General features: G+C 37.7%; 2 protein-coding genes and 2 long non-coding RNA genes across 5 annotated transcripts in view; 1 reads left to right on the top strand and 3 right to left on the bottom strand.

Annotated features, from left to right (window-relative positions):
- LOC130240026 (uncharacterized) overlaps positions 1-15265 on the top strand; it is a 17068-nt gene extending 1803 nt beyond the window's left edge. The window contains exons 2-5 of one of the 2 annotated variants that reach the window (XR_008838730.1): positions 1743-1808; positions 3464-3573; positions 8657-8692; positions 11916-15265. This is a non-coding gene — a long non-coding RNA (uncharacterized LOC130240026). The remainder of the gene's footprint in view (positions 1-1742; positions 1809-3463; positions 3574-8656; positions 8693-11915) is intronic. The other variant, XR_008838729.1, reaches the window with a different exon arrangement.
- Positions 15266-30025: 14760 nt separating this feature from the next.
- Positions 30026-104007, bottom strand: LOC130239978 (homeobox protein Meis1-like). The gene is made up of 12 exons (XM_056471373.1): positions 103404-104007; positions 101819-102039; positions 100559-100700; positions 100304-100354; positions 99824-99874; positions 98727-98873; positions 85518-85629; positions 67935-68080; positions 49514-49590; positions 35837-35895; positions 34846-34935; positions 30026-30829 (listed from the first exon to the last, which is right to left on the bottom strand). Exons 1-12 carry the CDS (start codon positions 103413-103415, stop codon positions 30546-30548), a joined length of 1392 nt encoding a protein of 463 aa, XP_056327348.1. The 5' UTR covers positions 103416-104007; the 3' UTR covers positions 30026-30545.
- A 13159-nt stretch (positions 104008-117166) lies between these two features.
- On the bottom strand, positions 117167-118807 carry LOC130239593 (uncharacterized). The gene is made up of 3 exons (XR_008838699.1): positions 118715-118807; positions 118235-118285; positions 117167-117283 (listed from the first exon to the last, which is right to left on the bottom strand). It is a non-coding gene; the product is annotated as an uncharacterized LOC130239593 (long non-coding RNA).
- A 45-nt stretch (positions 118808-118852) lies between these two features.
- On the bottom strand, positions 118853-122455 carry LOC130239331 (homeobox protein Meis1-like). The gene is made up of 4 exons (XM_056470436.1): positions 121812-122455; positions 120226-120446; positions 118969-119109; positions 118853-118874 (listed from the first exon to the last, which is right to left on the bottom strand). Exons 1-4 carry the CDS (start codon positions 121821-121823, stop codon positions 118853-118855), a joined length of 396 nt encoding a protein of 131 aa, XP_056326411.1. The 5' UTR covers positions 121824-122455.
- Between the last annotated feature and the right edge of the window lie 21724 nt (positions 122456-144179).

Here is a 144179-nt window from a genome sequence, read left to right as displayed (position 1 = left end):
TCAGATCACGCACTCCATGCTATTTTACATTCACAGTAGGTATTGTTTCTGAATAAACACACTAAAAAAACTGTTTGAAATAGCTCACTATTATTGCGTAAATACGGTAGGTTGTTTTAATATCGTAAATATATCTTATATACACAATGTTAAATTCTGATTTCAGCGCAATTTAATTGCAAAATATGAATAAAACCAGCTGCTGATGTGTAACTATTTGATTAAAAAAATAATGACCCAATTGATTTGGGTTTGACCACGTTTTACCAAATATTTAATTGACCTAATGTATTGTTTTTAAGACTAATGTAGTGTTTTAAGACTATATGTAGTGATTTTATCTATCTATCTATCTATCTATCTATCTATCTATCTATCTATCTATCTATCTATCTATCTATCTATCTATCTATCTATCTATCTATCTATCTATCTATCTATCATCTATCTATCTATCTATCTATCTATCTATCTATCTATCTATCTATCCTTTTACACTAATGTTAAATTAGTTAGTGTATTTACTAATATCAAACAATGCACAACATGTATTTATAAATGGTGCCTCAACCACTGTACCATGGTACTGATTTAACTGGGCTCTATATGGGTACAGTTGAGACAAAAATCCACCTTATGTTTATTGTGAAAAATTGTGAAAAATGTAAACTACGTATGGCCTTTTATCTATTTGTGATAATTTAGTACACAATGAAAAGAAATATCACGTCAAAATTCACTTAAATTCAGCAAATAGGTGTCTACCTATTACACAGTATTTATCAATCTCTGTTAATGTTAGTTAATGGGAATAAAGTACAAGTAAACAAGTAATAAAGGATTAATTTGAATTTGAATAATGCATTAGTAAATGATGAACTATGATTAATAAACGCTTTAAAGTATCCTTCATTATTAATTTATGTTAGTAAATGCATTAACTAATGAATACCAATTGTAATGTGACACTATCTACAATACGGTTTTATTAGGTAATGTTAGTTGATGTATACATAAACAAACAATGAACAGTACATTTATTATAATATATATTCATCTGTTAACATTAGTTAATGGTAATAAAGTTGTTCATTGTTAGTTTAGATGTTAAAAAGCATGAATTTTAATTTTAATAATGCAGTAAATGATGGGCTATGATCTATCTACAATAAGGTAGTTATAGTTAATGCTAGTTAATGTATGCATGAACAAACAACGAACAATGCATTTATTATATTGTTTTATCTTTGTTAACCTTAGTTAATGAGAATAAAGTTGTTTATTGTTAGTTTAGATGATAAAAAACATAAATTGGAATTTTATTAATCCATTAGTAAATTATAAACTATGATTAATAAATGCTGTAAAAGTATTGTTTATTATTAGTTCATGTTAGTAAATACATTAGATAAAAACTTATTGTAAAGTTTGGCATCTATCTATCTATCTATCTATCTATCTATCTATCTATCTATCTATCTATCTATCTATCTATCTATCTATCTATCTATCTATCTATCTATCTATCTATCTATCTATCTATCCATCCATCCATCCATCCATCCATCCATCCATCCATCCATCCATCCATCCATCCATCCATCCATCCATCCATCCATCCATCCATCCATCCATCCATCCATGATATTGTAAAGCTGCACAGTACACCTTGTGCATTGGTTTTAAGGTGTAATTTCTCTAATGGCCAAATTCCTGTTTCTTGTTATCATGTATGTTTCCAGCGCCTGGCTTTCATTTGCCCTCCCCGCAACAATGAAACGCGCCATGTATTGGGATCCATTCCTCTGGTAAATTACTTGTTACCTGCTGGCATTTATTTATGTGGCTGTGAATTATAAAGCTTTGTTATTGCTCTGCCTTGGGTGAATTGTTTATGACACCAGTAATCGGAGTAATTGTTATTGTTGAAATGACCTGTCAGCTGGCCCTTGGAGCAGAGCTTGTCCTACTGACAGATAGTGACAGCGGAGAGGACTCCTGGACCCGCACCTCTGATGAGTTCTCCGCTGATAATAAGGAGCGCCGGGCCCCTGATAATTCGCCTGTCAATGCTGCCTGCACATCCCAGATCCTCAGCCAAATTGTTGTCATTCATTTTGACAAAGACAGCAAAAAAAGAGAGAGAGGCAGAGAGAGATTACCAAAATAAATTAATTTGTTCACACTTCCCCCATCTCTGTGCGAGGCTGCTCTCCAAACCGACTCGTAAATTGCACTTGTCTGCTTTTCGTGAGCTTAAAGGGATAGTTCACCTAAACTGAAAACACACTCAAAAATGATGTTTGCTGTTTGTTCAAACTATTTAAAATGAACTAAAACAACACAATTTTTGAGGGTTTTTTTGGCACAACCTAATTGTTTTAAGTTCAATCCACTTAAATGTGTAAAAACTAAGTTAAATTCATTTCTTCATGTTGTCCCAACACAAATTGATACTGTGGAACCCAGCATTTTTACAGTGCACCATTTACTTTCCTTCAAGCACCTTTATGAGTTTTATTTCGTTCCGGTGAGCACAAAAGAATATATTTTGAAGTATGCTGAAAATGATTGATCACAGGTTTTTTTTTTTAAGTAAGTTATTCTGTGTTCAGAATAAAGAAACAAAGTTTTGAAACAAGCGAAGGGTGAGTAATTGATGACATCATTTTCATTTTTGCGTGAACTACCCCCTTTATACGGTGGTTGAGAGAGCTTACCCTGCTGCATTTTAAGAATTACAAAATACACAAGCAAACTTTGAAAAGATCGTCATCGGTTTGACAGTGTACATGTTATTAATTCTCACAACGCAAACAAATAAAGAAATGCGCTGCATTTTCTCACAACACATGTAAATAGCACGGAACACAACGGAAATGTTTCAAGAGGACCCAAAAATGTGACGGACTCGGCTAATTACGGTGTGATTATTGAGGCTAATAATATTCAAACAACTCATGCTCGTTCTGAAAATGTACCCCTATATACATTTCTGGAGAGCGCCAAATACGTCCCAGGAGCTATATATATATATATATATATTTTTTTTTTTTTGCAGTTTTTTTCGCAAATCCACCAGAATCTGCTGTGTACGTTTTTTGAGATCTTAAATTTCTCTCGCAAGTGCCATTCGCGCCTGTTGTTCTTGCGTAAATCCCCCAGAGGTTGCTGTCAACTGACTTAAGGGCTGACTGGCTGACTGACCGATTGACAGACCCACCATCCTCTTAACCTAAACCCAACCAATAGTGTTTTCAAAAGCCCAGATTGACCCGCCCACCCACTTTCCTAAACCCAACCGACAGTTTTAAAAAGCAATCCAGAAAAATAAAAGCCTGATTTTTACCACTTTTTCAGATTTTATCACATTCTCACCCTGTTATTTACTTGTTTGTTTGATTTTTAAAATTTTTTTTATTCTGTTTTGTTTCACCCGCTTTCTGGAACCGTTCTTCACCAGACTCAAACCCCATCATCGTAGTCAACTCCTCTCTGCGTCTCAAGTCCACCGACATACATGACAAGCTAACTAGACAAACTGGTAACAGCAGGAAAGCCGTCCATATGGAGGTAAGCGATCAGCTGGTAAGCACATAAAAGAAACGGTGTCATACCGCCTCGTGGCATTCGTTTTAAAGACGAAATACAGCCATACGTACTTTTGGCTACATATTTTGTGATCTTCAGAAATGTATATAGGACTACATTTTCAGAATGAGCCAATGTTGCATATAAAATAAAAGGAAATTATGTAATTAGGATGTTAAAATTAACAAAAATCTCACATTTCAAAGATCTACAACATTACTGAGCAATAGTCACAGCGCAATACGCAAATCCTATCCAGGTCCGTCACATATTTATGTCCTCTTGAAACGTTTCAGGATTACTATATATATATATATATATATATATATATATATATATATATATATATATATATATATATATATATATATATATATATATATATATATATATATATATATCCATGCCTTATATCCGATGGCCAGAAGGTAATAAATGTTTTATAAATTGTTTAAATTTTGGCGTCTGTGATGCAGCAGGTCCAGACACTGCTGTATACAGCATAATTTTATATAAAATTCATTAATAATGTGTGATATGACTAGAAAGTGGTCATAAACAAATATTTTCTCATTTCAAATAGGCAGCAGCTTGGACAGTATTCCATTCGTATTCCTTACGTCACAACTTAACAAGCGGATTTGCATGTGTTGTGAGAAAATACAGTGCGTTTTCTTAACTTGTTTGTGTTGTGAGAGTTTGTACGAATATGCTGTTTTCCAAATTTGCTGGTGTTTTATGTAATTGCATGAGTTTTCTTTAACTGCAGCATATTAAGCTCTTTCGGCCGCCATACTTTAACTGGCCTGCTTCACCTGTGAATGCTTTTGGAGCAAATCTTAGCTTTCACAAAAGCATGTCAGCCTGATTTAAAATCTCTGTCAGCGCAAACGATCCAAAATATTGGCCGGCGTGTCAAAAATAACACCAGACAGAGTGATTTTTTACCACAGTTCAGGCGGTAAGAGTTTGACCAGAGTCAGATTTCCTTTCTCAGAAGCTCTTGCTGGAGACATATGGCATTAGCAGGTCAGCCTGACTGCGCTGGCGGGCAGATCAACCTCTGAGAGGCTGAAAATCATAATCAATGTCATCGCAGTCCAAGTGGTGCTTACAGGAGACATATCAGTCTGCGTCATATCGGCCTCTCTGTGTGTTAAAACAAATCTGGAGTGTTTATGTGTTAAATTCGCTTTTCCGTTCAGTCTCGGGGCTTAAGTGGGAATTGATAGTTTTGACGTAACATGTCTGCTTCTTGCATTGCTGTTTTTTTCTTGCGGCCAAAGCTCACACTCATCAATAGCGGATAAAATCACAAGCGATGTGATCCGTCACGTTTAATTGGGCCTTTGAGTTCCCTGTAATAATCTTTACTGCTTCCTGGACCATTGAGAATCAAGAAAATGTGATTTAGTTTTTTTCATTTATGTTGTGTCTATCCTGTCACTTAATTTGCGGTGAGTTTCTTAGATTTCATACAACCTCATCATCTTTAAAAGTCCCTTTTAGATCCCAATTTTAACTACTATCACCTTTCATGAATGGAATTCACCACGAAATCTGAAATGGTCCCACTTCAGTGGAGGTGTTTTTGAATACTATGTGCTTGTGTATGATTTAATTGTTAGGTTCAATGTACTTAAAGGGATAGTTCACCACAGAATTAAAAATTACTCATTATTTACTCACTCTCAAGTAGTTCCAAATCTTTTCTTTCTTCCATTAAACTCCAAAGAATGTTTTTGAAGATAGCTGAAAACTTGTAACTACTGACTTACATAATAGGAAAAAACTAATACGGCAGTCAATAGTTACATGTTTCCAGCTTCTACAAAATGTCTTTAACAGAATAAAGAAAGGAAAGCAGGTTTGGAACAAGTGAAGGCAGTGTAAATTATGACCAAATTAAAATTTTGCGGGTAAACTATCCCAAACTGGGGTATAAACTGCCTCTGGGGTATACTATATTAATGTGTTTATGCTGAATTGGAAAACACTTTGGTTAGATTTGTATTAGTGTTGGGTCAAAAGAGTAACTATAAATGATTTACAGAAATAACTGATGGTGGTAATTATATTATTTATAATAATAATAATAATAATAATAATAATAATAATAATAATAATAATAATAATAATAATAATAATGTAATAACAATGTAATTACCAACACATTTAGTACTTATTACCACAGTACACTGTAAAAAAAATGCTGGGTTTCACACAATCGATTTGTGTTTGGACAACATGAAGGAATTTTTTAGCTTTTACAAATTTAAGTGGATTGAACATAAAACATCCATTCATTTTTCTTCAGCTTAGTCTCTTATTTATCAGGGTTCACCACAATGGAGTGAACCACCAACTATTCTGGCATATGTTTTACGTGGCGGAGGCCCTTCCAGGCACAACCCAGTATTGACAAACTAACCACAAAACAATTCAGTTGTTATTAATACAGTTTATCCAAAAAAAAAAAAAAAAACCTCAAGAATTGTGTTGTTTCAGCTCATTTCAAATAAGTAGTTTGAACAAACAGAAAACTATTTTTGGAGTGTAATAATAAAAGGAGAGGAGGGTAGAATATATAAAAGACAGTGGTCACACATTATCTTAATGTACAATTCAAACTATTAACAGATCATTTAGAAATTTATTAACTACGTTTTTTTGCTACAATAAAGTACAAATTAGATGCTTATTAATAGTTATTAAGGTAGTAGACAAGGTATATTGGGTAGGATTAGGGATGTAAAATAAGATCATACATTGTAGTTCTAATAAACAGCTAATATTTTAATAATAGACATGGATTAAGTCAGTAGTAAATGGTGTGAATTGTTACTAAAACTCAAGTGTTACCAAGAGAGTTAGTATTAGATTTATATCTTAACCCACTCACCGGCCACTTTATTAGGTATGCTTGTCCAACTGCTCGTTAACGCAAATTTATAATCAGCCAATCACATGGCAGCAACTCAATGCATTTAGGCATGTAGACATGGTCAAGACGATTTGCTGCAGTTCAAACTGAGCATCAGAATGAGGAAGAAAGATGATTTAAGTGACTTTGAACGTGGAATGTTTGCTGGTGCCAGACTGGTCTCAGTATTTCAGAAAATGCCTTGTTGATGTCAGAGGAGAATGGCCAGACTAGTTCCAGCTGATAGAAAGGCAACAGTAACCACTCGTTACAACCGAAGTCTGCAGAAGAGTATCTCTGAACACACAACACATCCAACCTTTAGGGGGATAGGCTACAGCAGCAGAAGACCACACCGGGTGCCACTCCTGTCAGCTAAGTACAGGAAACTGAGGCTACAATTCGCACAGGCTCACCAAAATTGCAAAATAGAAGATTGGAAAAACGTTGCCTGGTCTGATGAGTCTAGATTTCTGCTGTGAAATTCGGATGGAAGGGTCAGAATTGGGCATAAGCAGCATGAAAGCATGGATCCACCCTGCCTTGTATCAACGGTTCAGGCTGGTAGTGGAGGTGTAATGGTGTGGGGGATATTTTCTTGGAACACTTTGGGCTCATTAGTACCAATTAAGCACTGTGTCAATGCCACAGCCTACCTGAGTATTGTTGCTGACCATGTCCATCACTTTATGACCACAGTGTACCCATCTTCTGATCGCTTTTTCCAGCAGGATAACTTACCATGTCATAAAGCGTGAATCATCTCAGACTGGTTTCTTGAACATGACAATGAGTTCACTGTGCTCAAATGGCCTCCACAGTCACCAAGTCTCAATCCAATAGAGCCCCTTTGGGATGTGGTGGAACGGGAGATTCACATCATGGATATGCAGCTGACAAATCTGCAGCAATCATGCTGTCATGTCAATATGGAGCAAAATCTCTGAGGAATATTTTTAGTACCTTGTTGAATCTATGCCACGATGGATTAAGGCGGTTCTGAATGCAAAAAAGGGTCCAACACCGTACTAGCCAGCTGTACCTAATAAAGTGGCCGGTGAGTGTATATATATTATTATTTCACTATATTTAAATGTCAGTATAAATAGGATTTTAAAACAATATAAGTGGGTCCTCTGAAATGGGGATTATGATAAATATTCTTTGCAACCAAAAAAACTGAGCATAAAATCAGCAGGCTGTGTGAAATTAGTTCTGCAGAGGCGAAATGATGATATAAGACGAATAAAGCTGTGATGGCAGGTGATGACAGAGGCTTGATTGCGGCCATTTCATTTATTTGGGGATTTCAAGACAGAGTGATGCTGGTGCATGAAATAGCTTTCGTATCCCATTTTTACTTTTACGATTATTGGACTTAGATTTCTTTTAAAGAACGCCATCACGGCGCTCCCGAGCTAAAATAACCGTAAACATGGCGCAGACTGGAACGGTTTTTCATTGCAGATCAACACGCACCCAAGCTTTCATTTTTTATCCAAACGACACCATTAGCCGTCTATTCATTTATCAAGGATGCAAAAATTAGGTTTTTAAACCTAGTCATTAATTATTGTTTTCCAGATGCAGCGTACACAGCAAAGTTGATTATGGGGATTTGAATATAACACAAGCCCACACAGATGGGTAGAGTTTGGGAAAGAGAAACCTATTTGAATAGGTTAGCAGACATTAATGGCGATAATGATTTATCCGCCCGGTCTGGCTTTTAATGGTATTGTTATTTCACAGAGTTATGTGTAACCTTGTGAGTCCCAAACAGCAAATAAACTCCGATATTATATGATCTGTATAGTCTGTGTAATGATATCTAAAGCCATCAAAGCATCAGATAACTTACATTAAAAAACATATTTGTGAATAAAGAACTAAAGTGATCATTTCATTTGGATTTCTTGCAAAAAGAGTACAAATTATGAAGCTATTCATAATAATCAGTTAAGAGTAAAGGCGCTGAATGATGATTTTCCATAAAATCCATTGTGTGTGATTATAAACTATTTTATTAATTGATATTTACGCTGAATTATTTTCTTTGTGCGAGTCTGAGGCACACAGTGAGTGCTGGACTGCGGTTGTCCACATCTGTTTTTTATTAATAACACTATTCTTTTTTTACAGGGAAGCGTCTTCAAGAGAAAAGGCTGAGCTGTGTAGGTGAGTTTCACCGTCTGATGAGGCGTGGGGTCTCCACAGGGTCAGACACACCATGACACCTCCACCATCTGCCCACCTCCCTTCCCATCACACACACACATGAACATCCCCTCCCTATCGCATTGCCACTAATACAAACTGCACAGTACAGTGCAGTTTCTGTGGCTGTTTTTCCTCAGAGTGTGTATAATCAGTGAGATTATGCTGGGAGTGAAGGTTGCTGCGCTGAGAGCTGCCCAGATGCTGTCAATAGAGTTTTGCTTTGGGCGGTATTTGAGTTATGATTTGGGGAGATTACCTGATTGGATATTTCCTTTTAAAAGATGTTCACCTAAAGGACAAAATGTTGATTGAGAGTTTGTAATTGTCAAAACAAAAATGACAGCAGACATGTTGGAAAATGATGCGTGGGTGGATGAATAATGACATTTGTGACTCTAGAACACAGTTTCTTGTGTTGAAAAAGGTATACTTTTGGCAATAGCTAAAAAACACAATGTACAGTTGAAATCAGAATTATTAAACCCCCTGATTAATAAGCCCCCCTGTTTGTTTTTCCCTAATTTCTGTTTAACGAAGAAGATTTATTCAACACATTTCTAAACATAATAGTTTTAATAACTCATTTCTAATAACTGATTTATTTTATCTTTGCCATGATGACTGTAAATAATATTTTACCAGATATTTTTCAAGACACTTCTATACAGCTTAAAGTGACATTTAAAGGCAAGTATGAGTAATTAGGCAAGTAGAGTAGAGTAATTAGGCAAGTTATTGTACAACCATGGTATGTTAGACTATCGAAAAAAATATCTATCTTAAAGCGGCTAATAATTTTGACCTTAAAATGGTTTTTAAAAAATTAATAACTGCTTTTATTCTAGCTGAAATAAAACAAATAAGACTTTCTCCAGAAGAAAAAAATATTATCAGACAGACTGTGAAAATTTCCTTGCTCTGTTAAACATCATTTGGGAAATATTTAAAAAAAAGCCAAAAAAGAAAAGCAAAGGGGGGCTAATAATTCTGATTTCAACTGTATGGGTCAGATTTATTGATTTTTATTCTTCTAAAAGTTATTTGAATATTAAAGGCATATAGTTTATTCAAACCTGAAAACCCTGCTGTAATTTACTTGCATTCATTTTATTTGCTTAAAACCTGTTTGAATGACTTTTTTCTGATGAACACTTAGAAAATGTTTTTGCTGCTTGTTCAAACTACTCATTTAAAACAAGCTGAATCGACTGTTGAATCTACTCAATTGTTGAATTTTTTGGGGGGACAACTTAATTGTTTTTTGTTCAATCCACTTCAGTTTGTAAAAAAAAAAACAATTGATTTAATTAACTTGATCAATTCGGGGGGGGGAGAGTGACTTCTAAACTCTCTTTTTTTTTTTAAGTAAAATTTTATTATTTAGAATAAAAGAAATGTACAATATAAATTAGAAAGTGGGCGACAAGGTGGCGCGGTGAGTAGCACGATCGCCTCACAGCAAGAAGGTCACTGTTTCGAGCCTTGGCTGGGTCAGTGTGTGGAGTTTGCATGTTCTTTGTTGGCGTGGGTTTCCTCCAGGTGCTCCGGTTTCCCCCACAGTCCATACACATGTGGTTTAGGTGAATTGGGTAGGCTAAATTGTCCGTAGCGTACGTGTGTGAATGAGTGTGTATGTATGTTTCCCAGTGATGGGTTGCAGCTGGAAGGGTGTAAAACATATGCTGGATAAGTTGGCAGTTCATTCCGCTGTGGCGACCCCAGAATAATAAAGGGATTAATCAGAAAAAAAAATGAATGAATGAATTGGTGTTGGGACAACATGAGGGAATTGTGTGGAACCCAGCATTTTTTTTTTTTTTTGCAGTGAAAACAAATGAAGATATTTTTCATAGTATTTTTCCTATACTATGGAAGTCAATTATTTCAGCTTTCTACACTACAAAGTTTCTTCTTTTGTAGTCAACAAAATAAAGAAACGTATAAAGATAAACATATAAAGGCTTCTACATTTGTGGGTGAACTATCTCTTATATATATTCATATTTATATAACATTTTGTAAATCTCTTACTGTAAATATATCCAAATGTTACCTTTGATTAGTAGTATGCATTGCTAAGAACTTAATTTTGAACTTTAACAATAATACTCTCAGTATTTAGATTTTTTTTTTAATCCTCAGATTACATATTTTCAAATAGTTCATCCTAAATATCGACTCTATCCTAACAAATACTTCCATAATACATTGGAAAGCATAATTAGGTAACACTTTAGTTTGATGGCCCATTTGAGTAATAGTAGACTGTCTGTTTAAAATCTGATACAGCTCCTTCAACAGACATTCATTCATTCATTCATTCATTTTCTTTTCAGCTTAGTCCCTTTATAAATCTGGGGTCGCCACAGCGGAATGAACCGCCAACTTATCCAGCATTTTGTTTTACGCAGCGGACAATTTAGCCTACCCAATTCACCTGTACTGCATGTCTTTGGACTGTGGGGGAAACCGGAGCACCTGGAGGAAACCCTCACGAACGCACTGAGAACATGCAAACTCCACACAGAAACGCCAACTGACCCAGCCGAGGCTCGAACCAGCGACCTTCTTGCTGCGAGGCAACAGCACTACCTACTGCTCCGCTGCGTCGCCCTTCAACAGCCATTTAAATGACTATAAGAAACTTTGTACATGTCAACTAACCCTAACCCCAACCTAACAGTCTACTTATAGTCTAATGAAAATTAGTTGACATGTAAATGCAGTGTAACTTAAATTCAACAAACGGGCCATCAAAATAAAGTGTGACCCATAATAATTCAGCTTTCAGTTCATATATTAATCTCAATTTCCCAAAATTGACAATGTGATTCATATTCAGTTTGGGGTATAACCGCCATCATTTGATAGTGAGAGGCAGAATGAGCCGAGGAAGACTGTTGGCATGCTCTGTGTGGGAGCAGGTGCCAGAAGAGAGGCTAATAAACACCAGCTACAAGCTGGATACTCACTCCAAATAATGTCTTTTGGCCATGGCAGGGCCATTGATGTAACGATACAGTGTTTCGGTAATGACGCCCATGTTGGGCATCCGTTACAGATCTCTCTTCTGTTGGCATCGGCTCTCAGTCAGTCTCTGTCGGTCTGGCTTTGTTATGCTTCGGCTGCCATTTCTTCCTCGTTCTCACCTTGCCCCCTTTCCATCTTTCTTCTCCATCAGAGTCTCGTCTCTTTGGATGCGATGCAGGCCAGTTGGGACTTAATCAGAACCAGATGGACACGGTGTTGAAATTGTCCAAAAGGGTCTGAGAACGTGGGGAGCTGTCAGGCCTGTGGAGAGAGTGGAATTCTTCAGTAATAAAACGTGGATTTATCACCTCTCTACCACAGTCATAGGCCTTTCTGTTAAAAGCTGATAGAGAGAGGGAGGCCACTGTCCATTATTCTCGCAAAACCTCCGACTCGGCTCCTCAGCAAAAGCCCGAGCAAGCAGCCTTTGGAGAAGGCGCATTAACTGAGAGCTTTCGCGTCCCCTACTGAGTCAAATGAACCTGCTAAAATAGCCGCTTTTCACAATAGGCTGTGTAATTGAAACCAGAATGTGGAGGATTTGATAAATTGCTTGACCCTGTAGGAATGTTAGAGCCGTAAATTTTTAGTGCATTTTGGCTATGTGTTTGGGTAAATGCATGTCTGTGCATGTGTCTTTCGGCATACGAGTGCGTCTGTGTTTTTATTATTTTTAATAATAATGGCTTTTCACTTTCGTTTCAGCGAGGGCATGCACACATACACACACACCGAAACCTTTGCAGGCCTTAAAGCACCTTTCCATTCTAAGATCAAATGGTCCATAAATCTTCCGAACTCTACGGAGTTCCTTCACGTTCTTGCTGGTTTACATTAGAGATCGAAAAATCCTTGGAAGGCAAACCATCCAATGCAGTTTGCAGCATCAAAAGATTTAAGGGCACGTTCCTGCGAACCTAAAATGGCACTGAGCATGCTAAAGATAATATGTGTAATATGAGCAAAAGTAGATTTAAAAGCAAGTTTCCTACATAATAAAAATCATCATTATGAAACAGAAAAATACTAAGAAATTCATAAAAAAAATTGTAACATACATCTTAACTTTGTAGAAAATTAAAGGATATGGTCAGTGCTTATTTTGTATATGAAAAATTTCCGGAACAAAACCAGGAAATAAAAGTTACCGTGAAAGACGTCGCGACAATTTCAGTTTTCCCGGTAAAATGACCTTACCAAGCAGTTGTAGCGGAAATAAAGCATCAAATTTCTGAACGTCTTTAATTATTTTGTACAATATAATGTTATGGGTAAACCAAAACAAAAAACAAATACACATGTAGCTACAAACATAAGTCTCTATTTAGTTTACTAACACCACTGACATTCAGTTCACTTCGTGAAGTTTAGTTATAAACAAGTTTCGAGAGGATCACGTGCTTATGATTGCTAGCGGCTGGATCCGCATTATCCAATTCTCAATGCACCAATCAGACGACTCCTAAGCTACTACAAATACCCTGGGTTACGTACCACTGCTATCTTCGTTTTGAAGAATCCCCCCATCCACCCCTACTCCTTCTTCTTCCTAGATGGGTGACACGGTGGCCCAGTGCTTAGCACTGTTGCCTCACAGCAAGAATGTCTCTGGTTCTAGGCTTTACCAAACCAGCAGACATTTCTGTGCGGAGTTTGCATTTTCTCCCCGTGCTCACGTGGGTTTCCCCCGGGTTTCCCGGTTTCCTCCCACCGTCCAAAAAACATGCAGCATAAGTTAATTGACTAATCCAAACCGGCACTATAGACATGCTCCTAGTAAATGGTTATCTCTCAAGAGCAATCACTGGCTGTTCATTGGTTATTACAGCGGGGGAGTTCTCGAGATCTACCTGAGCTCAAACTCCCTTCTCGCTTTGCAACGGGAGGGAGCCCCGGGCTCGAGGATCTTATGAGCTCAGGGCTCTCTCCCGGGACAGCATGCCAAACAAGCTTATAATTAATCATCAGCTAAGTGTGAACTCTTGAAACTATTATGTGAAAGCGAAAATGACTCACTCAGTCTAATCTTCAAGAAGAGTCCACAGTTATCTCTTCCGTCATATTTTCTGGGTGACTTGAAATCGCGTTGCTTCTGTCTCCTGATATCCTGATCCATTCGCGCAGTTTCATGTTCTTGAGATTAGGCTTCTTCTTCCTTTCGATCAGGCTCATTATCAGATTTACTCATGGTTTTTAAAAAATGACCCTGCAGGCACAGGATGTCAACATGACGTCCTATTGACGTTGTACGCCAACATCATGGGGATGTTGGATGTTGTTTGGAAATGAAAATCGGGTTGAGGTCAGAATCCAACATCAGGCTGACATCAATCTCCAACGTTCAAACTAAAATCAACCAAATCTGACTGTCTACTCGTGTTACACTTTGACGTTGTGTGGATGTTACCACTATGACATCTATCAGACATTTGATTTTGGTCACTTTCTAGCATAACCTAAACTCAACCAAATATCAACGTAATTTGATGTCATTATTGGACGTCAAAATAATGTTGTCATTAGAAGTTGACTACATGATTGAATTTTGCTCTCCTGACATCATGACCTAAATCTAACCTAATATTAATGTCTTATGATGTTGTGTGCCTGTTGGGAATATATGCTTGACTGCTTATTTGGCATTTCGAAAGTACAAATATTATTAAGGTAGGCTACTATGCCATTATTTATGTTTGCTGGTCACTGCGTGCGAAACAATAATCACGAACCAAAGAGAGTGACTGTAAATGTAAGAAAGCTGATTGGTCCAAAGTGACTACCTTTATGTTTGTGCAAGTGCAGATACACAGAGCTTTGCTTGCTTGTTTTTCACTCAGACTCATTCTCATTCCCTCTCTCTTACACACACATGCAGGTATTCACCACACAAACGTTATTAGCGGATCAATTAAAATAAATGCAGAACGCAAAACACGAATCACTGACATTTCCCGGAACAAGATACGGCTCAAATTAAACGCTGGATATGGTAACACTTTGTGTCACAATTCACGCTAAAGACTACTGGCTTATAACCTTCCTATTTTTAAGATATTAACTGTTTATTAGCACTTATAATGTATGATCTTATTTTACATCCATAATCCCACTGTAAAAAACGCTGGGCTCCACACAATCGACTTGTGTTGAGACAGCATGAAGGAATTAAGTTAACTTTGTCCCCAAAACACTCCAGAATTGTGTTGTTTCAGCTCAATTTAAATAAGCAGTTTGAACAAACAGCAAATGTACCTTTTTGAGTGCACCTAAACCCAACTACCTTATTAACTATCAGTGTTAGGCAGTAGCGTCGCTACAAGTAGTAACGCAACTAGCTAAACTACATTTCTCCGTGGCATGGCGGTAGCGTCGCTACTTTAGAAATCAAATAGCTTTTAAGTAGCGACGCTATTTTTTAGTCAAGTAGTGCAGTAGTGTCCACACAAGCCACATTTACAGAGCTGTGAGGCTGATGTTCAGCCAATGAAAGTAAATCCATTTGATGGCATTTGATGATTTCTTCCTGCTCGAAAACAAACTTTTTGGTGTGTTAATGTCACGTCTCGCTCTGGTTTATGACGTCGCCAATCAATTAGGCTAACAATATATATATATATATATATATATATATATATATATATATATATATATATATATATATATATATATATATATATATATATATATATATATATATAGTTTAATGCTTATTCATTAATATTTCCCTTTACTATAAATTACTATAGTATTTTAAATGTAACACCTGGTTTTATTAGATTTTTTTTGTTTTTGTTGTTATATACTATAAATTGTTTCTGTTTAGTACAGCATATTATTTACAGTACATAATTGAATTCAACAATTCTGCCTCATATGTTTTATTGACAGTTTTATTGATCACTAAGATATGATTTACCTGGATTTAAGTTGCTTCGATTTAAAAATGAAAATTGCTAAAATAGCTTAGACGTAGCTGAGCTACTTTTGCCAAGTAGGTTTTAGCTTAGCTTGTTACATTTCCCAGGGGGTAGCTTTTAGTGTAGTTAAGCTACATTTTAATAGAGTAGCTAATAGCTTAGCTCACTACATTGCCCAACACTGTTAACTTTTAACTAACTAACCAGTAACTGCTAACTTTTATGCATGTTCCACACTTAAACAGTAGTAATTACAATTAATTAAGCGGAATTACATTCTACTAAACATAATCAGCATTCAAACCCTAACATATAGTGCGTACATGTAATTAATTATTACTAATGCAACAAGGACACCTTAAAATAAAGTGTGACCTCAGTTTTGTATTTATCAGTTTTGTATTTATATAGGTCACACGTCCTCCATCTCACACGTTTAAAACAACCAATCCCATTCGGGCACTGTGAGGTCAACGCAGTGTAAACACAGCGCACTGCACGATTTATGGCGTAGCTGCGGCTACAACCAGAGCTCTGTATATTTTCACATCATAATTGCTTTTTGCAGCTTTTCAATCACTGAGAGCTCTTTTTTGTTTTGTCTCTCGCCCTATTCTAAGGACTCAGCCCTTCACAGCCGCCCAGGGGTATTTTCACCTCATTCTTAATTCTTAATTTCACCTCCAGTCTTAATTTATGCCATGTCTTTCTTTCTTTTCTTTCCTCTTTTTTTTTCAGAGTCAAATGAATTGTGCAGCCCTGTTAAAAGGGCCATGTCACACTTGAGGATTGGTACCGCGGGGGTTTCTCACTTGTTGACAGTAGTTACCTGTGCCCTGGCAGACCCCTAGCCCTGGGATAAAATGGCTTCTATCATGGGCCAGACACATAAATATTTCCCTTTCTATTTTCCAAAATAGCTTTTAATTTAACAAGTTTTATGGCTCTAATATTAAGTGCATGTGTTTTACAAGACACCGTGTCCTCTGAGTCACCCCTAGGTTTTCGGCTGCTTTTTTACCTTATGGAGCAGAGGAAAAGAGGGGGGGCGAGTTTGAGTGGGCCTCTACACACACTCCCCCCACTCCCCTTGGCCTGGGCCTCTGCTTTTGAGGGACGGCCATGTAGAGAGTCTGGGATTAGGGGACGGGTGACTCCCTCTGTCCACACTAGTGTGTTCTGGCCCGCTGACCTCTCCCTCAGGGATCCAATAGCCCCCAAAAAAACCTCTCAATCACTAAAGCTCCTGAACGATGGGGATTCCACGTGTAGAGAGCATCCTTTAGGAAAAGAATGAGGACTTAGAGTTAAAATAAATATAGATGTCGCTTGATTTTGATTGGATTTATCACTGAGGGGTACAGGGATATGCATGTGAGTGTGTGGTGTGGAAAGAAGACCTGAGTACTCACAGTCTGTCCCCTCCAGGGACAAATTGATGTCAAGTTGTTCTCTCTGTCAGGATTAAGTGTCTGTTTGCTTTTTGTTCACAATCAGTTCCATGATTAAAAAAAGAGTCTTTTGAGCAACTTGATTGTTGCTTTAAAAAAATGGATAAATGGAAACAACTACTTCAAATGATAATGAAAACCTGTCATCCTTTGCTCATCCTTGTTTCATTCCAAACATGCACAACTGGCTTTGCTTTCGGTGGATAAAAAGGGAGGATCTTTAAGCAATTGTACTGTCAGTGTTTTTAATATAATTACAAAGAACACCCACTGAAGCTTTCAAGCTTTGATGAATGTAAAAGTAGCCAGGATGCCTATACAAATGCATTTTATTTAATAAGAGTATTAAACTCACATTGTGAATAAAACATTGGTTGCTTGATCATTTAAAAAAAAAATCATTGGATGAACTTAATTTAATTAAGGGCATGTTTTTATCCAATAAATGTGTTTAGTTCCAACCTAAAATAAAGAACTCTCTACACAATTAAATGCAATTGAGTTGGTCCAACATGATTTTATCAAATACAATTTATATACATTGCATTTAGACTTAACTTAAACTCAGAGGTCTATCATGTGTCTATTATGTGTTGTACATTTCGAAGTCTCTTGGTTTTATTTGAAGTTATCCTAAATGATCTAAAAGAGCCATTTTAAGCATATTTCATGAATTGCATATACAGTTGATTGAGACTGATCTCAGAACTTATTTTAGGACAGTTATTGCTCACTGAGCAACTGCATTAGTGCTAATTAAGCTGCCAACACCCAAAGCATGGGTGCTTCTGCAAAAGCATTACATGAAACTCTTCTAAATCTTCAAACTAAAGTCAAGGTTAAACTCTAACAAGTCTTTCTATTAACTTTAAACACCTAAGGTTACATTATTGTCAAGATTTCCCTCTTTTAATTCGATCCCACGCAAAGCATGCTGGGAAGTACAAATCCCCCAACTAGGTTGTTGGACCAACACAATTCCTTCATGTTGTCCCAACACAAAACACTTAGGTTAACTTAATGTTTTACAAATTTAAGTAGACTGAGCATAAAACAAATAAATTGGCCAAAAAATTACAAGAACTGTGTTGTTTCAGCTCATTTTAAACAGGTAGTTTGAACAAGCAGCAGTAATCTTTTTTTGAGTGATGCAGTTTATCACAAAACAATCTGAATGATTTGTTAAAGAATAAGATTGGTCTGAAAGATTCTTGGGAATAATAAAACAATTTTAATAATAGCGATACTCTGACAGATTTGTCAGTTCTTTCAAAGCTTGAAACACATTCCACAGCTTGAAACTTCAATCCACAAGTGTCCTCAACCTGCTTGGATTTCTTTTTGGGGTGTTCGTGAAACATTGTGGAAGTTTTGTAAAGAAAGTGAAAATATGTTGAAGCGTTTCATCTTGATTGGTTGATTGATTGATTGATTGATTGATTGATTGATTGATTGATTGATTCTTTTTTTGTGCCTATTTTTAAATAAAGTGTTTTGACTCAAATTCTTATGCTCATTCCATTATTTTCAATTATTTAAAAAAAGATACACCATACACCAAAAGTTATCTTTTTTAAAATTATAATTGCATAGAAAGCAGCAAATGACAAAAAGCAAATGTTTTATTCAGACAATAAACATTTTAAGGTTGTCTAATTACACACATTCTTAACTTCCGTCCACAAGTGTCCTCAACCTGCTTGGATTTGTCATTGGGATGTTTGTAAAATATTGTTGAAGTTTTATCAAGAATGTGTAAATATGTTAAAGCTGTTCATCTTGATTGATTGATTGATTGATTGATTGATTGATTGATTGATTGATTGATTGATTGATTGATTGATTGATTGATTGATTGATTGATTGATTGACTTGTTTTATCAAATGATAGTTTTTTGTGCCTATTTTTAAATAAAGTGTTTCAGTTCAAATTCTTATTCTCACATTGCCTTATTTTCAATTATTAAAAAAAAATACACCATCCATCAGAAAAGTAATCTTTTTGAAAATTATAATTGCATGGAAAGCAGCAAATGACAAAAAGCAAATGTGTTATTGAGACAATAATCTTTTCAAGACAATCTAATTACACACATTCTTAACTTCCATCCACAAGTGTCCTCAACCTGCTTGGATTTGTCATTGGGGTGTTTGTGAAATAATGTGGAATTTTGTGAAGAATGAAAATATGTTGAAGCTTTCCATCTTAATTTGTTGATTGATTGATTGATTGATTGATCGATTGATTTAAACATTTTTATCAAATGATAGTTTCTTTTGTGCCCATTTTTTTAAATAAAGTGTTTTGGTTCAAATTATTTTGCTGACATTGCATATTTTTAATTATTAAACATACATCATACAAGTAATCTTTTTATTATTATTATTATAGCATAGAAGGCAGCTATTATAGTTCAGACGCTAAAAATTTCAAGACAATTTAATGGCAATAAAACTAAATTGCCATTTTAAATTATATTGTAAATTAAATTATAATTTTGATATGTGCAGTGACCCAAACACACCCTAACAAAGACTATAATTATCAGGGAACCTGCCAATAATTATAGAATTATAAATAGTTGGTAATATACGGTAAATACAGTGATGATTTTTAAATAATCTCCACAACATAATACATTGTAAAAATTGCAGGGTTCCACAGAATCGGTTTGTGTTTGGACAACATGAAGGAATTAAGTTAACTTGTTAGTTTTTACGAATTTAAATGAATTGAACACAAAACAATTAAGCTGTACCCCCAAAAAAATATAATTTCAGCTTATTTTAAATTAATTTGAACAAACAATGACAAAAAGTAATTTTTTGAGTGTAAATAAAGAGAAACTTCAACTCTCCACACTTGACCTATATTTATCAGTCAACATCTGAAAACAACTTGAATAAGAGTAAACAATGTTAAGCAATATCTTGCATTTATCAAGCAGATTGTCATAATGGTTATTTCCTTTTTTTTTCTTTCATTACCTTTCTATTGGTCTGTGCTCTGATTTATCGACTCTTTATTGACTATTTACCATTCACCAAAAGATCTTTCAACAGTTAAATTATTCATATTTTATAAAACAGAGCCTGCCGAATGTAAATGCGTCTTGAGCATAATTTAAGTGAGCCTGCAATGGGATTGCCTCAGTTTCAATAGAGCATTAATATTGATTTTGTTTTAAATAAAATATAAATAAGACTCTTGACTCGTGTGAGAGATGGATAGACGCAGTCATTTGAATTTAAAAACCTAGAATATGTATAAGATAAGAATCTACATCGTCTGTGGGCACATAGAGAATAAACAATACAGGATTTCTTTACAGAAAAACAAACACCCTCTCACACATCACCAGTATGTTTTTTTTCCAGCTCCTGAAATTCAGCATGTCGTAAATCTACCTCTCTGAATACGCCTGGCATGTTTTAAGGTTGCTGTGTCCATAATACCATATAACATAAGCACACTGCAGTTGATTGGTAGACATAAACATTGACTGCGGTCCGGACACAGTTTAGCACCCAGCTACAATTCATCGGTAAACTGAACTGCTGCTGTAAGTGAAAAATCAAGGTCTGTTGTCAAAAAGAGTGGGAATCCACCATCACAACAAGAGAAGGAGAGAGAAACAACGAGGGAGTATATATTCCTGTCAAAGCATCTTATGTAATTTTGCCTCAGGTTAAAAATGTGGCATTAGTCTAGTCGCATTTTTTAAAATAGGCTCCTAAATCTGTATTTTCCATAATCATGTGGATCGTGCAATGGAAAAGAAAACCTACACCACAAAGGCGAAAGCATTGGTCTGAAACCCTCATGACATCATATTGTGGTCTGCACTAAAACGGTAAAAGTATTAGTATCCTTTTACCATGTATAGGAAATTAGCATAACTCAATGGTACGCAGGTGAAGATTAATGAAAAAGCAGTCAGTGGAGAGAAAGTCATTTTTAATGCAGCACATAAATCTGGGAAAAAAAGATGTACCGGATTTATAAAACAAAATAAAACATGACTCGGGCTGATGGATGTTGTTTTTAATGTAAAATCCAGTCAGAAACACCTGGCGGCATTAGACTGGTTCGCCTGTCCTCTTAACCCCTTAGCCAACACCCTTCAGTTCAAATAATGCTTTTATCCCGGATCTGCAACTCAGGTTACTCATTTAAAGTGCTTATTATTTATCTTTGCGTTGTGTTTTACCCATTGACATCCCATTTAGTGCCGATGACCCTGCTTATACAAACTCTAATGAATTCAAAAATGTTATAGCGTGTAACACTAACATTCTTAGTTGGATCTCAGGCTAATCCATCACGCAGCCTAACAATAGTCTGCCTCGGACTGTGGCACGGCGCACTAAAAGCTTTTATGCTAAACGTGTAGCCTCGTCCAAAGTAAAGTGTGAAAGGTGGGGGCAAGGGGGCGCTTATCAGATGGATTTGTTTCCTTTACATCTAAGTGGAGAGGGATTTATCTTAGACATAAACAGACTGCAGGGATGGATGTGACACATCTTTCGAATCAGCTCAAATATTTGGTTGCTAACATCAACGTGTCTTTTACACTTCAGATAGTAGCCTACTTCTGTGGTCATCCAACATATTGTCATAAGGAGACGTTAAACTTTTGCAAAGTGGGACATGTTATTATCTAAGAAAACTTATCTTTGTGTCAACTTAAGAAAAAGCTACAATGAGAGTGCAAGGCTAACTATTCTCTGTCAAACACTGGACAAATACTACACCACAGGAGCAGAACAACACAATATATTGCAGTCGTGTCATTCATTCGTCATGTTCTCCTCTGCTATTCAGTTTAAAGAGGTAGAAGAGGCTTTTCCACTTCTTTTAATGTTTGGTTTAGGGTAAGTAGCCGATGGGCTCCCCACTGTTACCTGAAAACCTCCACTGAAGAGTCATACACTCTTTCTAACTGAATCTCTTGTGCAGAGGCAGTCAGCCAGTCTGATAGACTACATTGCTCTTTATAAACTGTCTATGGACCATAAACTACACAGCAGAAAGCATGGCTTTGGGTTGTGCGTGTTCGGGATTAAGACCTCTGGAAGCTTCTATTGCTTCTTTCTCCAATATATAAAGCAGGTTATTTTAAGTGCACATTTTCACAAAATTTCTGATTATTTTTTTCTTAGTTATTTTAATATCTTGGCGTTATGTCACCATGACAGCTAAATTGGTAATCCCAGTAATCCAGCAAAATGCCCATCCCCGTGTTGCCTAAATGGGTGTGCCTTAAATGCGTGTGTAAAATAAACAGCCCGACTGGTATAAACTTGTGGCCTGTCACATGGTCTAACGCCAGATTCACCGTCAGACAAAAGATAAATATTCATCCGTAACAATATGCCCACGGTGAGAGATGACTGAAAGAAAACAGCAGATGAATAATGGATAAATATAAAGATTACCAAAATGGATGAATGAGTTAGCGGGATAATCTATTTTTATGCTTTTGTGCGATGATATAATCTGTTAATCATGCTAAAAAGTAAAGAAAAATAACACAATTGCGCAGCCTTTATTGAATGTTAATGGTGCGAAGCTGCACAAAGAGATACAAACGTTCATGTGATTGTTTTATTCGTGTATTGTGTTGAAATTAAATATATCATTGCCTTGTTTACCCTTGAGAGAATTTGCATTCTCTCTAAATAATAGTTTCCATTCGCCTGTGCGGTGTTTACAAGTGAAGCGTTCGTGATAACGTGTGAAAATGACTCCCGATGATTAAAAGTAAAAAACAGCTGTATACCAAAACTCATAATTAGATTTACTTAATGAACATTGCGAATACATTTCTGATCTCATCCTGTGGATTTGCGCGGGTTTTTTTTTTTCACTGCAACAATAACACAGTATTTGTGTCTGATTCACGCACTACGACTTCAGGGTGGGAAAGTGAAAACACGCAACTCCGAAAAAATTGACAAGGTGAGAGAGCTTCTTGCTGACATTTTTAACCCGCCACGGATGTGTGGCTGATAATTATGCGCGCTGTAAGGCACAGATACACTCTGGGTGTTACTTTCAAATCGCTACCGGATTTAATTCATCATTAGGAAATGGTTGTCTTAAAACGGGGCTTGATGTGTGAATAAACAACTGTTTCATTTACAGCATTACTACTGAATCAGTCCAGCGCACAAAGGCGCCGTGTGCACAGAGGAAAAGCAGACCAATGCGTCAAATACGTCTGGTGGGACAAACAGACTATGGTTGCACAAAGAGGAAGAAGAAGATACAAACAAACAAAATTAGCCTATATCACCCCATATATTATTATAGCATATTCATATAATACATATGCATACGCACAGACAATTAGTGTTCTTAAAAATGTGTTTTTAATATATATATATATATATCCTTTTGTCACTGCCTCGATATTAGTAGTATCTTCTCAGTCGCATAAATCAAATATTTAAAAAAATATGTTTACCAAATTTATATAATAACGAAAATTAATCAATTAGCCGACACTGCACTTGAAAGTCATTAGTTTTAGTTATATGCGTTTTCGCTTTATTTTATATAAATGATTCATTTTAGAAAATGAATCATTTTATTATTGTTTCCAGTTATAGCTACTTAAACCTTCATTCACTGGTCTTTCATTACAATAGCAATTTTCTAGTTTTATCATAATTTTGCAGAATATTCAAGCTGTAAACCAGATTATTAGAATAGGCTGCTGTAATTTCGTTCTGTAATATTGAGCAGTTCCTTTTCTGCTATGTTTTGGTCATTCTTGGCTCGTTGGCCGTCAGATTCTTACTGCAAAACTGGCACATCAAAAAGAAACGCTCCCATAGACCGAATTACAGCCTCCGAAAATAAATAAATGAGGAGGCCACTGGCCTCGGGTCAGAGGTTTATCACTCTTCTGCTATGCGAGTGGAATTTGTGACTCTCTGCCTTGTCTCAACTTGCAGCTCACATATTTACCTAAAGTAGTCGTGACCTTTTCACCTTCGGTTCCAGTCATGTGACAAACAGGGATTTTATACTGTAGGCTATCAAAGTTTGTCAATATGTATCAAAGTTTGCACTAGCTTGAAATATAATTAAAATTACAAACACAATATATTTGTTCTATTTATTATTCTACGTATTTATCTTGCGTCTACATCCCGCATCATTAGCTCTTTAAATAATAATTTATAATGAAGCTAAAATATTGCCAATTTGATGAATTGCCTCGACGACGGTCGACTATCTGTATAAGTTGTGTGACGAACGCAACAAAATTATAATAATCGATGTTGTAAAAAATAAAATAAAACATCTTTGTATTTTGTATTAAAGATGTCTGTAATAAATTGGTTAATATTAGAGTTACCTATCACGATTCTATGTTGAATGAATAATTTATTAAACTAAAAATCTTTAATTTTCGCGTATATATAGCGCATGCATTTTTCCTATTGTAGTTAATTTATTATCAAAATTGGGTTTCTTTTAATTCAAATTCTACATTACTTCCGTGATTGTGCAAAAGTTCTCATAACTTGATATGCTCTTTTATTTTTGCTCTTTGAATGCGTGTTGCGTTTATCTTCCGCCCTGAACAGCAGATGCACCGTGCTTCACCGTCTCACCGGGATCAAAGCGACGGGAGAACATAAGTGGTTATTGTACGCGCAACATAATACCTCATAACATAAAAGAGAGCGGAGAGATGATGCTGCTGAGTGCGTTTTGGCATTCATCGGGACTGTTGGGCAGGTGGGGGTCGGTGAGCTCTCATTAAAGCCTAACACACAACGGCTATTATTGGATCGGATCTCACCAGGTGAAGATGGGAGCCGGGCTGGCGCACCTTTCACTGACATCCGAGGCTGCTTCACCAGCGCTTGTCCTCCGTAAGCCGCAGCCGCGCTGACCTTGATAGTGATCGAGGGAGAAAGTGAGAGAGCTTCACAGATATCCCGCGGTTCTGTTGCACGATGTCCCAATTGTAACAAAGCACAGAAGTAGCCTTGATAGTCAAATGAGTAGCGTACTGCGTTTTTAATAATAATAATAATAATAATAATAATAATAATAATAATAATAATAATAATAACAATAATAATAATAATCTTTAATAAAGACCAAATGTAACACCTTTTACACTTAGACATCCTTCCAATAAGCGTCATTGTTTTTGGATGAACTAACACGACGAATACTATATCTGTGTTTTTATCTGATGACAGCTCATCTGTGCATAAACAACAAAATACAAAGATTATAGTTATAATAAAGCAACCCATAATCTTAAAGTTAATACAGGGCTACATATAAACTGATTGTGTGTGTGTGTGTATATATATATATATATATATATATATATATATATATATATATATATATATATATATATATATATATATATATATATATATATATATATATATATATATATATGTTAAAGCATTGTATAAATTAATTGTGCAGGGTGCATAAGTATGTTTATTAATATGCAATCTTCAGAGATACGATCTTTCTCATTTGTGTTGATACTTCATTCGGAATTGCTCCTATCAGTCGTACAAAGGGACGCATTTGTCTGATTCGAGGGCTTTACCAACTAACCCTCCCCTAGAAAGCGGAAAACTATATTATTACTTGATCTGGCTTAGTTTTGGACAACTTAAAGCCATTAAAAGCAACTTATTTAAAACTCTATATTTTAAAATTATTTAACACAAACACACAATCAGAAAGTTGCAATTTAATTGTGTGATATATTGTGATAGGGTAAGATTGTGTCATACTATAATGAAAATAATTCTACAGTTATTTTTGCACAAAGCATATATATATATATATATATATATATATATATATATATATATATATATATATATATATATATATATATATATATATATATATATTCCGTATTTTTTGAGAACGAAGCTGTATAATAAGTGCTCATTGAATCTAACGGACAAGAAAGCAATCCTGCATCCTCTGACCCCCGAATGCAGCCCGCTTTCATTGATCACCCCCTTATGAGATAATGCAATTACAAACATCAATAAGGAGCTGCGAGGGGAATCATTACGTGGTGACAGTGATAGATGATAGTGCAGAAAATAGCGCGTTTCTCTCCAACAATCCTGGAGCCCAGGGGCTTTCAGGGGTGGGCGAAGTCACCAAGGAAACAGATGACATCCAAAATGGCCCTGCAGTTTTGGACACTCCATCTCTTCTCTCCAGACTTCTCTCTAGTAGTCCACCAGCTGCCACATAACATTATTGTATGTGGTAACACGCTTGAGACGTCAGTGAAACAAAATTACACTTTCATTCAGACGCAGGCACCGACTTCTCGCAATTCTGTTTATTGGTCTTGCAATTTTATATAAATCAGCAAGACTGTTCATTTATTTAGGTTATTGTGTGTTTGTTTTGTGGGTTGGCCTATGAGATGAGGCGAAATGTTTAATTTATCAATTTCATTTGATTCTTAAATATTCTAAAATTACATATAGATTTACATATTAACACATGCTGTAAACATAAAAAATAACTTGAATACTTTTGCTTTAATTGGTCAGAGTTAAAGTTAATTCTTGCATTGTAAATGCTTGAAATAAAGCAAAATGACAGTTAACTTACTAGTTTATAAGTCATAGCCTACATTTATTTTATTGTTGTTGTGATAAGTTAAGCATTGTTTACATTTGCAGGGAAAAAAACACTGTATTGTGGGATAATGTCTTGTCTCAGAGTTATTTTTCACTAACATACAAAAAAGTCACTGATGCAAACACACACTTCATGCAGAGTGGACATAACCCTCTCAAACATGGCCAGTTAATGGAGAGTGGACCACATTTGCATCTGCCACTGCTACTGCGAAGACACACGACCCTTTGTGAAAGTTTTCAAACCGAAGCAAAACTGCTTGAATACAGAGTACAGATGACAGAAACATGCAACAGCACAGCCTGTGCTGCTCTTTATGGGAGGCAGAAAGTCCTGTTTGGGCACCTCTGTGCTTATGGAACAAATTTCTTTCAGTCATTACTCACAGAGTTCAGTATGTGGTCAAAGTCAGATAAAAGCTTTCTTCTTTCTTCTTAAACAACAGATGGAAAAGGCGTCGTCATTACGTGTCTTTGACTGCGGATAAATGAAGAAAATCAATAATCGTGTTCATTTGCAAAGGTCACGAAACGCTCATTATGAAACGTACTACTTACCCATGGCGAACTAACAGAACAAAATATATAGACAACCGATTTTAACTAACATTCCAGTTCGGATAAATGACAAATTTACCAAAAGTCCGTTCATGTGATGAAAGATTTAGTTGTTTATTGGACAGTAAAGTAGTTCACGCAAAATGTTTTACTGTTAGCCTATACATTTAACTCCACACACTAAAATAATTACAACCGCAACAGCAATTAACGGTAGGTGTATCAATAATAATAATAAATTAGCAACTACATATAGTCCTATGTATTGTTTACTAATATGATTAAATAGTAAACTATATTGTAATAATAATAGTCATATAAAATGTGAAAAAAATCCTCACAACATTTAGCTTCTTTCATTTACCTTAATTCCAAAAAAAAGTTTTTTTTAATTAATTATTTTATTTTTAAATATATATAATTTTATTAACTGACTCGTTTTGATAATTTTGAAGTATCTCGATGAACATCAAACATTTATTAAATATACACTCTCCCTTAAGGACAGTTTTCCAGATCCCCTAAAGATGGCAGTCAAACATGGGATTTATCTCTGCCCGTGTCTCCAGAGCACCGAATGGCGAACGGTGGAGGAATTCAGCTCTGAGGAGCTGAAACGGTGTCATTAAAGCGTCGCCAGTGTTCAACGTTGCTTGAAAGCGAAACATTCGGCGAAGAGAAGGTAATAAAAACACAATGGCGATAGAAAACTGAAGAACGGGTTTGGAAAAAAGGGAACTTATTGATTTATTATGGGAGTGTAGTTTAACCTGGCGTCACCCTTTAGTTAGAAGCTGGGTACGTATCTCAGAATTCCCACGTGAATACAACATTTCCTTACCGAATCCATCGTAACCTAAACATACATTTCGATTAGCCTAGCTGTGTCTGGTTCAGAATTATTTAAGCGTTTGGTTTTAGCGGGTAGCTTGGAAACAGCCGTCGTCTGGATAATGCCGTTTCAAGCGCTCTTGACGGAGCCATTGAGTGAGTGAAATAAGGCGTGAGGGGGAACTAATCTTCCCATTTAAGTGTTTGTGGCAATTTTATCTAAATGAATTTTAATGCTAAACGGGGGATAATTCTTCCTTTATCCGGCCCTCCACCTCATCTAGCCCCCTGTTTGAGCCTCTTTCTAGCAGGCCGCACATTTGTTGCACATTAGCAAGCCTTCGAAAGTTGAACGTGCAGCATTTTAGAAAAACGTAATTTCAGTCTACTTATAGTATGTATCCTTTTGATAATTATTATCACTCACCTTGTCCATTAGGGCTTCATGTTCACACCTCATATTACCGCGTTCTTGTAACTTGTGTGATTATAATTAATTACAATACTGAAATAATGTAATTACGTGCAACTTACAAAATATCCTGTTCATTTGTGTTATTCAGAACATAATTGCTCTCTGGACACTGCAGTGAAAGGCGTGAACCAAGGATTTTTAAATGAGATAAACCTGAAGACCTAGCCTTAAAATGTCTGAAATGAATCCTTGGCTGAATCTATAGATGGTTTATAGAGCCATGAAGTTTGATTCAAGTGTCATCATGAGGTAGGCTATGGTTTTATATTCTCAATCATAACACACACACACACACACACACACACACACACACTCAAAAAACTAAGTGGAACAGTTTGGGAAAATAGATCAGAGGTTTCATTTAAAATGAAGATTGTAAGTGGGATATGAACAGAAACATTATGAACCAAAAATTAATAACAAATCTTTTAAATTATACAATAATTACAAAAAATAAACTAATGAGGACCTTTTCTCTCGCACACTCTCTCTCTCTCTCTCTCTCTGTATGTATATATATATATATATATATATATATATATATATATATATATATATATATATATATATATATACTGTATATATGGACATTTGTATTTGTAAATTCTTAAGGAAATTGTGGAATTCTGCACAAATAATAAACATTTTAGTTAATTTAAATGCTACACTCTTGTTCAGTAGCAGAAGGCAAAAATGAAAAATAAATAGCTTTAAATGTAGTGTTATATAAAATACAGCATTACACAATGTTATATACAGTACGTAAGATATGGAAGATATGGAAGAAGAAAAAAACAACAGTTTTATGTAAAATCTAACCAGGCCAAAATCCACAATTATATAAAATAGCTCATGTTCCCCTCTTTTTACACAAAATGTATTTGTACAGTGTATACATAAACTCTTCAGTCAAGTGATTGCAACTTGTTAAATCCATAGCCCCCAAACAGTTGCCTTAAGCATTTATTAATCCTAATTTCCAAATAATTTGAACTCTGAAAGTTTGATGGACTGGGTTTACACACACACACACACACACACACACACACACACGCACACACACACACACACACACACACACACACACACACAAATGCACAATTCCTCACACAGGCTTCTTCATATTCAGTGTCTCACATATCCAGTAAAGGTAAGTGAAAATAATTTTCATAGATTCCAATGATGATATGGGCGCAGTTCTGTTGTACAGACTGGGAATGCGAAATGGAGACCTCCCAAAGGCAGGACGATGTAGCTCAGACAGGTAGATATCACTTAGTTTCTCCCTAAGGCCAAGACGGGTCATGGAATATCCGCTCCCTTACAGGACAAGAAAAAAAAATGACCTGGCAAACACGTATTCAATGAATTATTGATTTATTCACATATATTTTTTCTTTTTCTGGTTTAAACGCAAAGTGATTTATGAAGGAGGCCAAAAGTTTATGGAGATGGCACACACATAGTGTGGAAAGAAAAAAGTTCACATCCTTTTTTAAAAAAATCTATTAGAAACAACATAATATGCAGAACAATACGATAGCATTTACAATACTTTTTTCCCAGTTCTTATGAAAGTCCAATGCAGTTTTACAACAGTATACAGTATGTCCTCATCCCTCCCCTTTAGAGGCTGATATAGTAATAAATTCAAATTTTCTTTCTCTTTTTGCGTCTATGCAAAGGGCACCTCCTTTTAAAGTGTCTCAGAGTTTACAGAAATTGGCTTCTTTCTTGGTCCAAAACTGTAGCCAAGATGCAAGCTCCTTAGTCTCTGTAAAAAAAGTCAGTATGTAATTGGTGCTTTGTAAGCCCCAAAAAACCAATCGCAGCATCCTCGTCTGTCCATTGCAGTCATTTAAAGAATCCGTTTTAGTAAATTACTGGGCATGTATGTCCATGTATTGTCCTCCCATTGTTGGGTCTCCTGGATTGAACATTGGGGGGCTAGAGGCTGACATGGGCATGGCAGGGTGAGGCGGTCCTCCGTGCATTAACATCGCCGGGTGATGGAGGTGTCCAGGGATGTATGAACGCATAGGAGGGCCGTGCCGCAACTGAGCAGGGTGGTGGGGCATCTGGGAAGCGCTGTAGCCTGGTTGCCCCATTGCCATCGCCACCGGGCCACTGTGTGACAGGTAATCCCCTGGCATGCTCTGTAGTCCTAGGAAAGAAAAAAACAGAGAAGATTATAGTGATTACTGTTGACGCTTTAGTCAGAGAGTCAGTCATGACAATATCTGTATTATGTTTAGGGAGGTCATCAAGCCAAAAGTTTCCTTTACAAGGAATGTTTCACTTGGCATTTACAGCAGCAGAAAGCATATGAGCCATGTGCATGTATAAGAGGACTGTCCTCTGTAATGCATGGAAAGAGACTAGAAGAGGAATCTGTGTTTTGGGACAGGGTGGCTCTCTAGGGACTAACTCACTGGCCTGAACACGGCACTTTGCTGCTGCTGCCTGCACTAGAGATCTGTACTCAATGCCATATCCATCAGGTCTGGAATCTGCCACATTCATACCCGACTAGTCAACCGGAAGGTTGTCCCTTACTAAGGTCAACCAGAAGGTCGATATGTAGCCGTTGTTATGCTTTATTTGCACATTTTATATCCATCTAGGAGAACAATGCTATGATAAAATCTATATATTATTAGCCCACTGCTCAATAAGTCACTATGATGTGCCTGTATTAAAAAAAATTACTTATTTATTAGCCGAGAGACATGGATGCATCTACTCTTTGATTAACCTTTTAGTTAGTTCTAGAGAAGGTTTTGATTTTCAAATAACACCAATACATACAAATGTGAAATCTTACACTAAATGGCTAGTCGGTGGAAATAGACTGTGCTGTGTCCTAAGCACGGGCCAAGTCTTTATGCCAGAGGAAGCCACAACAATGACAAATGAGGTAGAATAAGCCATGCCTTTATTCTATGTTCTCCCCTCACTTATCTCACTTTAAACACAATGAGCAAAGGTCTGTGGCTCGCTCTGAGAGCCCCTCAGAGAAACGCCACCATTGTGCTTAAATTAAAGACGAAAGGTGAAAATTTACAAAGGCCGTCACTTGAGAGGCCTCACCTGGGTGCGTGCACGTGCCATGAGCAGAAAGGCCACTAACCCTGTGACAGCAGCAATACAGAGCAACAAATCAAGCTCAGGTTCAAAGGGGTACAAATAAAAAGCCCTATTGTTGTTGCTCTGGTTATATGTTTTTAGGCTTCAGCCTCAGAATGGTCGTTGTTTTGTACTAGCATGTGAAGTGGTAATCTGTATGCCCCTGCAATTATTTACTACTAAAAGGCCTGACCCAAGCTTTTGAGGGGTCATCAGCTCTATTTGATTTCAATCCTTGAAAACGCTGCTTGGCGAGGAAGGAAAACATCCACTCTATCAGAAAAGCAATGCTCGGATGTGAAAAGGGCACACATTGCAAATGTGGTTTTTCACTTAATAAGTCAATCAATACATTGAGTTCCTTGCCTGTCTATTTTCAGAGGTGCCATGGGACCGAATCAACAGGGGATGTTTAACATACACAATACAGCAGGCAAATCCCTGAAGACCCTTTCCCCCTTTAAAAGTAAAAGTTCAGAGCAGAAAAATGGGTACCTTGACCCTGCAAAAGGTTAACAAACTTCTGCTTAATGAATGGGAGGAATGAAATTTCAGACAAAGGAGTCTCCAGCAGAGCTTCCAGCTCACCAAAGCATACCAGCTGCGTTCAAGTATGGACGGGGAGGGCAACATTTTTGTCCATATGCCCATAATTAATGCTCTCTGCATTCACTATTGTCTTGAAATTAAAATGAAAAAATTTTGGCCACCCTTGGCTAATTTTGTTGAAGAAACACAAAGAGCGGTATGGGGAAAATGGTCATAAAACAGTCTTTCCCTCGCTTATCAAAGGCTCACCCTCTTCTGCTTGAGTAGCTAGGCTTTATCCACGCTGACAGGTGTATTGTTTCGGAGAGCTATAAGCTCTATAATCGTCATGGGCAGAAAGCATAACGCTTTGCTAAGTAGGTTTAATTGGCTTTGGTTTTAAGTAATGTTGCAGTGTGACTGCGTGGAACACCTTAATTTCAAGTCTTGGGACTTCCCAGCAAATAACTGCTTAATCTCGCCTTGAGGAGAATTCCTCAACTAATGAAAATTGCTTATAAAATATAATGAAGCCTTGGTCTCTTAATCAAATAAGATAACGTTTTTTTTGTAATAACCTATTAATTTAATTGGTCGCAAAGTATAAAACACATCACTTATATTTAATTGACCTAGAAACTATAGTAACAATATTTAAATTAGACAAGCTAGGAGATTTCAGTGATGAAGCCATAAAGACCAGGCATTTCTTCACCATGGCGACATATTTCTGTCACACTCTGCCTCTTTTTCCTTCCTCATTTCCCCCTCTCTCTTGCTCTCTTTTTCCCTTCAACCCATCTCATCTAAGATTCCACACGCGGCCCAATTACAGAATTCGGCAAGCAAATTGAGGCTGTTTAAAGCAGGTTTCTCTTGTGTCTTCTGGGAACTACAGCAGCTGCTGTAAGCAGCCATTTGGACACCGGGAAACACTCTCAGTGTTTAGACATGCACACAAAGCGGGGACGTGACGTTTTAAAGCACAGAGCTTGTGTTATCATCCTGTGTCTCGTGTTTAAAGACAGTGAAGTCGAGAGTATCTTTGACAACAGAGGCATTTTGTGCTTGGCTGCATTAATGATCGCTATTTTTGTATACAGAATAAGTCAAATCCATTTGTCACACCGCTTGTGATGGCATATTTAATTTGGATATAGTCAATTAGGCTGGACTAAGCTGTGTACCCTGCTGTGCACACCTCCATTTTGCACTTCTTCATCTCCCCTGCCTTTGCCATTAGTAATCCTATTAGGAAAGACAGACAAGAAAATAGTGGACCAAGTCAGGGTCGATAAAACCAGCTCCAACTAAAAATTCCATGCAAGGCTGACATAATTTTCAAATGTGTGGCTACGCGTTTGGCTGTGTGGTGAGAGAGCGATTCTTTGTGCGTTGCCTTGCAGGTTGGTGTATAAATGTAACTCATGCATCAACTGTAGGGAGACAGATTTATGACACTTTGGGGACATGCACTTTTCTCTCCTTGCACTGCTGCAGACTGCTTACATTTTGCCAATCAGTCTGTTGCTATGGTAACACACCCCTCCCCTTCTCCGACCAAAACCCCAATCTCAATCCCCCCACCCTCCATTTGCCTCCTTCCCCACACAGCTATTCCTTCTCGTCTGTCTCTCTCACTCGCCCACACTTATTTTCCCCTTTCTATATGACTCTACGCACTGTTTAGTAACATGGCCAGAAATGTGCAGAAATAAAAAGGCATGGATTACACAGCACATAAACACCTTGCTCAAAGCTTTTCACCCACAGGACCAGGAAATATTAGTATTGATAAGCAGGAAAAAAGCAGTGTGTTGTTCAGTTCAAAAGACATTTCTCTCCCAATTTTTTTGCAAAAGCAAATCAAATTAATTGCTGGAAACATGACAAAATTCAAGGATGGTTAATGACCCTGCTTTTGTACTTACTTCCCCCATTGCTTTGCGATTGGTTAACTAGAAGGTTACATGTAGTGCCACTGTCCCTCCATGCCCATATTCATTCCCATCCCACTCATAGGCCCTAGAAGGAGAGAAAACAATCGAAGAAGAAGATGCCGAAAGATGAGAAAATAAACAGACCATGGCTCAGAGACAGGAGTTCAAGAAACAAAAGCACAAATCCCCGTTTATTAAAAGAGAAGAGAAGAAACACCATATGGTACAAATAAGACAATATAAGTAAACAAACAAGTAAATAATGCATTCAAAGGCTAAAGGTTGGAAGGAAGCCTGGCTTTGGACAAATCCTGCAGCTTAACTTGTGAGGTGGGAGGGGATGAGTGGTTAGCAACAGTGACCAGTTGCACAGGGTAGAATAGGCTTAGATTCAGAATGCACAGCAAATTCTGGAAAGATGGGTATTTGAATACAAATAAAAAACTGTAAAGGGACAAAAGGGGGTGTAATGTGTTGGACCACACCTGCGCTAGCCAAGATTCTCAGTGAAAAATTCAGAAGGATGTAGTTGGGGGGTTGTGGGAAGGTGGGAGATGTCAGAGGAGAAGACACGCCAAGGTCTTACCAGGTGGTCTGATTCCCATGTGCTGTTGGCCGTCCATCACGAAGCCTCCCATGGGTTGACCATCTGGGTTGTAGGGAGCTCCTTGACTTACTGCAGGAAAGCATGGTGAGGGAATGTGGGGGAAATGAAGAGTGGTCAATTAGTGTTTTAATTAAGTTTCAGTAGCAGGAGAAACATCATCTGTTAACATACATGCAGACTGGGGCATTTCGCACAGTTTCTTGGGGTTTCGTGAGAGATACAACACTTGACAGAACATGCCCAATGAAGCTTAAGCACTGGGATCAAAGAACTAATCCTATATCCTATAGGCTCGGGAAACATTTTTAGACACTTGGTGAAACTGTCTAATAAAAATGTGTTATATATATGTGTCCCCCCCCCCCCCCATACAAGCTAATAGAGATATACTTATCGTGTGTCCAAGATGTTGGAAGTTTGTGTGTGTATATGTGTGTGTGCTGGGGAGGTTATTTGGTCAAAAGCAACAGCTCAACCCTACTGAATGCTTTTGAACTTTACTGAGTCCCTAATGCAACCCTGCCCCCTGAACCCTATTACAGGTAATAAACTTTACAGCAGTCCACAACAAGCCATGCACCAGGGGCACTGCTCACTAGCAGAAAGAACTGTGCTGGGAGACAAACATGGTCACAAAAAAGGAGAATAAATATAGATTCATATCCTTACTTGATCAAATTGTTCTCCACTTAGCCTTTGTAGGATAATGAGTTTAAAAAGTAAAAGAATCCAGCTGTAGTTTCAGTGCTATAACCCATTGTACGTTTGCTTGCTTCTCTACATCATTGGGTTATGTAGCGCCCAAGTCAGCATGATTAGTGCTTTGGGTTAATTGGATGGATTTTAGTGGTCAATCATTGTTGACATCCAGGCTGGGCTAAGTATTTACCGGCAGGTGGGCCTCCGGGTGCATGGCTTGCAGGGGGCTTTCGCCTGCGGGACTTGAATACAGAAACTATGGGGGACTTGCCTGCTCGGTTGGATTGGTCGATCATGGGCTGCACTATTCTTCTTCTTGCGTTAATGAACCTGTAAAAAAACAAAACAAAGATGCAACATATTATTTTAAAAGTGACTTTTGGTGTTTGTGCTGTGTGTAAACGCAGTCACGTCCAAGCCTGCTGCTGTCCAGATCAGCCCAGATAACTAATCAGATGGGTAATTGGGGGATTTTTTGCTCTAATCCTCTAGTACTCCTGTGGGAGTGTCAGGAGAGTTGTTCCATAACACAGAAATGTTCACAAAGATTATGACTTGTACAAACTTGCGCTGGCTTAATATATATTGCTTGCTAAGCAAAGTGCACAAAAGCACTTTGAAGAAAGTGGTGTTTTTCTCAGTGCAGTTCTTTTCCTTTTTTTATGAACATTATTTTAAACCACTGAAAGATTCAAATTCTGATGCCAGATGTAACACAGTTGATATGCACCGCAGGAATTAATGTGTTTAGGAAATGTTTGCTAACAGAAAAAGTGTTGCATTGTCTAAGAGCACCAATAAAAGTCATGTTTTCTTTTTTCTTGCGTCTCCCTAGAGGGGGAATAATGAAACAGTGACTTAAATGAGGAGTTTTTTTTTCACCTCACTGAATAAACAACTGCATACACAGCATATTGTGCATAACATTTTGGATAAAAACATATCTGGCCTCTATAGCTTCTGACCCCAACCTACTTGCACCATACACTGCGGTGCTCTGGCCTCATTGTGCCCAAATCCCCTCTAGTGACCCTGTGACCCTGGTCACCTCCAGGAGACTAAGCTCAGAGGTTCCAACTTGATTTATGTCCTCCTGCTGTTACCACAGTTGGACACTTCCATTTCATCCTTTGAGGGGGGAATTAGTAGACTTTTAAGGAAACAATAGCTCTGCTCCTCTTTTCAGGCTGAGAAAAAGCAAGGGAGGAGTGCTTGGGGTGAAGGGAGAGAACAAGAAAAGGAGGAATAAAGAGAGAGCAAAACTTTGAGACGAAAAACGTTCACAGAGGCATCTGCTAAGCTTCATGATTCTTAATTAAAAAATGGATAATTCCGATTATTTTCACAATTTGGATTATGTGAGACACATTTAAAGCCACAAACTGTCTACAGAACTGTCAGAATATGATCATTATTATTATTATTACTTAATAATTATAATTATATTTATTTATTTTATTATTATTAATATATGATCATTTTTATCATTATGATTGCTATTAAAAGAAAAAATAACAATTTACCAGTGTTTAAGTCCCTCCAGGTGCTGCATTAACGTAACATTTAGGCACTACCTTTACATTAAGGTAACTTTTAGGCACTTATCATCTTTCCCTATGGTAATATTACTGTACTGAAAAGACTTTTGTGGTGCAAAGCTTTTTTGTTGTTACAAACAGTGTATTTTACTAGAGACCAATACTTTTCTTATATATTTGTCACCAATATCACTCAACGACATCACCTTAAAGGCTGAAAAAAACTAAAAAAGATTGGGGAGGAATGTACTGACATGGCAGTGCACCATCAAATGAGAGAATGTCTGGAGTTTTATCACCAGCAGTGGGCTGGAGAGCAGGGGGAGTCTTAGACTAGGCATTCCTTTTACTGCCTTCATCTCAGGCTAGGGTCAAAGGGGGGGCACTGTTGTCTATCTGCTGACCTCTGCTGTTTGGATTTTCCTCCCTCGCTCACTCGCTCTCTTTCTGCCTTTTTTTCTGCTCGCTTTTTTTGTGGAAATGCCCGCTCTTTCTTTTTTAAAGGTATCTTAAGCTTCCTCTCCCGTTCTTCCTTATATCTAAGGCCAGATGCGGCAAAAGCTGGAACAAAGGACAAGTGCTACACAATACCAGGCAGGGGGATGGAGAGGTGGTGGGGTTGAGGAAAGGGGGGGGTAGGAGTGTGAGCAAAAAGAGAAAGAATGGTCATGCTCTGTTCTGTGAGGCAGGCGGACGCCCTGGCGCTGACGGTTAAGAAGGCAATCAAAAGGAGCAGAGAGCCATACGGGCCAGGCTAAAGCTGGAGCCTCCATTAGGAGTAAAAGTTCACCTTTGCGCGACCTCTCCTTGCTATAGGACTGCGTTTATGGCCTGTTCAGTTTCTGCTTCCCATAGGCACACAATGAAACCAACTATTGAGCCCAGCTCGGGACAATGGGGGGTTATTTTAAAGCAAAATGCCACTAGTGGCACCACCAAAGCAGGGTAAAAAAGGAAGGTTAAAAATACAGAGCCTGACTAAAAGAATGAGGGAAAAAAAGATTTAAATGAGTGTTTATGAGCTAAAATTGATCTTGATAGAGGCTAGTTTGGTACTACTTATTCTGTTAGTGTGTTTCATAACACATTGGAGCACTATTGCTCATTCCCGATTTCACTGACAGCCGATCTGATCTCTGTCGGGTCTGCTAGGGCCTTCGCTAATATCCCACTCTCATTACAAACGCACAGGTGTAGCACGGACGGCACGTGAAATGGCCAATTAAAAGCAAGAAATTGTCTTTTTCATCAGCTGCCTTTGTTGCGTGACCAATTAGGGAATAATTTAATAAGTGTTGCTGGAAAGATCTAGATTGAAGATACAAAAGGTTATATTTCAGTATGTCTATCTAAATGCATATGAAGTGTGCCATTTTTCTCAGAAATGCCCCTTCGTTTGCTCGTTCCCTCTCTCTCTCAGATGTAAACCGTTTGAGGGGGTGCATGCTTGACTACGGAGGACCAAATTCACTCATGAAATCACATTTCAACACACTCAGCTACATTTACATGTATATTAAAAACCCACAAACAGGCATATCAGTAATACCAATGGAATAGAATGATCTGATGATTCAGATCTGCATCTGTGGCTCTACAGGAATCTCCAGCAATACAAACAATGCATTAAAAGAAAACATCTAAAAGATGCTATGGGTTTAGCATAATGATCGATTAAAATTAAGACACCTTTATTAGTTTAGTAGGGGAGTGACTAAAAATAGCTACAAACTACAAATTAGCTCAGTCGTTTTCAAAACATAGTAGCTTTCTCAGTTACAAGATACTGTATTACAATGCAGTGTTATTTTCAGAGGTATACTTATTGCGAACACATATCTCACAATGTAATATTCATACCTAAAGTCATATTTATTGATTTGATCAAATGAAAAATAAATAATAAAGCAAAGAATTTCATTAAACGACTGCTATTTCTTTTTAAACAGACTTTTTAAAACACAGTTTAATGGGTAATCAATTCATGTGTTTAATGCCATATAATTGAGATTATGTGTTTATTCTTTCAAAAGACGCATTATTTTAATTTATTAATAATGATTTCTAATAATTAATTTAGATTTTAATTAGATTATTAATCTAATTAGGTTAAATGAGAAATAAAAGCATAAATTCTTGTGGATGAAAGGGTAAAACATATGCCAGGGTAATTGGGGGTTCATTCCAGTGAGTGAGTGATAATAAAATGTTTTATCATATAGTTACAAAGTAAAATTAGAGTAGAGTAGACCCTATCTACATTGTAATTTGTAGTGTAATTTAAGAAAAAATATCCAACTTGTACACTGTCAAATTTCATTTTTAAAGTTTGGAAGGTTTAAAGCCGTCCCCACCCCTAGATTGCAACTGCTATAATTCAACTACCTCATCACGCAATAAGACCCTTCTGGTGAAACCAACATTATTATTGGTGTCTGCTCTAGAGATCCATTTACTTAAGCAATTAGTACTTCACAAGTTGAAATGCCTCAAGGTAAATGTCATTAATACGAACATCTCATCTCAAGTCATAAAAGTCCATCTCGGCTCCTCCTCTCAAAGAGTCAGTCTGGGGTCAGTCGCTATGGCCTGCTTGTGTTTAAATAAACTAGTCCAGCTGTTTGCTGCACAAATTCCATTTACACTCCTGCCCCCGCCAATTCACCCGCTCTCGCACACACACATACAAATGCATACATTTACACACTCCTTTTAATCAGTGCACAGCAACCTAGGCCTAGAGTGGTGTTAACATCTTCTGTTGCTAGAGACAGACAAGGGCCAACAGGGTGTAGATAAAGAACAAACTTCCAACACCCGTTTGCATCTCTCACCTCAGACAATTCCATTCAGCCACATCACACCCCTCATCTGTCCCTCGCACTGCATATTCCTGCATTTCTCACTTTTTGCACATTTTTAATAACACTCCCCCTCCTAGAACCTGGCCTGCAATGGTGGAATCCTATAAGAAGCCCCCACTCTGCTAGGACTGAATAAAGGCTGATTTATACTTCTCCAGTGCAGCATGCATGTGGTCGCATAGCCCTTGCTGTGAGCATCAGCAACGTTGCCGCGCACCTCTCAAGAAATGTAACTAGAAGTCGCAACGATTCGTAGTGCAAGCTCTGTGATTGGTTGTTTGGTATCGTTGACAAGTGTGGGCGGGATCGAGAGCCGCGCAAACTTGTTGGAGTGAGTGTTTACAATGAGTCCCATGAAGGAGCTCCAGATGGAAAGTTTTGTTTTGAGTTTACCCTATGATTTAAGTTGTTGTACGTCTGCTGGTTCCCACCTCAAAATGAGTGAGTTGCTCAAACTCATTCATTTTGAGTGTGTTATTGCAAAGCAACACAAACAGTGTGCAGAAATATGAATGCAAAGCAACGCGCAAGGCATGCGCCGTGGGTCGCATCAATCACTCGATGTAGAAGTATAAACCAGGCTTAAGCATCAGCCATGTACATGCCACAAATAAAGATAGGGACAGACCAAGCTGATGCCAAAGAACTAGTGGTGACAAAATCTACGTTGCACCAAAAAGTTGGTCATGAACACATCAAACGGACAGCAGCCACAGGTTCGGCACCTGCAGGTGACAGTAGTCTGTTTTCTCATTCCATAAAGAGCAACCGGAAGTTATGATGTGCACAAACAAGCCATAAACAAAGCAACATTTAGTACAATTTTATGTCCAATAAAATTTAATAATTCATATTTTTCAAATATTTGAAAAATGCAGTGAAATTACCTTCTTTGTTTTCCCTCTTCACTTGAATCATTTGTTTGATTACGTCACTTCATTACGATTTTTTTTGTTCTAGGTCTCTGATTTGTTGCTGAATAACTAATAAGAGTGCTCTCTTTCACTGACGTCTGATGCTGATTCTACCCAGCAAACAATTTTGTGTTTAATAGACATCTAATAGACATCTAAATGTAGACAGCTTGGCTAAAACAAGGCTAAACTTGGGCTGTCAGTGGAAATCTAATAGACATCTAAGAATAGTCTAAAAACAAATAGACAGATTAGACAGATTTTATATGTGTAGTCATTCATTTCTGTTTATTTGATGACTAGTCTAGTTTTTGCCTATTCTTAGGCGTCTATTAGATTTTCACTGACAGCCCAAATTTAGCCTTGTTTTAGCCAAGACGACTGTGTTTGAATCGGGCCAACTTGCTTCAACGTCAACCAGATGACAGGTAATCTATAAAACACACCGAACAAACTAACCGGACTGATGTTGCCCAACAGCTGACCGTCAGCTTGGTGTGTCCCGGCCTTAAAGGTGAATGACATACTTTTCCTCAGTTCTTTGGCAAAATAACTGGAAGTACAGTATAATGATTTTCTTTCAAACAACGGCAGCTCATCTGTCGTGTAACGCAAAAATAATCTGGTATGTTTCTTTACTGATTCACAAATTTTGCTGTATTTTTATGCTGGTGCTTTTTTGTTGTTGTTTGCAACGTGTACATGGCCAGAGAATCCTTACTTTCTTGATTACCGGGATTACCTAGCCACTCTAGCAGAGCAAAAGCGCCTGCCCAAAGAAAACAGAGGAGATATAAAGGGGAAATCTCAAGTAGGGACTGGTTTAATCCCTGGTGCATCAGCCCCCCTTCAACAGAGGCTGGCTATTACTTCAGCAAACTCAACCTCAGTGCACCCCCACAAGCCTCTCTCACCAAACAAAGTCGAAACCTTTCCATTAACAGAGCTGTGAAGTCCCCTCTAAAGCCTCTTTTAAAGAGTGGGGCCACAGCCTGGGGGCCGAGGAACACACTTTATAAACACATAGCCAGTCTGTGAGAAACAGAGAGTGGTGCAGCAGTGGTCACTGCCACTTGTGCAAAATAACAACACAGCCAAAAACATGCATGTAGACTTCAGCCCAAAATAATCTCCAGCTTGAGGCAACGGGAGACCATTGCAGTGATCAACCTCTGTTGCGGCATTAAAACAACCACAGAAAAACAAAGTGCTGTGCAACTGCTGCGAGGTGCTGGATATGCTTCAGAGACAGTTCCCCACTCCTCTGGAGTCGGGGACTATGAGGTCATTCTTGGCATGAACGTGGCCTGCCTGCTCTCTTCTGATTCCCCACCCAATCCAGAGAGAGCAAGAGAAAGAGAGCAATAATACATCAGAGAGGGAGGGCACCATCACATGCCCACTTCACAAACATAACATTGGAACGCTTTCCATTCCATGCTGTCGTCTATCTCGGAGGGCTCTTCATGTAGACTGATGCCGCAGGCAATCGCTAGGCCAGAGGGCACTGCCTCTCTGTCAGGGCAAACATGTAAACAAACAACCGTACAGTGTTGCAACGTTAACTGGCAGCCGTGTGTGGCAACACAAGGCCCATTAGAAAGGAAATGACATCACGGCAGCAGGTTTAATGGGTCCTCCGCCTAGCTGTCACTGCAGTGGTCTCTGCCCGGCACGGTGAGCTGGCACCGCCAGTTCTATTGACACACATACAAGACCTTACACAAGATCTGACACATTACCAACCGTGTACTAAGTAAAAAACAAACTTAACTTGTGGTATTCACCTTACTCTTCACGTACAAGCGGGCTCAGCCATTTGAATCTTTTTGACTTGAGACTTACGGTCTCATTCACCTCTATTCATTAAAAACTGCTTGACATTGCAAACTGATATTTTCTTGTTATATTATTCTACATTTGTCTGTATAGTCATGCAAACACTTGTTTGTAGAGCAAGTAGTTTGACTGTCTTCTGCCGTTTATTATTCCCAATCATTTCTCTCATTGGCAACTAAACTGGAAGTTCTAAAACAATCGCAAAAACGAGCGCACTTCTGCATTGAAGAATAAGGTTAATAATAACTTATGATATGCTAATTTTAATAACCATTGGAGACCATAAATGGAAGCTTAAGATTTGATTTGTTGTCTGACAGGTTTTGTCACTTCAATTACAAAAACCTACTGTTGTATCATCATTCTGGTTTCATATCAAGTATTCTGATATATACAGTACCATGGTACTGTTTGATTAATGTAGAATGATATTTATTAGGCAATGTATGGTGTTGCAAGAAATATCTCAAGATGTTTAAAAACCAAAATCAGAAAGTAAGACAAATGTTCTGTTTGTCTTAACATGACAGCAGTTTCATTTGGTGAAGCTAATTTCTAAAATGTCACTCTTAGCATTCTAATAGAAAGTAATATGGCCAATATATTGTTTCAGTTTGTTCATAATACGTTAAACATATAGATGTGTTGCTGGTTCTATCATGCTTATTTTTTGTGGTTGTTGTTGGAGGGGTGAAGTTCAGCATGACCTTGCAATCACTGTAATGCTAAAAGCTCATTAGCTAATCAGTGGTCGGCTCGCTAATCAGCGGTCCAATCTGTTCCTAGATTTATAAACATAACCAATATGCTCTAGTGCCGATCCACCCTCCGTCTGTCATGTTCATATTCTGCCACAAAAGAGATGATAAAAAGTACAGAAAAGAAGAAAAAATGCAGGCAGTGCCTGGGGCCTGTTATGATGTAAGACAGAGGGAGAAAAAGAGGGGGGTGCACCCTTGTATGGTTCACAGACTCTGTACGAATGCATGTATAGAGACAAACATATCCTACAACAACTTGCAGCCAAAGAGCCATCCATGCACACATATCAAGACACATTCTCTCTGAGACAAAGAAGCTATTTTAACGAAGCTCATCCCGCTTGCACTTGCACACATATGCACACGCAGTCGAACACACATTACCAATGACTACACATGACTAAACGCACACATGCACGCACACAGAACCACTCCAACTTGTCTGCTGTTGACACAACACAGAGATCAGGTCTGAGCAAGTGCTGAAATTCCAGTATGGCAGAATTGTTAGCAAACACTTGAGAACAGACTGAGCCCAACTGTGCAGAAAGGCAAACAATCCTTATATCCACCCAGCTTCATGGAGCTGAGCTCTTCACTATGTCTCCATCTCTGCCTGATGTAGCGGGGGGATTTTGAGGGTGTAGTTTGGGCCGCATGCCTGTGTCTCGCTGGTGTAAATATGTCTTTTGTTTGGCGGTTTGACCCCAGGGTGTGTTGGTATTTTGTTGAAAGGCCACGGATATTCATGCTAAAGCACCTTGACAGGAAGGCTGTGTGAAGGCCGCTCCGGGACATGGGCTATGGCTCATCTCACCCAGACCTGCTCGTGTCCTTTGGGCTGCTATTGTTTGCGCACACACTTACACAACTCACATTTATACATATGCATGCACAGTGACACTCAGATTCCCAAGAATGCTCAGCTTAAGCAATCACTGTTCATGTACAGCAGATAGATCATGAAACCTTTCTACTGCTCAAATGTTGCTCTTGGGGAACTAATTGAGTCCCTAGTTATAAGTATTGATTTGTCTTTGAAATTCTTTGGAATAAAATCATTTACAATTCCTAATTGTTTGATATGGGCAAACATTGCGAAAACTCAAAGAAAATCAGAGATCTTTTTTTGAATACACACTATATTCTACTGCAACAAAAAGAGGCTAAAGAATTTACATTGTAAATATAGCTTGATGGGAAATGTTTTGGCATAAATTATTGTGAACATCTACTATACTGCAATCTTTGTTCTCAAACAAGTCTGTTTGCATTTCATTTGATCTAATTGTGGTCCACGTGAAACAACTGAGATACAACAAAGATCTCATTTGTGATTTAGCTTTTGTATGTGTAAAAACGTTGCATATCACCTCTCCAAGATACCTACTGGGTCAGGGGTCACATTTTCCCCCAAGCTAAAAGAACCATGCCAGATACTACACACGAAGAGTGCAGAGAGCAATCATCCAGAGCTTTTCTTGAACAAGTTTCAACTACTCTTGACATGGGCGGGCTTGGCTGTCAGAGAAGTGAAGCATGCCAGTCATCCAGTTCTCTCTCTTTATTTTGCTCTCGCTCTTTTTTTTTTTTCCTCTCAGGCGCAGAAACCTGATCCAGGGTGTGTGGACGCTGTTTCTCTAAAGTAGCCCCGCCACACTTCACTCCATGCTTTTAAGACTTTCATAAAAGCCGCCTTATTGACAAAACAATCCATCCCTAAGGTTTAAACAGCATCTTTAAAGGGGATTATTAAATTCCGTCAGGAAGGGAAGAACGGGCAACACGTGAAACCTGATGACCCGCCCATTGATTTTACATCACTGATCTTTATGGAGTGTTCTGAGAATGCTTCCTCTTATCGTCAAAGGGTGAAACTTTTCTTTCTCTCTTCGTATCTTTCCTTTTTCCTAATCCCCCATTGAAGTTTTGCATTTGGTGAACAACAGACTGTACCTCCGCATTATTATACATCTGTACATAATTGCTTTCAAAGCTCTGACATCTCCCTCCAAAAATAGATCCCACAGTCAATCCACATCTCCTCCTCAATGCCACATTCGCTCACTGTGTCTTAGGCTGTCTCTGTGAGCTCATGCGTGTCCTTGGGCGCGCATGCGTCTGTGCTCATGTGTGCGTAAGGGTGTCCATAAGGGTGTGACTAAGTGTACATCTATTGCATATCGTCCAGATTTCTTCAAATACTCTCAATGCTTGTTGACTTGACGCACAAACACGTGGGTCGATTGTTGAAATGTGGACCCAGATTTGCAGCAGTCCCTCACGTTATGTTAGTGCCAATAATTCATGAGTGATCCGCACCCCGCATGGCCTTTAGCATTTTTTATTTAATCTTCAGCTCGTGGATTCTCCAAGTCCTCATCAATAATGGACATGTACATGTGTGTTAACAAGTCTATGGAAGCAAGGCTTAAGGAAGCCATCGTTTTCAGTTTATCTCTTGTTTAACTCCATCTGGTAGCTGTTTGTTTGGTGTCATGCTTCCACTTGTTTGCCCTCAAGTCCACTAATCAGGATTTTACTTTGTTTTGCTGTGATATGGACTAATTGGATGATATGCTAATTGGATGAAATCTATATGCATCTGTGCTAGAGTGGACATATATTTTAAGTGAAGCTATATTCACTCTGTGCATTGCGTAGTCTGAGAAACAGAATCACAGCTAGGAAGACTGCCTCTAAAAAATCAGCAGGTCAGGAGGTAACATCACCAGGGGTTGCCATGGAGACACCCAATGGTGAGCATCCTTCCAAGCACGACCATGGGTCTATGAAACAACAGATCCTACTCTCCAACCTCTAATGTGTTGAGTGTCTCTCTCACCCTCTGTTTTCATACACACTTTCCACGTCATCTGCGCCCTTACACACATCCGCACTGATGCACACAATCTGGCAGCAAGATCCCAGCGTGCAGGGTTTAGTGGCTAATGCTGCTTAAAGTGACCACCTTTGGCTCATCGCTTACACCCTTGCTTAGACAGGTGCTCCTTCTCCCTCAAACACAGGCTTTTGCCAACATATGTCAAACGCTGTCCCTACAGCCAGGGTAGTACAGGACGTACAGAATACAGTGTGTGAAGTAATTGTCGTGCGTTCTCTGCTAACTAATATAGCTGAAATGATTGATCTCCCATGGGTTGTTGTGAGGTCACAGAAATTGATAACCCCTACAAGATTCCCTCGTGTCCGTCAGCCTGTGTCCCCCTGATAGGCCACTTTTGTAAATTAATCCTCATTCTCAGTCACCAGTTGTCTCCAAGGTACCGAACTGAACAATGGTAAGGATTATGTTGTCAGAAATTACATTTTGTGTAATGGGCTTTAATACGTCTCCTATCTCTCTCGCTCTCCTAGCATCTGGTGTACATAGCATGAGATGGTTTGTTAATAAGCTTGAGAAGCCTGATGGAATAATAATGTTACATAATCAGGATACAGAGGTGTAACCCATTGAATGTTAAACATACTACGTTCAGCAGAGTGTGTTTTACGATAATAATTATTTATCGGAAAGCTAAATATTTAGTATACACTGTTAATGTTTAACTATTTAATTCATTCACCGATTTTTTTTTCCGGCTTAGTCCCTTTATTAATCTGGGGTCGCCACAGTGGAATGAACCACCAACTTATCCAGCATATGTTTTACGCTCCGGATGCCCTTCCAGCTGCTACCCATCACTGGGAAACATCCATACACAGTCATTGACACACATACACTACAGACAATTTCATTAATTCATTTTCTTTTCAGCTTATTCCGTTTATTAATCTGGGGTCGCCACAGCGGAATAAACCGCCAACTTATCCAGCATATGTTTTACACAGCAGATGCCCTTCCAGCTGCAACCCGTCACTGGGAAACAACCATACACATTCATTCACACACATACACTACGAACAATTTTAGCTTACCCGATTCACCTGTACCATATGTCTTTGGACTTGTGGAGGAAACCCACATGAACGCGGGACGAGCATGCAAACTCCACATAGAAATGCCAACTGACCCAGCAAGGGCTCGAACCAGTGACCTTCTTGCTGTGAGGTCATTGTGCTACCCACTGCGCCACCGTGACACCTGTATAACTATTTAATTAATAATTATTTTATGTTTTTAATTTTCAGACTAAATTAATAAACAATATTATAGCATTATATTTTGTACCACTTATCCACAGGAGCTTAATGTGACTGCGCCCATTCAAACTGTCGGTTTCTACAATAATTGTGGCTATCAAATAAAGTGAAATGACATGACATTGTTCAAACCGAGCCAACTTATTGTGATGACAACTGCTCAAATAGTACTTTCAATGTATTCATATTTGTTTTCTCATTAATTTACTCATTCATTTTCCTTTGGCTTAAGGCTAATTTATATTTCTGCGTCAAGCGCAGGTGTATGGTCCGGCACAGCCTTCAAATGGTAGCATAGCCCTCGCCGTGGTCGACACTGACACGCACCTCTCTAAAAATGCAACTACATGTCAAACGATGCGTAGTGCAAGCTCTGTGATTGGTCGGCTTGGTAGCGCTGATGAGCGTGGGCGGTGCTGAGAGCCGCGAGACTGATGGAGCGATTGTTTACAAGTGTCGAGTCACATGAAGGAGCTCCAGATGGAGACTTTTGTTTTGTGTTTACCTTCTGATTAAAGTTGTTGCACATTTGCCGGTTCCTGCCTCTGAATGAGCGAGTTTTAGCTACTTAACACATTCAGAAAAAAACAAAACACTCGACACAGAGGAACATAAAAACCTATTGCCAGTATAAATGCACGACTACACGCAAGGCAGGCTGTGGGTCACGCCAATCACTCGACGCAGAGGTATAAATCAGCCTTTAGTCCCTATATTTATCAGGGGTTGCCACATCAGAATGAACCGACAACTTATCCAGCATATGTTTCACACAGCGGATGGCCTTTCAGCTGCAACCTAGTACTGGGAAACACCCATACACACCCAGAGGAAACCCACGCAAACATGGGGAGAACATGCAAACTCCACACAGAAATGCCAGCTGACCCAGCCAGGACTTGAACCAGCAACCTTTATGCTGTAAAGCAACAGTGCTAACTACTGAGGCACCGTGTCGCTACTTGTTTTCTCATACTATCCAAAAGTGGTTATATATAGACTTTACTGGATCTAGACTCTACTGCTATCCTCTTGTAACTAAAGGTAGCTTCATGAATGATTTATGAATGATTAAGCTACTGATTGCCTCAGTGAAATAATTAATAATTTGTGATGTGTCATCTGAATGCCTTTTTTTTTTTCAAGCAAGTCAAGCAACCCGTGCCTTGTTGGAAGCGCCTACATCAAGACTGGTTTATTCGGCAAAATGGATTAGAGCATGTAATCAGATCTTCAGCAATATCAATCCCTGATACTTAGAGAACAAGCGAGAGAGTTTGCGACCAGAAATTCATGTGAGGGCCTGGCAAAGTTCTTGAGAAGAAATATGTGGCAAAGGTTGGGTCTTTGTATTCCTACATCAAACGTTCCCTCCTGTGTTCGGTTTCACCTCCCCACTCCCTATCTCAGGCCCTTCATTAGACATGGCTAATAACAGTAAGTATGTGCTGATAGCCATCTCTGATAACAAACACACCCGAGCAAAGGCTCTGTCAAACTTTGCAGACTTTTGACAGTGGAAACTGTGAAAATAATAGCTAGTTAGGTGTAGATAAAGAGTCCTGCATCACAGCAGTGCAGGGCACACAGGGTTTGAAGAGTGAGTTCAGAGAGGCACAAGGTTAGCTACTCTCACATGGAATCGTATTTGAATCAGCGAACAAAAAGAAAAATGTTGGAAAAATCCTGGCGGCAATATCCCTTTGGGTGAATTGATTTGAAGGGAGATGAGGCGATAAGTGGGAGACTGATGGGAGGGGCGAGTAAAAGCGGGGGGGAGGAGAGTGTATTAATTCAAATCATTAGGAGCCGCTTGCCAGGGGCGAAGCTATTGATTGCATGTAAACACGAAAGTACAATTGACTTACCAGTTGTTCACTTGTAGTATAGTGAGCCCGGTGTCTTGTGCCAGTTGCTTTTTCTGTTCTTCTGAAGGGTAGGGGTGCTGATTAGAGAGGGAGAGAGAGAAAACAATAGGAAGCAACATGAGAAATATTGTAAATAAATCAATTAATGAGCACATTTGTTATTAAGAGAAAGGTCTAAGGTACAGAAGGGAGACGTTGCTCACACGTTTGTGCGGAAAAGTGGCAAAGCAGCTGTTAATTAGTGTGAAAAAGTGAGGTGTGTCTCTTTCTTAGAGTCATTAATGGAATATGAAATCGTGTAATTAATGGCAGCGAAAAAGGCAAGCCAATTATAAAGTTAAGTGAAGTGTGGGAACAGAAACAGTAATTAGAGTGCTGTGCCATGCAACCTCACTGAAATTTATTCTAGTCATCTTGCTGCCATGAATGCATGATAGAAAATGGATATCTAAAGCCTAGCAAGGAATACAGACCACAAACTTGACACATACCTCTTCCTATTTTAAACACCATAGGATAATGCTACTAGATGATTAGCTAGTTAGCTAAATGTTAACAATATGGACAAGTACTGTTTTGAACCAGTTCTTAAAGGTATTACCTTGAGCTACAAATAATATTAGGATGATTTATATTAGCATTAGTAGCATGTATGGAGCTTACAAAGTAAACAATGTGCTGTTCTTAAAAAAATGCAGTAAGGCTCAATGGGAGGTATAGTGTGCAAAGATGTTTACAACTCCATTATACCTTGCGAAAGAGAAAGAGATGAACACTGCATTGCTCACAAAGCACATCAATGAACTTTTTACCGTTTCTGTGCTACACCAGTATCTTATTTTGCTATGTCATTACAGGAAGTGCATCTAGACACCTTCTGTTTCAGTGGACATCTCAGTGTGCTTACAGATTCAGACCTTCTATAAGCCCATTATTAAACCTAGTGCAACCTGTGAGAGATTAACAAAGATTGAGGCTTTAACCTGGCTTCAGGTTGAACATCAACCGTTGTAATAATAGATTGCTGTATAACCATATCACCCTGCAGCCCAAGACTGGTTACTCACTGAAACTAAGCAGGGCTGAGCCTGGACAGTACCTGGATGGAAGACCACAAGGGAAAACTAGGTTGTTGTTGGAAGTGGTGTTAGTGAGGCCAGCAGGGGGAGCTCAACCTGTGGTCTATGTGACTCTCAATGCCCCAGTAAAGTGAAGAGAACACTTTACTGTGTTTCGGATGAGATGTCAAACCGAGGTCTTGACGCTCTGTAGTCATTAAAAATATCATGGCACTTCTTGTAAAGAGCAGGGGTGTCCTTGCCAAATTCCCTCCATTGGTCCCTACCCCCAATCATCTCCATCCACCGAATTGGCTCTATCCCTGTCTCTCCTCTTCCCCTTTCGCTGGTGTGAGGTGAGCGCACTGGCGCCATTGTCCTGTGGCTGCCATCGCATTATCCAAGTGGATGCTGCACACTGGTGGTGGTGTGGAGAGACCCCAACCCCCCACCCCCTCATAATTGAGAAGTGCTTTAGGTGTATGGCCATACACCATAAATGCGATTATATACAGTAAATACACCTTACTTACATACTATAGCAGACTCTTCACACCAAAACATACTGAACACACACACACACACAAATGCTTGAGCCATATATACAGCAAGCAAGGAGCACTTAAAAATAATTTGGTTTTGCTTAACTGCATTGCAAAGTAAGATATTGTCAATTGTGATTCTGATTCATCCTTTAAGAGGTATAATGAGAACAAGGCTTCCAAACGAACAAACAGAAATGTAAAAATGGTTGGCGCCACGGGTTGTCTGCTCTTTTTTTCAAGCAATAATAAATAGGAATGTCTTTCATGTCGCTGAATGCATGTTTATTTACTAGTACTGCCAGAAAAAGTGAGCTGTTTTCCTGTCGCTCTCTGTCATTTTCATGTGATCCAATTGTAGGTAATTGGAACAAACTGTGGATAATTTCATGCAGAAAGTTATAATTGTAGTGTCGCCTCCAGCTATTTCAGAGTAGATTTTAAGATTCTCTCTTTTTGCCTTATCGTATGTTTTCAGTGTCCATCGTTGTAAACCACACAGATGAGGTTTGTGTGAAACCAGGGCCTGGACTGGAAATGTGAGAAAACAACATTCCAGCCTCACACTGTCATTTGAACAGTGATAATCATTGATAGCTAGGGCTTGTGCGAATCAAACATATAATGGCAACAATAATCAAAATAAATCTAATTCAAAAGTAGATTAATTTCATTACTTCCCTAGTCTATAGTTCACCAAATCATCTGAATGGGAATGTAAGTCCTGTTCAACTTTACAAATGGTGTTTGTGGAATAACACTTGCCATGATGTCTGGCATGATGGCTGGTCAGCCCTTTAATGAAGAACTGGACAGAGGCCTTGTGAAGAAATTCTCATTTGCTAGACTATTTTCATACAAGATTCTTTTGCAACCCCCACTTTAAAATGTCTTTCACAGTTGCATTGTACAAGTCCAAAACTATGTATCCAAACAAGTAAAGGAAAGGGTAAATACAGGAGTCATTAACACTAAAATTCATACATTAGATATCACAAAAACATTGAATACAGAATGACAGATGCATTGTAGAGTATCATTTCTAAGAAAAGATGTAGGAGGACGGCTGCCAACTAAGGCAACTTGTTAGACAACTTTACGAAACGAAATGTTACAACAATGCACAATGGGGTGGAGAAAACGAGCAGTCAAGTTTCAGCTCAACTTAAATGTAACCTAATCCTATCCTAACTTCTCATTAAATCCTGGAAACCCCATACAAAGACCTGTTCTGTGATTGACAGGTGGCTTCGACCGTGAGCATTCAGAAGTACCCAAACAGGATTCCTGTACAAACGCCAACTGGGTCAAGCTCTTCCGCCCACACCACCATACGTGCCTTACCTTTGTTGTCACAATGACCTCATGGTAGCCACACCTGTATTTGAGAAGAATGGGGCAGAAGGCCCTATTTATATCAATTTCTTAGAATATCTAAGAACAACAACATATTTTTTTTCCAATATAATTAATAGCTCCTCACATAAAATACTTCTAAGTTGGGCCCTGCCCTATTTTAGTTGATTTGTAAATTGCTCAGTGTATATTTGCAATTACAAAAGATGACATAAATTATATGGCTGAAATTAAGTTACTTGTGTCAGATATTATATTAAATTATTAGTTCACTCATTCATTTTCTTTTCAGCTTAGTCCCTTTATTAATCCAGGGTTGCCACAGCAGAATGAACCGCCTTATCTAGCACGTTTTTACGCAGCGGATCCTTTCCGGCCCTTGGAAACATCCACACACACTCATTCACACACGTACAATTTAGCTTTTCACCTGTACCTCATGTCTTTGGACTGTGGGGGAAACCAGAGCACCCGGGAGAAACCCATGTGAACGCAGGGAGAACATGCAAACTCCACACAGAAATGCCAACTGTCCCAGCCGAGGCTCGAACTAGCGACCTTCTTGCTGTGAGGCGACCACACTATTTACTGCGCCACTGCATCGCCGCATATTATATTATATTATATTATATTATATTATATTATATTATATTATATTATATTATATTATATTATATTATATTATATTATATTCGTTTGCTTGCTTGCTTGCTTGCTTGCTTGCTTGCTTAGACCTTACGGTAAGTTCAAGTCCATATATTTGTAGACGTCTAACAGTTTCTCTATTTATATATGTCTATTGATCTGTCTGTCTGTCAATTTGTCCTTCCGTCTGTTTATCTATACATTTTTTGAGGCATGCTCTGATGCCTGTTGTCAAACAGGAAACCGTTTTTGCAGATTTCAGATTTAAGAGTGCCTTCAAGACATCCCTACATGTGTTTGTCAACTGCTACAATCTTTTCATAGATCTGTTCTATATTTGCTGATGTACTTGAAAATAATATTACATTCGGTAATAACAATACATTCATGAACTCATGAGTTGGATACGTTTATAAATCTTGTTCTATTGTCTAGGTCTCCAAACACCCAATTATCTCTATTGCGTCAAAACTGTGCTTTTGTGATTCTTGTTTAACTCAGAGAAACCAACAGATTTTATTATAGTCAGAGAGTGACTAAGTATTTTAATCCTCTTGGCAGCAACACTGGGTGAGAATTGTTTTCTCAGGGTCTCGTGATGCTTTAGTGAGAAAGTAATAACACTGCCTAAAGAACAGATGGAAAATCTCAACGCATCCTCCCTGTTTCCCTTCGCCTATCTTAATGATACGTCTTGTCCAAATATACTACTCCTTTCATCAGAATTTCCAGCCTTTTCTGCACTGGTGGATACCAAGCCAGCAATGTCCTCCCTGCGCTCAATTCTCCATCATGTATCTTATCTATGTGTGTGCGTGTGCGTGTCTAGCAGCGAATCAACAATAGTCCCTCTCGGTCTTCTTCTGTGGCCCCCTCAGACGGGGAATGGTAGGGAAGAGCATAGCGTCCATGTCCTATCAGTGAGATAAGAGAGGTGAACAGTTTCTCCCATTCTCTTGTGTTCTCTCTGTTTGAACCGAAGACTGCTGCTTGAAACAGAGCTCAGACTTTCCCCCTAACCCTCGGTTGACTCGACTCTCCTTACCCACAATTCAGAGCAGTGGCCGAGAATTCTGTTTTGAATACAGCCAAGATATGAGGAGTCAAGTTGTGTCAGGAGACCTTTCCGTGGGAGAGGGTAGAATTCCAGTATTTACTGCACTGTACCCTGAAAGCTGAGAGGTACAACCCAGACTATGAGAGCAGAAACATGAGAGGTGTGTACTCTTGGTCTTTATGTCTTTGTGCGGAGAGTTGTGTCTATGTAGAACAGGGAGGAGGAGGTCTGGATGAGCTCCAGCTGCGCTCCTTATCAGGTCCTTAGACAGGATCCTCTGGTTCACTGTGAGGGGAGAACTATTTTGGAAGTTCCTTTCATCTCTGGGTTTTCTTCATCATTTTGCTTCCCCCACAAAAAAGAAAAGCCAGAATCCCAACAGTATTTCTTTACCCATTGACTCCCAGGGTTGGCCAGGGCCACATACTGAACACATCCTCCCCCAATCGCTGTGGACACATCTTTTTTTGTGTTCTATTTAACCAGTTAATTACAATCAGCCACAACCACCCTCTCCCCCACTCTGCTGCCTTCATTACCCACATTACTGTTATTATCGTTATGTTCTATTTAAAGGAACATTTCTCTCTAGCCTGTGTGATTTGGATTAAAGAAGCTTTGCACACATGATTAACTTAATAAAATAAGTGTGTGCTGAACATGGTGCATCACAGAATTAATCCTTGTGGCTCTATATGATAATGCCTCCACTAAGTGCCCATCTCCCTGAGAAATGTGATGTCTAATACTAAATATGTTGCAAGGGCAACTAAGGTCAGTGGGCGCTTTCAAAGGTAAGTATTTGAGGGCTCATTTCAAATAGGTCTCAAACTGCAGCATAACTTCCATATTCCTCGTGGCTAATCCCCATGGAAGCCAAGCTGCCCCTGAGGAATGCCTGAGGCTTGATCCAGGGGCCATTTTGGCCAAGGTGTCTGCTGAGTATCATTTCAACATCCCATCTCAGAAACAGTCATAGCATATGTGGGCTCTGTCCACTGCTATTTCTGTGGCCCATAAGAAAACAGGATTAGGTCTGAAGTTTAGCGCTCAACCTACACAAGCTCTGCTAGCATTAACTGCTGAAGAGCCTCAGCTTCAGGCCTTCTGCAGATAGGGCCACCTACAACATCCAGCCAAACCTCAGGCAGAGGGAGGAAGGATTACCTATGATATTTGGCTAAGAGCATTATCGTCTCACCAGACAATTATGTACTTGTCTTTGTCAGTAAAATAGGCAGGAGAGGAACAATTACTGCTTCACTGCAGACTTCAGGGTTTCCTCTAGGATTTTTTCCAGCTCTTTCCACAGGGAGAGGGGGCGTCGCCCATGGGTGATTTCCATAGGCCATGCCCCTTTCTGGTAGTGGTTAAATCTCTCCACTTTCACTTTTCAATTCACACACACTTTAGCCAGTTTTAAAATATCCATACTATAATATATCTGCATCAGATGAATACCCAGTTTACATTTTTTTTGCATGTTAGTTTGATGAACAGGCTGCAATGTCAAGACAGAAGTATTATAAATTAAATATTGCATATGAGGCTGTGAATAACAAAATTCACTTTCTTTTTGTCATACAGATAAGAGCTAGTAAAAAAACATAAATTTGCGAAACAACAAAACATTGTCCATTAGTATGATTATTAATAATTCGATTATGATATATTTTTAATTTAAAATAAGATTATTTCATAAAATATTTGTTGGGTCTGATTGCAGTGGATTTGGAACCAGGGAAATAAGGTGGTATTTCTCAAGAACACACAACAAGTCTTGACCTCAAATTTTTGAGAAAACATTTCACATTCCTTTTTGTGTACGAGGCATAAACATGAAGTTTTGTCCTTCATTAAGGAAAAACAAAACATGCTTCATATGGAAAGCTAAAGAGAGAGACAGAGAGCACAGAACAGACAAGAGCAAAGCTTCTGTAACCCAATTTCTTCCTACAATTGATTCACCAATGAGACAACAACAAAAGAGGGGGGAAAGATCTTAGATTTGGAAAACAACTGGAGGCCAGGGTTTTTAAACGCCCTGGTGGAGTTGGTGACTGGCTGGCTCACAGAAAGTGGGAATGCTTCATTGGGAATGCCACTAAGTTTGTAGCGAGTTAAGTCAACACAAAGCCGGTACATGAATTATTCACACACAGTGTTTTTAGAAATCCTTGTACTACAACAAGCTAAAGCTGGGGAAATTTCACCCTTGGAAGCAATTTTTTTAATCTCTACTTTTGATAAAAGAGGATATTTAATTTGCTTTCCAGCATTTTAATTAGCCATCCACTGTTAAAACGTTGTTGTTGGCTTAGGGAAAGAGGGTGTAACACAAGTGCTTCTGGGTAGAGAATAGGAACTCTTGATTTGGAGGCAGCTCAGGACAGAATGTAGTCTAAAATTAAAGGACGGGTGTGGGACGGAATACAAATCAGATCAATCCATATCTGTGTAAACTTCCAACTCCACAATGTGTTAAATCAACATTATCAAATTTGAGCTGAGGGCTTTGCATCTAAAAATGCAAAGTGCAACAGGCAAAAGACAGAATAACACATATCTGGACACCCGGATTTGTAAGCCACCTTATTTGAAGACAGTGGCTGGTATTTGAATAGATTTACATAGAGCGCAGAGCTATATTTTTCATGAGGTGGCCTATAGCTTTCAATTAAAAAAAGACACTGCAATGAGGTAAGCCAGGTTCAGGTGCTGATCTAATGTCAGTGACAGTAGTGTAGGCAGCCTTTTATTCAGTCTCATTACAGATCCCAATGGAAGGGTGGGGAGTCTGTGTTTAAAAGGGATGCGTGTTGTTCCACACCTGCTGTTCACAGTCACACTGTAATAAGGGGGCCAGCCTGCAAACACTGACTGGAGCTTGGTGGACTGCGGCTGATGAGCCCGGGCTAATTCAGGGGTGATTATGTAGTTTACTGGACCACTAAACCTCTTTAAGCTTGTAATTACAGCCTATTTGAGGGGGAACATTCAAAAGCAATTCAGCTGCACCGTGCCGTGCCACGCCAACCACAGCTGGAGGTGGGCTGCTGGCACTTGGCGGGGGAGTCTAATATCTGTGGGGATGAAGATCTGGATCTGAAGTCTGTCAGAAAGCATCACGTACAAGGTCGCTACATGCCACCTTGACCGGCCCCACTTTGGAGAGTGCCAGCTACCGACATTGCTTGACACACAAAATCAGAGTGGCTTACCATCGTTTAAAGCTGATAAACACCCAAATGATTGTTTTAGCTATTGTCAAGAGGGCTGCGAGTGAAATGCAAAGCAGTGCTATTAACGCATGCTTCGGTACACAAGCTACTCCACCCTCCTGCTTCCCAGCAGCCAAAACTGGCTTGTTGAAGGTGGGGGCCGAGTGGCAGGAGCAGGAACTCATGGTGCATTAAATGTTAAGAGAATCAGGTTACCATATTGCACCTTGACCAAAGAATCCTTTCCAATGCCTTTACTTTCAAGGAAATTATCCTTTAGCTAATTCCACTGAAATGTGATACTCAAAGGAAGCAATTTCGGAACCACAAAAAAATTCTAATAACCTGTGCGAAATTATTATGTTATTATCATAATTACCCTTTTGCCCTGGCCATTTTAATTAATGTTCAATGGAGGGCCTGGGGGGAGGAGAAACCTGGTCACGGTTGGAAAAAAGTTAAAAGAAGGTAAAGGTATTTTACAATTGCTCCCTTATGTCATTTCTCTGCCTGGATAAAAGTGGGAAGACTGAAGAAAAGAAGAACACATAGACATTTTCTGCTCCCTTTTTCTGTTGTGATCATGTTTTATCTTTTTTCTACCTCTTATTTCACTCTCTCTCTCTCTCTTTCTCCGTCTCTGAACGGAAGACAGATCCTTCTCCATCGGTGCACAGCTTATACAAATCAATGACTTAATCTGTCGTAACAAACAAGTGAGCAGCGCCTTACTTCTGTCTGCTTCCTTTTCCACCACTGCTGAAACACTCAACTGATAACAGAAAGAAAAATTAAAAAGGCAGTCGGACCAACAGTCTTTTCTTTTCTCCTAGAGATCTCACAATTTCTATTAACATCTGAATCTAATCTGATGAAATGCGGCCACGTCTGGTTCAAGAGACACATTGCAGATGCCTCACACCAAGGGGAGTGATCCCCTGGCTGTGCGCAGCAATCTCCATGGGGATGACATGGATCAGCAGGTGCTCTCAATGCAGCTCCCATGCAGCCATGCATCCCTTATTGCGACAGGAAACACCATGCACTCAGTGCGGCAGGAAAAGGTCAAGATCCACTATCAGAGCTAAATGGGGAGAATCCTATTCAATAGTTGAGTATGTGCCAGGTCCTGGATAAAGTTAAGGCAAATAAGACAAATCTAAGAGGTTTTAAGTATCGGAGACCATTTCCCCTTTGTTCATCGCCTTGGGAAATCAATGACAACAAAGACAACGGCACTTTAAAAGGGTCTTAGATTCAGTGCACAGGACATGCTAGTTCCATTAAACAATTTATGCACTTACTCATGATGGTATAAAATCATTTAATTTATACCTGCTCCAAGAGAGTTAATGATAGACTCTGCGTGCCCATCTTTTCAGTTTTAACCCACTTCACTAACAAAATGGAATTGGGTAATGCATAGTGTCAGTGTAGGTGTGTCTGAAACAAGCAAAAATTAGTAAATGCATTTTTATCCATGTATAGTTTATTTAGATACACTGCCAGACAATTATGCTGTTGATGTGCTGTGACTCTTTCATGAAGAGAAAAAAGCCCCATCAAGTGGCCTGGGGGTAGCGCCGTTTTCTCCTGAAGAACTGTTTGTCCCCAGATGAAAAGCACAATGAGCTCAGAGCAGCACGCATGGCTGAGATTACAAGTAGGAGGAACCGAATTGATAAATTAGTTCAGCAAACGTGCAAACTGATTACCGCGTCTCTGCTGCCATATAATCCATCAGGCATACACTAGCGCGCACATGCACACACAAACAGAGTGAGCCAAGAGTATCTGGGACAGACTGCTGGAGCTCTGCTCTGTGGGGGAATGCTCTGCAGTGGCTGTAAGTAAAAGGTATTGAGCTGCTGACTGCAGGCGGAAAGATCCCTGAGCACTGACGATTACAGCATAGCTAGGGTAAATCAGCAAAGCCTGGTCCGAATCGCCACACATAGCAACATCTAAAAGCACAAATAGACCTTTACCTCTTGACAAGACCAAAGCACAACACCATATATTAGGGCCAACAATACCTCAGAATAAGATGCATTACAGAATAGACCACGCTAGACTGATACAAAGATTCAAACAGGTAATGTTATGAGTAAACTTGCAAAATCATCTATACATCGTTGCTCTTTTCATTGTCCTCATGTCACCTCATGTATCATGTGCCCTTCCCAGCTCTGGCAATTGTGGATCAAGCACCTACCATAATCCCTGATTAACATCCTCCCTAAATGCCTCATAAGTCCATCCCAATGATAACCAAACTAACTTTACACCAACAATGAATAATAAATGGATTGTTTCAGATTTCAAGATTTTTAGATGGTATTTCTACAGTCGGCAACTGAATTACTTTGACAGACACACTGCTTGGATAATAGGATAACCTTGCACCACACCTGAGTTCCAACCTTCTTCCTAAAACAAGCTGAGGGGTTCATGCTGACACAGCATTTCAGAGCGATTTAGACACGACTAGAACTGAGCGATAGACTGCATGGCTTCTCACGTTCAGGTCATAAGCTGGTGTGCAGACCGGAGACCATGCAGGCCTACCATGATCTCACACTCAACAGTCACTAGCTGCTAACTCTTCACAAGTATCTGATAATGAAATATAATACAGCTATGATATAGCAGGCTGAAGTATAACTTTCTCTAACTGACAACGAATGAACTAATGAAACTGCCTTGGAATGCATGTTAACAAGTTGCACAGCTGGAATTCGGTGAGGCCCACCTGTGAGTTTTTGGAAAACAATTGAGTATATGAACACAGTCTTCACCACCGATGTGACTGCACCAGTGGTTAGCCCTTAATATAAAGTTGGCATGTTCTTAAGGGTACTGAAGAAGACTGGCTGGAGAGTAGGACTCTCCTTTGGACTTGCTATACACCAATAGCTCAGAGGTTACATGAAGTAAAATGTAACTGCCTTTATTACAGAGGAAGGGATGAAATCCACGGTGTCAAGACACAGAAAGATAAAGCAAACACTGTTAAACACAGTTTTTTCCATTGTTCCAAAGCCTTAGTCTAAAGGTACAGCTGATGCTGGGGACGCCATGGTGGGCTTCGTTAGAAAAAGGTTTACCGATGTGGTGCTCATCAATCAGTGCACAGATGGCCTTTGAAAGGCTGTGTCAACAGTGACAGAGCAGCGTCCATCCACCTCTCCTTGCACCATGTGGAGTCTGCCAATTCGATCCGTTCTACCCATGACACACCAAGGCCTTTTACGCTGTCACCCTCGAAGTCTTGCCAATGATGGATATACAGTCTTTTTACACCCTCTCTCTCTTTCCCTCTCTAGGGGTGAGAGGTGGGGGTGCATAGGGCTGTCTATCCACAAAGACCAGCCCCAAAGAGTTGCCTGCCCCACATCCCAGGGGCCTGTCAGTGGGGTAATTGATGATGTTTTCATTACAAGATGTAGGAGCAGGGGGGGGGGGGGCATCCTGCCTCAATGGGCAGCCACAGCCCTAAAATTGACTCAGCTGCCTCTTCTTTGACACCAAGTTTTATAAAAGACATTAAGTCATTGGTTCCAAATGTCTAACAAACACAAATAAACATATGTCCTTACAAATAAAAACAACACAGCCTAAAAAAGCTACAACAGCTGAGGTAGAGATCCAGTTGGCTGCATGAAACATGTCAAAACAGCAAAGACGCAGTTCAGAAAGAGCATAATAGTACACATGGAGTCAAGAAAAATCAAGAGTGCTTGAGTCTAACTGTCTGAAAAATTCCTTGAAGCTATTTCGATTTTGTGGCGCCTCCAGTACTCACTGCTACTTAGATGGAATTACGAAATAACCAGCGACCTTAGGCTGCTAAATTGAATTTACAAATATTAATCTGCATGGACTTTCTGCTCTTGTTAAAAATGAATGAAGGAAAGTAAAAACAATATACACTCAGAGCTTCAGTTTCTAAGGAGTGACAAACAGTGGTTGCTTGATTTGTGTATGCACATGGCTCACTTGAGGTTTGCTCTGGTGTGTTAAAGGTGAGATGCAACTTGTGCATATAGTTTCCCACCAGGACAAATGAAGACTGCCATTCTGGGGTTGCCAAGGGTGACCAGTGCGCTGACATCTCAGGGCTTTGGCAATAAACAACCATGGGCTAATGGCATCTGAGGCCTGATTGACCTCTGACTTTTAATGGCTGGGGTGTTTTTTTTCTGTTTTGTTTTGTTTTTTGACATGGCCATTCAGGCTGAGCTCTTTGGCTAACTGTTACCATGCCTAAAATTGGTTACGAGAATGCCATTTTACCATGCATTACCATTAAGTAGTTTAATGACATTCTTTGATTACCAAGTAAATACCATGCCTGACAACATCACTGTTAGTCTATGATCCATGTTGCAACAATATATTTGAAATTGTCTAACAATACAAAATGTATTGCTGTGCTTTGTAATGTTTTCAATTTTAGTTATCCAAAATCTTTCATTAAAATAGTAACTTTGGCTGTGCATTGGCTGAAGACTTGTTAAACGTTCTGTCTGGGCATCCAATTGCATTGGTGTCATGAGTGACATGACCTTATCTCTTTGTACAAGTCTTCATGCAGTATTCCAACTTACAGAAAACGATGGGGATTGTATTTAATGCTAAGAAATACAAATAAGTATGGATGCACTGAATTGTCGGCGGCTGAAAATTATTGACCAAAATTGGCATTTTTTTATTTTTGGCTGAAAAAGAAAAGACTACAAATATTAACCAGAAATAGGCTTTGGTTGACTACACTGCTTAGCAGTGATTAGCATGCTGGTTTCACTCTCCATCCAGCTGTAGTCACTTTGTAGTTTATAAGATGCTTTCACACCAGTTGCGGAAAGTGCTGTGCTTGAAACCCATTCATTTCAATGGCTTGTTGCTGCACTGATAAAAATGTAGCGGAGACCACAGTTGATTAACTTGTACATTTATATTATGATCAAAGTTCAAAATAGCTCAATATTCAACTTTGTGGATATTCTACTCGTGAACGTGTAGCTACTTATCTATGCATAGACCACACATGCTCACAGGAAAAGCAAAGACTGCTCAAATACTTTGCTGACAGGATGCTTCTTTACTAGTTCACTGTCACTAAAATTGTACTGTCAATAAAATATGGTTAGTTTATTTACTGTCTTTTTCTTTTTAAATATGTATAAATTAAGCATAAACGTCATACAAAATACACTTTATTTGATTTAATAAAATAATAAATAATTATTACAAAGCATTTTCAGCTTCGGTTTTCAGCCAAGTGCATCCAGAACTTTCTGCTGAGAGTATTATTTTCATTGCAGCCCTACAAAAATGATCAGACTTTTTTTATTTGTGAGTTAGACTTTATATTTTGGTCATAACAAATCCAATTTAACACATCTATTTTGCTATACAGAGCACTTACACCAAAATATGCTTCTGCAAAGTTTTGATTAATGTGGTACACATTTAAGAGTACATTAAGTTGACTTAAAAGAATGAAATTAAACAGACATTTTAAAAAATGTACTCCCTGCCAGTGTTGTTTTAAAGAAAAACTGAGAAGTCCAGCCTTTTGAAAACTCCTCTGTGCTTTCCAAGCACTCCATTTTTGAGGAGGTCATATGCTGAACATCTGTAATTTTGCCCAGGAAATCATCAGCAGGCCAACTCAAAGCCAACTCTCTCCCCCCAACTCCATCCTCTAACTATGGGGCAACAAATTCAGCCCAATTCCCCGAAGAGGACACAGCCTGTTCCCCCTCCTGCTGGTCCAACCAGCTCAGGGTCCTCTGCACGATTCACTCCATCGAGTGCAGAAATGAGTTATAGCGTTTTTCACACCTGGTTCTGCTCAAGATGCAGCACAGTTGAGGTTTGGCAAAATGTGCTCCCAGCGAGTAAGAGAGAAAACACACACACACAGAGACACGCATAAAAACAAGAATGTTGCCTCCACCAGAATTGTTACATGTGTGTGAAGAGGGTGCTAAATTGGAGCCTAATTGCATTAAAAGTGATTATGCCTTCCAGTTTCATTTTGAACACAAGCAGCATGTAAAATGAGGGAAAAAAATGGGCGATTGCACATTGTGCTGTGGTTTGCTTTTTACGAGCTGTGATGGAGGCTCCCTCCCGCTTTCTGGTTCTGTGTACAAACAGGATGAAGCCCAGAGCCCAGCATGCCAGCCTAATATTCGGCTGTTCCAGGATCTGTCCTTACTGGAGCGGCATAGCAACAATCTGAAGCCTAGCTTTCATCTAATTACTCTATCACATAATTTCGCAAATTGCCCTTTCACTGGGGAGCTGAGTGCAAAAACATGAGCACAGCGGGATTTGGGGCAATGGCTTTCATTTATTACTCATTTCTTGTTAAATTAAACAAGAAAATACTGTTTGTGAGATAGAGGGTGAAAATCAGGAGGGAACAAGGAATGGGAAGGAGGGGGGCAAAGAGTCCAATTTCACGGCCACGGGAACAGGAAAGCTGCTCAGTGCACCCAGCATTCCTCTCCAGGATGCCTGGCACAATCACACTATCTTTGTTCAGATAAAATAAAAAAACAAACAACAGTTAAAGCAGGAAAAATAACACAAGTTAAGGGCCTCTTGTTTTGTTTTTCTTTCCTTTTTTTTTTTTACTTCACCACAAAGTTTATTGGAATGTGTTCACGCCGACTTTACAGCATGCTAAAACACTTGTGAGTGGCGGGTAATTAGCTAGCATCTCTGCCTCTCTTCTTCATGCTATTCTCAGACCCGCAAAACACCCTTTTCTATTCTCCAAACAAGCCAACTAGCAACCAGCGACTGAAAACATCTGATTAAAGGGCAGCTTCAGGGTGTATCTACCCCATAAGCCTTCACCATCTTTTCTGTCTTTTCACCATTCCGCTTATTGTTTTCCTCTCCTCCATCGAATGGCTCTTCAGTGTAATCTTGTACCGCCACCCACTTCACACTTCCGTCTCTGCACAATAGTACATGCAACGAGTGCACTTTTGCTGTGGTTAGTCCATATACTGCACAATACAAATGTACTGTACTGTATATGTACTTGACTAAGACAGACAGCCATCATCTGTGTTGTTTGGTAATGTCATTGTCTTTATCTCCAAGGGCCAGACCTGAGGACTGTTTCTTTGCACACATCGATTCAGAGGAAAAGGGACATCCGAGGTATCGGAAACTACCTCTTCTGTCAATCCTGCGCTCTCATGCTTTCTCCGACATCTCTGTAGCCCTAGTTGAAACTTTCCAATGTCCTTTGAGTAAAAGCCAGTTGGAGACGGAAGGCGAGACGACGACATTGTCCGTAAGGTCAGTCATCCGTGCATCACGTGCTGCGTGTTGTTTTGTTCCCCACACAAATGCTGAGCTGTCAGAGTGAAGCACTCGACACAGGGAGTGAAATGAGTCTAATTTCTTGAGTTTGCCGTAAGGAGTGCTGTGCAAACCTATTTACAGCAGAGTGTTTCCATTTATGCTTCGATCCAACCAAAGCAACACTTTTTTTCTGGATCAGGATCAAAGTCGACTTACTTTTAGAATCTTTTTCTATCTGATACTTTTGTAGAAGGAATTCTAAAGTAAGTTATTGGGGTTTCGTTATTTTGTTATCTCTTCGTAGAGGTGAAAGCAGACAATTTGCAAGTTAAAATAAATGTGAAACTGGAGAACAAAACCAGTATTGTGCTGTATGGGTATATTTTTCATTCATTAATTTTCCTTTGGCTTAGTACCTTTATTTTTTTAGGGGTTGCCACAACGGAATCAACCGCCAAATTAGCCAGCATGTGTTTTATGCAGCGGATGCCTTTCCAGCTGCAAACCAGTACTGGGAAACACCCATACACTCTTGCATTCACACACATACACTACGGCCAATTTAGCTTATACAATTCATCTATACTGCATGTCTTCGGACTGTGGGGGAAACTGGAGCACCCAGAAAAAAACCCATGCCAACACAGGGAGAACATGCAAACTCCACACAGAAATGCCAACTGACCCAGCCGAGGCTCGATCCAGTGACCTTCTTGCTGTGAGGCGACACTGAGCCATCGTGAAATCATTAGAATATTAAGTAAACATTGTGTTCCATGAAGATATTTAACCCAATCCCAATTTTACCCCTTAGCCTTTCCCCTTACTTCTTGTTTTGCGCGTTCATGTGAAGGGGTAGGGGTGTCCCAATTCTCTTTAGCATGAAAGTGTAGAGCTAAGGGGAAGGGCTAGATAGCTCTTGAAACTGAGATTTTTCAGGACCACACTCGAAACCAGGGGGTATAAAAAATTCCCAGAATACACCATCTACAACAAAAATAACGCAACTAGAATAACTACAATAGTATGAAGCAAGAAATCACAATGACATATGATGGCGTGTGCAGGTGTTGTAGTGGTGTCCCAATTCTTAGGAGTAAATTTCGAAGCCCTTCCCCTTCACACTCTGTTTTAAGGGCCAAGGGGAAGGGGTAGAGGTAGGAGTACAGAAATAGAACTGGGATAGTAAGTTTCCTTCAGTAAATAGAGAAAATTTCAGCGAAATAGTCTCCTATATCAACATAATTCACACTCATGACTGGTTTTGTGGTATAAGGTCACAAATGTGTTATCTATACTGTTAAATAATACAGTCTTCTACCAAAATCTGTCATTGCAAATACCCTTAAAACATAAGTATCCTGTGCACTCATTATGATTATAGAAGTCTTTTAGGGATGTTTACTTGTTCATAGATATGTGGTAATTTGAAAAAGTGTGCTCGTGATGTATTGAGCACTGCTAAATGCTTGCTAGGGTGGAAAGTCAAGTCTGATGGCTTAAAATTAACAGCACATTGAACAAACCACAAAATTTAAGATATACAGATATCAATAAAGGTGGCACGGTGGCTCAGTGGTTAGCACTGTTGCCTCACAGCAAGAAGGTTGCTGGTTCGAGTCCCGGCTGGGCCAGTTGGCATTTCTGTGTGGAATTTGCATGTTCTCCTCATGTTGACGTGGGTTTCCTCTGGGTGCTTCGGTTTCCCCTACAGTCCTAAGACATGCGGTGGTGAATTGAAAAAACTAAATTGGCCATAGTGTATGTTTGTGAATAAGTGTGAATGGATGTTTCCCAGTGCTGGGTTGCAGCTGGAAGGGCATCCGCTGCATAAAACATATCCTGAATAAGTTGGCGGTTCATTCTGCTGTGGCAAGCCCTGATTAATAAAGGGATTACGCTGAAGGAAAATGAAATGAAATCAAAAACTGTTATAATTACAGATTTAACAATTTTGATAATAGTTTTGTCCCATGCTAACGCAAACACGCCATATAAATGTCCACTATAATATTCAGCCAAGACAAATAGGAAACTGAACTTCCATCATTCTGTGTTCTTGTGGGTATTCTACACTTTTGTCAGTGTGTAAGTATGTGTGTGTGTCTGTGTGAACTGGCAAATGGCTTTCTTTTCACACACCTTTCTCCTGGGGCCGCTAAAGGTGGTAGTGGATGGGGGTGGAGTGTGTGTGTGTGTGTGTGCGTGCTTGGGGCAGGTGATGTTCTTGGGGGCTCAGGCATAGTTTCTGGGCCACAGATGTAGGAACGGGGGGTGAGCATGTGGAGGCTTTTGGCACTGATCAAATGGACTGCCTTTTGACTCCAGTATGGTTAGAAACACATTTGCTTTCAACACCTGAAAATACATGATTGCTGGGCCATAATAGCTACTTCAGTCATAAAGCGAAACACCAAATGAGTGAGGGCTTAAGTAATATGTTTATTGAAAATAGGCCTACGTGAACATTTCACTGTCTTTAATTAAGAGACATTATCATTATGAGTTGTGCACGTGTGCGTATGAGTAAGAGAGAGAGAGAGACTGGCAGAGGTGTGTTAAGCCTGGGAGAAGGGTAGATATATGGAGATAAGTGGTGTCTTGACAGCACTCCGATTACTTTGTGGTAAATGAAATAGAGGAAGTGAAATCCATCAAAGCAGGAGGAAGAGCCAACCACATCAATGGCCCGTGATGCTCTATCACTTCTTCTCTATGGCAGGTGTGGACAGCCACAGCAAGAGAACTAACCACCAGCCCCCAAAACACCAGCTAACCTGTAACCTAGATGTGCAATGACCCAAAAAATATTTCGAATTTTACACTTGGTTTATTTATGTTAACATACTTTTAGTTTTATGTTTGATACACATATACAATCAAAACCTTGGCTTGTACAGTGTTTATGCACTATAATCCACATCTCCAGTAATTGCTTCTATAGATAAAACTGTATGGATAGTTCCTACAAATGCTCTACAAGCAACTCTAAAAATCTTTCGTATCTTTGGCTTCGGGCTGTTTAATTTCTTGGCTAAAAACTGAAAGCGTGTGGTTAAGGCTAGGCAAGATAAAGCGAATGTGTGTGTGTGTAAGCAAGCATGTGCGTTGACCACTTCAAGCCATTTGAAGTGCAGCGTGCAGTACTGGTTAAAGAATACTCAAAGAGAGGCAAAAAACGAGGAAAGATCATATTACTGGACTCACCGTCAAGTGCTGGAAGAGCCATGCCCTCATAATGTTTGTTGCCACTTTAGGAAAGATTCCGCGTTTTTTGTTCCTCTTCTTCTCCTTGTCAGGGTCATCATCATCTCCTGTGCTGGGTGATGCCACACTGTTGTCCAGACCATCACCTGTCAAAATGTAGAGCAAAAACACAGAGGTCAGGACCTGGTCACTAATAGAAAAACATAACAGGCTCTGCTTTTAAAGAAAAAACTAGGCAAAAGGGTAAGCTGAGAAGTAAGTAAGTAATGTGTATTTATATAGCGCATTTATTGTGTATGGCTATACACCCAAAGCGCTTAACAATCTTGAGGGGGTCTCTCCACACAACCCAGTGTGCGGCATCCACTTGGATGATGCAACGGCAGACACAGGACAACAGCGGCAATGCACCCACCACACACCAGCTATAGGGGGAGAGGAGCAACAGAGGTAGAGCCAATTCGGTGGATGGGGATGAGTGGGAGGCCATGATGGGTAAGGGCCGATAGAGGGAATTTGGCCAGGAGCTCGGGGTTACACCCCTACTCTTTACGAGAAGTGCCATGGGATTTGTAATGACCACAGAGAGTCAGGACCTTGGTTTAAAATCTCATCCAAAAAACGACACCGACTGACAGTATGGTGTCCCCTTCACTATACTGGGGCATTATGACTCAAACAGACTGCAGGTTAAGCAGCCCCTGCTGGCCTCACTAACACCACTTCCAACAGCAACCTAGTTTTCCCTTGTGGTCTCCCATCCAGGTACTGACCAGGCTCAGCCCTGCTTGGCTTCAGTGAGTAACCAGTCTTGGGCTGCAGGGTGATATGTCTGTGGCAACAACAGTGCATCAATATCACTTTGAAGCGTCACATCTCAATGCATTCATTTTTAATACTTTTATAAATAACTCCCATTTCTCACCCCCACACAAATCTCAGAGAGAAAGAGAGAGAGCACAATGGACTTGTAAGGTTGCATTTCCCCCCTGCCTTCCTACACAACGAGTCACCAAAGAATTGAGAATGACAGAGAGATTTAGTCTTCATTATCCCAGGGAAATATTGATTGAAGCGCACCCGGTGTCTTTTTACCTCAGGTGGAGCAGTTGAAAGGGGGGGGGGGGGGGTGTATATGGCTGTCGCACAAAACGGCAGCAGCTTCTCAAAGAGCTGCATTTTAATAACAATGCTGCATGGGTGCTTGCAGCAACCTGTGGGTGCTCGATAAGACTTTATAATGGGCAGCTGAACATACCAGAGCAGAGGAGATGGCTTACGTCGCCTTTTCAGCTTCACATCGCCTGTTTGCTTATGTATGATGATTTTATTCAGATCCCCAATTATCGTACATATTCTCCCTCAATGAGAGCCCAAACATGCCTCTAAGAAGACTTCTGATAATTGTTATTATGAACTCACAATTCTGATAATAAACCATAAAAGAAACACGAGCGAGGCAAACAACCACACATTGCAAGGGTTTTTCCATAGCGGAGGCACAGGAACCGAGAGAGTAACTTATTGATTACGTATAAAGCACTTCCAAAAGCCCCAGCGCTATTCGTACAGAGAGATTATGGTGGGTTAACTCTTTCTCTAGCTGTAGCTTTCAGTCAGCGACATAAGGCACCTGTATCATTGATAATTAATGGAAATGTCTGCAGTAATCCGGTTGGAGATAATTTTTTTTCCCAGCTCCATGCATCAATAGAATAATCAAGGGTCTAAAAGAGTCTTTGCTCCCCATTACCTCAGGCAAAAGAATTCCTGAAAGCATGCCTTGCGGGCACCTGAATTATATACGCCATTAGGAGAGCGAAGGCTTTCTACATTCCATATAAAACACTCCGCCAACCCTCTCCGCCTAGGAGAGAAGCCCCAGAAAAGGCTGAGACTTTTTAAGTGAAGACTTATGTAGATACAATGGCTTTGCCTTTTACACAAGGGCACTTTCCCTCAGTCAGTCACTTACTGAGAAACTGACCATAGCCGAATCGCCCACTGCAACATACACAGGCAAGTGGAGGGAGTACAAAATAACTATAAGACCAGTTTCGATTACATCATTAACTGATGCCAAAAACAGCCTTGGCTTAGAGAGCAGTTTGTCTTCCGACTGTTTTTAGGCAAATAGAACTTCCCAGCTCCCATCTGGGAAGGCAGTGGCACTGCTGGTTTGTAATCTAAGACACCATTTTCATTAGAAGCAAATGCTCCAAATCCGGTGTAAAGACTAGTTCGTGTTCAGCAAAGCCTAAAATAATAAACCCAGGGCTTGTCCCATGCGACTTAGCAAAACAGAAGCAAACACTGGATATCAGGTCAGACAGAGGAAGAAGAAAGGGGGGTACAACGAAAGAGCGAAGGAGGGCAGGGGCGTTTGAGGGATGTTTGAGGTAACTCTGTTGCGTGTGTGCTCTCTTGAGCTTTTGTCTTCCGCCTCTTCTGGCCATTTTGAACTGTTTAACCTCCATTCCCCAATATTATTGCCTAAAAACTGACCTCTGAAGGCTTAGACCTTCAAGGCAAATGAGGGGGAGGGAAAGAAAAGCTGTCAATTTTATTGGGATTTCCATTTTGACGCAATTTGATACTGACTTAACTTAGTCAGGTCTGGAACTACTTTCATTGCTTTTTTTAGCTTTGCTGTGGCAGTGCAAGCACAATCAAGTGTCTACAGAGCAAGTTCCCATCAAAATGTCAGCCTGTTGCTAATATTGTGACAATAAACAAATATTAATATCCATATTTATATGTGTTTTAGATCATTTTTGCCACTTTTCCAACTTCTGTAAAGTTGCTCATTTCAACTGAAACCAAAACCCAAGAATTGAGCACTTATGATTGGTTAAAAAGGTGTCCCTCCTCTGACTTTTTACAGGATCTATTGCTGTCATAAACATGCCTTTTCTCAGGACACCTATTTCAGCATATCAGGAAATAGGTATGTGCTCATCACTGTCAATTTTATTGGTATTTCCATCTTTGATAGCGATCCACCTTATTCGACTAGGGCTAATCTATTTTACCAGCACAGGCATATGGCAGTGTCTATACGACACTTCTGTGTCAAAATGTCAGCCCACAACAGCTTCCACACTCTTCCCGTGCCAAATAAAGACGAATGATGGCGGCAAGACTGAAAAGGTGGAAATAATCATAAAAATGATGCTAGTCCATAAACAAGCTCACAGCCTCATTAGTCCAGCAGCAGGCTCCACTGGCAGATTTATGCGCCTTTTCGCTGATGCCATGAGGAAATGCCACGGGCGAACTTTGGCCAACTGCTAATGGGTTATGACAGCGTCTTAGCAACTACTGCAGGGAGGGGGGACACACGGTCCGGTTCGCCACTGACAGAGAGGAAAATGTCATCTCATCTGACCATGTGTGGTGGAGTCTATGCAGCAATTAGAGAGCAGGCCAGTGACTGGAGCAGGCCAGAGGCTGAGGAGGATGCCCCGCGGCTAACCAGGGAGAGAATTTTTTATGACCCCCTCGTACGCGCACACACATTCACGCATGAGATCAGGCTGTGACGCTCTAGCTGCCTGGCTGCTGCTAAAATCAGGTTAGCTTCCCAACGAGCCTTTGTCAGCCAACTCTTCCGATTGGCTCATCCGCTCCATCTTGATACCTGTCTTCCGATCTCTCTAGCCATCTCTCTTTCTCTCCATCTCTGCCTTCACCACTCTCTCTCCTACATACTCAAGGCGGTTTCTGACATTATCAGAAAGATGTAGGCTAATCTGTTATGATCTGATTACTCAAAAAGGGCACTACCTGTTCCTCTTTACTTATGAGTACACAGCATCAAAGTGTCAGCCATTTTTCTGCTGCTTTACAAATTAGCAGAATGACACTTCCAATCTGTCAAGGACATTTCCATGTCAGGAATGTTTATTAGGGTGATCGGACACCTGTTTGTCCAAGCTATGGTGGACAGGGCATTTCACAATTGTAAGAATGCCAACGGGCATGGGAGCATCTATACACAGCAAATGCTAATATTCATATTTTCAGCAGTTATTAAGCCTGGCCGTCGTAGCTCATGAAATACAGCTTCTTGGCCAATTTTAAGTGTTTTGACTAAATTTTATTGGCCATGGTCGGATGGATGGGACCAAGCTGTGGAAACAGATTGGCTTTTGCTTTACACCACATTTGGTCCATGGATGATTTCGAGAGCACCCCTGGCCTCTCCCTGCAGAGAGAGTCAGGTGACCTGTGCTGCTCTCTCACTCTCCCTTAGCATTCAAACATACTCTCATATGACTGTACTACAGCTCTCCTAGTCCTGCAGAGGCTCAGCCTTCAGGGCCTGCCATCCGCCTTCTTTTCACTATGCACACATTCACACATGTTCACACACTCTTCGTTCGAACACACACACACACACACACACACACACTCTCTCACATAAACAGAGCCGCATATAAAGAGAGTGGGCGAATGGGGAGGGTCGGGGAAGAAAAAGATAAAGCTGGGTTCATTGTATTCAGGCCATTCACATGGTTAGAATGGACCAGGCAGCGGGGGTTCCCTCTGCATGGGTCACAAGCGCCTCCCACCTCAAAAATATTCAGAACATGCAGGAATTCCTGCGGTATGATTCTCAACAAGAGACACTCAGATTAGCAGGGAGCTTTCCGTGCACGCTTGCCCCACCATACATTTTCAGTTCCTAAAATACATACAAACATTAGCAGCGGTCTGCTGACTGCAATCACTTGCCTTTCTCACAAAATGTCCTTAGCTCCTCTAGTTTCTGAATTGGAAGGATAAATATAAAGGAAAGCAGAGGGTTTAATGAGATGCGACATGGCGACAATGTGGCGGATTTGCAGTTATGTTGACTCTTTGAGATTTGATGGCTTGCGTCTCGTGATATTTGCATGCAAACTCTTGCATGCTTGCGTATCTGTGCGCTGGCTAAGTTAAACACTAAGTTTTTCTGTTCAGAATTTATGATTATGAAAGAAAAAATAGCACTCTAAACACTAATCTGGGAAGAGTCATAATTACAATCCACAATTACCCGGGAATCGTTTTAAATAATGACAGTAAATAATGATGGTTTTAAATAACTGCAGGCATCCTAAATAATGACAGTGTTTTCTTCCCCTTTCTTTACGCGTATGATGACAGTGACAGATCTGTAATTCATAATTTGGGCAAAAGAGAGCGTAATTACAAGTCTTTCAGCCGTACCTCGTGCATCTCTGTCATCCCCTCGCAGCGGGGCAAACGGAGAGAGTAATAAGTGCATAATGTGGCTCATATTCAGTGCTATAATGCCTCTAATTAAACTGAGTCACCCATGTGAGTTCTAGCTGAGAGCTCCTCATGCATATTCCCAGGTCTCCGGGATCAGGCCACTGACATACCCACAGGTGATGGCAAAAATGTCATTGCAAATGTTACGGCTCTCTTTCGTTCGTGTCTGTGTAGGGGTCACTTCCACTGAAGCCCCCGACACGTTGGAAAGCGTACTGAGGCCCAGGGGCACAAACACAGCATTAAACTGAGGTCTCTCTCGCTCTCTCCCCTTCCCTCCCCTCCTCCTCTTTTCATTCTTCCTCTGGTCTGTGTGTCGAGGGGGAAAACGGTCAAATGAAAGTGTAGGGCCCTGAGTTTACCCTTTCATGTCGAGCACTTTTACTGTGTAACTATTGATTTTTCTCCTTTGTAATTTTTTTTTAATCTGAAGATATAAGGCGGGCAGAAAAGGCAGGCTGGTGAGGTTCAAACGGGAACACTTTAAGAGTCCTCTGATTCCACCGAGGCAGCACACACACTCACTCACAAAGAGTATACATGCTCTGTTCTCCCTCTCCCTCTCTCGCTCTCTCTCTCTCTCAGACAGCTTTTGACACCTTCTCCAGGGCCAGCTTTGTTCGATATCCAGGCAGACCGGATGGCTGAGAGGAAAGTGTTTTTTAAAAAAAGGAACATGGCTCGCAACAAAAGCTAAGAGCCTTTGCTGGCTCACAACAACAGCACTACTGCAGCAGTCTGCCCAGAATTCAACTCATCTGAACGCTTTTAAACCCCTCATCATATACTCGAGGTGAATCTAAAACAATTCCTACACAGCCAAATAAAGCCATGACACCCATCCTTCTGACTACCAAATAGGAAACTCAATTTCACATAGCATAACACTATTTTATTATATATGTTATATAGGCCCAATCCCAATTCTACCCCCAAAGCCTGGTTTATACTTCTGCGTCGAGTGATCATCGTGACCCACGGCGCATGCCTTGCATGTTGTTGTGCATTTATACTTCTGTGCGCTGCTTGTGTTGCTCTGCAATAACACTTCTGAAACACTAGCTAGCAGTGAGGTTTTTATGTTCATCTGTGATAAGTTTCTTCATGGGTGTTTTGTTTTTTCTGAACGCTACCTTATTGTAGAAGTAGCTAAAACTCGCTCATTTTGAGGCGGGAACCGGCGGACATGCAACAACTTTAATCATAAGGTAAACACAAAACAAAACTTTCCATCTGGACCTCCTTTAAGGGACTCGACTCTTGTAAACACTCACTCTAATGGGTTCGCGCGGCTCTCGATCCTCCCCACACTTGTCAGCATTACCAAGCTGACCAACTAAAGTGTTGGCGCTACACGTCATTGCAACATGTAGTTACATTTCTTGAAAGGTGCGCATCGGCAATGGCCACGGCGAGGGCTATGTGACCACGCGCAGGGTGTGCCAGAGCATACGCGTATGCTTAATGCAGAAGTATAAATCAGCCTTTAGCCCTTTCCCTTACCCCTTGTTTTGCGTGTTCACATGAAGGGGTAGGGGTGTCCCAATTCTCTTTAACTTGAAAACGTCAGGCTAAGGGGAAGGGATGGATAGCCCTTGAAACTGAGGTTTTTCAGGACCACACTCGAAACCAAGGGGTACAAAAATTTCCCAGAATACACCATCTATAACGGCACCATGGCTGCACACGGAAGTAAGGAGATGCAGAAATTAGTATGTTTGTGTCATTATTACAAATTTATACAACAAACAAGCATATGTTTTAACACATTCATAACAGTGTTTATGTTTTACCATCATACTTTTAGCAAAAACAATAATAGAACGCAAAATTTTGCTATCTATAATCAATAATAATAAATCTTGTATCGCAGTCCCACAGCATACTTTCACTGTCAATCGATGACACTCGAAAACCCTGTCAGAAAAGTCTAGTGGCTGTTTTACAGTGTCTGATTTAATGTTTATGTTGTTTTCGTTTGTTTAGATGAATATGGACACGATGTAAATATACAATACAGTTACGAGCTTATTGCCACATCATATTGTTATAAAAACATGATATCGTTGCCTTCAGTGATTTCCTGAGGATAAATATCAAAAAAATAATGCAACTGGAATAACTACAGCAGTTGCATCTTCAGTCTCATATAAATCAAGAGGTTGCGATGACATATAATGACGTGTGCAGGTGTTGTAGCGGTGTCCCATTTCTTAGGGGTAAAATTTAAAATCCATCCCCTTCACATTTTGTTTTAAGGGCCAAGGGGAAGGGGTAGGAGTAAAAAAAAATAATTGGGATTGAGCCATAGTGTTATGGTACCAAAATTTCTGTAGTGTCTAACAATAACAGCAAACATCACAGTGCTTCATACCAGATGGTATGACTGTGATTATTAGATCTATTTATAATGATAAGTAAACAACACATTAAAACATCAGCATGAAGCCTTCAAATAATGTAAAGTGCACTGTAAACACATTATTAAAATATCAAATGAGACGATAGTTATAAACGTGTCATTTTCTAAATCAGATTTGCATTGTATTAAGGCCAATTCACATTGCATGGACAAGAAACAACATCATCAGGTTCTGCCAGATCTGTTGGTGAATGTTGGAGTTTGTTTTCAACAAATGAAAACACCCAATCAGTTCAAGTTTGTCATGGAATATCTTACAAGTGGCATACTGTAATCTGGTGATTATATAAATTGATACAGTCTTAATAGGGCTGTCCTTCCCTAAACGTTTCATTCTAATTTAAAGCACGAAAAAAAGTATTTTTCTAAAGAACACAAAAATTAAATAGTAAAATTATGTCTATGCTTTATAATAACGCTTCTATTTATATTGTGTTAATACTTGATTAGGCCCTACTTTACATTAAATGACTTTTTTATTAACTAATATGTACTTACACTGTAATAATAATTTGTTACCATGCAGTTATTGTATTAATACATGTTTTTACATTGTACTTATGCTTGATTTAATACCTGCAAGTAATTACATCAGTATTTTTTTTGTAATTACATTTATAATTACACTGTTGACCATGCTTTACACTTTAACCCACTCTTAAACCTGTCCATACCGCAAAATATACTTGTATCCCACCTGAAGAGCACCACAAGTGTTTTTCAATTCATTATGAACACATTAAGTACATTGTATTTATATTTTGATGCAAGTAGTTAAGGCCACTTAAAGTGGGACTCTTGATTAAAACTAGGCCCACACGAAATCTGCTCGTGCAGAAATGCGCAGATTTCCACAGATTTTCAGCCTTTCATTGAGTCTATTTATTTATTTGTGTGTAACTGTGTGTAAATTTATATTTATTCAGTTTTTTTTTATTAATTTCAGTAATATTACTGACTAACATGAAAATGTTTATATGATTTATTTAAAATACAGTTTTTAAAGTAATAATTTCTGTCTTTTAGTCGATATATGGTAGATATATTATATGAGAGACTTGATTTCTTTACCAAATAAATGGATCTAATAGGATTTGCATTGTGAACATTAAATAAAAGTAAAAATGTATTACTTTTTATTTAAATATTACGTTTTTAGTTACGATACTCCCAAAATCATTCGGCAAAAACAGAATTTTTATAATATTCTGCGCAGAAATAGCAAAAAATGTCCACAGATTCTGTCTGGCCCTAATTATAACACAAAGAACAAACTGCATTTAAGTTCATCACACATTCACAGGTTTAACAAAAATGCCTGCGATTGACAACAATTAATACTCAATGCTATGATGCACATAGTAAATACAACTTATGAGGAACTCACCCAAATGCTCGTAAGAGCAGTGGGAACTGGACTGACCCAGCAATCTGTACTGCTGATACTACAAAAAGACATAACATTGCTTTTTCACTATTTCATAACTGCGTTTTTAAAATTAAAACGGAAACCTTATAATAAAGTACCAGTATTTTTGACAACACTAATCTGTAACAGAAAAGGACCTGTAGACAATGGTTTTGCATTGTTCCTTTTTTTTTTTTTTGGTATATTTTGGTAATGACTGAAATGGAACCAGAGATGTGTGGTTAACTGCGGCAGTCTTCATTATTGGCTTCTGGCAGATAATTTTCCACATGGCAGCTATCTAAATGACACAGGCTGAGATAAGTGCTCTAATGCACAGGGATTTTCCCCAACTACAGCGTATCGCCATCCATTGGGCTGTAGTACAGTTAGATAATGTGAGGGTATTTCACTTCTAATAATAGCTTGCTTGGCTTCCCCTGAATTTGTTAAATGTAGTTAACATGGAGAGTGAATTGTATGGCAGAATTACTCACAATGAGCACTGCTTATAAAGAGAAGGGCAGCACTGTTATTATAGAACAGAAGGGAAAAAAGCAAGCCAACTAAGGAATGAACTGTAACATCAATAGATTTTTTATATCTTTGATAGGCTGCTCGTCTATCAGATTAGTGGATCCATTATGTCTACACATACAGTAGTTTAACAAAGACCTCAATTTAATTCAAGGAGGGTTTAATAACTGAAGAAATCTAACAGCTAACACTCATTTATTTCCATTCAATCTGATTTGATGGTTTGCCAAAAGTGCACAACCTGCTTCACCTTTGCTCATAGATACACAGTTTTTAATACATTTGTTTTCTTTTTCTGTCTATCTATCTATTTATTTATCTATCCGTACATCCATCCATCCATCTAGAGTTTTTTTTAATGAATATCACTTCAGTTAGTTTTGTTCATTATCCTATAGCAGTAATACTGATTTACACCTTTAAGTAAATTAAAGTCAATTAAAACAAAAAACTGCAAAACAGCCAAATCTTGAGCACTTGGTTTTAAATAATGAGTAAGGATAAAGGCATAGAAAAAACTTAAAGTCCGAACCAAGGGTCATTTTCATCTTTGCTAAACTGTTCTACACTCAAATGGTCATATTCAATACTCCTGTACTTACTGCTGTCCAACGAAGAACTCAATTTCACCCCTGTCAGACATGCCACAGGAAGTGGAGCATAGGGAAATGTGGGGGAATTGTAGTTCTATCAGCTTGGGGTGAACTAGAGAGATAAGGCTTAAGGCTGGAAGTGACGGAAACTGAGCTGGACTGAACGTCTGCTTCCTGACAGCAATAGAGTAGGGGCGGCTGGACGTGGGTGATACCATTACAGCTCGGCCGTGCAGTCCTCTATTGAGACCACAAACACACACACTTACACATATATTCAAAAAGAGCAGGGTCAGCTCTGGGCAACTTTGCAGATTTTTTTAGATTATCGACCTGGTAAACTTTCTGGTTCCTGCCATTCTTTGACTCGTTTGGGCTCCTAGGGCATAGCTGGTGATCGGGTTACCTCTTGCACACACATGCATACACACACACACACAAGCAGTCACTCTCACTCAAGCACACAGTAAAGCAAACACACCCTCTCTCCATATACATACACACCCTCTAAAAGCATACACACTTTGTTTGTTATCTCTCTTTCACTCCTAAATCTTAAAAAAAAATGCTTGAGGAGGTCTTTATCTTCCCCTCTAAATCCCTTCAGCAGGTATCCATGTCAAAAGACCAGGGCTGGGCTCTGGGAGAGGATTGTTTAGTAAGGGTCAGTCCTGGGTCAAGCTTTCGGCCTGTTGTTAACACAGCCCTCCCCCTGGTGCTTTTTGCACCGGCCTCCATCTGCACACACCTTCGTCCACTGCCACTCCAAAAGTCCAGCACCCCAGCAAATAATCCCTCTCTGTGAGAAGTCTCTGGTGACAAATACAAAGGTCAAATAGCTTTAGCACACAGTGCAAGGGAAGCCAAATTCCCCAAATATGGAGCTTTGGTGGTGTTTGCTCACAAGAAATTGGCTTGTTGGGGTGTCTCCAAACAGGCCTGGTAGATTCCTTTTTCTTGGTTGGGCCTCATGAGTTAATCGCTTTTGTGGTGGCAGTTCTGATGCATCCAAATTAAATTATTTGGTGATGATAGAAAAGGTATCCTTATTCATCAAGGTGACTATTTATTTAGTACAGGTCATACTAAAAAGCTATAGAAAAGAAAGAAAGAAATACAGTATATACCTGGACCTGATGCAAAGCATCTTCCTGTCATATCTCTTCTAGGCAATTCACATATCTTTGTAACAGTCCTAGGACCTCACATGCACATTCCCGGTGACTATCTGCAGGAAAATATTCCTCATACAGTATTATCGGTAGGGCAGCATATGGCAAACTAGCAGCAGGCTACTCATCCTCATCCTCTTTAGAGGCTAAAATTAGCACAATACTGTTTGTGGCTTTAAGCTGGACTCAAACCCACTGTGATACCGCTAATAAAAAGACTGGCCTCCTGCTTAGAGAAAGAATGTACATCCCTACAGATCACAGGAGGATTATCCTGCTGGGATAATGTTTTTTCCTGCGATGGCTGCAGAAAGATTTATATTTTTAATATAATTTTATTTGGAAACAATTTATTGGGCACGCATAACTAGTGGAGGTCCTACAGGTCAGTGGGGATGATGTAAAAGAGAATTGTCAACAAGAGAGGTCTTTTTGGCAGAGGATAACCCCAAAAAGAGATTACTAATCTCTTTATTAAGGGCCTAAATAAACTAAAGAGAGTGCATGTGACACAGCCACACAAGAGCATCTGATTAATGAACAAAGAGTTAAAGCCTGTTTGTTTACTGTCACTCACTGTTCCACAAACTCCCTTCCCAACATCCCCCTCCATCTCCCTTCCTCTTTGCCTCCCTGCCGTGGCCTTCCTGCCCTCTTTATATCATACGAGCCAAGTGTTGATAGCATATCTCCAAAAGTGATATCAGCTTTTTCCTAAAAAACTTGCATACGGTGTATCTGATAAATGCCTGGTGGATTCGCAGAGATCTTCCCAGACTATGCAGAGTAATGTTCACTCAGGTCTTCTACAGAAGACATAATGCATTGTGACACATCAGTGATAAGCTGCACCGATTTGTCAAATTCTCATGAACCTTTACAGCGCAGATCAGATGATGGAGAATGGCGTGGGAATTTTTCAAATGAAGCCAAGGGGTTTCCCAGCCATCAGGAGCATATTAGGAAAAGCATCATAAATTGTGAAACAAACAGTTATGCTGCATCTAAGGGGTTTCAACTATAAATGAAGTGGCACTTTCCTACTATCCATTATGAAGTTCTGTAATTGATTATTGGTATTCTGTAAACCAGTAGTTCTACAGTTGACCTGATCTCATAGAAACATTGCTAACCAGAACATCAGAAAAGAGATGAAAGGATTTTGTGTTTTCAGAATGTACAAGCAGATGAGCGATGATGACAGTGAGTGGCTGTGAAGGGAATATTTAGAAAACACCAAAAATCTGGTTTTGGCAAGAAAAAAATGATTGGTTTAGAAGCTTCCTGTACACATGGAGACAGATGCAAAGTGTCTACATCATTAACACACCACAATTATAGCATTTGATCTAAATTTAACATCTGCTCCCCACTTAAACTGAACATCACATACTGTAGCAAATGACTCCAACCCGAAACTCCTTATCCTTGGGGCTAAACATCCTTAAAGGTAAAGTGTGCAGTTTCTGCACTAACACTAATGGTTACAAAGTAAAATTGCAAAATAATGATGGCTTTCAAATACATATCAAACACTCTACTAGTCTTCCAGTACTCCTGCTTCAAGCCATCCACTGAAATCGTCTAAGGCTGCTTAAACAACTGTAATTCTGTTTAGTGCCACTAGAGGCACAAAAATATACAAAGCATCAACTTTATGAGGATACCAAGAGTACTCGTGAAAAAGATTTTCCAGAATAACCAGAGAATGAGAACATTAGAGAGGATAAGGAAGATGTCATCTCCCAGAGTTCACATGGTCATGGTTCGGGGGAGAAGAGAAGTACTTCAGGAGTAGTTAAATCCCAGAGCAAACAGAAGAGCAAACACAACAGTGACACTTTATCATACCAGCTTTATGAGTATTATCTGCCCAGAGACAAGGTGCTCAATCAGGCTATGAAAGCTAGTTAAAGGCAATGATTAGGAAAGCAGAAGAAACAGCTGATATATGGGGAAAAGAGGGGGGCGGCTTGTTTGCTTGCACTTTCTCACTTTTCACTCTCCTTTTTCCCACATGACACAGGACATCAGCCTAATCCCAAAGGTAAACTACCCCTTGGTGTGGGAACCAGTGGCGTTTCCCCTTTTTTCATCATGTGACTGCTGTGAGTACACACAGTCTTATCAGGAGTGGGGTCATAAAGTCATTGGCACTGATCATTTTCAGAGAAAGAAGTGGTAGATTGTTAGCTTTGCCATCGCTACTGAGATTCAGTGAGGTCATAAATGCACCAGTGGTTCAGATTCCCCTAGGTTCCCCAAGCTGTATCCTTCACCCTAGGTAACCTAATAAAATGTGTAAATAACACCGCTCCGTCAGCCTCCCTACTGACATTGGCTGGCATCTTTATGCCTTTGTCATAGATGCTAAGTTTAGCCATTTGCCATCACAATGTGATATTCATGGTAGCATCATACATAGGAACTTGTAAGAGAGAATACGTTGTGTGAAATAAAAGAACGTTCTTTGATTTTGCACTTTCTGTCAAGCATGTGCATTCCCAAACACTTACCTGCCCTTACTGGAATTGGCACATTGCTCTCCTTCCTGTGATCCCTTGCATTCTCAATGCGCTGTCTTTCTTCTCTGCTCTTTCTGTGGGTGTGTATGATGTGATGTGTGATGTGAATGAGAGAGGAAAACAGCAGGGGCTGCTCGGGCCGCCCGGTGCCGGTCTTAGATCCCTGCACTATAAAAACCGCACACCTTTTATCAGCCATTATGCCTCTGATTTAACCAGATTACTCCACCAACGTGCTGCTACTGATACACAGCGAGCGCAGAAAGCGTTCAGCCTCCCCCTCCTGTGTGCAGCACTTTTGCATGCACAGAGGAGAATCTAGCGAGGCAGGAACAACCGCTGACTGACTACACCTGAATGACAACATAGAGCTCCTATTGCTCTTTGAAGCACAACACTCGCACACAGTGGCACGATTAAAAGAAGAGGAAAAAAAACAAAGTCAAAGAGTGTGGGCATCTAGACAGCTCAAAGTGACTGAGCTAAACAAAGCCAGGACCCTGCTGTAAAAATCAAAAAAGAAAGTGATCAGCATTGTAGTGCACTCAGCAATTGAGGAGAGCACTGAAAATAGCCTATGAGAAATGCAAAGGCATGCAGGCGGCACTCAGAGACAAAAAGAGAGAGGGAGAAAGGGGCAGGGTTCTTCCAGTCTGCTGGACAATCGTTGCAATTAACGGGTGACTTTGACAAACATGTAAGGCGGGGGTTTAGTAGGCGGATCCAACCTCAGAGGTTCGCTGGCATCCTGTCAAATGCCATGTCTGCTGGTCAGTCTCAGATATCAGCCAATTGCAAAGCAGAGATGGTGGCCAAGAGCCAATGAGAGCTCTTGCTCAGACTGACCTTCACACAGGCCTGTAGCAAACTGACCATTAAGTCAATGATGACAACAGCACTCACCACAATCAATCAAACAAAATAATGATTAGTTTTAGGATTCAAGTTCAGCTCCAGCTTTTCTTGACACAACACCAACAAATAAGTCTGTTCATAGCAGAACAGTTTCAAATTTGTCAAATATCTTAGGCAGTTTCTGAAGGATTTTACTGTACTGTACATTGACCTGTTTACACCACAGCTGAATGGTCACATTTGTCAATAGTCATTCCAGTCGGGTTCGGTCGAAGTAAATAAACTTCTTAACCCACTTTGAGTAACTCATTTGAGCTCTCACGGTCTTACTGCAGTACAGTTTTGGAATCCATGGCTCTGCATGTAAATTTATGCAGACAATAACAAGAGCCTCACAGGAACTATTTGACTTGGCACACATGGGGCCTTTCGCAAATGGGTCCTGGTAATTGCTGATACATATCTGACTCCTGTAGTCATCACCTTGTTTCCAGACCCTTTGATGAGGCAGAGGAAACCCAAAGCTTTTCAAAACACTCAGCGTGATCTCTGTATATGTGAGAGCGTGTCATTTTCTACGTGCTCTGCCCCTTTTTTGGTAGGGGTTCATAACGCCTTCATTTTCACTGCAGCCCAAGGGTGTCTTGTTTAATCTGGGTGGGCGCTGGTCTTGCCAAGAGTCCAGAGTGAACGATACATAGAGCAACCCATAATGTTAATAATATGATTTGTTTTCTTTTTACCCACTGAGAGTGGATGCTTAGAAAAAAAATGGCTTCGAGATACAATTCCAGAAGATGTCCCTCAAGACGGCAGCTTTTAAACAAAGGCGGGGGCATACGCACGCAGTACTACACTAATAAACGGGATCTAATTAGAGATGGGCCGGGCTGAGTCTCTGCTGGACTCCGCTAAGAAAGTTTCTGTGATTGCAGTGAGGGTGGAGCGGCCTTTATCCCTCCCCCTTAAGGGGGAAACTACACTTTGAAGAGCACAGAATGATGAACAAGAAAAATGCTGTCCTCAGTCGTACTGAGATGCTATTTAGGTGCGGTATGGAAAACATGGTGTGGATGGCAACCACTAGAACCATCAGCTATGGTGCCAATCTCTACATTGATGGGTAACAGATGTACCATGTTATGCATGCGGATACAAAGTTCCTGTGCAGTTTGAAGGATTGTGGCTGTGTGTTATAATGTTGCTGCTGCATAGAAGCCATTCTCATTTCGTGAATCATAGTGGTGGTACAGATTTATAAAATAGATAGCAAGTGTGAACATATGGAAACAAACACAGAGTGAAGTCTGTTAAGAGACGGGACCAGTTGGGGACATTAGATTCTTTGCCAACAGCAGAATAATGGTCTTACTGGGATTATGAAGTCATTCCTTACAGAACATGCTAATGCGGTTAGCAGCACTGCTTTACACAATCAGCAATTAACCCACATTAACATAAAACTTGTACTAAACCTCCACTGGTGTAAATAAGACTGGAGAGTTCTGAAGGACTTGGGTCCTTTGTTTATGCTGCACAACCTCAGCATACGTCCAGGTTCATAGCTCAGCCTCTCATGTAGCTAACGGACAACACAATAAACACTCATCCAAAACACTGTGGTGAGGGAACACGAGGGGAGGAAGTGGGGGGTGGACATTAAAAGCCTGGCGATAATTGGAAGTATGTGAAAAATGACGTGTCACTTTGGTCAATAAAGAGCAAAGGTCACCGCAAGCAGGAGCCCAAACTCTGCACAAAATGTGCTCATTAAGGCATCCAATCAGAGTGTGGCGAGCAACCGGACCATTAGTCATCAGCCATCTGACCGACTCGGCTGGGCTGGCCTCTCTCTTATTGCTCTCCCTCACTGTGGAGGGCGAAAACCCGGCACTGGTATATAAATCGTTGCTCAGTCATCTGGAACATAATGTGGTCCTTTCTGCTCTCATCCTGCTTTGCCTGCTGGCTGTGCAGCCCTCAAACTGCTGCCTTGACATCCCTTTCAATAATAAATGAAGTTGCTTTTTGCCTACAGTTTGTTTGAAACCCTCCTCCATTCGGCACTTTCCACACTAATTCTCATTGGCTAAACCACACAAGCAGCCAATCAGCTAAGGACTCTGTTTGCAGTTTGAATTGCATTGACACGACAAAGAGAGTAAAGTTGGCTTTCATCAGCTTCCATCCCTTTGAGAGGGAAATCCCACAACGAAGAGTGTTTTCTGACCATAGATCTTTTCTCTTTGAAAATTCCAAAATCTTGGACTGCAATATAAGAGAACGTATAAAGTTCCATCAGTGTAAAATCTCTTTTGTTAGACTGTCATCACCAGCGGTTTTCTTCAGACACCCTGTCCAGATGGGCCCCGAGAAAGGTTCATTAATGCAGTCTTATCACAACCAGCTGATGGACCTACGCCACACCACCGGCCAAGCGGCCTAAACATCTGCTTTAACTCTCTCTATACACATGCTTGGGTTTAGATAGTGGGCTGGACACATCTGCATAGTCAGACAGTGACATTTCCATTGAAACGTCCTTATTACACTATTGCACTACTTGACTCTGATTGGTCAGGTGCGATCTGTGCCAACTCTACAACTGATCCCTATAAAACGACTCCTATTTTCTACATAACTCAGCTAGGTTATCTTGTATCATCACGAGGTCTCTTTCAAAATCAATATTTCATGTTTATTTATGGAATTGGTAAAGCTGTATATCACATGAGGTCATTTACAGTCCCGATGACAATGACTGTGCATATGCATCAGATGATGTCCTTACCTTGTTCGCTGCTGTTGTCGCCGCTGTGCGATGTGTGTCCTCCGCTGGATGGACCTGGTGTGCCCCCAGAGCGTGTAGAAGCTGTGTCATCATGGTCTCTGTTCCATGAGGTCTGTGCGGAAAAGGGAGAGAGAGAGAGAGAGAGAGTAAGGCACACAATCAGGCATCAGATCACAGGGAAACATGCAGTCGCTACAATCCCATGTTACAAAGGCAGCTGGTTTTATCAGATGTTCTTCATTTCGTTACGTTTCATCCGCTCTCCAGGCCTACAACCCCACATGACAATTCAGTGAGCACAGCTCATGAAAGCGATGGGCCAAAAGCCTGTCACTGAGCATTTAAATGACACCACACAGTCGCTGGCTTCCTTAGACACATTCCTCAGAGCAAACAAAAATACGAGGCGGCAAAACAGAAGGTAGGTACCGCAATCAAAAAATGCCCTAATATTTTAATTAACACACACTAGACTGTAGGCAATTTAAAATGCTGTATTACCCGAGACAGGAAATCCATAGTCTTCAAACAAAAAAAAAAGAAGCGTTAGCAAGAGCAGCTAAGAAGTGTCTGTTTGTCCGCACACGTGCACAAGCTAACTTGAGATCTCTGAGTCCAACAAGATCCAGTCAGTCACCTCTCTTATATTGCAGAGTGAGGGAGGTGTGCGTTTGTGTGTGTGTGTGTGTGTGCCTGTTCACTTGTCACTGCCCAGCGAATCAAAATGAAATCAAATAAGAGCATTCTCCTTGAAGTTGGGAAGAGGAGGAGGAAAAAAAGGGAGCGAAATCCTATTGACAATTAGGCTTAGGTGTATAATAGAGAGAAAGTGTCAGCTGTTGGGCGGATGGTATGTGGCAAATGGAGCAGACATGGGGATAAAGAGAAGTGGACGGAACAATGGCGAGCCGGGGCCTGCACACACTCAGCCCCATGCAGGGCCTACTTGTACTATAGAACAAAACAGATGTTGCCTCTTATCACAGGGTGCCTCCACAAAAGTAACATTAGTGTGGGAGGAAAATATGAGATGAAGGCTGCGGCATCTTTTCTAAAAAGATCTTTAAAAAGACGAGTGTCAGTGATGGCAATGCTGAGCCAAGAAAATAATAATAATACAAAAAACTGTTTTTAAAGGATACCTATAATGAAAATCAACTTTTTTAAAGCTGTTTAAATAGAACTTTGTGTAGGTATAGTGTGTACACAATCATATCGGAGTGATAGAAACACAACAAGTCTCTTTTTTTTATTTCCTAGTGTTAAAATAGAACTGAAATCCCAGAGATTTTGAGGCCCACAGCAACGTCACAGGGAGTGCGGTTTTCCCCGCCCACAGAATTGATTGACAGGCACCATATTTCTATAATAACATGTATACACATGTCCACAGAACTTTTTTAAAAAAGAAACTGATATTAAAATATAAGTTTTATAAGTTTAAAATGTTTTTAAAACAGAGCATGTCATAAAGACAGTAAAATCACTATATGTAATTCTTAACCACTATAATCACCCGGGCCACATGGTCCCAGTGAACACTAATATGTGTGTGTGTGTGTGTGTGTGTGTGTGTGTGTGTGTGTGTGTGTGTGTGTGTGTATTGCAAACGGCATTTGTGTGGGGCTCATCATTTCAGAAAGGCTTGAAAAAACTCCACCTTACAACGATTATGCAGCGGATTCAACAATTAACCAATATCATTAACAGCACTTTAATTCCTAACAGTTAATTAATTGTAAAGGCTTCTCAAAACCACGTTTTTGCAAGAAATAAAACAAAGTTATGCCAACTGTGCGCTAGTTTAACGTTCCAAGCTTGTACACCAAGGCTAATACGCATGCACACTGGATTAACTATGACTGTGGCTATAAACTAAGGGTCGTTCACATGTTGCGTCTTTTGTGCACGCAGCATGACTCGCTCACGCTTTCCAGGCGTACCTAGTTGAAAGAATGCTGCGAGCACAGCGCAGGTCACGTGATAAGAACTCACTGTTCAGCTTCATGCTTTGTAATGAATACACACATTTCTACTCCAAAGAGAAAAAAAACAAGTTCATAATATAGTTAATCACAAGTGCCTTTCAGACAGAGGTTCAGCAGCCTTTGACTACATTTGTTCTCTTTAAAAGGGAAACACTTAGCTAATATGTAGCTTAGATTTACATTTGACAAATACATCATTTAATTTATTCTTATTTTTGTTTATTCATTGTTCTGTCATTTGTTTTCAGTGTAAAATTATTACTCATGTTTAAATGTCAAAAACTTTAAACACAAATGGATTATTGTTTGTTTTGTATTATTATTTAGTGCTGTATTATTTAGTTACTGAGCAGCAATAAATAACACTTTAAAATATAAGGAGTTTTCATGTGATTTTCCAAACTAGTGGTGTTAGAAATTAATGAATGCATAATAACCGTGATAACTCTGAAACTGTGATTTATTCCTCAGACTATAATCATACAACCAAAATCTATAACCGTTGCATCCCTACTTGGTATTTTGGACTAATGAGCTGTATTTCAGCTTCTTCCGTGTCTGTCTCTATGGTGGGTGGGGAGAAGCAGCTCATTTGCATTTAAAGACACATGCTACAAAAACAGCTACACTGTATTCAGACACCAAAATGGACATATTCTGAAGGCTATAATAAATAATCTCATAGGATTGTTGAGCTGAAACTTTGCAGACACATTCTGCAGACACCAAAGGCATATCTTACATCTTGTAAAAGGGGTCAAATAGGTGCCCTTCAAATGCAGATTGTGTGGTGAAAATTCACAGTTATGAATATGTGCAGTATTGTGCTAATCCTGGTTAAGAATACTCCATTCCTACTAATAGCAGACAGTATAATACAAATTAAATAAGCAAATATAACTGGAAATGAAAGGGCCTTGCTCTTACAGGTTGTTTACTACTGTGTACTTACTGCGCAAATAAAATGTAGTCGAGCAAAAAAATAATTTAAAATGAATTAAAAAAATTTAAAATAAGAAACTTACTCATGCATAAATGTTTAACTCACTTCTATAAAGGTAAAGTAATTTAAAAAAAAGGTTAGATGAGTGGATAAATGTATGATATAATTGATATTTTAATAACTGTAAGTGAATTTCCAACAGATGTTACTGAAATGCTGAAGTAACTAAACGTAAACATAGTCCTCTTTTCAGCTGGTAAAGTTTGTTCTTGCCACTGTCACCACTGGCTTGCTTGGTTTGGGAGTTGTGGATGGATTTGGCCTTCATTGTTTGGAGTTTCAGCAGTGATAATTAAACCACACTGAAATAAACTAAACTGAACTTCAACTCTGAAAACTGGACTGAGACAGTTCCAATTTACTAGAACTTCTATGTTATGCTGTTTTGACACAATCTACATTGTAAAAGCGCTATAGAAATAAACATGAATTGAATTGAATTTTATTTATACAGTGTTATTGGAGTGAAAACACAAAAAAAAAGTCAAGATAAATAGGTAGTTTTGATGACGTCATTGATGACGCGGAGAATTCAGATAGAGGGCAGGAAGTAATTCTTCTACATAGGAATCACTATCAGAGGGTCAAAAAGTTTCTGTTCTATGTTGTTTATAATAGTTTAAAGACTTCCAAAAGTTTTTGCTCATAAAAGGTGCGAAAGTTCATGAAACTGGCTGAAAAACAGAAGAAAGGCAGTATTTTTCAATACATCCATGTGTACAAAACTTTTTGAACGCAATAATTCGTTTTGCAGCACCCTTCCCCCTTACAAAAATAAATAAATAAATAATATAATGTAGACTATCTGTCCACAGTTTTGTATGCTTTCATCTGTTATTTTGTGATATCTGGACGGTATCCGCATGGGGAAAAACTATATTAATGTATAATAAACATGTTTTTTAACCACATAGTAAATTCTATAATGTGTACAACTCTTTGTTAATGAATGCTACAGAATACTGTAGTATAGCAAACTTATAAACTGTAATAGATAACGTTGGTGTAAACTGTGGTGCATTGTGATGGTGTACAAATAAAGCAAAGAAAACTGAAGCCTATTGAATAATTGTATTACTACAGTAGCAACAAGATAATTACTACAACAGTTTGATTTTAGTAATTATCTTTACTATAGTATTTTTAATGTAATGTAATAGCTTATATAGTATATACTGCCTCAATGACAGGCAAATATATTTTAGTTTTGTAGAAAACTTGGCCCTCTTTATGATATAAAGATCAAGCCCAGCATACAGTTGATTGAAGTCAGAATTATTAACCCCCCTGTTTTTTTTTGTTTTTGTTTTTTTTATTTATTTCCCAAATGATGTTTAACTGAGCAAGGAAATTTTCACAGTATGTCTGATAATATTTATTCTTCTGGAGAAAGTCTTATTTGTTATATTTGGCTAGAATAAAAGCAGTTTTTAATTTTTTAAACACTCTTTTATGGATAAAATTATTAGCCGCTTTAAGCTTTATTTTTATTCGATAGTCTATAGAACAAACCATCATTATACAATAACTTGCCTAATAACCCTAACCTGCCTAGTTAGCCTAATTAACCTAGTTAAGCCTTTAAATGTCACTTTAAGCTGTATAGAAGTGTCATGAAAAATATCTAGTAAAATTTTATTTACTGTCATCATGGCAAAGATAAAATAAATCAGTTATTAGAAATGAGCTATTAAAACTATTATGTTTACAATTGTGTTCTTCTTTTGTTTAAACAGAAATTAGGTAAAAAAAAATAATCGGGGGGCTAATAATTCTGACATCAACTGTATGTGCTTATTTTCTATTTATATCTCCTTTGAAATATGGTATCAATTATATAGTATAAGTATAAGTCTCCCTTTCAGTTTTTTACTTCCTGCCCTCCATCTGAATTTTGCGCATCACCAGAACCACATGATTGAAAACAACCTATATTTAATTCCTGTTCAAAAAGGTAGTAATAATAATATGAATAATAACACAAAAACTGTTTTTGATAGAGTTGGCACAAGTCTACTCAAATTGTATGAGGCAACTCTAGATATATTTTTTAAATATGGCCCAAAAAAAGAGAAAGATGGTGTATTCTGCAGCATACCAAAAGTATGCTGTAAGAGGTAATCTAGAACACATGCCCAGGGAGCAAACAGTTAAAACTGAAATTGCCAGTTTCTACAACTCTTTGTAAAGGAGAGAGAGAGAGAGAGAGAGAGAGAGAGAGAGAGAGAGAGAGAGAGAAATGGAGGGAACTTGTTTATTCAGAGCTTTGTGGAAAAGAATGGTACAGCACCCTGGAGACCGAGAACCCCAGAGCCTCCACACGTAAAAGGATGTTTTTTACGCACAACAAATCCCACTTGAAAATATAATTAGAAGGAGAAAATAGCAAACTATTGCATTAACTGTAATTGAACAAAAGAGCAGCGGGGCTTGTGGGAGGCTGCCGCTCGGCCCCATGGGAATGGGGGAGGGTCTCGGCTGAGGGTGAGTGACATCTCCAGGGTGCACTCGAGTCTATTTATAACTGCCCCGACAATCTCATCCACCACAGATCTAACAGCTAATTAATAACAATAATAATAGTAAAAAAAAAGTCCAGCATAGAGCAGACACCAGGAGGAAACCACACATGCAGGCGCATGCAAAGGAGTAAATATGTGGGCCAAAATGAACAGCGGGTGGAGGCGGTGTGGATGCAGATGGTTACGGGAGAGATGAGTGCCGTGGCGGAGAGAATGCTGTCCCGCTGCACACAACAACACACTTGATATATTCACTGTCCCTCTAATGAGCTAGCTAGGATTTATTCAGCCTTTTTTTTTTGGGCTTTGTCCCCTCCCCCTCCACATGTTTTCCCTTCCCTTGCTCCTTTTCTCTCTCCCTCCTCATGTCCTCCTCTCTCTCTCTCTCTCCAGTGCAGGATGTAGATTAATTCAATGCTTAATTGTTTAGTAAATTCAATTTTCCACATTCTATTCTGCATAGCTTTAGCTAAAGTTCTTAAATCTGCAGTGCGTAGCCCAGGGAGCAGCGTTTGTCATCTGTGCCTTTGCTTTTTTTTTTTTTTTTCATTACCATTTTCTTCCTTCACCACTTAATTCGCCATGAAAAGATTTTCCTTGCTGGAAATTCTGATTCTGCTATGATCGGTGAGGCATTCCAATTCATTGCATTTTCATTGTGTTGGGTCTTAGATGGAAGCTCTCTTTCTCCGCACATTATACACGCACTCATGCAAAGAATATTGGGCTTCCAATTCATTTATAATAATAAAGAGAAATGTTTCAGGTTACTGTAGACTTCACAGGGGAAAGAAAACTCATAAACAGTATATGTTTACAATTTCATGCCACGGTGGCTGCTCTCTCTCACTTTCTTTCTCTTTTTTACACAGACCCACCAGTGTCACATTGTACTATTTTTGGTTCCGGCTTCATCTAGATAGCACAACAAAACGGACTGAGAGGAAGAGAGAGAGAGAGAGAGAGTTTTTATATGCCTCATCAAACAAGATTAGCAAGGACACTTGAACAAGCTCACTAAAATACTCAAGCTCTGCTGGGAAATACTTTGGAAGCACAAGATTCACACATGAACTTTGCCCAATGGATTGCAACCAAAAACTAAATCTGTTCAGGACACTTGTTTATTTGTTTACCCAAGCTTGTTGATAAGGCAAAGATCTTCAATGTTGATAACAGACCACGTGGCTGTTGGTACAAAAAAAAAAAAACATTAGGGCTTGTCAAATGAATGGATGTGGTAATGGCATGCACAGAAACAAAAAAGGAGGGTGAGCGCTAGAACAGTCCAATCCCCCAAACACCTCCTTTAACAAATCTTGCAAAGCAAAATGGAGCAAAATTGGGGAGGGGGGAATAATTGCTGGAGAGAAAAAAAGTCTGCTTGGTTTTGCTCTACAGAGAAAGCGAAATCTTTTAAAATGGCCTGTGGGTGAGATCTTGTTTAAAACCAGTCGAGTCACCCTTAATGGCACTGTAGGATAATCACACATCTCCTTTAATTACACTGGCTTTCACATAGCTGCCTAAAAAGAAACTTTAGAGATCCTCAAGCTTAATTTCTAAAAAATACAAAGCTGACAGTTGTCTTATAAAAAAAATGTGTTTAATGAGGAGAAAAAAAATTCAATAATTGCAAAAAGTATTGGAGCAAGACTTAGCATGACACAATGATGTGTCTTTACACTGTAAAACCCAAAAAGTTAAACCATTTGAGGAAACCGATTGCAACAAATCATTTAAGTAAAAAAACGAATCCAAATGAGTACTGTGAACTTAATCAATTTGAGTAAAAGAAGCAATTTGTGCATAGTAAAACCCAATAAATGAAGAGAATTCAACCCAACTGAGTACTGCAAAACTCAATAAGTTAAGTCAACTCGAACCGTTTGAGGAATCCGATTGCAACAAACCATTTGAGTTAAAAAACTAATCTATATGAGTACTGTGAACTTGCTCCATTTAAGTTGACGTAATGAGGTATTTAATCAACTCATTACCTTCAACACTAAATTCAAGACTCTTCAAATGAGTAGAGTTAACTTTAAGTACATTTTTAGTTAACTACACTCATTTCATTTGATAAAGTTGACGGTTGGGTTTTAGTGTATGGATAATATATAAATATTAATGTTACTTTTTTTCAAACAAATCTCATGAACTCTCAAAGCGCTTTAAAAAGAGCAGTTAACTTGACGCGTAAAGCCTGTTTTCAATTTAACTAATCGGAGAAACCACAATTTGATATTCCCGTGCCACTTCTTCAAAGGGTAAAATAGTCACATGTTTGCTCTTTATAACACTTGTTGAATCGTTGACAGCAGCCAGCATTTGTTCGGATAAAGAATGAGGGATCTCACCTTCTCGTTACTTAAACAAAGGCTGTTATTATAGCACAGAAATAATTTGCTAACACTTTACAATAAGGTTAATGCATTTAATAATATAAAGAAACAATGAACAGTACATATCTTAGAGTATTTGTTCATGTTAATTAATCCTTTAACTGCCTGATCTACCAAATGGTTGAACCTATTTTGACTGTTTTAAATAAAGTCATTTAAAGAATGACCATTTTAAATAATGGTTTACACTACATAGCATTGTTGGTTTACAAAAAAGAAAAACAGACATAATCCTGTTTAGGCATGGGCCAGTATAAGATTCTGATGGTGTGTTAACCTTGGATAAAAACATCATGGTTTTACTGTATTGTGAATGCAGCTCTAAAATATGTTATTTTAAATGTCTAAGTAAAAACTAAAGTTTTTGTTCCCCTTTGAACACAATATATTTTATTTCAAGAAACATTTTAAATATTTTAGAGCAGTAAACATGTCAGGCTAAATAATTCAAATAAATCATTGACTTCCGCTGTCTTCATTAGTTTCAAAAACACAGATTTCTTTACAATTTAAAACAGCAAAATCTTACATATACCAAAGGAACGGTATAGCAGAAAATGTTTCCGGTTTTAAAACCTTTTTTCCAAACCGTGGTACCTTGAAAACGGTTATCGTCCCATGCTTGATTGTTTTGCACCACTTTATTTTGGTTTTATAGTAAAAAAACAAACAAGACAACATGTTAAATGAGTATCCAAAATATTTTATGGTGTATGTCAAAAAATAAAGATATTTAGTATTCAAAAATATTTTATTCTGATTATTTTTTTTAATAAATTGGTCTTACACTTAATATTTTCTGATTTTTCATAGTATATGTATAAATTCCGGTATTTTTACCATAAACTGACAGATCAACCATTTGGTAGTGGTTGATAGTTAAATGTGTTGAAGAAAACAGCATTGAGTGTGTTAACTAGTGACATTAGGAGTTAAGAAATGCAATCCAAACTTTTTTCTGGTGGGGCAGTTAAACCTTAGTCAATAAAATTAAGAGTTGTTCATTGTTAGTTCCTGTTAACTGATGGTGCATTAACTAATGTTAACAAGTAATTATTTGAATGTTAATAATGCATTAATAAATGTTAAACTATGATTAATAAATACTGTACAAGTATTGTTCGTAAATAGTTTATGTTTAAGTAAATATTAGTAAATACATTAACTTATGAAACCTTATTGTAAAGTGTGAAAAATAATTTGAACATCGCCAAACTAAAATACTATTGAAAACAGCAGATAATCTACTTTTTTAATAATAATAATAGTAATAATGATAATAATTGTGTGTATATATATATATATATATATATATATATATATATATATATATATATATATATATATATATATATATATATATATATATATATATATGCTAAATGAATAAAAACTGAATCAGTGCTCTCGGTTATAATCCAAAAGTGCAAAAAGCTGTTTGTTTGAGCACAAGTGATACATTCAGCAGAGAGGACTTAACAACCAAAAGAATCTCTCATGACAGGGAAGAAGTCGCATTATTTATCCAACTCGTTAAAACTGTCCTATACATCCTCCATGGCACAAATTTATATTTTGCACCACAAATTATTAAGCAGAAAAACTTCTGGGTGGCCTCTATATGCATTACACCAATAACACAGAGCTCAGTCAGTAATAACAGCCTTAGTTTTTAAATTGGCCCTGAACAAAACAGAAAGGAAACTGCAAACAGAGAAACTATTCAGCATTTCAATTATTTCAACCCCTCTTCAGGCCGCATGGAATAATCTAAAGAGCCCTCGAGTACTGAAGTCTTAAGCACTGCAGAGGATTTCATGGCGTTGAGTTCATTAGCAAATGGCAGTGCCTCTCTGCAATTAAAGACAACTGTGCAAACGCTGCAGCCCATGGAAATGTATTCAGACTCTTTACTTTGCCTTCAGTGAGCGTCAGCACGGAGCAAATACGTCATAAACAAGTTACCATGAGCCGGCCAATCGGAAAACAAATTAGCCTACTTTGCTCTGAAGCACAAGGAGGTAATAAACATGCCGAAACAAAAGATAAAGTCATTACTTGGACCGCACTAAATCTATTCCTTGGTAAATGTTTGCATCAAAATCGATCAGTCATGATTTCACTCAACTGTGTGTATAACACAAGACAGGAAAAGAAAAAAGTAAAGACAAGAAAACAAAACAAAAGAAAACCGAAATCATTCTAGTTCGCATTATGATTGGTTTAAACGTTGGTATTGTTGTTTGTAATTATTTCTCAGTACTTTAAAAGGTCATGCCCTGATTTCAATACTTCTGTTTTAAAATTATAAATGAATGAATGAATTAATGAATAAAAACTGCATAAAATGGTTAATGTCAGAGAAATAAAAACTTGCATTATTTTCTAAGAAACTGTATTTAATTTAGGAATTGATAATCTCATTGAATTAGTAACAGATATTTACTGTCAAAAATGGTGTCATTAAAATCAAAAGATTTACACAAAGCACTTTCAGATTTTTCCTAAAAGGAAAAAAAAAACATGAAAGCAATTAAATTGCTTTTTTATTTTTTATTTTTATTTTATTTTTTATTTTATTTTATTTTATTTAATTTAGCACTTAATATTATCTTAATTCAGACACAATTTATTATTATGAGTCATTATTATTTAACTGCATGGTAGAGGACCTGTTGTAATAATATAATAATCAATGATCTTCAAAAGTTGTAGTCTAGAACGAATAATAAATGTAAAAAACTGAAAACAGTTTGGTATAACTCTCTCTAACACACACACACACACAGCTGCACAATCATAATACATATAATCAAAAGTTCTAAAAGAGTTCAATTGCATTAGACAGTGAGGATATAACAACAGACAAAAAAATGAGTATGATGGTCGCATTATTAAGATTTTACAATCCTTAACATTTCTAAACTGTATTGTCAGGATTAAGACCGCAGTGAAGGGGTTAAATAGTTAGTTCTAACTAGTCTCTCCGCTGTTATGGCACCTGAGGCTCGTGTGGCCGCGCGTTTATCAGCACAGTTTGAGGGAAAAAAACAACGTCAACCAAACTGGCTGGGCCGCATTCACCAGCTTGTGTGTGTGTGTGTGCGTGTGTGTGTGTGTGTGTGTGTGTGAGAGAGAGAGAGAGAGAGAGAGAGAGAGAGAGAGAGAGAGAGACTGACTTTTTCACCCCTGAGCTCTGCCCCTCTTTTTCTTCACTCGATACTTGCAAAACAATGCTAAGCTGGAGTTGAGACATTATTGATACGATGCTTCGGTGCACGGAGGCCGAAAACACAGAACAACGCTGGACCACAGAGTTTAATAAATTCTATGTATATTTCTGATTTTCTTATGCTGCAGTATTCCTGCTGGAATAAATTGGCCTTTGAATAAATGAACCGCCTCTCTCCCTCTTGTTAACATTGTTGAGAATTTGCACAATGGAGATTTTTTTTTCCAGTCCAATTCAACTTTATGCCCGAGGGCATATATTAAAAATACATATGGAACGAGATAATGCATGAGCGACGCAAATTCGGATGTCACCGCCTAGCAAGCTCGGGACTGTAGCCACCAAAAATATAGAATAAAATCTAAGTAAAATACATACTAGAGTCAAATGCTCGGTGAAGTTACTTTTAACATTGTTAACCATAAACTGATCAGGAATCGTCCACGCATTTAGTTATCCTAATCTTAATTTTTAAAGTAGCCTATCGATGTATTTAAGTTTTAAAGCCCTCTTTAATGCCTATTTAATGTTAAACAAGTACAAGCCTAACCAGCGGTAATTATATTCGAAGCGTAATAAAACATAAACAGATTATTTCTCGTATTTGCAACTTCTGAAAAGTTGGTCATCTTACACTAGGGAATCGGACTTTCATAAAGATGTAAACACTTAATTCTTAGCCCTATTATTTAGGCGTTAGACGTCATCAAGAAATAAAATAGGACATGTCTTCATCTTAAAGTCAATTAAAGATCTGAATTCGCGCCCTCGAGCAAAACATAATTGCTCTTATCAAGTTATATACCTGCATACCCAGGGGTCTTCATATAAGCCTAATTTATTTCTATCGCTTAAATTCATCTCTGCTCAAGAATTCATTTATTTGACACGTGCCCTCCGATAGAGTTTTGTTAAAGACTTAAACACTACTGACATTACGCTGTTTAATGCTGCCTTTGAATCAGATGCATTAGGCTATCTGTACAGATCTGCTCATTAGCATAATCATTAATACAGCCGAGATTGAATAGACTAAAGCAACCAAAGGTCTTTTTATTGGAGTCCCTGTTTGCTAATGAATGGAACATAATTTTTTCTCTCTCTCTCTCATAAAAGAGCTGGTGGCCGACGCACTCATTGGAAAGCTACAACTGGTCAATGGTTGATTCGATCACTCAGCCATATGGAAGATGACGGATTTAAATTATTTAGCCTAATCGCATCATTACTTTTTATGCTGGTGAATCTACTAATCCGCTTAATATGACCTCTTATATATATATATATATATATATATTTTTTTTTTTTTTTTTTGCCTCACACGACTCATACTGGTAATTAAAAAAAGATATATATATATACTTTTTAAACTAATTTTATGAACGTCCTATAATAATAAATGTGCAAACGTTCATCTTAAAGTAGTTAAAGTGTCGTCAAATATTCTACTAGTACAAGCTATCGTACAGCAAAAAAAGTCACAGAGGCACAGAATTCCATACATTTTCCTACACACTCACACACACACATACACAGAGAGAGAGAATACTGTACTGCACAGTAGTACTCAAACACGAACGCGCACTGCCTATGCTATTCAAAGCACTGAGCAACGCGCGCTCTCGTCTGAGGAAAAACACTGACAAGGCAACTAATGAAGCGTGAACAACAGCAGAAAACCAAAGCACCAAATCTCTAAATGTCTCCTAAAGATTTGACTCCATTTAGTTCGTAATAGTAACATATATATGCCATAGATTGTCTAAGCATTTGCTTTGATTAAAAAAAAAAAAGGCAGGCGAGAGAAAAGACGAGGGAAAGGACTAAATTAAAATCGACAAGAAACAGGTCAAGTTTATGGCAATGCTTTCACGAGCTAATCTCCTCGGGTCAGTTCCGGGATCAAACCGTAATGAAGCAATAATGGGCCACATTATTCCAAATTTTTCAATCCGATGGAATTTAAAAGCCTTAATCGTATGCAAATGACGGCGAGGCAGAGAAAGTGACCCAAAAGACGGTCTGAATGGGCAGAAAAGAAATGGACTCCACCACGTACCTGATCAAGGGGGCCCGATGATCTCGTAATTTCTTCACTGTCTGATTTTGATCCTCCTTCTCTGTCGTCTATAACCAAGTCGATGGGCATCTTCCCCTTCAAACAGCTGATGTACCGATGACAAAAATTGTCACAAAGTTCATGTACCTATAGATACAAAGGGAAGCGGGAAAAGGAGGGGGAAAAAATCACAAAGGGTCATCACAGCGACTTGACAAGTGCATCCAGAACTCTTATTGACATGGAAAACCTCTCCCAGTGGCCTTCTCTGATATCTATCTGACGCATCCAGAATGTGAAATAACTTTACTCCCTCTCAAAATAAAGATATCGCAGAAAATTGACACTGACAAGACGACTCACGGGTTGCACCGTATTCAACACCCGTGTTAAATTCATCTGCTCCCGGGGTTGTGGCCATTAGAGAGATGACCTGCTTGACTGACATTTAAGGTAAACTGTTTAATTTCGTCGAGTTATTTCATTATCACCTATTTACAATGGAATAATATGACATTCGGTGTGCGACTGGAGAATTTTTCATTTATGGCCTAATGGTCGTACTATCGCTTTGCCATGTTATCTCAGCACAAATAACCCTAGATGCTCATGCAAATATCTAGAGACTTGGAGCCAGTGGTTATGATGTGTATTCAGTACTGTAATGCTATATGGTTTGGTGATAAATCACTTGATAGGCCCACTCTAGTCGTGGAAACAGGTGTTGATAAAATTCCTCCAAAGTGTACTGCTGATAAAAGATAAGCGCGGAAAACGTGCCATCAGCGTGGTCGACTTTATGGTTGTCGACGTCCTTTAAAATATTCTGAATTATAATAATTAATTAATTTAAAAGGAAGTAAGAAGGAAAAACCTCACAACTACGTTACATGGCACAACAAGCAAAGAAACATGGAAATTACTGCTATGAAATATCTGTGGCCGTGGTAGCAGGTTGTATTGTAATTAAACACGAGGAGAAATAGGCAGCATGATTGATTTTGACACTAATTACAACAGACTAGGAAAAATACATTTATGCAGATGAGGCCCATAGGTTTGAAAAGAGGACCGGCCAGTTGGTAAATTTTGATTACCTTTTCGAGCTCCAAAAGATGAAACCGTAAAACTTGAATGGCTTGAATCATCTGGGAAAATTAACAAACGGAGGAAAAAAGTTCACTTTAATTGTGACGAAATAAACAGGAACATGACAAATTCATATTTCAATTTCATTGTTTCACAACTGAGTGATCTATTAATTCTAGGGTCATTAATGACTTGATATCACTATTATTACTATGCATTGCAATTAATTCACATTATTTTTAGTTTATGAATAAATTATCACTTTAACTCATATTTTAATGATGGGGACGTGTCCCCGTCGATGCTTAGAAATAATCTGAATTAAAATTCAGCCCATATCAAAAAGTAAAACAATAATCAAGTAATCAAACTATTTTGTGCAAACAAAACTTTCTAAATATTTAATTAATTTAAATAAGTTTTAGATTGGAGCTTTTACAGGCAAAATAATAACAATGCTAATAATTATAAATATAATTTTCACTCACCAAATTATCCAGCTCAGGATTTGACGAAAATAGCGGCTTTTCTGCTCGAATCTGAGACGATATGCATGTAAATAATTTAAAATTGTGAGAAAAAATATTTTCTATTTTGAAAACACAACATCAATTTAAATGCGTTGCTCAAACATAGTTTTTTACACACCTATATAAAAATTTGCAGTTACAGAAGAGTACGTAAACGCAACAGCAGCAATTAAAAATGTGCAAAACTTTTTGCGGAATAAATCAGTTTCTGACCTGTTTTGCAAACACTGCTATATCCTCATTGAAAGATTCTGATGAACACACATCGCCCCCAGCAACACCGGGCTCTCTAGGTGTGCAAGTGGCTAATTCACATTTCTCAAAAATCAGTGCTAGAAGAGGGAACAGAGGGTGCCTGGAATAAAAAAGTATAGAGATCAGTTTGAGGAAAAATCTGGATTAGCACATAACTTTTAATAACACTTCACAACTCCTTCTTATTGTATAAGCGGTCTTTTCTGAAGGCTTTATTGCAATCTGATTTGTATTTGAAAAGTTAAGATTTAATAAACTAAATTTGATTTATGTCAGTAAACAAAAAGATTTGCGTACCCCTGCGCCACATTATTAGCGATTAAGTGTTTAACGTATGTTCGTGTTGATTATTTAGTTGTGACTTGAATTATAGCGAGCTTGTCACTTGTGCGTTACACTGTATCAAATCACATGCAACTTGAATTCCTAAACGTATTATCAAAGACAGCGGTCAATTTAAACTGCGGACTACAAGGTCAGAGCACCTAAAATGCTCAAGTTGAGTCTAGGCCAAGCATGCAATTTAACCATGGTTCAAATAGTGGACCTAGATCTCGTGTAAATGTTAAGGGACGCATCTAATCCATAATGAATGAGAGGAAGTTCTATAGCTTGTTACTGCGTATAATCGCTGTTTTCAACGGCAACAGCGTTTATACACAGCGCTGTGTGCAGCAGCTTTTGTATGTTAGGCGCATTTGGAGTTACACCGCACATCCAGATATATTTACACATTTTATAATCCGAACATTTGTAAAGTAGTCTTTGTGGTCTAGTGTTTATTGTAATTTTCTTAAGAATCACTCAGCTGTCTAAACGAGTTTTTTTTATGTGTCAAATAAGTAGGTGTTAAGTGTTGTTAACAAATAAAAAGTTGTAAATTTAACACACATAGATGTTTCATGCGAAACGATGTTTTTTAAAAATGCAATACTTATCAACTAAAATATTAAAGTAGTAAAGTACTTAATAGCTTCAATTTTGAAAAGCAACAACAACAATATATATAGGCCTAACCTATATATATAAATATATTGACAAAACAGACATTTTAAATGATTAATTAATCTAAACAAGAAGAACAAAAAATGTTAAAAACAAAACAAAACTCAGATTAAACATTTATGGCGCCTCGAGTTTTATAAACTATTACGAGTCCAATAATGTGTTATTGGCAAACTTCATGATGAAATATATGTCTTGGCCATCTACACGTACCCGTAAATGGAGTCTTTATCTCTTTTTAGAGCGTCATTGACGGATGAGCCCATGCTGGGCGGCATGGCGTTGGTGTGGGCTGTGTGCGGGTACTGGTGGGAGTGGAGCTGGGGCCCGTGATTCAGGTGAACAGCCTGCATGGATCTGGCGGCGTGCGGGTCCCCGTACATCGTGCTCGGGATTCCTACTCCGTCCATCCCATAGTGGGGTATATCTTCGTACTGCACACACACGAATGGCAATATTCCCATGTTGTCACTTTTTTCACTTACAGAATGCATAAAATATACACTGAAAGATAATATAAACTGGGTCTACTTTAGATGCTCTCAGGGGGGAAAACTGACTTTTGCGAAATGAAAACACTTTGTTTTGGTGTAAACGACTAAATATGTAAACGGCATTTTGTGATTGTAACACTAAGTGCAAACATGCTATTTATTGCAACAAACTATCGTGTTATCATTATTATTTTTTAAAGCAGACTGAAACAGGGAGATTTAGAAAACAGCGTCGGGCATATGGAGTAATGCTTTACTGTGATCATCACAAAACATCACGAGTAGCACAACATAGTTTTGTCCACTGTTATTATGTTCATTTTTTATTTCCACAGTTGAAACTCAAGTAATAGGTAATGTAGTAATCATGTAATAACTGTGTATTTCATTGTTGATTATATTGTTTTCAAACTATACTCATTATACACTTTTTAGAATATAATCACAAGTAGCAGGCTACTTTTAGAATTAGTTTAATTAAACACACATTTACATTGTTCATCCGTGGCTTTTAAATAAAATATTTGATTACTTTCTTTAAAATGATATATCAGTGACACTCTGATAATTAATTCTTGATCGTTATTTAAGTTTTATAACATTGTTTAGAAAGTCTGATGAAAACATTACATCTGCCTTCTAAATCTACAGAGGTGTTAGCAAGACAGCAGGGTGCTGTTATAGTTTTACCATCAAAAGCAAAAGGTCGGAGGTTTGCGATGAAATCTACTTTGTGATTGTTTACTTTTGATTACAAATGCAAAGTCGCCGCCAACTAGTAAATGTCAACTTTACAGGTCGAAGCGCACAAAAGTTTTACTCTAATGCTGTTTGAAAGTGCTGTTATTACAAGGAATTGAAAAATAATACGGCTAAATGAAGTTTGCGTTTAATTAATATTCCTACAGTGTGTTATCATAACAAGCATTATAATAATTTTTAATATGAGAGCTAAACTATTCAAACAGCTAGTTTAAAATGTTTTATGCTTTATGAAGATATTAAATAAACACGTACTGTAAAAGTAGCAATAGTTTAGAAAATTAGGAATGCTCCCTGTCAAACTTAATTAGAGAGTATCATTTTTCCCCTAAATTGACACACACACACACACACACACACACACACACACACAAAACACTATACACAAAGGGGTGCATGAAAGTGAGCGATGTAAAGTTGAATGTGAAAACTGGCAGTCAAAAGAAGAGAAAGTTTGACTGCGAGGCTGTCATCGGCCACGTTTCAGTATTTCCAACTGCATTCAACAATACGGAGTCGAAGAAACTTTTCGGGATACGTACCCTCTGCGCCATCGCCCTCCACACTCCCTCGTCTTCCTTTAGTCAAAAATATATCCCCTATGAGGCCAGGGTGAATAGGAAATAAACACGCAAATTCCAAACGTGGGAGATGGTTTGCCCAAAAAATCCAAATGCTTGTTTCGAGCGAGCGATGTGAAGCCAGTCCTTCACCACAAGTTCAGCCAGACGCGTTCAGCGATAGGTCCCCTTCGCTTTCTTTCCCCTGGAGAGCGACACGGATCGAGCAAAATCTTCTTTTCCAAAGCTGTATGAAAATAGCCCCTCAAACAAAACTAACGCATCTCATGGCTTTTTGCCACTCCGGCTGTCAATCAATCAAACGCGAGCTTGTCAAAGTGCTGAATGAATGATGATCCTCCGCGCGCTTCCACTGGTTAGCACCCCTAACGAGAATACTACTCAAATGCACAAAAATGAAGCTCTCTCTCGTTTCTTTGATCACTCTCGGCTCCTGAGTTGATTTTTTATGCAATAGCTTCTAAATGAGATCAAGAGGAGGTGGGCTGATAATTCTGGCTTAGTTTTTCTTAAAGGAGCCACGATCGATGCTGCGAGCTGCCTTTCCCCGTTTGTGTACAATGAGTGTGTGTGAACGCGGCTCAGCAGCTGAATCTGGACCAGACTGCTGAAACCCGGAAGTAGTGGTGGCCATAACAGGTCGCGTCTTGCACAATGCGATGGGCTACATCAAGTTCCTGCTAAAGCAGGGGGGTGAAATGTGTGGGACGCAGAAAAGCGCAGACCACTACCACGATTCAGCACGAACCGAAGAATAACACGCAGAGACCACATTGTGCTTTTGGTTGTAACCCTTGGATAGCAATGCGTGCGTAATGCACGCCAAGGCATACAATAGTAGCCTTTATACCGATTACATAAAACATGATGATAACAAAGGGAGCGTGGACTCCATTCTCAACATCGCTTATGTTTATTATACGCTCTGATCTGGGTATTCGAAATGGAGAACGCACAACTATTTACAATAGTAGAGAAACTTGGATACCCTATTCATGATGCGTAATGAAGTTTCCCCATACGCAATGTGTATACTATTACACGAAAGCTCCTGAAAATGAGATGTACTGCACTAATAACACGAAATGTTGTTTTTTTCCAAATGTCTATATACTTCACATTTTACTCAAACATCATTACTCAGGAACAGCATATGCTGTACTTCAGCGGTGATGTGACTCGCTCTCAGCCGAAACACCCCCGCCATTTGTGAATGGGCTCATCCACTTACTGTAGGATCTTAGGAGTTTGGTGCAGTGTCCAATGAAAGTGTGTTACAGTGAATCAAGCCATCTATTGGTGCAAAGAATGATCAATCATTAATTTATCGGTTGATATGCTTCCATAAATGAAGAAAGGGTGGAATAAAAATATTGTAATCTGGAGGGAAAATGTAGTCTTCGTATTCTGTTTTGCCTATTCTAATGCTCACTCTCTCCCACTGTGATTCTCTCTGTGTGTATAACACACATTGTAGCCACTGATACAATTACTATTTTCAATATATAAAAGTTAATGTTTGATTTAATATTCTTAATTATGTGTGTGCATCTTGTTTAATTTGTGCCACTCTATCAATATTCCTAATTAAACTAGTGGATACAACTTTTACCATGCATTGTAATGCCAATGTGTACGACCTTTTACGTTAACAATTTGGAGAGGTGACTTATGCTGAGTTACATTTAAAATACATCTCCCTAAATAAATCAACTTCGTTGTTGTTATGAATATTACATCTTCTATAAAATACTCAGATAAGAGGCTTTAAACATAACTGATTGATGAAGTCTGAAGCGCTCCATTGTGGCCAATACAACTGACCCGGTGACAAGGTGTATGAAGTTTGTCTGAGGAGCATCTGTCATCGATCAGAAGCGATTAATGCGAGCACGGTGTCTTATCAGCTGCCGTGAGCATCACACGACCCTCGCTTCCTGCAGAAGAGCAGCGGCCGGATCCGGCGCGCACATTTACAGGCATGAAATTACTATCAAATCCCTAAGCGCTCGGCAAACCAAGGGTGCGCGCTGCGCGGGTGACGGATCTGATGTGGACTTAAACACAAATGAAAGGAGGATTCATGCAACAGATATATTACAGATATACGAGTATCTCACTGCCGAACCACAGATAAACACGCACGCGTTTGTCGGTAAGTAGTTAAACTGTTTATCTCAAGTTCTTCTAAAATCAAAATATAGTTTTAGTTTCTCTTAATAATTGTTCATTCAATATGTTTCACCTAATTATAGGTAGTAATTTAACATATAATGAATTAGATATGCATTGAGTTAACTTATTTGTTGTAATGATGTTTGTAGTCTTAACATTAGTTTTGCGTTTGTCTCAATTATGTGAGAAGCAAACGGGATGACATGAAAGCTGTGCTTACCCAAACGCTTAACTGCTGTCACAGAACCAGAATAGCATTATAAAGTAATTAAGTTCCTTCAATTAGCATCTATAAAAGGACGCTATAGAGCACAACGAGGGCATGGACTTTCACTGTTTAGGTTGCCTTTTAGTGAGGGTCAGCAGATTGCAGCACGCATCACTGAGTTAATGCCATCATTTCGGATAATTTGGGCTAAGAAAGAGATGTGAACCATTTGACGTAAAATCAAAAAGAGAGATTAAAAAACAAGTCCGAAATTCAACCGAGTGAATTGAACTGTGCGACTGATGCACTATAAACTGAAAAAGATGGAGAATATATTTGCATCACTGGGAACATTTGTACAACTACAGCTACGCTAGGTTGAGTATATTTTAAAGTGTTTTATTTGGCTTAATTTGAGCAAATTAATTTGTTAATTAAAAATGTATGAATTATATAGTAATAAAAATTATACAGTATACATAAGTTAGAGTGTGAAGTACAATACAATATCTATTTTTAGTATTAGTGTCATCCCGACAATTCAGCAGTTTCTTCTAACATACATAAATTATAGTTTTTAATCTAAAAAGCAACAACGCTTGATGTCATCTAGATTTTTTAATACCGGAATGTTCCCATTCTGTCTCAATATTTGTTATTCATTTGAATCTTTCTCTCTCTAAGTCGCTATTGAAAGCAACATGCCGCTGTGGTTCAGAAGTCAAACGGAGGTCATCCTTTATATCCCCCCGCAGCAATCCGCGACCAGGGGCCAGTCAGCAGTGAACCCTGCCTTCTCCACTACTGACAAACTGCCTGAAACTTACAAGACTATCGGGAATGGGTAAGACGCACTGGGATAAAACAGCAGGCTATAACTTTTTCTTGATCTTGCCACTGCCTGGTTATAATGCTCTTAGTGTGTTTCAAGTGTGTGCAAAATGTGCAGTGTGTGAATATACAAATATCCTAATCGGTAAGCTATTTATTTATTTATTTGACTTGCGTTTTCTTATCCAATTGCATTGCGGAGACGTTTTCACAGTTACTACAATTAAAATAATACAATATAAATATTATTTACTATTGCGGGGAAATTAAACCCATCAACACGACAGTTTTGTAAATGTAATGTAATTACAAAACTCTAAAATTAGCATGAGAAAACTTTTAAGAGTTCATAAATAGGCCTATTCGAGGCTACGTGAATTAATCAAACGTGCACTGCGTCCAGACATTTTGATTACAGTTTTTTAGAGGATTTAAAAATGCGAAATTAAATATATATTACAGGTGTAGTTAAAACTAGAGGATTTGGGCTCTTTACTTTTTGTTGTTTTTGTTGTTAAAACTTTCTAAATAAACCAAATAAGCGCTGTGCTGACAATGAACATCTTTTATTTTACGCCAATTTATAGGCATATTTAAATTAAAATATATACATTAAAATCTGCTTTTAATTCATTTCGCTTTGTATTTTTCTGTTAGATCACGTTGTTATTTTATTTAGCTTGCTTTTGTTTTGAATCTAACATACTTTCTTAATTAAGAAATACACTGCAGGACAATTGAATCTGCAATAGTGTAAACTAATACACGGGGTCTAAAAGAAAAAACATATTTTGTCATATGCAAAGGCTTGAAGTGACCTGTATGCTTGATCATGTGCGCCTTCTACTGGAAACATAAAGAATTATTTCTTTGTTTCCTAATGAGAGAGACTTTTCTGTCATAACAGAAACAGGCGAATTGCATTCAAAATATAGCGCCGCTTTTAAATAAAATGTCTATATATAGTTTTGTTAATTATTATAATCAATTATGAAAGTTTTAAGAAACCGAATTTGTATTTTAACTATTGGACAAAGTAATTGTTTGATGACGGCTCGTTGATAAATCCGTCTACTGTTAATATCTGGTATCTTGTTCGCATATTTGTTCTTAAATATATTTTCCTCTATTACGCAAAACGCGCTGAACTGTTTATCAAATGAAGGAATGAAAGAGATTAGGCTTACAGCGTAGCTTTTCATTTAGTGTATGTGTAATAATGCTTGTTATAAACAACCCTCATGAACGATCATTAGAAAACCTCACAGAAAATCCTGTTTTCACTGCATTAATTTGTAGTAAAAATGAAGTTACTTGAATTAACTTATTATGTTTTCTGCGTACTTTCTATCTTCCCGTAACTGACAAACATCAATTATATCAACAAGTTAAAACACACTATATAAAAATAAAGCAATTAATTAGACGACCAAATATTATTAATATTATAAACCGTGCTAGATCTTAATAATAAAAGAAAAATATGGTTAAAAGCCACCGTTAAATGAGCAAAAGATTAATTAGTAGACATCACTTAAATACACGAGCTAGAAAGAGAAAAGTTTACTGTCTTACATTAAACATTCAAAAGACAAAATTAGATGAATTTACTTAGGGATTCACGTTTTGATTTGACATTTTTACAGTTTGCAATAGCAGCTTATTAGTGAAGCATAAAGAAATGCACTTCAGAGATATCAGTGTGTTGTTACATGTATGCAGCAGGCCTACTGTGTATGTAAGGGTGTTGTTCAAATGTTCAATGCCACTATCACTGTAATGTCAGAATATGAAAATAATATTGAACCAATACACACAAATACTGTACTGTCATTTTTTATAAGATGATTATGACCAACATGAAGCTTATGGGGTTTCACATAATGTATGATGATTTCTGAATTTGTCAGCTTTCCCTGTTGACACAGTTGGGATTGGAATATCCTTCAGTCTGAGTCTCAGAGTGTGCTCTCTCTTTCTCTCGCTCTCTTTCTCTCCCACCCTTTTCTCTTGGTCTATCAGCTATAAGTGCCAAAACATTTGCACTTGAGTTATTATTTCAGGTGTGGCTAATGGGCTCAGAGCCACGAGAGAGGAGGAGAATGTGGGAGAGAGAGAGTAGGAGAAAAGAGGGGGGGGGGGGGGGGGGTTTGATTAGTGTGATTTCATTTGACCGAAGCCTGGCCACAGGCTGGCAGAGCCCTGAGGTGAAAAGAGTTGCCCTCACCGAGAGATAGCGAGAGGGGGAGAAAGAGGTACGGGAGTGAACCGTGGAGTTGTGGCGCCTGAGCCAATCACAAAGTGCAGGGATGAGTCTCACACCTCAGGAGGAGGCTGTGAATTGATCAGCACCTTTGAGAGAAAGAGAGAAGAGGGGGAAAAAAGGGGAGGGTGGCGGCGAAAGAGTGCTTTTGCGGAGGACGTGTGAAGACCCCTATATATTCGTGCAAGGACACAGTGAGCCAGGCCTGGGCTGAGTATATACCAGCCACACTAATGAGCTCTGTCTGTGCACGCCGAGAGGATGTCCTAATATTAAGACCATCCTGAGGGGCCGGGCCATGCAGTGTACTTCTTGTACTTCATCACATCTGCTTCTCGCATTCATGTTTTGGATGTACTGCTCAATACTATTAATTCCAATGAGTCCGAACTGTAAAAATGATTCATCCAGTATCTTAAAAACGACTTGATTAAGTAAAAAAAACCATACACTTTAAAATGGAGGGTTCCTCACAATTATTCACGTTGTCCCAACACAAATCGATAATATGACTGATTGTTTTTACAAATTTAAGTGATTGAACATGAAATAATGAAGGTGTCCCAAAATAATCTCAATAACTGTTTTGATTTAACTCGTTTTAAATAAGTAGTTAGAGCAAGCAAGGAAAAATGTTTGAGTGTAATAAGTAGTATTCCCAAAAGTAAGTTCCAAAACTGAATGTCTAATTACTGAAAAATTTGCTATGTCCCACACAAGACATTCATGTTGTCCCAACACAAATGATTAAGTTGACTTAATTGTTTTTACAAATTAAGTTGATTGAACAAGACAAATAAGGTGTCCAAAAACAATCTCAAGAACTGTGTTGATTTAGCTTCATTTTTAATAAGTAGTTTAAACAAACAAGGAAATAGTTTTTTGAGTAAAAAACCTGCTAAGTTCCACATCAATTCTTCACATTGTCCCAACACAGATTGATTAGTTATTCATTCATTTTCCTTCAGCTTAGTCCCTTTATTTTCAGGGGTCGCCACCACAGCGGAATGAACCGTCACAATTTAAGTAACTTATTTTTTTGTTTTTTACAATTTAAGTTGATTGACATGAAACTATTAAGTTAGTCCTGAAACAATTATAAAGGAGTTATCCGAAAAGGAGTTATCATAACCCATGAATGACTATATTAAGCAAATTATTTCAAATATTATTATTTCAACATTTCAAAACGAATGAGTTATGAATTAATTAATTATTTTTTTGTGTTAACTCTAAAACTAGAAGCAATACCAAACCATTTGAGTAGCTACACACTGTAAAACCCAACAGTCAACTTTACAGTACTCAGTTGGTTTGAGTTCTCTTAATTATTGGGTTTTACTGTGCTCAAAATGCTTCCTTTACTCAAATGGATTAAGTTCACAGTACTCATACTCAAATAGATTAAGTTCACAGTAGTTTTTGAACTTAAATGGTTTGTTGCAATCAGTTTCCTCAAATGGTTCGAGTTACCTTAACTTCTTGGGTTTACAGTGTAAAGTTGTTTGGACTTAATTTGTTGAACTCATTGCGATTTGATAACTGAACTTAAAATCTTTAAGTTACTAATACTCTAAAGTTTGACAACACAAATTATCAACACAAATACTATATCTGTTTGGACTCTATTATATAGTCATAGTTTACAGTACTCAACATTTTGTTTCAAAACTTAAACGGTTTGCCACAATCGGTTTTCCTCAAGCAGTTTGATTTAACTTACTTATCAGGTTTTTACAGTGGGGTTGCGTCAACACAAGGAAATATATTTTAAGAAATAACCCCTGCGAGACTTTGAGAGTAAGACTTTTGTCTTGTAATTGGCTTTTCATCTCGGTTTATGCTTCAACAACTATTATTAAAGTCTATTTAACTGATTATAGTTTAATTACATTACAACATCGATGCTGTCAAAGGAACTGTATAATATTGAAAAGAAAAAATCACATTGACTGTTCACCAGAAGTTTATCAGTATGGGAAAAACACTAGCTCTGCATATACCCTATATTAATTAGCTACCACAGTTTACAGTTTTTTGCTGTTGTTGTTAATTGAGAAACATTACGGCAAATGTTATCTTTATGTTACTAAAAATGTTTGAGTCAACCATATTTGTAATCTGTGTTTGTTTATTTAGCTAGTCTGGCAAAGTAGTAATACATTTGAACTAACAACACATTCGATGAATGGAAAGTTTACAACTACAAATTCAGTTTGTTAAACCATGTGGATTATTAAGGGGAGAGACAATTTTATGTACAGATCATTTTATTGTACCAAAAATGGGAGACGCCCATGAGTACAAGATGTATCATCAATATTTTTGGTTATAATATTATCATAATATCATATTATATTTTATTATTTAATGTGTCTGTCTCTCTAAATTGCTTTCTAAATAAGGATGTCTCTCCACCTTAAACTAAATGAATCAAACTATTAAAATAAATTGCAGACTCACAAGCCAACATTTTTTTTGGCACCAATTTTAGTTATTTTAATTGTCTCAAAATTGATTTTAAAGAGACAGTTCACCCAGAAATGAAGATTCTGCAGTCATTTAATCACCCTCTATTTGAGTTTCTTTCATCTGTTGAACACAAAAGAAGATATTTAGATGAATGCTGGCAACTGGCACCCACTGACTTCCACAGTAATTTTCAGATCGTTTATTAATTTTTGGGTGAATATCCTTTTAAGAGAACTAGTACACAGAGATTCAATAATTGTCCTTCTGCTTAGTCCCTTACTTTTACTACTAAAATAATTGTGCTACGTGTTCATTTAAAATGAGCTGAATCAACACAATTTTTCAGTTTTTGGGGAACAAATGAATTGTTTATTTTCAATCCACTTAATTTTGTAAAGACAATTAAGTTATCTTAATCGATTTGTGTTGGGACAACATGAAGAAATTGCGTAGAATCCAAAACGTTTACTGTGTATTAGGGGAGAACACACAGACAGTTTTTTTTTTTTAAGAATAGTAATCATAACTACTACTATACTACTATATTGGGGAAAAAATAAGGATTATTAATGACGTGGTACTAATATTTAACTTTAACAGTTAAACTTTAATAATCAATGAGCATTAAGGGAAGAGTGAAATGTATTACTACAGTGTAATAGTTTAAGGTGAGGTGTTTGGTGATGAGTATTATGGGGAGGGAAACATTGTAGGACCAAAACGTGGACACGCCCATTTGTACAAAATGAGTCATGATAACTTTGGATCTGTTTTTAATTGGCCTGTGGGTTTAAATAGACTAAGTATAATACCATAGAGCAGGGATCGGGAGCCATTTCTGATTTATTTGGCAAATGCATTTTTTAAGAGCCGTTGGGGTATGGGTATGTATATAAATAATACAGGTTTAAACAAAACCTTAATTTATGTCAATGCACAACTCAAAAATAAACACATATGAAGCATCACATGTTGATCACGTTGAGCAAGTCCATGAATGAAGAAAGGAAATTTATAGGATTATTTCTTTTCGCCCACCACACATCATGAATGTTGTTTGAATTTATGTGTGCGAGGTTACCATAGAAATATAAGGTGTTTGTCCTTTATTGGTGTTGTGATTCAAGTCTATGCATTGGTCAAAACGATTTTATTTACTTTGCTTAAAAAACTATTTAAAAAAGTGAACTGTCATTGTATTTTCTATAGGAAACTGATTTCAAGTCACGGTTATAATTTTAAAATGTAAAATATAATTGAAGGAAGATAGCTGGAGAGCACGTATTTTTGGTCAAAGAGCCACATGTGGCTCAAAAGCAATAGGTTTCCTACTACTACCATAGAGAATATAAATGCCATCAAATAAGCAGAAAAGTTCTGTTTGACCAGCCTGATCTCACGAGAAAACTTAAGTATTTTACGTTTTGTCAGTTTAGTGACTAATTGGTATGAGTTCAGTCGTACGAAATTGTACGATTTTAAAAAGGAGGCGTGGCACCTAATCCCACCCCTAAACCCAACTGTCATTGGGGGATGAGCTAATCGTACTAAATTGTACGAATTAGATCATACGAATTCGTACGAATTAGCCACTAAATCAAAAAGTTACGAATTGCCGTGAGATTGTGTTGGTTTGACAGAGAGAAGATTTTTTTAACACATTTCGAAACATGATAGTTTTAATAACACATTTCTAATAACTAATTTATTTTATCTTTGCCACAACATTTTACTAGATTTTTCAGGATAATAGTATTCAGCTTAAAGTGAAATTTAGGTTAGGTTAGGTTAGGTTACTTTATTATACCCGAAGGTAGATTTGGTTTGCAGTCAAGAGTCCTCATCTCACAACAGTGCCATACAAAGGAACTCACACAGTGACACACATTTAAAGGCTTAATTAAGTTAATTAGCATAAAGTTTTGGTTGTTACATAAATCATTGTATAACAGTGGTTTGTTCTTTAGACAATCATAAAAAATGTTTATGTGGGCTAATAATATTGACCTTAAAATGGTTTAAAAAAAACAAACAAATAAAGCGATATAGTTGAAATAATAAATACTTTTACGTATAATTAAATAAATAATTATAAATAATTTTTGCAGTCACTGTATATTATTTCAATGCTAAAAACCTAAGTCTTATTTTTAAAACTGCTAAACACAATATTTGATAACAACTAAAACATTGCTTGTATTTATGTATTTATTTATTGTGCAAAGAAGACCTCACCTGCGGATCGATACGAGAAGAAAGCTGGCCTTCAAGTGAACCACACACTCAATCAAGCAAACATTTCTGGAGTTGCTCATTAGCTCTTTGAAGCACTCGAGTCCCCAGGCTGAAGCTGGTACCTGCGCGGCGTAAAGGAGCTTGGTGAGCCTGTGTCCCTGGGGGCCGCACTTCTGCCCTGGGGTAGGCCACAATCGCTGAGGCTTCTGACCCAAACACTCCACACTTTGATTGTAGACGCTCTCCATTAACAATAGACTGAATGGGGTCTGATGCTGAGGGTCTCGACGAGTCCCTAATGGAAACTTAAACCAGAGAGAGGGGGAAAGAGAGAGTGTTTAACAATACATTTATTTGTACAATTTACTTCACATTCTGAATGGTATAATGATTAAAATACACTCAAATGACTTTTGCTGCTTGTTCAAACTACTTATTTATATAATAAGCTGAAACAAAACAATTATAGACATTGGCTTTCAGCTTAGCTTATTTCAGGGGTCGCCACAGCGGAATGAACCGCCAACTATCCATCACATATTTTATGCAGCGGATGCTCTTCCAGCAGTAACCCAACATGGGAATCACCCACACACTAACATACACTACGGGCAAGTTTATTCGATCAATATAGGGAATGTATTTGGACTGTGGGGTACACCAGAGCACCTGGAGACACGGGGAGAACATGCAAACTCCACACAGAAATGCCAACTGACCCAGCCGGGCTCGAACCAGCAGCCTTCTTGCTGTGAGGTGATTGTGCTACCCACTGTGCCACCGTGCTGCCCTGTTTTATGTTCAATCTACTTGAATTAGTTATGTTGACCTAATGGATTTGTTCGACTAACATGAATGAATTGTGTGCAACCCTGCATTTTTTAGTGTACAGATGTTCCTAAAAAAGTAACACAGTTTTGATTTTAAACCAAGCTGATTTTCATGAACCACAAACACAGTTGAAGTCAGAATTATGAGCCCCCCTTAATCATTAGCCCCCCTGTTTTTTTTCCCCCAATTTCTGTTTAACGGAGAGATTTTTTTCAACACATTTCTAATCATAATAGTTTTAATAACTCATTTAATAACTGATTTATTTTATCTTTGGCAGGATGACAGTAAATAATATTTTACCAGATATTTTTCAAAACACTTCTATACAGATTAAAGTGACATTTAAAGACTTAACTAGGTTAATTAGGTTAACTAGGCAGGTTAGGGTAATTAGGCAAGTTATTGTATAAAGATGGTTTGTTCTGTAGACTTTTGAAAAATAATATACCTTAAAGGGGCTAATAATTTTGACCTTAAAATGGTTTTAAAAAAAAATTTAAACTGCTTTTATTCTAGCCGTAATAAAACAAATAAGACTTTCTCCAGAAGAAAAAATATTATCAGACATACTGTGAACATTTCCTTGCTCTGTTAAACATCATTTGGGAAATATTTTAAAAAGAAAAAGAAAAATCAAAGGGGGGCTAATAATTCTGACTTCAACTGTATAAAATAATAAAAAACGTTCGGTGAAAATACATTCCCCAAGGATTGAGTTGTTTCTACCCAAAGTTCCTGTAAGTAAGTGTAGCTTTTGAAAGGGTGCCGAACGAGTGACAGCTTTTGTACCTTTATGTCTAGCAATCAAAACAATTAGAATCCATAGTACAGAACAAATGTTCAGATCACGCAGACGAGGTAATAAAGAATTATTATAGCTAGAAGTACATTGGATATACTGTATAAACTTAAAATGTTGGCTCCAAATGGCATGAATGAATAATAATTATTAAATAATAAAATATATAATTATTAATTATATTTTCTTTTGGTGGCACGGTGGCTCAGGGGTTAGCACTGTCGCCTTACAGCAAGAAGGTCGCTGGACCAGTTGGCGTTTCTGTGTGGGGTTTGTGGAAAATCTTACTGCCTAATGAATATTTCTCAAATGATGTTTAACAGAGCAAGGAAATTTTCACAGTATGTCTGATAATATTTTTTCTGCTGGAGAAAGTCTTATTTGTTTATTTCGACTAGAATAAAGGCAGTTTTTATTTTTTAAAAACCATTTAAAGGTCAATATTATTAGCCTCTTTAAGCTATATATTTTTTAGATAGTCTACAGAACAAAATTATTAGGCGTTAGACGTCATCAAGAAATAAAATAGGACATGTCTTCATCTTAAAGTCAATTAAAGATCTGACTTCGCGCCCTCGAGCAAAACATAATTTGCTCTTATCAAGTTATATACCTGCATACCCAGGGGTCTTCATATAAGCCTAATTTATTTCTATCGCTTAAATTCATCTCTGCTCAAGAATTCATTTATTTGACACGTGCCCTCCGATAGAGTTTTGTTAAAAGACTTAAACACTACTGACATTACGCTGTTTAATGCTGCCTTTGAATCAGATGCATTAGGCTATCTGTACAGATCTGCTCATTAGCATAATCATTAATACAGCCGAGATTGAATAGACCTAAAGCAAACCAAAGGTCTTTTTATTGGAGTCCCTGTTTGCTAATGAATGGAACATAATTTTTTCTCTCTCTCTCTCATAAAAGAGCTGGTGGCCGACGCACTCATTGGAAAGCTACAACTGGTCAATGGTTGATTCGATCACTCAGCCATATGGAAGATGACGGATTTAAATTATTTAGCCTAATCGCATCATTACTTTTTATGCTGGTGAATCTACTAATCCGCTTAATATGACCTCTTATATATATATATATATATATATATATTTTTTTTTTTTTTTTTTGCCTCACACGACTCATACTGGTAATTAAAAAAAGATATATATATATACTTTTTAAACTAATTTTATGAACGTCCTATAATAATAAATGTGCAAACGTTCATCTTAAAGTAGTTAAAGTGTCGTCAAATATTCTACTAGTACAAGCTATCGTACAGCAAAAAAAGTCACAGAGGCACAGAATTCCATACATTTTCCTACACACTCACACACACACACATACACAGAGAGAGAGAATACTGTACTGCACAGTAGTACTCAAACACGAACGCGCACTGCCTATGCTATTCAAAGCACTGAGCAACGCGCGCTCTCGTCTGAGGAAAAACACTGACAAGGCAACTAATGAAGCGTGAACAACAGCAGAAAACCAAAGCACCAAATCTCTAAATGTCTCCTAAAGATTTGACTCCATTTAGTTCGTAATAGTAACATATATACGCCATAGATTGTCTAAGCATTTGCTTTGATTTAAAAAAAAAAAAAAAGGCAGGCGAGAGAAAAGACGAGGGAAAGGACTAAATTAAAATCGACAAGAAACAGGTCAAGTTTATGGCAATGCTTTCACGAGCTAATCTCCTCGGGTCAGTTCCGGGATCAAACCGTAATGAAGCAATAATGGGCCACATTATTCCAAATTTTTCAATCCGATGGAATTTAAAAGCCTTAATCGTATGCAAATGACGGCGAGGCAGAGAAAGTGACCCAAAAGACGGTCTGAATGGGCAGAAAAGAAATGGACTCCACCACGTACCTGATCAAGGGGGCCCGATGATCTCGTAATTTCTTCACTGTCTGATTTGATCCTCCTTCTCTGTCGTCTATAACCAAGTCGATGGGCATCTTCCCCTTCAAACAGCTGATGTACCGATGACAAAAATTGTCACAAAGTTCATGTACCTATAGATACAAAGAGAAGCGGGAAAAGGAGGGGGAAAAAATCACAAAGGGTCATCACAGCGACTTGACAAGTGCATCCAGAACTCTTATTGACATGGAAAACCTCTCCCAGTGGCCTTCTCTGATATCTATCTGACGCATCCAGAATGTGAAATAACTTTACTTCCCTCTCAAAATAAAGATATCGCAGAAAATTGACACTGACAAGACGACTCACGGGTTGCACCGTATTCAACACCCGTGTTAAATTCATCTGCTCCCGGGGTTGTGGCCATTAGAGAGATGACCTGCTTGACTGACATTTAAGGTAAACTGTTTAATTTCGTCGAGTTATTTTATTATCACCTATTTACAATGGAATAATATGACATTCGGTGTGCGACTGGAGAATTTTTCATTTATGGCCTAATGGTCGTACTATCGCTTTGCCATGTTATCTCAGCACAAATAACCCTAGATTGCTCATGCAAATATCTAGAGACTTGGAGCCAGTGGTTATGATGTGTATTCAGTACTGTAATGCTATATGGTTTGGTGATAAATCACTTGATAGGCCCACTCTAGTCGTGGAACAGGTGTTGATAAAATTCCTCCAAAGTTGTACTGCTGATAAAAGATAAGCGCGGAAAACGTGCCATCAGCGTGGTCGACTTTATGGTTGTCGACGTCCTTTAAAATATTCTGAATTATAATAATTAATTAATTAAAAAGGAAGTAAGAAGGAAAAACCTCACAACTACGTTACATGGCACAACAAGCAAAGAAACATGGAAATTACTGCTATGAAATATCTGTGGCCGTGGTAGCAGGTTGTATTGTAATTAACACGAGGAGAAATAGGCAGCATGATTGATTTTGACACTAATTACAACAGACTAGGAAAAATACATTTATGCAGATGAGGCCCATAGGTTTGAAAAGAGGACCGGCCAGTTGGTAAATTTTGATTACCTTTTCGAGCTCCAAAAGATGAAACCGTAAAACTTGAATGGCTTGAATCATCTGGGAAAATTAACAAACGGAGGAAAAAAGTTCACTTTAATTGTGACGAAATAAACAGGAACATGACAAATTCATATTTCAATTTCATTGTTTCACAACTGAGTGATCTATTAATTCTAGGGTCATTAATGACTTGATATCACTATTATTACTATGCATTGCAATTAATTCACATTATTTTTAGTTTATGAATAAATTATCACTTTAACTCATATTTTAATGATGGGGACGTGTCCCCGTCGATGCTTAGAAATAATCTGAATTAAAATTCAGCCCATATCAAAAAGTAAAACAATAATCAAGTAATCAAACTATTTTGTGCAAACAAAACTTTCTAAATATTTAATTAATTTAAATAAGTTTTAGATTGCAGCTTTTACAGGCAAAATAATAACAATGCTAATAATTATAAATATAATTTTCACTCACCAAATTATCCAGCTCAGGATTTGACGAAAATAGCGGCTTTTCTGCTCGAATCTGAGACGATATGCATGTAAATAATTTAAAATTGTGAGAAAAAATATTTTCTATTTTGAAAACACAACATCAATTTAAATGCGTTGCTCAAACATAGTTTTTTACACACCTATATAAAAATTTGCAGTTACAGAAGAGTACGTAAACGCAACAGCAGCAATTAAAAATGTGCAAAACTTTTTGCGGAATAATCAGTTTCTGACCTGTTTGCAAACACTGCTATATCCTCATTGAAAGATTCTGATGAACACACATCGCCCCCAGCAACACCGGGCTCTCTAGGTGTGCAAGTGGCTAATTCACATTTCTCAAAAATCAGTGCTAGAAGAGGGAACAGAGGGTGCCTGGAATAAAAAGTATAGAGATCAGTTTGAGGAAAAATCTGGATTAGCACATAACTTTTAATAACACTTCACAACTCCTTCTTATTGTATAAGCGGTCTTTTCTGAAGGCTTTATTGCAATCTGATTTGTATTTGAAAAGTTAAGATTTAATAAACTAAATTTGATTTATGTCAGTAAACAAAAAGATTTGCGTACCCCTGCGCCACATTATTAGCGATTAAGTGTTTAACGTATGTTCGTGTTGATTATTTAGTTGTGACTTGAATTATAGCGAGCTTGTCACTTGTGCGTTACACTGTATCAAATCACATGCAACTTGAATTCCTAAACGTATTATCAAAGACAGCGGTCAATTTAAACTGCGGACTACAAGGTCAGAGCACCTAAAATGCTCAAGTTGAGTCTAGGCCAAGCATGCAATTTAACCATGGTTCAAATAGTGGACCTAGATCTCGTGTAAATGTTAAGGGACGCATCTAATCCATAATGAATGAGAGGAAGTTCTGTAGCTTGTTACTGCGTATAATCGCTGTTTTCAACGGCAACAGCGTTTATACACAGCGCTGTGTGCAGCAGCTTTTGTATGTTAGGCGCATTTGGAGTTACACCGCACATCCAGATATATTTACACATTTTATAATCCGAACATTTGTAAAATAGTCTTTGTGGTCTAGTGTTTATTGTAATTTTCTTAAGAATCACTCAGCTGTCTAAACGAGTTTTTTTATGTGTCAAATAAGTAGGTGTTAAGTGTTGTTAACAAATAAAAAGTTGTAAATTTAACACACATAGATGTTTCATGCGAAACGATGTTTTTTAAAAATGCAATACTTATCAACTAAAATATTAAAGTAGTAAAGTACTTAATAGTTTCAATTTTGAAAAGCAACAACAACAATATATATAGGCCTAACCTATATATATAAATATATTGACAAAACAGACATTTTAAATGATTAATTAATCTAAACAAGAAGAACAAAAAATGTTAAAAACAAAACAAAACTCAGATTAAACATTTATGGCGCCTCGAGTTTTATAAACTATTACGAGTCCAATAATGTGTTATTGGCAAACTTCATGATGAAATATATGTCTTGGCCATCTACACGTACCCGTAAATGGAGTCTTTATCTCTTTTTAGAGCGTCATTGACGGATGAGCCCATGCTGGGCGGCATGGCGTTGGTGTGGGCTGTGTGCGGGTACTGGTGGGAGTGGAGCTGGGGCCCGTGATTCAGGTGAACAGCCTGCATGGATCTGGCGGCGTGCGGGTCTCCGTACATCGTGCTCGGGATTCCTACTCCGTCCATCCCATAGTGGGGTATATCTTCGTACTGCACACACACGAATGGCAATATTCCCATGTTGTCACTTTTTTCACTTACAGAATGCATAAAATATACACTGAAAGATAATATAAACTGGGTCTACTTTAGATGCTCTCAGGGGGGAAAACTGACTTTTGCGAAATGAAAACACTTTGTTTTTGGTGTAAACGACTAAATATGTAAACGGCATTTTGTGATTGTAACACTAAGTGCAAACATGCTATTTATTGCAACAAACTATCGTGTTATCATTATTATTTTTTTAAAGCAGACTGAAACAGGGAGATTTAGAAAACAGCGTCGGGCATATGGAGTAATGCTTTCCTGTGATCATCACAAAACATCACGAGTAGCACAACATAGTTTTGTCCACTGTTATTATGCTCATTTTTTATTTCCACAGTTGAAACTCAAGTAGGTAATGTAGTAATCATGTAATAACTGTGTATTTCATTGTTGATTATATTGTTTTCAAACTATACTCATTATACACTTTTTAGAATATAATCACAAGTAGCAGGCTACTTTTAGAATTAGTTTAATTAAACACAAATTTAAATTGTTCACCCGTGGCTTTTAACTAAAATATTTGATTACTTTCTTTAAAATAATATATCAGTGACACTCTGATAATTAATCTTGATCGTTATTTTAAGTTTTATAACATTGTTTAGAAAGTCTGATGAAAACATTACATCTGCCTTCTAAATCTACAGAGGTGTTAGCAAGACAGCAGGGTGCTGTTATAGTTTTACCATCAAAAGCAAAAGGTCGGAGGTTTGCGATGAAATCTACTTTGTGATTGTTTACTTTTGATTACAAATGCAAACTCACCGCCAACTAGTAAATGTCAACTTTACAGGTCGAAGCGCACAAAAGTTTTACTCTAATGCTGTTTGAAAGTGCTGTTATTACAAGGAATTGAAAAATAATACGGCTAAATGAAGTTTGCGTTTAATTAATATTCCTACAGTGTGTTATCATAACAAGCATTATAATAATTTTTAATATGAGAGCTAAACTATTCAAACAGCTAGTTTAAAATGTTTTATGCTTTATGAAGAGATTAAATAAACACGTACTGTAAAAGTAGCAATAGTTTAGAAAATTGGGAATGCTCCCTGTCAAACTTAATTAGAGAGTATCATTTTTCCCCTAAATTGACACACACACACACACACACACACACACACACACACACAAAACACTATACACAAAGGGGTGCATGAAAGTGAGCGATGTAAAGTTGAATGTGAAAACTGGCAGTCAAAAGAAGAGAAAGTTTGACTGCGAGGCTGTCATCGGCCACGTTTCAGTATTTCCAACTGCATTCAACAATACGGAGTCGAAGAAACTTTTCGGGATACGTACCCTCTGCGCCATCGCCCTCCACACTCCCTCGTCTTCCTTTAGTCAAAAATATATCCCCTATGAGGCCAGGGTGAATAGGAAATAAACACGCAAATTCCAAACGTGGGAGATGGTTTGCCCAAAAAATCCAAATGCCTGTTTCGAGCGAGCGATGTGAAGCCAGTCCTTCACCACAAGTTCAGCCAGACGCGTTCAGCGATAGGTCCCCTTCGCTTTCTTTCCCCTGGAGAGCGACAAGGATCGGGCAAAATCTTCTTTTCCAAACCTGTATGAAAATAGCCCCTCAAACAAAACTAACGCATCTCATGGCTTTTTGCCACTCCGGCTGTCAATCAATCAAACGCGAGCTTGTCAAAGTGCTGAATGAATGATGATCCTCCGCGCGCTTCCACTGGTTAGCACCCCTAACGAGAATACTACTCAAATGCACAAAAATGAAGCTCTCTCTCGTTTCTTTGATCACTCTCGGCTCCTGAGTTGATTTTTTATGCAATAGCTTCTAAATGAGATCAAGAGGAGGTGGGCTGATAATTCTGGCTTAGTTTTTCTTAAAGGAGCCACGATCGATGCTGCGAGCTGCCTTTCCCCGTTTGTGTACAATGAGTGTGTGTTGAACGCGGCTCAGCAGCTGAATCTGGACCAGACTGCTGAAACCCGGAAGTAGTGGTGGCCATAACAGGTCGCGTCTTGCACAATGCGATGGGCTACATCAAGTTCCTGCTAAAGCAGGGGGGTGAAATGTGTGGGACGCAGAAAAGCGCAGACCACTACCACGATTCAGCACGAACCGAAGAATAACACGCAGAGACCACATTGTGCTTTTGGTTGTAACCCTTGGATGGCAATGCGTGCGTAATGCACGCCAAGGCATACAATAGTAGCCTTTATAAACGATTACATAAAACATGATGATAACAAAGGGAGCGTGGACTCATTCTCAACATCGCTTATGTTTATTATACGCTCTGATCTGGGTATTCGAAATGGAGAACGCACAACTATTTACAATAGTAGAGAAACTTGGATACACTATTCATGATGCGTAATGAAGTTTCCCCATACGCAATGTGTATACTATTACACGAAAGCTCATGAAAATGAGATGTACAGCACTAATAACACGAAATGTTGTTTTTTCCAAATGTCTATATACTTCACATTTCTCTCAAACATCATTACTCAGGAACAGCATATGCTGTACTTCAGCGGTGATGTGACTCGCTCTCAGCCGAAACACCCCCGCCATTTGTGAATGGGCTCATCCACTTACTGTAGGATCTTAGGAGTTTGGTGCAGTGTCCAATGAAAGTGTGTTACAGTGAATCAAGCCATCTATTGGTGCAAAGAATGATCAATCATTAATTTATCGGTTGATATGCTTCCATAAATGAAGAAAGGGTGGAATAAAAATATTGTAATCTGGAGGGAAAATGTAGTCTTCGTATTCTGTTTTGCCTATTCTAATGCTCACTCTCTCCCACTGTGATTCTCTCTGTGTGTATAACACACATTGTAGCCACTGATACAATTACTATTTTCAATATATAAAAGTTAATGTTTGATTTAATATTCTTAATTATGTGTGTGCATCTTGTTTAATTTGTGCCACTCTATCAATATTCCTAATTAAACTAGTGGATACAACTTTTACCATGCATTGTAATGCCAATGTGTACGACCTTTTACGTTAACAATTTGGAGAGGTGACTTATGCTGAGTTACATTTAAAATACATCTCCCTAAATAAATCAACTTCGTTGTTGTTATGAATATTACATCTTCTATAAAATACTCAGATAAGAGGCTTTAACATAAACTGATTGATGAAGTCTGAAGCGCTCCATTGTGGCCAATACAACTGACCCGGTGACAAGGTGTATGAAGTTTGTCTGAGGAGCATCTGTCATCGATCAGAAGCGATTAATGCGAGCAACGGTGTCTTATCAGCTGCCGTGAGCATCACACGACCCTCGCTTCCTGCAGAAGAGCAGCGGCCGGATCCGGCGCGCACATTTACAGGCATGAAATTACTATCAAATCCCTAAAGCGCTCGGCAAACCAAGGGTGCGCGCTGCGCGGGTGACGGATCTGATGTGGACTTAAACACAAATGAAAGGAGGATTCATGCAACAGATATATTACAGATATACGAGTATCCCACTGCCGAACCACAGATAAACACGCACGCGTTTGTCGGTAAGTAGTTAAACTGTTTATCTCAAGTTCTTCTAAAATCAAAATATAGTTTTAGTTTCTCTTAATAATTGTTCATTCAATATGTTTCACCTAATTATAGGTAGTAATTTAACATATAATGAATTAGATATGCATTGAGTTAACTTATTTGTTGTAATGATGTTTGTAGTCTTAACATTAGTTTTGCGTTTGTCTCAATTATGTGAGAAGCAAACGGGATGACATGAAAGCTGTGCTTACCCAAACGCTTAACTGCTGTCACAGAACCAGAATAGCATTATAAAGTAATTAAGTTCCTTCAATTAGCATCTATAAAAGGACGCTATAGAGCACAACGAGGGCATGGACTTTCACTGTTTAGGTTGCCTTTTAGTGAGGGTCAGCAGATTGCAGCACGCATCACTGAGTTAATGCCATCATTTCGGATAATTTGGGCTAAGAAAGAGATGTGAACCATTTGACGTAAAATCAAAAAGAGAGATTAAAAAACAAGTCCGAAATTCAACCGAGTGAATTGAACTGTGCGACTGATGCACTATAAACTGAAAAAGATGGAGAATATATTTGCATCACTGGGAACATTTGTACAACTACAGCTACGCTAGGTTGAGTATATTTTAAAGTGTTTTATTTGGCTTAATTTGAGCAAATTAATTTGTTAATTAAAAATGTATGAATTATATAGTATAAAATTATACAGTATACATAAGTTAGAGTGTGAAGTACAATACAATATCTATTTTTAGTATTAGTGTCATCCCGACAATTCAGCAGTTTCTTCTAACATACATAAATTATAGTTTTAATCTAAAAAGCAACAACGCTTGATGTCATCTAGATTTTTAATACCGGAATGTTCCCATTCTGTCTCAATATTTGTTATTCATTTGAATCTTTCTCTCTCTAAGTCGCTATTGAAAGCAACATGCCGCTGTGGTTCAGAAGTCAAACGGAGGTCATCCTTTATATCCCCCCGCAGCAATCCGCGACCAGGGGCCAGTCAGCAGTGAACCCTGCCTTCTCCACTACTGACAACTGCCTGAAACTTACAAGACTATCGGGAATGGGTAAGACGCACTGGGATAAAACAGCAGGCTATAACTTTTTCTTGATCTTGCCACTGCCTGGTTATAATGCTCTTAGTGTGTTTCAAGTGTGTGCAAAATGTGCAGTGTGTGAATATACAAATATCCTAATCGGTAAGCTATTTATTTATTTATTTGACTTGCGTTTTCTTATCCAATTGCATTGCGGAGACGTTTTCACAGTTACTACAATTAAAATAATACAATATAAATATTATTTACTATTGCGGGGAAATTAAACCCATCAACACGACAGTTTTGTAAATGTAATGTAATTACAAAACTCTAAAATTAGCATGAGAAAACTTTTAAGAGTTCATAAATAGGCCTATTCGAGGCTACGTGAATTAATCAAACGTGCACTGCGTCCAGACATTTTGATTACAGTTTTTTAGAGGATTTAAAAATGCGAAATTAAATTATATATTACAGGTGTAGTTAAAACTAGAGGATTTGGGCTCTTTACTTTTTGTTGTTTTTGTTGTTAAAACTTTCTAAATAAACCAAATAAAGCGCTGTGCTGACAATGAACATCTTTTATTTTACGCCAATTTATAGGCATATTTAAATTAAAATATATACATTTAAAATCTGCTTTTAATTCATTTCGCTTTGTATTTTTCTGTTAGATCACGTTGTTATTTTATTTAGCTTGCTTTTGTTTTGAATCTAACATACTTTCTTAATTAAGAAATACACTGCAGGACAATTGAATCTGCAATAGTGTAAACTAATACACGGGGTCTAAAAGAAAAACATATTTTGTCATATGCAAAGGCTTGAAGTGACCTGTATGCTTGATCATGTGCGCCTTCTACTGGAAACATAAAGAATTATTTTCTTTGTTTCCTAATGAGAGAGACTTTTCTGTCATAACAGAAACAGGCGAATTGCATTCAAAAATATAGCGCCGCTTTTAAATAAAATGTCTATATATTAGTTTGTTAATTATTATAATCAATTATGAAAGTTTAAGAAACCGAATTTGTATTTTAAACTAATTGGACAAAGTAATTGTTTGATGACGGCTCGTTGATAAATCCGTCTACTGTTAATATCTGGTATCTTGTTCGCATATTTGTCTTAAATATATTTTCCTCTATTACGCAAAACGCGCTGAACTGTTTATCAATGAAGGAATGAAAGAGATTAGGCTTACAGCGTAGCTTTTCATTTAGTGTATGTGTAATAATGCTTGTTATAAACAACCCTCATGAACGATCATTAGAAAACCTCACAGAAAATCCCTGTTTTCACTGCATTAATTTGTAGTAAAAATGAAGTTACTTGAATTAACTTATTAATGTTTTCTGCGTACTTTCTATCTTCCCGTAACTGACAAACATCAATTATATCAACAAGTAAAACACACTATATAAAAAATAAAGCAATTAATTAGACGACCAAAATATTATTAATATTATAAACCGTGCTAGATCTTAATAAATAAAAGAAAATATGGTTAAAAGCCACCGTTAAAATGAGCAAAAGATTAATTAGTAGACATCACTTTAAAATACACGAGCTAGAAAGAGAAAAAGTTTACTGTCTTACATTAAACATTCAAAAGACAAATTAGATGAATTTACTTAGGGATTCACGTTTTGATTTGACATTTTTACAGTTTGCAATAGCAGCTTATTAGTGAAGCATAAAGAAATGCACTTCAGAGATATCAGTGTGTTGTTACATGTATGCAGCAGGCCTACTGTGTATGTAAGGGTGTTGTTCAAATGTTCAATGCCACTATCACTGTAAATGTCAGAATATGAAAATAAATATTGAACCAATACACAAATACTGTACTGTCATTTTTTATAAGATGATTATGACCAACATGAAGCTTATGGGGTTTCACATACTGTATGATGATTTCTGAATTTGTCAGCTTTCCCTGTTGACACAGTTGGGATTGGAATATCCTCAGTCTGAGTCTCAGAGTGTGCTCTCTCTTTCTCTCGCTCTCTTTCTCTCCCACCCTTTTCTCTTGGTCTATCAGCTATAAGTGCCAAAACATTTGTCACTTGAGTTATTATTTCAGGTGTGCTAATGGGCTCAGAGCCACGAGAGAGGAGGAGAATGTGGGAGAGAGAGAGTAGGAGAAAAGAGGGGGGGGGGGGGGGGGGGGGGGGTTGATTAGTGTGATTTCATTTGACCGAAGCCTGGCCACAGGCTGGCAGAGCCCTGAGGTGAAAAGAGTTGCCCTCACCGAGAGATAGCGAGAGGGGGAGAAAGAGTACGGGAGTGAACCGTGGAGGTTGTGGCGCCTGAGCCAATCACAAAGTGCAGGGATGAGTCTCACACCTCAGGAGGAGGCTGTGAATTGATCAGCACCTTTGAGAGAAAGAGAGAAGAGGGGAAAAAAGGGGAGGGTGGCGGCGAAAGAGTGCTTTTGCGGAGGACGTGTGAAGACCCATATATATTCGTGCAAGGACACAGTGAGCCAGGCCTGGGCTGAGTATACCAGCACACACTAATGAGCTCTGTCTGTGCACGCCGAGAGGATGTCCTAATATTAAGACCATCCTTGAGGGCCGGGCCATGCAGTGTACTTCTTGTACTTCATCACATCTGCTTTCTCGCATTCATGTTTTTGGATGTACTGCTCAATACTATTAATTCCAAATGAGTACGAACTGTAAAAATGATTCATCCAGTATCTTAAAAACGACTTTGATTTAAGTAAAAAAACCCTACACTTTAAAAATGGAGGGTTCCTCACAATTATTCACGTTGTCCCAACACAAATCGATTAATTGACTTGATTGTTTTTACAAATTTAAGTTGATTGAACATGAAATAATGAAGGTGTCCCAAAATAATCTCAATAACTGTTTTGATTTAACTCGTTTTAAATAAGTAGTTAGAGCAAGCAAGGAAAAAATGTTTGAGTGTAATAAGTAGTATTCCCAAAAGTAAGTTCCAAAACTGAATGTCTAATTACTGAAAAATTTGCTATGTCCCACACAAGACATTCATGTTGTCCCAACACAAATGATTAAGTTGACTTAATTGTTTTTACAAATTTAAGTTGATTGAACAAGACAAATAAGGTGTCCAAAAACAATCTCAAGAACTGTGTTGATTTAGCTCATTTTTAATAAGTAGTTTAAACAAACAAGGAAAATAGTTTTTGAGTAAAAACTGCTAAGTTCCACACAATTCATTCACATTGTCCCAACACAGATTGATTAGTTATTCATTCATTTTCCTTCAGCTTAGTCCCTTTATTTTCAGGGGTCGCCACCACAGCGGAATGAACCGTCACAATTTAAGTTAACTTATTTTTTGTTTTTTACAATTTAAGTTGATTGAACATGAAACTATTAAGTTGTCCTGAAACAATTATAAAGGAGTTATCATAACCCATGAATGACCATATTAAGCAAATTATTTCAAATATTATTATTTCAATATTTCAAAACGAATGAGTTATGAATTAATTAATTATATTTTTTGTGTTAACTCTAAAACTAGAAGCAATACCAAACCATTTGAGTAGCTACACACTGTAAAAACCCAACAGTCAACTTTACAGTACTCAGTTGGTTTGAGTTCTCTTAATTTATTGGGTTTTACTGTGCTCAAAATGCTTCCTTTACTCAAATGGATTAAGTTCACAGTACTCATACTCAAATAGATTAAGTTCACAGTAGTTTTTGAACTTAAATGGTTTGTTGCAATCAGTTTCCTCAAATGGTTCGAGTTACCTTAACTTCTTGGGTTTTACAGTGTAAAGTTGTTTGGACTTAATTTGTTGAACTCATTGCGATTTGATAACTGAACTTAAAATCTTTAAGTTACTAATACTCTAAAAGTTTGACAACACAAATTATCAACACAAATACTATATCTGTTTGTGACTCTATATATAGTCATAGTTTACAGTACTCAAACCATTTTGTTTCAAAACTTAAACGGTTTGCCACAATCGGTTTCCTCAAGCAGTTTGATTTAACTTTACTTATCAGGTTTTACAGTGGGGTTGCGTCAACACAAGGAAATATATTTTAAGAAATAACCCCTTGCGAGACTTTGAGAGTAAGACTTTTGTCTTGTAAACGGCTTTTCATCTCGGTCTATGCTTCAACACCTAAATAAATGCTTAAGTCTTTTTAACTGATTATAGTTAGTTACATTACAACATCAATGCTGTCAAAGGAACTGTATAATATTGAAAAAAAAATCACATTGACTGTTCACCAGAAGTTTATCAGTATGGGAAAAACACTAGCTCTGCATATACCCTATATTTAATTAGCTACCACAGTTTTACACAGTTTTTTGCTGTTGTTGTTAATTGATAAACATTACGGCAAATGTTATCTTTATGTTACTAAAAAATGTTTGAGTCAACCATATTTGTAATTGTGTTTGTTTATTTAGCTAGTCTATCTGACAAAGTAGTGAATACATTTGAACTAACAACACATTTGATGAAATGGAAAGTTTACAACTACAAATTTAGTTTGTTAAACCATGTGGATTATTAAGGGGAGAGACAATTTTATGTACAAAAATGGGAGACGCCCATGAGTACAAGATGTATCATCAATATTTTTGGTTATAATATTATCATAATATCATATTATATTTTATTATTTAATGTGTCTGTCTCTCTAAATTGCTTTCTAAATAAGGATGTCTCTCCACCTTAAACTAAATGAATCAAACTATTAAAATAAATTGCAGACTCACAAGCCAACATTTTTTTTGGCACCAATTTTAGTTATTTTAATTGTCTCAAAATTGATTTTAAAGAGACAGTTCACCCAGAAATGAAGATTCTGCATTCATTTAATCACCCTCTATTTGTTCAAAACCTATTTGAGTTTCTTTTATCTGTTGAACACAAAAGAAGATATTTAGATGAATGCTGGTAACTGGCACCCACTGACTTCCACAGTAATTTTCAGATCGTTTATTAATTTTTGGGTGAATATCCTTTTAAGAGAACTAGTACACAGACATTCAATAATTGTCCTCCTGCTTAGTCCCTTACTTTTACTACTAAAATAATTTTGCTACGTGTTCATTTAAAATGAGCTGAATCAACACAATTTTTCAGTTTTTGGGGAACAAATGAATTGTTTTATTTTCAATCCACTTAATTTTGTAAATACAATTAAGTTATCTTAATCGATTTGTGTTGGGACAACATGAAGAAATTGCGTAGAATCCAAAACGTTTACTGTGTATTAGGGGAGAACACACAGACAGTTTTTTTTTTTTTAAGAATAGTAATCATAACTACTATACTACTATATTGGGGAAAAAATAAGGATTAATTATATGACGTGGTACTAATATTTAACTTTAACAGTTAAACTTCAATAATCAATGAGCATTAAGGGAAGAGTGAAATGTATTACTACAGTGTAATAGTTTAAGGTGAGGTGTTTGGTGATGAGTATTATGGGGAGGGAAAACATTGTAGGACCAAAACGTGGACACGCCCATTTGTACAAAATGAGTCATGAATAACTTTGGATCTGTTTTTAATTGGCCTGTGGGTTTAAATAGACTAAGTATATTACCATAGAGCAGGGATCAGGAGCCATTTCTGATTTATTTGGCAAATGCATTTTTTAAACAGCCGTTGGGGTATGGGTATGTATATAAATAATACAGGTTTAAACAAAACCTTAATTTATGTCAATGCACAACTCAAAAATAAACAAATATGAAGCATCACATGTTGATCACAAGTTGAGCAAGTCCATGAATGAAGAGAGGAAAATTTATAGGATTATTTCTTTTCGCCATCACCACACACATCATGAATGTTGTTTGAATTTATATGTGTGAGGTTACCATAGAAATATAAGGTGTTTGTCCTTTATTGGTGTTGTGATTCAAGTTTATCCATTGGTCAAAACATTTACTTTGCTTAAAAAAAACTATTAAAAAAGTGAAATGTCATTGTTTTTCTATAGGAAACTGATTTCAAGTCACAGGTATAATTTTTTAAAATGTAAAATATAATTGAAGGAAGATAGCTGGAGAGGCACGTATTTTTGGTCAAAGAGCCACATGTGGCTCAAAAGCAATAGGTTTCCTACTACTACCATAGAGAATATAAATGCCATCAAATAAGCCAGAAAAGTTCTGTTTGACCAGCCTGATCTCACGAGAAAACTTAAGTATTTTACGTTTTGTCAGTTTAGTGACTAATTGGTACGAGTTCAGTCGTACGAAATTGTACGATTTTAAAAAGGAGGCGTGGCACCTAATCCCACCCCTAAACCCAACTGTCATTGGGGGATGAGCTAATCGTACTAAATTGTACGAATTAGATCATACGAATTCGTACGAATTAGCCACTAAATCAAAAAGTTACGAATTGCCGTGAGATTGTGTTGGTTTGACAGAGAGAAGATTTTTTTAACACATTTCGAAACATGATAGTTTTAATAACACATTTCTAATAACTGATTTATTTTATCTTTGCCACAACATTTTACTAGATATTTTTCAGGATAATAGTATTCAGCTTAAAGTGAAATTTAGGTTAGGTTAGGTTAGGTTACTTTATTTATACCCGAAGGTAGATTTGGTTTGCAGTCAAGAGTCCTCATCTCACAACAGTGCCACACAAAGGAACTCACACAGTGACTTACACATTTAAAGGCTTAATTAAGTTAATTAGCATAAAGTTTTGGTAGTTACATAAATCATTGTATAACAGTGGTTTGTTCTGTAGACAATCATAAAAAATGTTTATGTGGGCTAATAATATTGACCTTAAAATGGTTTAAAAAAAACAAACAAATAAAGCGATATAGTTGATAAAATAATAAATACTTTTACGTATAATTAAATAAATAATTATACAAATAATTTTTGCAGTCAACTGTATATTATTTCAATGCTAAAAACCTAAGTCTTATTTTTAAAACTGCTAAACACAATATTTGATAACAACTAAAAACATTGCTTGTATTTATGTATTTATTTATTGTGCAAAAGAAGACCTCACCTGCGGATCGATACGAGAAGAAAGCTAGCCTTCAAGTGAACCACACACTCAATCAAGCAAACATTTCTGGAGTTGCTCATTAGCTCTTTGAAGCACTCGAGTCCCCAGGCTGAAGCTGGTACCTGCGCGGCGTAAAGGAGCTTGGTGAGCCTGTGTCCCTGGGGGCCGCACTTCTGCCCTGGGGTAGGCCACAATCGCTGAGGCTTCTGACCCAAACACTCCACACTTTGATTGTAGACGCTCTCCATTAACAATAGACTGAATGGGGTCTGACGCTGAGGGTCTCGACGAGTCCCTAATGGAAACTTAAACCAGAGAGAGAGGGGGAAAGAGAGAGGGGTTTAACAATACATTTATTTGTACAATTTACTTCACATTCTAAATGGTATAATGATTAAAATACACTCAAAATGACTTTTGCTGCTTGTTCAAACTACTTATTTATATAATAAGCTGAAACAAAACAATTATAGACATTGGCTTTTCAGCTTTTCGCCACAGCGGAATGAACCGCCAACTTATCCATCACATATTTTATGCAGCGGATGCTCTTCCAGCAGCAACCCAACACTGGGAATCACCCACACACTCTTGCACACACTAACATACACTACGGGCAATTTAGTTTAATCAATATAGGGAATGTATTTGGACTGTGGGGGACACCGGAGCACCTGGAGACACGGGGAGAACATGCAAACTCCACACGGAAATGCCAACTGACCCAGCCGGGGCTCAAACCAGCAGCCTTCTTGCTGTGAGGTGATTGTGCTACCCACTGTGCCACCGTGCTGCCCTGTTTTATGTTCAATCTACTTGAATTAGTTATGTTGACCTAATGGATTTGTTCGACTAACATGAATGAATTGTGTGCAACCCTGCATTTTTTAGTGTACAGATGTTCCTAAAAAAGTAACACAGTTTTGATTTTAAACCAAGCTGATTTTCATGAACCACAAACACAGTTGAAGTCAGAATTATGAGCCCCCCTTAATCATTAGCCCCCCTGTTTTTTTTCCCCCAATTTCTGTTTAACGGAGAGATTTTTTTCAACACATTTCTAATCATAATAGTTTTAATAACTCATCTTTAATAACTGATTTATTTTATCTTTGGCAGGATGACAGTAAATAATATTTTACCAGATATTTTTCAAGACACTTCTATACAGATTAAAGTGACATTTAAAGACTTAACTAGGTTAATTAGGTTAACTAGGCAGGTTAGGGTAATTAGGCAAGTTATTGTATAAAGATGGTTTGTTCTGTAGACTTTTGAAAAATAATATACCTTAAAGGGGCTAATAATTTTGACCTTAAAATGGTTTTAAAAAAAAATTTAAACTGCTTTTATTCTAGCCGTAATAAAACAAATAAGACTTTCTCCAGAAGAAAAAATATTATCAGACATACTGTGAACATTTCCTTGCTCTGTTAAACATCATTTGGGAAATATTTTAAAAAGAAAAAGAAAAATCAAAGGGGGGCTAATAATTCTGACTTCAACTGTATATAAAATAATAAAAAACGTTCGGTGAAAATACATTCCCCAAGGATTGAGTTGTTTCTACCCAAAGTTCCTGTAAGTAAGTGTAGCTTTTGAAAGGGTGCCGAACGAGTGACAGCTTTTGTACCTTTATGTCTAGCAATCAAAACAATTAGAATCCATAAGTACAGAACAAATGTTCAGATCACGCAGACGAGGTAATAAAGAATTATTATAGCTAGAAGTACATTGGATATACTGTATAAACTTAAAATGTTGGCTCCAAATGGCATGAATGAATAATAATTATTAAATAATAAAATATATAATTATTAATTATATTTTCTTTTGGTGGCACGGTGGCTCAGGGGTTAGCACTGTCGCCTTACAGCAAGAAGGTCGCTGGACCAGTTGGCGTTTCTGTGTGGGGTTTGTGGAAAATCTTACTGCCTAATGAATATTTCTCAAATGATGTTTAACAGAGCAAGGAAATTTTCACAGTATGTCTGATAATATTTTTTCTGCTGGAGAAAGTCTTATTTGTTTTATTTCGACTAGAATAAAGGCAGTTTTTATTTTTTAAAAACCATTTAAAGGTCAATATTATTAGCCTCTTTAAGCTATATATTTTTTAGATAGTCTACAGAACAAACCATCATTATACAATAACTTGCCTAATTACCCTATCCTGCCTAGTTAACCTAATTAACCTAGTTATGCCTTTAAATGTCACTTTAAGCTGTATAGAAGTGTCTTGAAGAATATCTAGTCAAATATTATTTACTGTCATCATGGCAAAGATAAAATAAATCAGTTATTAGATATGAGTTATTAAAACTATTATGATTAAAAATGTGTTGAATAAATCTTCTCTCCGTTAAACAGAAATTGGGGAAAAAAAATAAACAAGGGGGCTAATAATTCAGGGGGGCTAATAATTCTGACTTCAACTGTATATATATGTATTTATTTTTGTTTTCTTTTTGCTGTTGTTGAATCAACTGGACTAAGCTGAAAAGAATATGAATGAATGAATGAATCAACTGGACATTTTTAGTTGTCTCAACTTAAATCATTAAAACTGATTAACATATTTAATTAAACTTTGCATAACTTTGTATGTTTAAATATGATTAACTGATTAAAAAGCAAGTACAAATGTCTGTGATATTGAAAAAACTGTAAAAATCCATAACCTTGTTAACAGTAAGCTTCATTATACAGTGAAATTGGTTTACCTCGATTCATATGATGTGAAAAGTTGTTTGTGATGTTGGAAAGATATTAGTACTTCAAAACATTGGTGAATGACAAAAAGTTTGGTGAAATACAGTAATTTACTGTAAAATTTATTTTACATCCCTACCATATTTGTAATGGTAAAATCCTAGCAACCAAAGCTGCGTTGCATTTAACAACACTAAATAACAACAGAGCCCTTTATTATTATCAATAAGAGATTCTTACTGCTTACAGCTTACAGGAATACACTGAAAAAACAGCCTGATCTCACGAGAAACGTAAGTTCTTTATGTTTTGTCAGTTTAGTGGCTAATTCGTATGAATCCGTGTGAGTTCAGTCGTATGAAGTTGTACGACTTTAAGAGGGAGGCGTGGCACCTAACCCCACCCCTAAACCCAACTGTCATTGAAGGATGAGCAAATCGACTAAATCATATGAATTAGATCCTACGAATTAATTGGAATTAGCCACTAAATCAAAAAGTTACGAATTGCCGTGAAATTGCGTTGGAAAAAATGATTCATTGGATTTACAATTTTTTTTAAGGTAAGTGGTTGCAAACAATTTATATGGGGTGAATTTAAATAAACAAATACATTTAGTAAGGGTCAACTTAATTTTTTAAAAATTCAGCCCATTTAAATTGTTTGCGACCACTTACCTGTAAAAAAAAATTAGTAAATACAGTGAATATTTTATCAGTGCAGGGTTGGCCATTTCTCACTCTCAAGGTGAGGTTCTCATGGCACAGGAACGCAGGACTGCATCTGTGAACAAATGGTCTGGGAACAGCGGCGTTGATTCGGGCCACAGGGAATGTGCTTTACACCGACGTGCTGTTGGAGAAGAGAAGTTTACACCACTGTCGCACGCGGCACCCCGTTAAATGAGTTTACAGCTCTATTCGACACAAAAACAACATCAGATAAGGTGATAACTACAACACGGTAATGCCACAACACCCTTTAAACATGTACAGGAAACTGACAGCTGAGGACTGATGCTAGCAAGGCCTTCACATTTACACTACTGTTCCAAAAGTTTGAAGTAGGTACAGTAGTTTTTAAATGCTTTTGTAAATCTTTTATACTTTGTTTACTGCAATATACACTATAAAAAAAATGCTGGTTTCACACAATTCTTACATGTTGTCCCAACACAAATTAAGTACACTTAATGGTTTTTACAAATTTAAGTGGATTGAACATTAACAAATTAAGTTTTCCAACCCAAATAAATAAACATTGTGTTGTTTCAACTCATAAGTAGTTTGACCAAGCAGCAAAGGTAACTTTACAGTGTATGATTACCAGTGTTGGGGGTAACGCGACTTACGTAATAATATTGCTTTTCGAATTAATGAGTAACGCATATCTTAATAAATTAAACAACAATATTTGAGTTACTTTTTTAAAAATGTAACTTGTTACTTTATAGATTAATTGATACGCTTTTAAAAATAGTTTGCTCAAATAAAATGAGTGTAATCACATTGAATCACACTCAATGAGCTCCCCGCAGAAACCAAAATGGCAGAGCCTTACATTTCTGTGATGGAAGTTTTCTCGTTATTTTAAACACATGGAAGACAATGAAATGAACAGTGATTTTACTGAACTAATAAGACAAAAGTAGCAAACACATTGCTTTTCAACTTTCATTAATCTGTATATACGGCATGTATATCATCAGGGAGTTCTCCGAAGATAACGTTATTCTAATTTTATTTCAATTTTTCTTTTTTTCTGTAAATGAAGGTGTAGGTTATACAGGGCATTGTTAAATGCAGAGCTCTTCTATTAAAAAAAAAGAAAGAAAAGAAAATACTAAGTTCTGAAAGAGATCAAGCCCCAGGCAGGTATGAAAAAGTAACTCAAAAGTAACATAGCGCATTACTTTCTATAAAATGGGAACTAAGTAAAGCAACTAGTTACTTTTTTTGGGAGTAATTCAATATTGTAATGCATTACTTTCAAAAGTAACTTTACCCACTGGTGATGCATTTCCTGATTGTTTCAAATGTTTAATTTACTAAAGCATAATATGACATGATCCTTCAGAAATCCATTGATGGTCACTGAAAAATCACTGAAAACAGTTTATCATTATGTTTATTATTTATTAACTAGCTATTTATCAGTTTTCATTATTTATTAAGCTTATTATTTTTGTTGAATCTGTAATACATGATTTGCTGGGTTCTTTCATTAATAAACAGTTAAGCAATATGTAATTGAAACAGAAACCTTGTATAACATTATATGTTAAGATACGGTAGGAAAAAAAAGAGATCTATTTTTCCCAATGAAAAACTTATAAAATTATATACACTGGTCAGAAGAATAAATCTTTGAATTAAAGTTTCTCATTATCTAAAAAGCTTTTAATTAAATGCTAATACTTCTATATTTCATATTAGGATTGCAGACAAACATCAGCTGTACAAATATTAATATTGTTTTTATTATTAACAAAGCTAAAAGGTCCTAAAAAATGTAAAAACATAATGAAAAAAATCTATATATTATTCATAAATTCATACAATAAAGATTAATAAAAATATATATAACATATATATATATATATATATATATATATATATATATATATATATATATATATATATATATATATATATATATATATATATATATATATATAAATTAGTTTTGTTAGTAATAGAAACAATATTAATATTTGTTTATATTTTAGATTATATAATAAATAAAAGAGTAAGACGAGAAAGAGTTTGGAAAACATCCAGCATGTCAACTTCTTCAATACAGTTAATACAGCGTCTCAGAATGTTGCTTAAGAGTTATAACTATTTTAATAATTACCAGACTGTTAAGATATTGTTATCCGTACTAATTTTGAAGATTTAATTATTACTCTAAAATCAGGAAAATAGTCATAATATATAACGAACACATGTGTCCAAACTTGACTGGTATACTGTATGTGATCTGACATGGCGTAAAGTAATCCGGAGAGAATGCTGGACCACTTTGGTGGGGGGAAGATGGAAAACAAAACTCCAGTTCAGGTGCAGGCCACCAGTCCATGTACGACCGAATTTAATTATTGATTTTCTGAGAAAGTAGCATCAGTTACCTTAGCAGTTACCTAAGCCTGCCTCTTAAGCAGAATAAAAGGGAAGGTCAGGCCATGCGGAGGTCATTCTGCTTTACTGGAGCACAGGCTCAGGTTGGAAGTAATAATCAGGGCTAACTTTGCCATACACACTTTATCTTTTATGGTGAAAGTTTTTTTTATTTTATTATTTTTACTTCTTTTACTTAAAATATTTAGCAGAATATGCTGAGACAATATTAAATAAGTTTTAGTCGTAATGAAATACTGCATCTTGGATCTACGTATGAAGTGTAATAAGTTCTGGAAGTAAAAACTCCATTCACGTTCTCTATTGGAAAATTCAGATTTTTAATAATAACCAATAAATCTTTGTTTGTTTGTTTGATTTATTTATTTTGAACAGAATATCATACACTTAAAACCATTCTTCAAACAAAACTCATGTTCTCATATTCAACTAAATATTTACTTATCCTTATAGCCAGTTCGAAGTGGAGCAGGATATACTGTAGCACAAGCTTATTCCTTAAAGTGAAAATCTATGACGACAGACATATTGTGAGCTCTGAAGTTGTTGTTTGCTTTAATTCAACCCATTTCTGATTATTCGCCATCATGGCTCAGTGGTTAACACTGTCATCTCATAGCAAGAAGGTCACTGGTACAAGTCCCGGTTGGCATGGATTTTCTCCAGGTGCTCTGGTTTCCCCCACAGTCCAAAGACATGCGATATAGGTGAATTGGGTAAACAAAATTGGCTGTGGTGCATGAGTGTGTGTGTGAATGTGAGACTGTATGGGTGTTTCCCTGTACTGGGTTGTGGCTGGAAGGGCATCCAATGGGTAAAACATATGCCGGAATAGTTGGCGGTTCATTCCACTGTGACTACCCTTGATAAATCAGAGACTAAGCTGAAGGAAAATGAATGAATGAAAAGCATCTGCTAAATTACTATGTAGGATACCCATTTAGACTTTTAGATTACTTTTAGATTACTTTTTATGTAACACGTTTTAAACATACCATATTAATATAAAAAACCAATATGATTTCATTATATATTATCAGCTAATGTATTTACTAACAATTAAGAATTATAACAATAATGGATTAAGCATCTATGATACTTGTACAGAATTTAAATGTGCAGTAGGTGATTGTCTTTAGAAACATTTTCACATGTCAATAATAACGATTAAAGTAAATGATCTAAATGTATTAATATGTATTTTTATATTCTGGTAAAGGCATACAAAAATAAAATTTATCCAGTGAAATATTGTCGGGCTGATAATTTCCATAATTCTGATAAGCAGCTCAAAATGTCTGTCAACAAATGTAGATTTGTGATTAGCGCATATCTGTTTACGCAGATCTGCCATTCGCATGTGCACACGAGGATGCGCTCCATGCGTTCATGTGTACACGAGACATATGAGATCGCAGCGGTAAAATCAAATGCAGAATCAAAACTTTTAAAAATCCTGAATGAATATTGGAATTGGATGAATGAATACAGGAGGAAGGATGACACCATGGCTGAAGTATTTTTTTTTAGACAGGTTATGTTATGTTTTAAAAGTGTTTTATTACCGCAAAACTTATTGACCTTATTCTTCAATGCGAAAGTATACTCGTTTTTGCGATTGTTTTTGAACTTCCGACTCATATAATATTTTTATCATATAATAATAAACGGCACAAAATGGTCAAACTACTTGCTCTACATGCAAGTGTTTTCATGACTATACAGACAACGTAGAATAACATAATAAGAAAACATCAGTTTGCAACACCAAGCAGTAAACCGAGCTGTTTTTAACGTCTAAAAATGAATGGAAGTGAATGAGACCGGAAGTCTCGAGCCAAAAATAGCCCAATGGCTGTGCCCACTCGTACGTGAAGAATAAGGTGAATATAGATGTTGTTATGAATGGGTTATATGCACAGAAGTGTTGTTCAGTTACTGAAATCTTCCAGTAAAAATTAGTGTGACTATTTTCAGTTTCATAAAGGACCTTTTACAGCATCGATAATGTAGATTTTTATTTAGATAAACAACAAAACATCAGTAATTAGCGTATTCCGCCTAGCCTGCTTTACTGAGCTGAAGTTGGTTTTATATTCACATTGGTTCTTTTTGAAAAATGACAGCCTGTGACGCGCTCCCTATATTGTTTACCATGCTACTCTGAATATTCACTCTGAAATAGCATGTAAGTATGACTTAGTAATGAGTGTAATTCCTGCATGCTGCCACTAATCTTAGAATTATAAGCTTCTATCTGACATTTTTGTCAAAATTGAGTTATTGACATATTATTATTATTAAATGACAACTTATTTACATTATGGGATGTTTTTTTTATAAGTTGTTTACATTTTAAGACTTTTTATTTAAAAAAGATATTATGTGTATACCTTGTTAAACACATACTGTTTGCTATGGAATGCAAAAACTTTGACGCTCAATATTTCAAAATCATTCAGAACGCAGATAGAACCTTATAATTCCAAGGTGAAGATTTCTAACTAGTGAATGACATGATCAAGTGGGTTGTCTGCTGTCATGTGTGCATTCGTATTTCAGGAGGTGTGGCTTTGAATGGCAGGCGTGGGACTGTGCTTCAGAGATATTTATGGTAACCGGTTAGGATTTTGGCAGATCACCTACTGCACCTTTAATAATCATAGTTCAAATTGTATTATTTTACAAGCATATTCTAAAATGTGAACTCAGCAAAGACCTAAGCTGAAAATACGTCTGGTGTTACCCATTTACTGTAAATAATTTATTTAGATTACTTTTGGATTACTTTTTATGTAACTTGTTTTAAACATACTATATTAATATATATATATTTTTATATATTAATATAGTATTTAATTTTTTAAATAAAAAAGCTATATGATTTCATTAGTTATTATTAGCTAAAATATTTACTAACATGAATTAAGAATATACAATTCTTGTACAGCATTTATTAATCATAGTTTAAAAGATTTTTTTTTAAAAGCAAAACTCAAACGTGAACTCGGCAAAGACCGAAGATGAAAATACATCTGGTGTTACCCATTTAAGTAACTTATTTAGATTACTTTTAGATTACTTTTTATGTAACTTGTTTTAATATTAATATAAAAAAGCTAAATGATTTCATTAGATAATATCAGCTAATAAATTTACTACCATGAATTAAGAATATTCAATACTTGTACAGCATTTATTAATCATAGTTTAAAATCTATTATTTTACAAGCATAACTCAAACGTGAACTCGGCAAAGACCGAAGATAAAAATATATCTGGTGTTACCCATTTAAGTAACTTATTTAGATTACTTTTAGATTACTTTTTATGTAACTTGTTTTAATATTAATATAAAAAAGCTAAATGATTTCATGAGATAATATCAGCTAATATATTTACTACCATGAATTAAGAATATTCAATACTTGTACAGCATTTATTGATCATAGTTCAAAATCTATCATTTTACAAGCATAACTCAAACGTGAACTCGACAAAGACCGAAGATGAAAATACGCCTGGTGTTGTTTCATTTGCTGCTTCTCCTTTCATCCAAACACCTGGCCTGGCAAATTTAGACTGCGCCGGCGTCCTTGTGGCTCACTAATTGAACTGTAAACCCGTGCACGGATCCATTCATTTTCCCCATGGCTCCCAGCGGCTGATTTATCTCCTGTGATGGCGGTGCGCATCAGCTAAAAGCAATCCTGTAAATCACAGGCCTCTCCCTCGCCGCTTTCATCACTTCATTAATTTAAGATATCATTACGGCCACTGGTGACATAACTCTGAACAATGGTACACGCTTAAGATATTAATCTGCGCGCTACAACAAAGAGCCTCTCTGTCTCTGGCTGATTTAGCCACTGCTTATTTTACGCCGCTGATTTACATTGGGTCGGTAAAGCCGCGCTGATTCGGCTTCTGTCACTGAAAGATAACAAGCTGTCAGAGTTTTACACCCCTATAGTGATTGTGTAGCTTTACAAGAAGGCTGTTACGCCGTCATCTGTGACTCTGTGGATATATAGCGGATATTTGCTTTATTAGTAAAAAATATTCACTGTGGGTTACACTTTAGTTTAAGTAACAATTTGTATAATTCAGTACTGGAATATTACACTGTAAAAATGCTAAGAACACAAACCAATTAAGTTAATGTAATTGTTTTAACAAATTTAAGTTGATTAAATGTAAATCAATTAAGATGTCCCACAAATAAAACGAATTGTCTTGTTTTAGCTTAAAGTGGTGATTTCTAAACGTACTTTGACTTGTATTTCATTGCAGATAATACATCAAACATTATTTATTGTGTTCCTAGTGATATTTATTTATTTATTTATTTATTTCCAAATAAACATGCATTCCGATTTTGGTTAACAATTTTCTATAAGTGATATCGCCACATGAGCTCAGGACTACTTTGGCAAACCTTTGTCAAGTACCACAATACATAGTTACATCCACAAATACCAGTTAAAGCTGTACTGTGCCAAAAGGAAGCCCTATGTTAACGGTGTCCAGAGGTGTCGTTGACTTCTCTGGGCTCGGAGGCATCTGGGATGAACTATCCAACACAATCTCGCGGCAATTCGTAACTTTTTGATTTAGTGGCTAATTCGTACAAATTCGTACAATCTAATTCGTACAATTTAGTAGGATTTGCTCATCCACCAATGACGGTTGGGTTTAGGGGTGGGGTTAGGTGCCACGCCTCCTTTTTAAAATTGTACAATTTCGTACGACTGAACTCGTACGAATTCGTACGAATTAGCCACTAAACTGACAAAACGTAAAATACTTACGTTTTCTCGTGAGATCAGGCTGAACTATCACACATGTACTGTGGTAAGATGAATTAGCATTTCAAGTATTTTTTTTTGGGAGAAATTGATGTCGTGTGCTCCGGACCAAAGAAGAAAAGGATCATCCAGACTGTTACCAGCAACAAATCCAAAAATCAGGGTCTGTCATGGCATGGGGTTGTGTCAATTTATAATTAATATAAAACTTTCTTTTTTTATTAGAATTTTCCATATTGTTCCAACTTTTTCTGGTTTGGGGTTGTAGTTTATTAAGGCAAAAGTCTTAGTTAATGGTTTGTTGATAGTGTGAATTGTACATTCAAATAAAGTGTGACTGCACTATAGTAGAGGTCTGCATTCCCGCGGCTGATTCTCCCGACCAGATTACTTGCGGTGCGGAAATACATTTCCGAATAAAGCGCGGGAGTGGTCGGTAACTGGTGTAATTTTGGACGGGAGCGGGCGGTCTAACAATATCGCTTCTGACTCCCGAGTGAGCGAGCATGCGTATGTATGTGTTGAATATGAAAGCGTGATGCTGTGTTTAGCTTGTTTGTTGCTGTCTATTTGTGTGTGTGTGAATGAGAGAGAGAGCTTTGTGCTGTCTGTGTGAGTGTGTGTGTGAATGAGAGAGAGCGTGATGCTGTCTATGTGTGTGTCACTTGCTTGGTGCTTATGTGTGTGTGTGTGTGTTTACACAGACAGCTTGTTATAGGCTGTCTGGACTCTGTATAGCTAGGTGGTTTCGGTTTTCGTTAAGGGGAACGGGCGCGGCGGGAGCTGGACAACAAATGCTGAATATAAGAAAATAAGCAGGAGCGGTCAGGTTCGGACTAAAACCTGGCGAGAGCGGGATTCAAAATTTAATCCTGCGCAGATCCCTACTATATAGTTAACAAAAGGTTATTAAACATGCTCTAAAACAAACACATAACATTGTGTTTTACTCAGTAGAACAGATAGGTTGTTGCTATGTTTTTCAAGAAATGATTTGCCATGTGAAGATTTTGCTCTGTTTCTGAGTAAGACTACAACAGACAAAAGTAGTTTTACTGGCAACAGTTGTGCTTTGGTTAGAAATAGGGCTATCACTAGAAATGGTTAATAAAACACAGCATAATAAAAATGATTTCGTATACTGTTCTCTGTATTACATTATTGTTACTGTTTACATTTTTACTATTATATGTACTGTCAGCCTGATCTCACGAGAAAACATAAGTATTTTACATTTTGTCAGTTTAGTGGCTAATTCGTACGAATTCATTTGTACGAAATTGTATGATTTTAAAAAGGAGGCGTGGCACCTAACCCCACCCCTAAACCCAACCGTCATTGGGGTATGAGCAAATCGTTCTAAATCGTACGAATTTGATCGTACGAATTCATATGAATTAGCCACAAAATCAAAAAGTTACGAATTTACGAATTGAGATTGTGTTGGT

This window comes from Danio aesculapii, chromosome 13, assembly GCF_903798145.1.
Source record: "Danio aesculapii chromosome 13, fDanAes4.1, whole genome shotgun sequence".
In the NCBI taxonomy this organism is placed as follows: Eukaryota; Metazoa; Chordata; class Actinopteri; order Cypriniformes; family Danionidae; genus Danio; species Danio aesculapii.
The sequence above is the reverse complement of the archived record's forward strand: the minus strand, read 5'-3'. Positions and strand labels throughout refer to the sequence as shown.

Bases quoted from the DNA above. Each gene is read 5' to 3' on its own strand.
- LOC130239331 (XM_056470436.1), bottom strand. The intron at 119,110-120,225 runs GTACGTGTAGAT...TTTTTATTCCAG, and splicing joins GATAAAGACTCCATTTACGG to GCACCCTCTGTTCCCTCTTC. The intron at 118,875-118,968 runs GTCAGAAACTGA...ATTTTTATATAG, and splicing joins ATAGCAGTGTTTGCAAACAG to GTGTGTAAAAAACTATGTTT.
- LOC130239978 (XM_056471373.1), bottom strand. The intron at 85,630-98,726 runs GTACGTGGTGGA...TTTTCCGCACAG, and splicing joins CATCGGGCCCCCTTGATCAG to ACCTCATGGAACAGAGACCA. The intron at 30,830-34,845 runs GTAAGACCTTGG...TTTCTTTCCTAG, and splicing joins CATGGGAATCAGACCACCTG to GACTACAGAGCATGCCAGGG.